This window comes from Mobula hypostoma, chromosome 2 (genome assembly GCF_963921235.1).
Source record: "Mobula hypostoma chromosome 2, sMobHyp1.1, whole genome shotgun sequence".
NCBI lineage: Eukaryota > Metazoa > Chordata > Chondrichthyes > Myliobatiformes > Myliobatidae > Mobula > Mobula hypostoma.
In genome coordinates this window covers 124,820,302-124,964,480 of record NC_086098.1, presented here as the reverse complement: position 1 = coordinate 124,964,480, position 144,179 = coordinate 124,820,302, and the positions used below count along the sequence as shown (strand labels likewise).

Below are 144,179 nucleotides of genomic sequence, written 5' to 3'. Positions count from 1 at the left end.
GATGTGACCTTGAGGCTTTATAAGGCATTGGTCAAGCCACACCTGGAGCATTGTAAGCAGTTAGCTTAGCTAAGAAAATATCTGCTGGCATTGGAGAGGGTCCAGAGGAGGTTTGCGAGAATGATTCCAGGAATGAAAGCTTTAACATATAAGGAGTGTTTGATGGCTCTGGGCCTGTACTCACTGGAGTTTAGCAGAATGAAGGGGGAATCACATTGAACCCTATCAAAAAGTTAAAGGTCTAGGTAGCGTGGACGTGGAGAGGCTGTTTTACATAGTGGGTGAGTCAAGGACCAGAGAGTAGGGGGATGTCCATTGGAACACAGCTAAGGAGGAATTTCTTTAGTGAGAAGCTGGTGAATCTCTGGAGGCCAAGTCATTGAGTACATTTAAGGTGGAGGCTGGTAGGTTGCTGATGAGTCAGGAATGGGGCTGAGAAGGACAATGAATTCAGTATGATGGAATGGAGGAGCAGTTTCAATGAGCTGAATGGCCTAATTCTGCTCCTCTGTCTTATGGTCTTAAGGATTTACTTTTTGGTTCCATTTCCCTGGGAGAAAGACTGCGTGCATTGATCCCAATCTAGGCTTCTCGTGATGTTATGTTTTTCTCTCTCTAAGGTTACTCCTGAGTCTCCTGCACTCCAAGGAATAAAGATCTAGCTTGCCCAACCTCTCCTTATAACTCAGCCCCATGCATCTCGGCAACCTTCTCTTAAATCTTTTTTCCACACTCTTCAGCTTAGTGACGTCTTTCCCGTAGGAGGTAACCAAACTGCACACAGTGCTCCAGGTAGAGCCTCACCAATGTCTTGCACAGCTGACTGATGAAGGCCAGTGTGCCCAGTGCCTTCTTCACTGCCTGTCTACCTGTGACTTCACTTTCAGAGGACCACGTCAGAACAGTGTAATTCAAAACTATGTTGGTCCTAAACGAAGCTTGGAACATCCAAATGTGATAAAGAAGCTGCATGACACACACAATGATTTCCACCAAAGAATGAGGTAACTTTTCTAAAATTCTCCAATGTCACTCCATATTTCCTTTCTACCAGGAAGGGTGTCTGAGTCAGCTTTGAACCTGTTAGGCAGCTGCCCATTGGTCCCCTAAACCACATCCCTCCATTTACTGGAAGCTCTAGATGATAGATCCCAGTCAAACATTAACCCTTTTCTCCCTTTACCATATGCTAAGATATTTTTAACGGTACAGTACTGTGCAAAAGTCTTAGGCGCACATATATAGCTAGGGCACTTCATACTTTTTGCACTTCACTGTATTTGTCAATGTGGAGCAGAGTGAGTTTCTAAATCTAGTGGGAGCAAAAGATGTTGGGAATGGCAATGGTGGGGCGCCAGCGGAGTGGTGTGGGACAGGTGGCAGAGAAGGAATACCAGGGGCACGGGGTGGTGGGGGCATTCGTACACCCAGTCCTGAGACACCAGGCAAGGTCATTTCATTCCAAACAATTAGTTTAGGATCATTATAGAATGTTTCCCTGCCCCCTTCCCACTCTCAGTCCACAATACAGACCCATATCAGAATCAGGATAATCATCACTCACATATGTCATAAAATTTGTTTTTTTGTGTGGCAGCAGGACAGTGCAGTACCTAAAATTACCTCAGTACTGTGCAAAAGTGTTAGGCAGCTAGCTATATACGTATATGTGCCTAAGACCTTTACACAGTACAGTATGGTTCAATAGTCTCAGTTTACCATGTTAAACCATCGATAAACTAAGTATGTGCGTTTATATGGGGCCCTACCTCATTCGAAAAACTTGGAATTATTCTGCCAAAGACCGAAATAGACACTGAAAATACCAGAAGTGCTCAGTAGGTCAGGCAGCATCTGTGGTGTGGGGGGTGGACAGAATTTACATTTCAGGCTGATAATCTTTTCTTGCTATGATGCTGGGATTGTTAACCTGCACTTTGTGTTCATATTTCAGGAATGCAGATGATGCCCACAATCCACTTTAGGCTGCTCACAACCATCAAGTTCAAGTCCAAGTGTATTGTCATGGCTATACAGACCTGGGCTATAAATGCCAAGAAAATTAGCTTTATGCAGCAGCAGCACAGAACATTAGAACAAACATAATTTAACATGAACTTAAATTAATATAAATTATACATAACTCACACGACAAAATAAACGTAACAGCACTAGTGCTAATTGTGGTGGAGGAAAGGAAATATAATCCGAGCTAGTGTTGGGTCTGTTTGATGTCTACAGTAACACTATATTCTCCCCCTCTGAGGGCAGTTGAAGCCCAGGATTCAGTACAGCAAGGCTAATCCACTGACGGTAGGAAGGACAGGATAGAGGCCTGAAATGCTGACTGTTTCGCCCTCTACAGATGTTGCTCAGCTTATGGGGTATTTCCAGCAGGGTCTGATTCTCTGTCAGGTTTCCAGCTTCTGTGTCAGAAAGCCTGAGAGACGTACATCCAGCCTGAAGTGCAGTTTCTACCCCACTGTTGTAGGACTATTGAACAGTCCTTAGTAAGATAAGATGGACTCTCAACCTTATAATCTACCTCATCATGGCCTAGCACCTCATGTCTCTCTGCACTGCACTTTCTCTGTGACAGTACCATGATATTCTGCATTCTATTCTTGCTTTTCCCTTGTACCACCTCGATGCACTGACTTGGATCACATACCAAACTCTACCTCGGTGTATGTGATAATAATAAAACAATTTAATAATTTTAGTCTCTTGAAAGTGGTTTAAACATCTACATGATCCTAGGCTTTATGTTAAGAATACAAGAGCAATAATCATCTTCAACAAAACACGGACACAGTTGTTGTGTAGTTTGGAGATGGCCACACACTTGAGGAAAAATGTGAAGAAAAGTGGCTAAAGTATCACTAGTTCAGGGCATCATGACCAGTGTTTCTCAGGTTGACTCAAACCAAACGCTCCTCAATCTTCTTGTTCCTAGCCAGGCTGATCCCTCACCCCACTCTCACTTTTCTCTCCCTGTCCATGGTCTCATGCCCACTACAACAACACTCAGTACAGGCCTGAGGGACAACAGCTCATCATCTATCAGGACAGGCAGCCATGGCAGTATAGCAGTTAGCATAATACTCCACAGTTTCGACGATCAGGGTTCAATTCCCGCCACTGCCCGAAAGGAATTTGTATGTTCTCCGTGTGACCCTATGGTGTGCTTCGGTTTCCTCGCACATTCCAAAAATATATGGGTTAAGGTTAGTAAGTTGTGGACGGACTATGCTGGCTCTTGTGGGCTGTTCTAGTGAATCCTTGGGTTGCGTTGGTCATTGAGCAAATTTCACTGTACAGTCTAACGTTTCAGCCTACATGTGACAAATAAAGCTAAGCTTTAAAAAAAAAACTCATCTTTCCAAGTCATAGTATCAACTCTCCTGCTTTAGGGATCTTGCGTTCTCTCTCTGTACCGGAAAAGTCATTGCTGAAGTAAGGCATCCACCTGTGATAGATGGCTCAGGTCCTCTCCCTGACCTCGTGGGCACATCCTACAGCCCTGTGATTAGCAACACTTCGATCATCCTCAAACTGCCCTCGCCCTCAATCTGTTTGAGCTGGGGACATGAGAGGCCGCAGGTGTAGGAATCCAGAAGGAAAAAAACACAAAATGCAGCAGGAACTTAGTAGTTCAGGCAGCATCAGTGGAGGGGAATGGACAGTTGATATTTTGGATCAAGACTCTGCATCTAGAGAGGAAGACAGTATAAAGAGGTGAGGGGTAGAGGCAGAGAAAAATCTGGCAGGTGATAGCTGGATCCTGGTGAGGAGGGCCGATGGGAAAAAGGGTGAGGAAAGTGACAGAGGCTGTGAGGCGAAAGGAGGAGATGAGAAAGGCTGAAGATAATGGAATCTGGTAAGAGAGGAAGGTGAGACAAGTGCCAAATAAGGGAGGTGGTGAGGAACAGTAAACAGTAAGGAGAGGGTATCCTGTGGGAGGAGAAGGCCATGATGGATGGAGACACATATTATTCTGCAGATGTCTGAAATCTTGAGCAACACACACAAGAGGCAGAAAGAAATGTGCAGGTCAGGCTGCATTTATGAATAGCAGTAAACACTTCACTCTGGTGAAGCCCTGATGTCTGATGAAAGGTTTTGGCCGGAATATTGACTGTTCATTTCCCTCCATAGATGCTGCCTGACCTGCTGAGTTTCTCCAGGTGGATGGAGCAAAGCAAGTTGGGCATTTCATCTCTACAACTTATACCCACAGCAGCCCTGGTCTCACTCTCTCATAGACAGTAATCTTGTTCTATTCATCCTTTCCTACCTTCTCTGTAACTTAATATTACCTTGTGTTCTCTCTTTTCAAGTTCTGATGAAGGACTTTGCCCCAATCCTAGGGATAAGAGGAGCTTAAGGTCCTCCTGTTTCTGCCACAGGCCCTCCAGAAACAAAATAACATTCACTCAGCCCACACAGGACTCGGCTAAAGCAATGGCATTATATGGAGTACCTTATCCAGAGATTTTATCACAGAATTTAAAATTAGTTAATAAATTAAATCTGCAATAGGTTTGAATTCCATGTGAGTAAGTTCAAATTCCACATGGCAACTGGGGAATTTAAATTCCAGTAATTACACAAATAGGGGATCTTAAAATGGCCAGACTCAGAAACAACAGCTATGAAATTATCAGATTGTCATTAAAACCCATGTGGTTCAGTACTGTCCTTCAGGGAAGGAAGGAAACCCTTCCTGACCTAGTCCACAAAATATATGACTCCACGCCTGCCAATATGGTTGACTTTTTCCTGCTCCCTTAACCAGTTCGGGGACATTTATGGGTGAGAAATGTTGCCTACAACTTGTGAATCAGTTAGGAAGATATGGCAGGGTATTCTCAAGAACACAAGAGAGTAGGAGCGGCCCTTCAAACCTGCCTTGCCAGTCAATATGACAGTGGCTGATCTGCCTGAGATATTTTTTCTGTGCCAGTTCCTCACTTCTCCTCAATTCCCTATTCTTTCAAGATTATCTACCTATACTTTTTTAATACCCTCTATAATCCAGCCTCCACAACTCTCCAGAGATTCTCATCGCTATGTGAGAAGAAAGTCCTACATACCTCATCTTTAAATGACCTGTCCTTAATCCAGGAACTTCTCAAAGAGAAGGCACGGCCATACTGTCATTGCGCCCTGGTCAAGTGGCACAGCTGCATCCGCAACGAGACAACGGAAGATACGGAGCACAAGGGAACCACTGTTAGTTCTCAGCTGGTCCACCAGCATTGGATTGGTGCTGCAGTCAGAGGCTGGACACTCATCTGGGTGGTTACTATAGCAACAACACTCAGCAAGCTTTTCATGAATGTTTTCTTTCAAGATCGTGTCAGTATCTATTGTCAGATTTCTTATTTTTATTTCATAAACTACAGGAGTAAAATTAGACCATCCGGTCCACTGAGTCAGCTACACCATTCCATCATGGCGTTTTTTTAAAATCTTAACCCCATTTTCCTGTCTTCTCCCCGTTGCTAGGGAGTATTCTGGAGTTATATGCCCATTTGTCATGATGAATAAAGGTTTCTCTGTCACCAGTTCCAGTGTCTCTCTGGTGACTGATCACAGTCACAACACATGATGCTACGTGCCTGAGATGCTGCAGCAAGTGCGTTTTTCATTGTACCTGTGCGTACACGTACTTCTGCAACTGACAATAAAGGCCACTTTGAACTTGAACCTCAATCCCTTTACCAGTCAAGAGCCTATCAAGCTCTGCCTTAAATACACCCAAATGACTTGGCCTCCATAGCCCACTGTAACAATGAATTCAATAGATTCACCACCTCTTGACTGAAGAAATTCTTCCTCATCTCAGTTCTGAAACAACATCAGACCCTAGACTCTCCTACTAATGGAAACATGCTCTCCATGTCCACTCTATCCAGGACTTTCAGTGTCAGAAGAGTTTCAATGAGATCCCCCTTATCCTGAATTCCAACAAGTACATGCCCAGAGCCATCAAATGCTCCACATGCAAAAAAAATCTTTCCTTCCTGGAACACACATCAAAGTTGCTGGTGAACACAGCAGGCCAGGCAGCATCTCTAGGAAAAGGTACAGTCGACGTTTCAGGCCGAGACCCTTTGTCAGGACTAACTGAAGGAAAAGTTAGTAAGAGATTTTGGAAAAGCAATAAAGAGATCCAGTGCAGGCAGAAGACCTTTCCTTCCTGGAATCATTCTCGTGAATCTCCTCTGGACCCAGTCCTGAGCCGGCACATCCTTCCTCAGATAATGGACCCAAAATTGCTCACAATATTCCAACTGTGGTCTGGCCAATGTCTTATACAGCTAAGCAGTACAACTTTAATATATCTAGTCCTCTTGCATTTGCCTTCTTTACTAACGACTCATACTGTGAGTTAATCATAAGGGAATCCAGACCAAGAACATCCAAGTCCCAATTAAACTACTGATACTCCAGCCAGTCTGAATAAGTGGGGCTTGAGCAGGGGCGGTGCTAAGGTGGTGCTAGCTGGTGCTATAGCCCCAGCAGAAATTACAATAGCACCATAGCGCTACCAAGAAATTAACTGAAACTTCACACACAAATTGCAGCTGCTTTGCTTTCTCTGTATAGTTTTGAATACAGCTTGTTTCTCCGGTTGATCTAGTGAAACAGTGCCCCCAATTACCATAGCACACACGCAGCAATAAAGTTATAAACTCTGTCAGATCCACTCTACACTTCAGCTTATTCGTTCGTTATCAGTGTCTTGCCGTGGCTGTCCTCAGATCAGTTAAGCTGATCTAAGATCATTTAAGGTGGTGATGTCACTTACACGAGGGATTGATAGTATACATCCAGCCACAGATCCATGGTCTCGCGAGACTAACAGATGCCACACACACACACACACACACACACATCATGCTTTTACAAGCTAGCGTGGGCCTGGCACGTGCATTATTTTGGCTGGCATGAAAAATGGATCAATTTTTAGTGAGAAAATGACCTCATCCAGAGGAATCAGTGGTGTCTCAGCCTGAGCCTGTCTTAATTGAAAGTCACATGCAGAAAGAAGTAAGTGGTGATGAGGACGACAGCAGTTCATCGAAGGAGTGTGAGAACGAAGTAGAGCTTAAAAACTAATCTGTCAACATGCCCTGCTACTTTCACAGGTTTATGGATTAGACAAACCTGGGTCCCTCTTCTCCTGCACAGATGTAGAAATGTGTTATTTAGTCTGTAGAATCACTCATTCCTGAGCTAAAATGTACCTCTTCACAGTTCCCTACAGTAAAACCCATGATTCTGGGAGAACAGGGTGTCTGGGATGGCATGTATATGCTTGCTAGTCAGTGATCAACCTTCCTGATAAAATAAACAGATGCAATCAAAAAAATCCCTGGCAAATGCCTTTAAAGAAATGCCAGAGTAAGCATTTGCCTTCCCCAATCTATCAAACAAACAATTCAGATGCTGGGAATCCGTTTCAGAAAATGCTGGAAATGCAATTTTTTTTTCGAAATTCATTTGATGCAAATAAGGCAGGCATTGATTACCCATCCACAGACAGCGGCCAAGGTCAAGATCAAACCTGACCTACTGCAGCTGGGAGGCAGCATCACTACCACTCTGCCACATTCTGGGCTTTACTCTCCTCATGTTACATTCAGTCCTGGTCCATAACACTTGAATAATCCACCTACAGAAGGCACAAAGGCTGCCATTGCTTTTAGCCTTTCACTTTTAAATATTTTCCATCCTTATTAAAGTCTGTTAATCATCTCTTTGTAATTCAGTGGTAGTGGTGAATCACAGCAGTCCTTCTGGTGAAGATGGTTCCACGGTGCTGTTGGGGAAGGGGTTCCAGAATTTGGTCCCAATAATGATGAGGGAATGGCAATGAATTCCCACGTCAAGATAGTGTGGGACTTGGAGGGGAACCTGCGGGTGCTGGTGTTACCTTGCCTCTAATTCCTTATCCTACCTGAGAGGGAATGCAGGCTTGGGAGGTGCTAGTATAGCCTGGATGAGTAATTGTAGATCATCATGCAGATGGATCAGACTGCACACACTGTGCACCAGATGTATGGGAATGAATGGTTAGGGAGGTGACCCTCTCTGGTACTATCAAAATTGGTCTTTCTCCAATTTAGAATCTCAAACCAGGGTCCAGACCTATCCTTTTCCATAACTGACTTCAAACTAATGGCATTATGATAATCAGATCCAAAGTGTTTTCTTACAGAAACTTTTGTCACCTGCCCTGTCTCATTCTCTAATATGAGATCCAGTATCACGTCTCTGTGTTTGACCCATTCCCTGTGGACCTTTCCTATCCATGTAGCTGTCCTCAGCAGAGAACCGTCACAATTCTTCTCTTCCAGTGTGAAGCATTTAGTGGTTCAGCCTACTAACTGGTAATCTATTTTCTGCCACAAACAATTTGTATTGGTAGTATGTATGAATGAGTGATATGATTAAGCACAATACAAATCCAGAACTGTTAACCTCTTCACCTGGACACGACTGTCATGCAAGACACCAAGCTGTTATTCGGTAAGTTGATTTACCGATTTGTCTTGCTTGCTCTCCACTCAGACCCTTTCATTACAACAGTTCATTGAGGTTATACAAGGGAAACTATAACACGGCGTCACAGTGGCGTAGTGGTTTGCACAACACTATTACAGCTCAGGGGCGTTGGATTTCAGAATTCAATTTCGGCATCATCTGTAAAGAGCCTCAGTACTTCTTTCCCATGGAATGTGTGGGATTTCCCAGGGTGCTTCAGTTTCCTGCCGCAATTCAAAGACACGTCAGCTAGGTAAATTTGTCATTAACATTGTCCCATGATTAGGTCAGGGTGAAACCAGATTGTCAGGGGTTTGCTGGAGCAGTGCAGTTCGAAGGCCAGGAGGGCCTATTCTGCACTGTATAAATCCCTAAAATAAAATTAATGATAGAATGCAGTATTATTACAGTCTTACAGTTGCAGAGACAGTGCAGTGCAGGCAGACACTAAGGCGAAAGGCCATAGCAAGGTAGATTGGGAGGTCAGGAGTCCATCTTATCGTACTAGAGGTTAAATGACATTTGGTGCACATAAAGTGACACTTGCTTTGTTTGCACAGATACCACAATACTTTGAGAAAGCATAGGTAGATGAATAAACTCTTCTCTAGCTTCCAGTCGGGGTACAGGTTTCGACTATAACCAACGTTTCAATTACAAACTCTGCCATCTTCTTCAGGGATGATGCCTGGGTATGTCTAGTCCAACTTAGAATCTCAACCCACCAAACTAGACATGTCCAGGCATCATCCCTGAAGAAGGTGGCAGAGTTTGTCATCAAAACATCGGTTATAATCGATACCTGCACCTGGCTGGAAGCCCGAAAAGATTTTATTCATCATGTGCACTGGGAAAGTACCAGATCCTTTTTCAGCATGCGTAGATGTTAAAAAGATATACACTCTCTAGTCTTTATTAACCTTCTATTGCCACTTTGTTTCCAATTTTACCTTGTCCCACGTCTCTATCTCTACCTGCATTTTCTTGGTTCTTCTCCATTCAAACACAGTAATGAGTGCAATTTCCTCTCCTCTGTTGCCTTTCTCATGCAACAATATGAGTAAACGTTTGATTTGGAAGAAGGCAATATAGTGTTACAAGCACTCTGAGCAAAATGAACATTTACCATACAATTATGGGAACTTGCTTACACTAGTTTTGATGAGTCACTTCTTCAATATTAGCTTTCTTCAAAACACTTTTCATCCTTTTCTAAAAATACCAATGCAAAACAATTTTTCAATTTGTTTACCATTTCCTTTTTTTGCACTTACTGTATCACCGTTCACGATTTTTAAGGAATCTGTTTACATCTTATCTGATTGTAAATACTTTTGCATTGATTGCGCTATCCCTTTCCACTGTTCATTTCATCAACTTTCATATCTGCTGCCTGTGTCAGGATTTATTCCAGTTACTACATTTTTGTTTAGCTATTTTAGGTGCTTTTATCAACCCCTTTTTGTTGGCAAGTTCATGCTTCCTACATGTATAAACTGGTTTGCATTGCAATTTTGTAAATACTTGCATTGATCTTCCATTGCTTCATCTATTACTGGAGAGAGTGCAGGGAAGTTTGATCACGACGTTACCTGGGTTCAAGTGTTCTGAGTTCAAAGTACATTTATTATCAAGGTATGTATATATTATATAACCTTGCGATTTGTCTCCTCACAGACTGCCACAAAACAAAGAACCCCAAAAGAACTCATTAGAAAAAGACCATCAAACAACCAATCTGCAAAGACAGAAAAAACCACAGATTGCACAAATAAAAGCAAGCAAATAGAGGTCAGAACTGAAGTCCATGAAAGAAATTCTGTCCACAGACCCTCAGTTCAGCACAGAGCTGAGTAAATGTCACAGAGCAGCAAGCTGAACCAGCCCATCCCTCGACTCAGGCCCTAACACCCTGACCTTTGCAATCTGGCCCAGGGCTTAAATCGTCATCCAAACATTGGTTTCTGTTGCTTCAATATGCTCTGGGGCCTGGACCCCACTACCTCGATTCAGCCTATATCCGGCCTTTCCAATTTATCCCAGTGCTTAAGTTATCATCCAAACATTGAATTCAGTCGCTCTAGTACACTCTGGGGCCTGGACCCCACTACCTCGATTCGGCCTGTACTCAACCTTTCCAGTTCAGCTCAGCACTATTGTCGCCCAAACAATGGGTTCTGTCGCTTCAGCATGCTCTGGGACCTGGACCCTGACGCCTCGAGTCAACCTGTACCTGACCTTTCCAATTTGGTCCAGTGCCTAAGCTGTCATCCAAACAACAGGTTCAGTTGCTTCAGTATGCTCCGGGGCCTGGACCCCACTGCCTTGAATTGGTCTGTACCCGATCTTTCCAACTTGGGCCGGTGCTTAAATCGATCAAATCTCAGGTCTTTCCCGCTGCCTCGCCTCACCTCGGTTCTGCTGCATTGAATCGCCTCCAAGTCCAAAAGGAAGTTACAGGCTATTGTTCATGGTGATCGTTTACCAGAAAAGGGAAAAGCAAATAACAGAATGCAGAATATGGTGTTCTGATGATAGAGAAGGTGCAGTGTTGATCGACAAATAAGGTGCAGGGGCATAGATAGGATATATAGTGGAAAACTTTTCCTATTGACAAAGTTGTCTAAAACTATAGGGTATAACTTTACTGTGGGAGGTACGAGATCCAGAGAGAATTCAAAGGATTTTTTTACACTCAAATGGTAGTTGTAATCTAAAAGACATTACTTGATTGGGTGGTGGAGGTACAGCTTGGAGTATTGTCTGCAGTTCTGGTTGCTGTGCTCTAGAAAGGACATGATAAAGCTGGAAGAGGTGCAAAAAGGATGATGTTGCCAGGACTGGAGGTTTTGAGTAATGAGGAGAGGCTGGATATGTTGAGACTGTTTTTCCCTGCAATGAAGGAGGATGAGAGGTGACCTCAGAAGTTTATAAAATCATAAGGCACATAAATAAGTTGAATGGTCATAGTCTTATTCAGGGCAGAGGAGATTAAAGCTCGAGGGCATTGGTTTAAATTGAGAGGGAAAAGATTTAAATGAGAACTGAAGGGCAGGTTTTTCACACAGAGGCTGCCATATGCAATACACTGCCAGAGAAAGCTGGAGAGGCAAGCACGATTACAACGTTTAAATAACATTCAGAAGGATACATGGGTAGAAAAGGTTCAGAGTGATATCAGCCAAAGTTGGTAAATGGGATTATCTTGGTCGGCATGGACAAGTGGAGACAATGAGCCTGCTTTCAAATTATAAAACTCTATGTATAAATCAATTAAAAACATTTAAGGAGTATCTGGACAAACATTTAAATCACAAAGGCATGAAAGGCTGCGGACCGGTGAAATTGGGAGTAAAAGTATACTTGATGATCAGCATGGACATAAAGGGCCAAATGGCCAGTTTCTGTCCTGATTGGCTCTGGTATCACAAGCCTGCTTATGCGACCACTGAGGCCAGGCAGGCAACCTCTGAAGAGTATTGATAATGGCTGGGGTTGTCCATCTTGTAAGGACACTGTCCCAGAAGAAGGCGATGGCAAACCACTTCTGTAGAAACATTTGCCACACACAATCACGGCAAATGGAAAACCATGTCCATCCACGTCAATACAGCATGGTGCTTGATGATGACGATTAATTGGTAATAGATTTATTATTGTGATATGTACAGAGGTGCAGAGAAAAACTTTGTCTTACATGATATTTTTATAGGCATCCGTTAGTCTCATGAGACCATGGATTTGCGCCTTGGAAGGTTTCCAGGGCGCAGGCCTGGGCAAGGTTGTATGGAAGACCAGCAGTTGCCCATGCTGCAAGTCTCCCCTCTCCACGCCACCGATGTTGTCCAAGAGAAGGGAATTAGGACCCTACAGCTTACGTGCATGTGGTAGCGTTAAAGGAAAATCAAATAACAGAATGCAGAATATGGTGTTATGGTTACAGAGAGAGTGCAGTGCAGGTAGACAAATCAGCTGCAAGGAGGTAGATCGAAAGATCAAGAGCTCACCTTTATCATACAAGAAGTCCATTCAAAAGTCATATACAGTCGATAGAAGCTTTCCTTGAGCCTGGTGGAGTGTCTTTTCAGGCCTCTGTACTTCCTGCCTGATGGTTGGGTCAGGCAGCATCTGTGGAGAGAAAGAGTTAGCGTTGCAGATTGAATTGAGTTAGCGTTGCAGATTGAATTGAGTTAGCGTTGCGGATTGAATTGAGTTAGCGTTGCAGATTGAATTGAATTAGCGTTGCAGATTGAATTGAGTTAGCGTTGCAGATTGAATTGAATTAGCGTTGCAGATTGAATTGAGTTACGTTGCAGATTGAATTGAGTTACGTTGCAGATTGAATTGCTTTCTTTGTACTTGGTGATCTGCCATCACAAGTTTTAAGTTCCAACGCTGGAGCTGGAGAATTTAAATTCAATCCTTCCTTTCAAACTTTCTTTTTTCTCAGGAGATGCATGTTGTTCACGTTTATTATCCCTCCATAAGGATTTATAAAAGGTCTCAGACCCTGTTTCTCTTTCTTGCTGCTTTGATTTACTTCTAACTTCATCTACAAGTCTGCAGATGAGGCCACTGTAATGTTATAAATCTCAAATAATGATGAGTCAGAGTACAAGAAGGAGGAAGAAAGCCTAGTGCCACGGGTGATGACAACAACCTTTTCCTCAAAGTCAGCAAAACAAAAGGGCTGGTATTGACTTCTGAAAGGTGGGGGCAGGTGTTACACATGCTCCTGCTTACATCAACAGTGCTCAGGTTCAGATGGCTGAGAGCTTCACATTACTGGTAGTGAACACCACCAACAGCCCATCCTAGTCCAGTCACATAGACGCCATGGCCAACAAATTGCAATAGTGCCTCTACTTCCTTAGGAGACTAAGGAAGTTTGGCCTGTCTCCATCGACCTTCACCAATTCATAGAGATACACCATAGAAAACAGCCTATCCGATGCATTACGGCTTGGTATGACAACTGTTCGACCTAGACTGCAAGAAATGGACACAGCACAGCACATCACAAAAACCAACCTCCCCTCCATGGACTCTGTCTACACTTCTCACCACCTCAGTAAAGCAGCTAAGACAATCAAGAAGCCCACCCTGCCCTGGAGATTCTCTCTTCTTCCTCCCTCCCCCCCCCCCCACCCCATTGGGGAAGAAGATACAAAAGCCTGAAAGCACATAGCATCAAGCTTCTATCTAATTATTGAAAATAAGGTGGATTTGACATCACAATCTACCTCGATATGGTCTTGCACCTAATTGTCTCTCTGCACAGCACTTTCTTTGTAACTGCAATACTTTATTATACATTCTGTACTACTTTCCCTTGTAGTACTTTGAGGTACTGATGTGATGAAATGACATGCAAAACAAAGTTTCTCACTGAACCTCGGCACATTTGACAATAGTAAACCAATTACCAATTTGTTGACTTCACTATTATGCTAGACCTAACTGAGAAGAGGAAATAAATTTTTAGCTGTCTATCTCTTGATGCCAAAATGTCTGGGTCTCTTTCATTAGCCACCAAGATATGGCTGCATGGCTGGCGATAACAAGAAAATCCCCACAGGATATGAGGCAAGAGCAGATTCCAGACAAAGAGTCCAATTTTGGCACGTAGCAAGCCATTTACTAAAAGAAAAGCTTACAGGAGCTTACAGGAGCCACAGCTTCAAATATTGATTGAGCATTGGAAAAAATACCCTTAGCAGATTCCCAAAAGTGAGTGTCAGAGCTAGGTGCCAGGTCTTTCTAAGTCGTGATTTCCCTGATTTTGCAACACCTTTTAGAATTTCCTGAGCATTTTAAGCAAGGTCAGTCATTGGAGCCAAGTTTTATTGAGCAAAATACCATGCCCCTTCAAGGATGGAAAACTGCCAGAACTCATTATACAGCCTGTTATATGAAATACAGTCGCTTATGAAGCAGGTACCAATCCCCTTAAAGTTGCATGAAAAACTCTGATAATCCACTATCTGCTGTCTGCTACTCAGTAATTCTGAAGTTCTGATGGCTCTGACAGAGTTGACAGAGATGCAGAGGTAGTAGTAGGCTAACATTCTGATTGTTAATGAATTAGCATCTGAATTATTCCCCACCATGGGGACGAGAGAATTTAAATGTGGGCCTTTTTGACTATCTCTTACCTCGTACGCGGTTCCCCACTACATCAGAGAGGCATGGAGGGGAATCGTCCACTAACTGGAGAAACTCATGATGTGACGTACCTTTCCTATTCTTTCATTGGACGTGTGTGTTGCAAGCATTGTCTATCCCAGTTGCTCTTGAATGGTCATAAGTGATCACATCCTCGGAGAACTGTGGTCCTTCTGGTAAAGGTGCTCTCTTGGTGATGTTGGGGAGGGAGTTCCAGCATTTGGACCCAGTGATGGTGAAAGAATTGTGATAGCTTTCAAAAATAAGATGGTGTGCAATTTGGAGGGAAATCTGCAGGTGGTGGTGTTCCCCTGCACTTTTCCTTGGGGGTAGAGGTGGTGGATTTGGGAGGTGCTGTTAGAGTGTAGGTTGTAGGTGGTGCACACTGTGGGTTGGTGAGATGGTGGTGGAATGAGTGACTGTTAGGGTGGTGTGCGGTGAATACATTGTACAACACCCTGTACAAATGAAATAAAGTTTCTCTATTTACAAACTCCCAAAACCAAAGTCAAAGCTGTGTTCACTATCACATGTCAGCACAGACACAATGAAAAACATACCTGCAGCAGCACCACAGACCCATATAAGCAGCATTCACAAGGAAACATAAATTAATTTTCACAGGAAAGAACACAATTAGAAAAAATTCCATTTTAATGCAAAGTGATCATAGTGTTGCTGAACTCTAATGATTGGAGTTGTGCCAGTTGGTTCAAGGACCTTCTTGCATTCAAGGCCAATAAGATACTTATTTTCTTAATTAGTTACTCACCTATATGCTAATGATTTGTAACTCACCGCTTCTTAAACTGTGCATCTAAAATGCAGAATGGGTATTCCAGCTAGATTAAATCAGCAATCAAAGTGAAGCCCACTTGAGTGATCATACCAGACAGAGAGCAAGAACGTCCTTTTGATCAATAAAATCACATTGGATGTCCTCAGCTTTGGCCAGGCGGAGAGGCAGACTTCATGTCAGAGGTGAGTGTTGCTGAAGGCTGCGCAGATGATGGAAATGTGTGTGTGTGGGGGGGGGGGCAGGTTCCTGGAACCATTGACAAAAGAATAATCAATTCACAATTGTACCACCAGCCCATTTGATCTCAGTCTACCTCAGAAATTCCCATCCACCCATTTGATCTAAGTCTATCTCAGAAATTCCCATCCACCCATTTGATCTTACTTCACCTTTAACCTTTCAATCCTTCTCACCATCTTCTCTACAACCTAATATTACAATGTACTTCCATGTCATGAAGAGGCTGCATTCCTAGAAAACCGTACCTATCACAATTTTTCCACACTGCAAACCTTTATTCCATTTAATCTCATGTTCTACATAGAGACACATTCCTACGGGAATTTTTTTCTTTCAACAGAATTGCCCCCATGGATGCGTGATTGATAAGCAAGGACATTCTGATCAAACTGTGGGAAAACTGGTTTAATTAACTAGATGATTGATAAACTAACCTTGTACAAGTATCAATCAAAGTGATGGCTTTGTTTCTTCCCAAAGCAAATCCTTTAAGTGGCACACTGTGAACTGGCAGCCTGCGATCATTGTGCCTGACAAACTAGTTCAGTTCCCATACATCTTGTGTTTGTTTTCAAAAACAGCAATTTTTTGTTCTGTACCTCAAACATTTTGGAAGTGATTTGTGCATTCAAGAGTGAATTTCTGAGACCCAAGTGGCCATAACATTATACGTTTTAAACCTCTTTTTCCCAGTTCTGATGAAGGGTCTCTGAGCTAAAACATGAACTATATTTCTCTCTTTAGATGCTGCCTGCCCTGCAGAGTTTCTAGCACAAAGAAAAATAGCGCCAGAGTGCAGTTCCTAACATAAGAACATAAGAAATAGGATCAGGAGTCGGCCATCTGGCCTGTCAAACCTGTTCCACCATTTAATAAGATCATGGCTGACCTGGCCATGGACTCATCTCCACCTACCTGCCTTTTCCCTATAATCCTTAATTCCCCTACTATGCAAGTCTACCCAACCTTGTCTTAAATATACTTACTGAGGTAGCCTCCACTGCTTTATTGGGCAGAGAATTCCACAGATTCACCACTCTCTGGGAAAAGCAATTCCTCCTCATCTCCATCCTAAATCTACTCCCCGGAATCTTGAGGCAATGTCCACTAGTTCTACTCTCACCTACCAGTGGAAACAACTTTCCTGCCTCTATCTTAACTATCCCTTCCATAATTTTATATGTTTCTATATGATCTCCTCTCATTCTTCCGATTTCCAGCGAGTTCAGTCCCAGGTGTCTCCACCTCGCCTCATTGTCTAACCCCCTCATCTCTGGAATTAACCTGGTGAATCTCCTCTGCACCGCCTCCAAAGCCAGTATATCCTTCCTCAAGTAAGGAGACCAGAACTGCACGCAGTACTCCAGGTGTGTCCTCACCAGTACCCTATACAGTCGCAGCATAACCTCCCTGCTCCTAAATTCAATCACTCTAGCAATGAAGGCCAACATTCCATTTGCCATCCCACAGGAATCAATCATCAAATATTCCCATTCAGGATTATTGTAGCTGAAATCTGCAGTCACAGATATTGAAGTAATAACATTGTTTCAAGTTATTTAAAGAAACTACAATTTTATAAAGTCAGCACCCTTGGGACTACAGACCAGCCAAGGAGTGAGACAGCCATTGAAGGCTCAGGGAAGCCTTCATTGTCCCAGGAAAGGTGGCTGCCAGGCTGTAGATAAAATTGAAACACAGGGGCCTCCCTGCCATCTTCCTGGCCAAAGTACAGTTCAGGAAATTAAAACTGAAGACCGCAGAGCAAGTAGCAGAGGGATATATGCTGTGTACTTCACTTCATAGGTTGGTAGCTCACCCCCAGCACCTAGACACAGCATACTAGTTCAACACTTGGATCAAACAGCAGTGTCAGGTAAAGGTAGAGATAGTAGTGCTTGCTTCATGATTAACTCACTGTGGTGTTTCTGTCTCAGTCTTGCTCCCCTGACTTGAAACATCAGGCAGTCAAGTGTTATTATTCTCTCGGTTGAGGGAGTTCTCATTCCGCCATCTTCCCGGTGCAGTGACCATTCCACCCCTAGCCAAGATCACTGGAGGAGCTGAGCATCATGATTAGCAGTCACAGGACAGCACATGCTGATCCTTCGCGATCATTCCAGAGCAGCTTGAAGAAGTCTCCAACATGTCACCTGTGTACAAAAAGATCACTGTTGCACCACAAAGAAGAATGCTTACCATGGCATCCCATGTCACGCTTTGGCAAGTCCAACCATCCAGCACTGAGGCAGAAATTGTGGACCGCAGCACCAGTGGTATGGTCAAGAGAGGCAGAGAGGTGCTTACAGGATTGCTTTGAATCAGTGGATTGAACCACATTCATCTTCAGACCTCAGCGGACATGCCATATTCATCACCAGCTTCATCAAGACCTGTGTGGAATAGTGTGTGCCTTCAAGAACATACCAGACTAACAAACTAAACCAAAATCTGGGCATGAAGCGGAGATTCACAGTCTGCTAAGGGCTAGATCGGTGGTGTTCGAGACTGGCAACCCAGAATCATACAAAAAGTCCAGTTATGACCCATGGAAGTCCATCTTAAGAGATAAAAAGCAATTCTGTGTAAAATTAGGAATAAAATTGGATGCACAACAACTGCGACAGTTTACATGCCATTACTTCCTATAAGGCGAAACCTAACAGCATAAGCGGTTGTGATGCTTCACTCCTGTCCTGTGGGGGGGAGCAGGGGGCAAGTCTTATTCTGGTTGTCAAAAGTCATTTTGTCATGGTTGGTTAGTTTAGAAACTGCAGCTGCTTTTCACATTGGTTAGCTGCCTGATGTCCAGTTTTGAATATCCTGGGTATATAGAGAGCATGTGTGTTAGATTCTCTCTCTCTCTCTCTTTCTTCCTTTGTTTAAGGCAAGCAGTGCACATGACCATTGGGAAGGTATGCTCTGTGTTCGCTTTTGGCTAAGTATGTTTGTTGAATATTCAGCTTTGTAATTCTGTAACCTGGGAGACGTGAAAGTTTGGTTGAATTTTTACTGTTTGTAAATAAATGATTAATATACTTATTTGTAGTCAGTGTTTTCTGTCTCACTTGCCAGGCCTGCAAATCTCATTAAACATTACATTTTGGCACAGCGAGTGAGCAGGGTCTGGCTTTTTGAGCAGAGATGCATATCTTCAAAAGTTTATTTTAAAGAATGGACCCTCTGTTTGAGGGATGCAGAGTCCCAGGGTGGACAGGTAATAGTGCAGGCTTTAGAAGTCTCACTAGCCTACTGATGGATCATTGAATTCTGGTAAATTGGTCAGACCAGTTAGATTTTCCCGGGGTTGAAATGGGACGCAGCATTGTTTCCATACTGACATCGTTGGGTTTTCCCAGGAGAAAGGATCGACGGCTGGATGCTTTCTGGCTATTTGTGGCAATTGTAATACATCAGTATAAAACTATAGCCAGTCTGAAGAATCAATTGGACGTTCTCAGTCAGCGCTGTATTGTTCTGAGAGAATCACTGTTGATGGCTCAGGGTAGGGCTCAAAGTTGGAGGATAAGAATATAGCTAATGAAGCCACAGCACTTAGACGCTGCACGCCTAGGTGATTGGCAGCCCGACCCTGTTGTTCGACCCATGAAGCAGCAGGGCAATGATCCTACTGCGAGGCCAGGGGATGAAAATGTGGGAGAGAGGTTAGCGTGGTTTATCCCTCGAAATGATCGCACTCTCCCTTCTGTACCCAAAACAGTATGGGCCAGGCCAGCAATCACGCATTCCCACAACTGCCATGGAGGACCTCAGACTGTGGCTTCTTCCTGTCGGTGGGGGGGGAGGGATCAGGAATGTGTGGAGGATAGTACAATGGGCACCTTCAAAACAACAGAGATCAAAGAATTCTAGACACTAGACACTAGAATACTACAGCACAGTACAGGACCTTTGGCCCTCGATGTTTTGCCGACCCATATATTCCTAAAAAAAAGTACTAAACCCACACTACCCCGTTACCCTCTATTTTTCTTTCATCCACGTGCCTGTCCAAGAGGCTCTTAAATACCCCTAATGTTTTAGCCTCCACCACCATCCCTGGCAAGTCATTCCAGGCACCCACAACCCTCTGTGTAAAAAACTTAGCCCTGATGTCTCCCCTAAACTTCCCTCCCTTAACTTTGTACATATGCCCTCTGGTGTTTGCTATTCGTGCCCTGGGAAACAGGTACTGGCTATCCACCCTATCTATCCCTCTCATAATCTTGTAGACCTCTATCAAGTCCCCTCTCATCCTTCTATGCTCTAAAGAGAAAAGTCCCAGCTCTGCTAACCTTGGCTCATAAGACTTGTTTTCCAATCCAGGCAACATCCTGGTAAATCTCCTCTGCACCCTCTCCATAGCTTCCACATCCTTCCTATAATGAGGTGACCTGAACTGAACAGAATACTCTAAGTGCGGTCTCACCAGAGATTTGTAGAGTTGCAACATGACCTCTCTACCCTTGAACTCAATACCCCTATTAATGAAGCCTAGCATCCCACAGGCCTGCTTAACTATCCTATCAACCTGTGTAGCCACCTTGAGGGATGTATGGATTTGAACCCCAAGCACCCTCTGTTCATCCACACTCTTAAGTAACTGACCATTAACCCTGTACTCAGCCTTCTGGTTTGTCCTTCCAAAATGCATCACCTCACACTTATCTGGATTGAACTCCATCTGCCACTTTTCTGCCCAACTCTGTATCCTGTCTATATCCTCTTGTAACCTTTAACAACCTACAGCTTCATTCACAATTCCTCCAATCTTCGTGTCATCTGCAAACTTACTCACCCATGCTTCCGCCTCTTCATCCAGGTCACTTATAAAAATCACAAAGACCAGGGGTCCCAGGACAGATCCTTGCGGCACTCCACTAGTCACCAATCTCCAGGCAGAATACTTGTCTTCCACTACTACCCTCTGCTTTTTTCCTGTAAGCCAGTTTTTATCCAAACACCCAAGGTTCCACTGATCCCATGCCTCATGACTTTCTGGATGAGTCTCTAGTGGGGGACCTTGTTAAATGCTGTGCTAAAATCCATGTAGACCACATCTACCACCCTACCCTCATCAATTTCTTTTGTTACCTCTTCAAAAAACTCAATTAGGCTCGTGAGGCATGACCTTCCCTTCACAAAGCCTTGTTGACTATCCTTGAGTAGACTGTACTTCTCTAAATGCTCGTAGATCCTATCCTTAAGAATCCTTTCCAAGTTTGCAAGTTTGCAGACCACCGACGTAAGACTCACCGGTCTATAGTTCCCAGGATTCTCCCTATTACCTTTTTTAAACAAGGGAACTACATTTGCCATTCTCCAATCCTCCGGCACCTCCCCTGCAGCCAAAGCGGATTCAAAGGATTCTCTGCTAAGGAATTAGCGAGATTAGGGGATAGGTACAGACAGAAGTCTGAGGACTCTTTGGCTGCATGGTTATTGAGGATATGGGATGAGGTGGGTACTGGAGTGAGCCTATCTAATAGAGAGGTGGGTGCCTTAGGGAGCCTATCGTCCCAGCACACAATCAATAATGCCTTGAGAATACTGTTTGCTCTCTCTGAGCAGACTGCATCACTGTGGGTTCAAGCAATGGTTCTTAGGTATCCCACTCCTACTGAATGGAATTTAACCCAAATGCAATGGAGACGGTAGAGGAGGGTACCAAAGTTCTATACCAGTGGGCTCTTATCACAGAATTATATCGCAATAGTGGTAGCCCACCAGAGGATACTGAATTAATTCCTGGAATGATAGGACACATGGTTATGGAAACAGTTTTTCCAATAGAAGAGGTAGTGCTGTCTTTAATCTCACCAGCTGCTGGTCATCCTATAAGTACAGTGATTCAATTATTACAAGGTTTAGAGTATGTAGAAGAGGGTGCACCCAGCCAGGTATGGAAGTTGTATAAGCAGATGGGGAGTGGGGGACCCACATTTCCCGTAAAGAAATGTTTTTAACATTGCTTAAAACTGGGCTCCCAGAGGAGCAGGTAAAGGGGTTCCCACCCATCACCTTCTACGCAACGTGGAGGAAGTACTGCCAGGAGAAGCAAGAGAGGGAGCCTGCTGGGGTTCAGCTCATTAGCTAATACACTCCGGGGTGGGGCTGGTGGCCTTTTGGGGCACAGAGAGGCTGATGGACGACTGTAGTACAATGGGAGGAGACTACCGGGTATTGTTCTCTTGTGCTTTATATGTAACGTAGGGAGTTTGTAAGAGTCATACTAGTCTGAGGATTGGATCATCACGTTTGCAAATTTCGAGGCATGGTGTGTCCTGTGGGGGGCATGGCTTATTCTGAATATTGGAAGTAATTTTGTCATGATTGATTAGTTTAGAAACTACAGTTGCTTTTCCCATTGGTTATCTGCCTGGTGTCCAGTTTCAAATATCCTGGGTATACAGGTGTCCCCCACTTTTCAAACGTTCGCTTTACGAAACCTCGCTGTTACGAAAGACCTACATTAGTTATCTGTTTTCGCTAACAGAAGGTGTTTTCACTGTTACGAAAAAAGGCAGCGTGCGCCCCGAGCAGCCAAGTTCCTCCCACAGAACTGCCTTCTAGCCAGCATTGCTTAAACACGTGCCTATGAGCAGCCGTTAGCAAGATGAGTTCTAAGGTATCGGAAAAGCCTGAAAGAGCTCGTGAGGGTGTTACACTTAGCATAAAACTAGATAAAATTAAGCGTTTCGATCATGGTGAATGAAGTAAGGAAAAAGTGAGTTTGGCTTGTGGAAGATGACGAAGATGATTTTGAAGAGGTTTTGGCATCCCATGACCAAGAACTGATAGATGAAGAGCTGATGCAATTGGAAGAGGAAAGGATAACAATCAAAACCGAATGCAGTAGCGAACGGACCGAAAGTGGAGTCGTCCAGGAACTGAACGTGTAGCAACTGCATGAGATTTTCGCTGCAATGATTGCAGAAAAGTACGACTTTAATTTTGAAAGGGTACATAGGTTTAGTGCATATTTGCAAAATGGTTTGAGTGCTTACTAAGAACTGTATAATAGAAAAATGCGCAAGGCTAAGCAGTCAAGCATACTGTCATTTTTCAAGCCTTCCACCTCAGCCACAGCAGACGACGAACCTCAACCTTCGACATTGAGGCAGGCAGACATAGAAGAAGATGACCTGCCTGCCCTGATGGAAACAGATGACGATGAGATGATACCCCAGTGTCCCACCACCCCAACCCCCGGGCTGCGGATCAATACATTGCCGTGGAGAATGCAGTGGTAGCCAGGACGCACCCAGCACATCTTTAAGAAAAAAAGCTGAAATAAACAAGCTAATTTATTAGGTGCCGCCCGGCACGTAAATGTCAGCCCAGATCAGAGGCAATTGCCGATTGCGTCGCCTCTGATCTGGGCTGACATTTATGTGCCGGGCGGCACCTAATCAATTCGCTTGTTTATTTCGGCTTTTTTCTTAAAGATGTGCTGGGTGCGTCCCGGCCACCGCTATACCCCTAAATGCTTCGCAGATCGGTATCAGTTGACGGCCTGGAGGTTGAACTCCACTGCACCACCTCAGCCTGCGACGACTCAGCCTAACACACCATCGTCAGTGTGCTCGGTGCTGTCTTCCCAATTCCGGTAAGTGATACTACACCATACATACATTATTCTACTTTATATAGGCTATGTATTTTTATGCGTTATTTGGTATGATTTGGCAGCTTCATAGCTTAAAGTTACCGGAGAGAGTGTTTTTGCCGAGAGCACTTGTGTCGCGTTTCTGCCGAGAGTGCTTGCGTGAGGTTTTCGCTACGGAGAACAGAGCAGCAATGATTGTAGAAAAGTATTTCTACTTTATATAGGCTGTGTATTTATCATATCATTCCTGCTTTTACTATATGTCACTGTTATTTCAGGTTTTATGTGTTATTTGGCATGATTTGGTAGGTTATTTTTTGGGTCTGCGAACACTCACAAATTTTTCCCATATAAATAAATGGTAATTGCTTCTTCACTTTATGACATTTCGGCTTACGAACCGTTTCATAGGAACGCTCTACCTTCAGATGGCGGAGGAAACTTGTACTGAGTGCACATGTGGGAGGTTCTCTCTCTCTCTTCCTTTGTTAAGGCAAGAGGTGCACATGACCGTTGGGAAGGTATGCTCTGTGCATGCTTTTAGCTAAGTGTGTTTAACATAGAAATATAGAAAAACTACAGCACAATACAGGCCTTGCATTAGAAGGACATGTAACATGTCCTTACATTAGAAATTACCTAGGGTTACCCATAGCCATCTATTTTTCTGAGCTCCATGTACCTGTCCAGGAGTCTCTTAAAAGACCCTATCGTATCCACCTCCACCACCGTCACCAGCAGCCATTCCACACACTCAGCACTCTGCGTAAAAAAAACTTACCCCTGACATCTACTCTGTACCTATGTCCCAGCACCTTAAAACTGTGCCCTCTCATGCTAACCATTTCAGCCCTGGGAAAAAGCTTTTGACTATCCACACGATCAATATCTCTCCTCATCTTATACACCTCCATCAGGTCACCTCTCATGTGTTTGTTGAATGAATGTTTGTTGAATATTCAGCTTTGTAGTTTCTGCAATTTGGGGAACATGGATGTTTGGTCAAATTTTTACTGTGTGTAAATAAATGATTAATATACTTATTCAGAGTCAGTGTTTTCTGTCTCACTTGCAGGACCCGCGAACCTTATGCCTGAATGACTATCGACCTGTGGCTCTGACATTAATTGCTATGAAGTGCTTCGAGAGACTGATTATGGCACACATCAACCACAGCCTACCGGTCAACCTCGACGCTTTGCAATTCGCCTACCGGAGCAACAGGCCAAAGGCAGATGCCATCTCTCTGGCCCTACATTCCTCCTTAGAACACATGGAGAATAAAGACGCATATGTAAGGCTCCTTTTCATTGACTACAGCTCTGCCTTTAATACCATCATTCCAAATAAACTGATTCCTAAGCTCCAGAATCTGGGCCTTAGCACTCAGATCTTCAACTTCCTCACAGACAGGACCCAGGCTGTAAAAATAGGGGACAAGCTCTCCTCTACAATCACTCTGAGCACCAGTACCCCACAAGGCTGTGTACTCAGCCCCCTGCTGTACTCACTGTACACCCATGATTGTGTAGCCAAGTTTCCATCGAACTCAATATATAAGTTTGCTGATGACACAATTGTAGACCGTATCTCGGGTAATGATGAGTTTGAGTACAGAGAGGAAATTAAGAACCAGGTGGCATGGTGCGAAGACAATAACTTATCCCTCAACGTCAGCAAGACGAAGGAATTGGTTGTTGACTTCAGAAGGAGTAGCGGACCGCATGACCCAATTTACATCGGTGGTGCGCAAGTGGAACAGGTCAAAAGCTTTAAGTTCCTCGGGGTCAATATCACAAATGACCTGCCTTGGTCCAACCAAGCAGAGTCCACTACCAAGAAGACCCACCAGCGCCTTTACTTCCTGAGAAAACTAAAGAAATTTGGCCTGTCCCCTAACACCCTCACTAATTTTTATAGATGCACCGTAGAAAGCATTCTTCTAGGGTGCATCACAACCTGGTATGGAAGTTGTCCCGTCCAAGACCGAAAGAAGCTGCCGAAGATCGTGAACACAGCGCAGCACATCACACAAACCAATCTTCAGTCCGTGGACTCACTTTACACCGCACACTGTCAGAGCAGTGCTGCCTGGATAATCAAGGACAAGACCCACCCAGCCAACACACTTTTCATTCCTCTTCCCTCCGGGAGAAGGCTCAGGAGCTTGAAGACTTGTACGGCCAGATTTGGGAACAGCTTCTTTCCAACTGTGATAAGACTGCTGAACAGATCCCGACTCGGATCTGGGCTGTACCCTCCAAATATCCGGACCTGCCTCTCGGTTTTTTTGCACTACCTTACTTTCCATTTTTCTATTTTCTATTTATGACTTATAATTTAAATTTTTAGTATTTACTCATTTTTACTATTCTTAATATTTTTAATGTTTAATATTTGTAATCCAGGGAGTGGGAAGCGCAGAATCAAATATCGCTGTGATGATTGTATGTTCTAGTACCAATTGTTTGGCGACAATAAAGTATAAAGTATTCAACATTACAACTCCACAATGGTCTCAATACTTCTTATGAAGTAAAAAGCGACAAAACGGACCTTTTAACATCGTAAAATGTTGTTATGTCTCCCGCTCGCTGTGAAGGTGGGGGATGCCTCCCTCTCCCTTATTAGGGGGAGAGAACTTGTGGGTTGCCGAATGCCAGATGAATTGCGATGGTCTTTGGGGTAACTGCAAGGTCGGTGTCTTTGCTATCGCTTGTGCTTGGTAGCGGGTGCGTTTTTTGTTTTGCTGGTGGCAGGGTTGCTCGCCGCTGCTTACATGCAGGAGGGGGGAGCTTTGGGGTTCTCACATTTAACTGTTTTTCATTCTTTGGGGCACTTCTCTGTTTTCGTGGATGTTTGCGAAGAAAAAGCATTTCGGGACGAATATTGTATACAGTTCTCTGACATTAAATTGAACATTTGAACCTTTGAATACACAGCATCTAGTGACCCTACTATCTTTGTCTTGGGTGCCACTGTCAGAACATCCTTCATCCTTCAGGAGGGTGAACTTCAAAAGGGTCCCTATGGTGTGCCTGGTAGGGTATTGAAGACCTGTGCTGACCAATTGTTTGGAGTGTTTAAACGCATCTTCTACCTCTCACTGCTGCAGTCACCTGCTTCAAAAAGGTATCAATCATACCAGTGACCAAGAAGAGCAGGGTGAGCTGCCTGCTGGGCTATTGCCCAGTATCACTCATATCTACTGTGATGAAGTGCTTAGAGCGTTGGTCATGGCTAGAATTAACTCCTGCCTAGGAAAGGACCTGGACCATTGGTAATTTTCCTACTGCCACTGCAGGTCTACAGAGGATGCAATATCACTGGCTCTCCACTTAGCTTTTGGAGCACCTGGACAACAGCAATACACATGTCAGGCTGCTGCTTGTTGAATAGAGCTTGACATTTATTACCATCAACCACTCAGTACTAAACAACAAACTTCAAAACCTGGCCATCTGTACCTTCCTCTGCAACTGGATCCTGACTTCCTCATTCGGAGACCACAGCCAGTGTGGATCGGAAATGATATCTCCTCCTCGCTGACAATCAACGCTGGCACTCATCAAGGAATTGTGCTTAGCTCACTGCTCTAATCTTTCCACGCTCATGACTGTGTGGCAAAGTACAGCTCAAACCCCATTCATAAATTCGCTGATTGCACCAGTGCTGTTCGCAGAATCAGCAAGACCAAGGAACTGGTTGTGAAGGAGAGGTCAGCAGAAAACACACCGGTCCTCGTCGGAGGATCAGCAGTGGAAAGGGTGAGCAGCTTCAAACTGCTGGGCAACAACAGCTCAGAGGATCTATCCTGGGCCCAGTATGTTGATGCTGGCATGCCAGCAGCTATACTTCATTAGGAGTTTGAGGAGACTTGGTATGTCATCGTAGATGCCAGCAAATTTCTACAAATGTATGGTGGAGAGCGTTCAGACTGGTTGCATCACTGTCTGGTTTAGAGGCTTCAATGCACAGGATGGAAAGAGGCTCAGGTTGTAGACTCAGCCAGCTCAATCATGGGCACAAGCCTCCCCAGCATCGAGGACACCTAATGGTGGTGGTCAAAGGGGCTGCATCCATTACTAAGGAACCTCACCGCCAAGGAAATGCCCTCTTCTTACTCAGATCAGCGACGAGGTACAGGAGCCTGAAGACCCACACTTAACATTTTAGGAACAACTTCTTTCCCTCTGCCATCAGATTTCTGAATGGTCCACAGACTCATGAAAACATCACTATTTCGCTCTTTTTGCATTATTTACTTATTTTTATATGTTTTATTGTAATTTATAATAACTTTTTATGTATTGCATTGTACTCCTGCCACAAAACTACAAATTTCACAATACATGTCAGTGATAATAAACCTGATTCTGATTCTGTTTCTGTTTCTGTTAGTCTGCTTTTCTCTCAGCTTTCCAGTATTTTCAGCTTCTTCTGCCCACCCTTTGGAGAAGGACTGATGTCCTTTTGAGGGTAAAGGTATTTGTTGAGGAAAATGTAATCTACATTTGGAGAAGAATGGAAGAATCCACTCTCTGACTTGGTACTGATCCAACAGAAACATCAGGAAACACCTGGTTTCTTTTCCTTTAATTTCTCATAACTTTTATTGTTAGATTTCCCATCATGTTACAAATGTCTCTTGTGGTATTGGTCCAGTAAAAGTAACGAACTGTGGTCAGGTCAGGGCTTCCTAATTTACAATCATAGTAGCAAGTTCCAGAAACTAGTCTCCTGCTTCTTGAATTCTTCCACAGACTAAGGTACAATGGGATTTTGAAAATAGAAGTTAAAAAGGAAGACTTTGGAAATCTGAAATTAAAGCAGTAAATTCTGAGAAAAAAATCTGAAATGGAGAGTTAACGTTCCAGGTCAAGACCTTTCATCTGGACTGAAAGAATGGGGCATAAAGGGATACGGGAAGAAGCCAGGAGACTGGGACTGAGAGGAAAAATGGATCAGCCATGATGAAATGGCAGTGCAGGCAGAATGCAATCTACAAATGAATTACACATAAATAAACAAAGTGCATAAATTAAACCTTGTAAAGTACTAACTGTTGACACTTTGAAAGCAATGCGACAGGGAGTTCAGAAGCCTAACAGCCTGAGGAAAGAAGCTGCTTCTGATCCTGACCGTTCTTGTCTTTGAGCATCGGAGTCTCCTGCCTGATGGTAGGAAGTCAAAGAGGATGCTGGAGGGATGGGTGGGATCCTTGATAATACCAAGAGCCCTGTTCCTGGTAAATGTCAACGATGGATAGTAGGGAGACCCCGATGATCTTCTTGGCCATTCCCACAGGGACTTCCAGTCAGAGGCTCTGCTGCTCCCATACCAGATGGAAATACAACTTGTCAGTATGCTCTCAATGGTGCCCCTGTAAAACACAATTAAGATGGGGTGAGGGAGGGGAGGAGAACCTTGCTTGCCTCAATCTCCTTAGGAAATGGAAGCGTTGCCGTGCCTTCTTGTTCAGGGAGGTGATATTGCAGGACCAGGTGAGGTCATCTGTGATGTGAACTCCCAGGAACTTGGTGCACTTAACTCTCTCTATGGAGGAGCCATGTATGGACAGAGTGTGCATATCTCTCTCATTGGAACCAGATGGTTTGTGTAAATATACTGATTTTATTAGCAATTTTGACAACACACTTTTCAGAATCACAAACAGCATCAAACATGTCAAGTTCCGTTTGCCTGACATAATTTTGTTACGGAAATGCAAATGTTCAAACCGAATCATCAATGAGCAATCTTTTAGTGAGTGTAACAGCACCTCTGACACTTTTATGAGTAAGGTTTGGTCACACTGAACTCAGTCTTGTTATTCAACTTCTTTTAATGGAGTCTGGCTAGAATGTTTGCCGGCTGGTGGCGTAGTGGCATCAGCGCCAGACTTCGGAGCGAAGGCTCCCGAGTTTGAATCCAGCCGGCTCCCTTGCACACTTTCCATCCATGTTGGGTTGAGCGTCGAGCTAGCAACTTGGCCTTGTAAAAATAAGAAAGCCTGATAAAAAAAAACGCCTTCATGACGGCATCCCGATGACTCCACTCGGAGTTAAGGGCTTTCTTCTTCTTCTTCTGGCTAGAATGTACCTTATGTTGTTAAATGCAACAAGACTATTCCAACATACTGTAAGATTGCCACATAATCTTTCCTGGAGACAATTGAAAAAGCCAACAGTATTTCATTCTCTCAATTTTTGATTGATTGTTCAGCTGCTCCACTGAACTTTGGATGATAAAAGTTGACATGAAGTTACACAGACATGAATATTGGTATTGATCAACAACTGGAAGTTCTATTAACCACCCGTTTCATTAGGTACAGAATGTATGTCAGCATTGGATTAGGAACTGACTCTTGCTGTTGTTCGGACTAAACGAATTGTATAAATGAAGAGCTAAGCACACTATTTACAATAATACATTCCATTGAATTGGTAAGGGTAGGTAGTTAGACTCATCCTCATTGGGAATGGTCACTGCATGGTACTTCTATGGCACAAAGCAAATGTCACTTTATGTCTATGCCTGAATGTTGTCTAGTTACTGTATAATATGTAGGGATAGACTACTTCATTTGTTGAGGAAGTGCAAATAGAATTGTATTATGGAATCAAATTTGGATGCACTATAGAAAACGCCATGTCCAGGTGCATCATGGGCAACCGCTCTGCCCAAGACTGTAAGAAACCTCGGAGAGTTGTGGACACAGCTCCACACATTACAGAGAGACCTTGGGGGTCTAAGTCCATAGTTCCTTGCAAACTGAAAAAGCATAGCATTCTTGCTTTCATAGGTCAGCACATGGAATATAAGATCTGGGATGCTCTGTTATAACTTTTCTAACCATTTGCCGCTTGTATGTAGTTCTGATCACCTCACTGGAGGAAGGATGTCTGCACTGGAGATAGTGCAGACCAGGGTGTTGATGGGATTTGAGGCTTTTAGTTATGGGGAGAGATTGTATAGGCTAGACTTGTTTGGAGGCTGAAGAGGAATACAAAATTATAGGAACTATAGATACTTATGATTTTTTTCCCACTGTAGAGGTGTCAATAACAAGAGGACATAGGTAAAAGGTGCTGGAAGGAGTTTCAAAAGGGACTTGAGGGGAAAGCTTTTTACCCTGAGAGCGGTTAATATCTGGAATTCATTGCCAGAGATGGCGGTGGAATCAGCCATCATTACTATGCTGAACAGATATTTAGACAGGCAATTCAATAGGGAGGGCACGGACAGATGTGGTCCTAATGCAGGCAAATGGGATTAGTGTAAATGGGCATAAAGGTCTACTTTATCTATGCTTCCTATACAATCTCTCCCCATAACTAAAAGCCTCTAATCCGATCAACACCCTGGTCTGTACTATCTCCAGCACAGACAGTGAGGTGATCAGAACCACATACAAGCACCAAGCAGTTAGAAAAGTTATAACAGAGCATCCCAGAACTTATCTTCCGGGTGCTGACACGGACATGGCAGGTTGAAGGTACAGTTACATGTACGACACACACATCTGTGCATGTACACACACACTTATGCATGTGCTCACACACATACATTCAGAGGTACACACATACACATGCTTACTACTACACACGTGAAAACATATTGGCACAAACACATACATGCATATGAACAATATCACACACAAACACAGATACACGCACACATATTCACATGCACTTACATGGATGCAGTCACATAGACATATATTGATACACGCACACTGACAATAAAGGCACATTCATGCAAATACATTCACACATAATTCACACACAGATATGGACATGCAGGCATGCCTGACATCACTTCCCAATCCTCTCCACTAGAATGGGAGCACCAGCCTAATTGCTACTGCCAAGCTGAGTGTGTAGACAGTAAACTGTCCCACACTCACGCTTGCTCATGGTCATTCAGGCCAGTTCTCGCTGTGCTCACTAAAGGCTGATTTATACTTGTGTGTCAAATGTACGCCGTAGGTACCGCGTACCCTACGCCATAGGGTGGCGTGCACCTCCCCAAAAATATAACTCACACGTCACGGCGACGCAGACTGCAACAACTGTGATTGGTCCGCTTGGTAGCAACGCATTTCCAGTTGCTTTTCTCCGCCACGTCTGTACACTGATGTGAAATAAATGGTTGGAGATGATGAACCAAACCGTCAAATCTACCTGTCGACATCCGAAAATATTTGAAATGCATTTCCTTGTCCATGTATCTCACGAAGAAACTCAACACAGTGGCATAGAAACCCCACCGCCAACTAGTATTTCGGCAGTAAATTGCAGAGCAACACAGACACAACTACGCATGCTCGCTATGGCGTAGGGCTACGCAAAAGTATAAATCAGGCCTACGGCGTAGGCTACAACGTAGCCCATACGCACAAGTATAAATCAGCCTTAACTCTTCCTGTTTCCTCCTGCCGTTGGTATCTTGATGTCAGTGGCTTACATACTGGGGCTGGCAGGCCTTGAACTCCAAACCTCAGAAACAGTGCCAGTCTTTCTCAAGGCCGAGTCAGGTATGTGTTTGTCCTTGAGGTGAAAACTCTCATACTTACAATCTCTGTACTAATTTGTCTGAACAAGTACACTAGGACTCAATAATAAATTGGCAATTGGCTTATTTTTGCTACATATACAGAGAAGTTCAGCACTTGAGAGATTGGGTTACTGGGGAATGTGACGAGAATACACATAAATTAAGATGTTTGCTGGCCTGGGCTAGCACCAGTGACATCAGCAGTTGGTCTGCCACCTGTCCTCAGGGGAGGGAGAGATAAGGAACAATGACGCAGCATTTGGAGATGTTAATGAAGGAGCCATCAGTCTGGGTATTGTCAAGATCGGCTCCCCCTTTGAACCCTGAACTGTTTGAAGTGATGGCCAGGCGATACCCCAGCAGGGGGATAAAAAGGGACAGGTTCGCTAAGGCAAGACACACACGACACTCGAGGTAACGAGACCCTGGAAGCGGTGCGCCTCTCACGAGTCGGTGGGAAGTATCGGGCCACAAACGCACAGGGTGGAAAGGTACGATCAGCGGGAACCCGGTGTGTGTCCACCCTTGCTTGGGTGCCGGGTTCACTGCAGAGGATCGACCGCATCTGGAGGAGGGGTCACAGTTGGTGACCCCAGGTGACATCACAAAGGACTCGCCCGAAAGCTGCTTGTGAGCAATTATCGCCGGTCTGTGAGGGGAAGCCATTCTGAATGATCAGTCGTTCTCGTTCTCTCTCTCCCTCCCCCCACGTTGTCCATCGCCATGGCAATGATTACTGCGAACTGAACTAAATTGAACTGGACTTTGTGTCACTTTGAAATTGGTCATTTACCCCTAGACAACGATAGAGCTTGATTGATCCTGTTATCTTAATTCTGTGCACGTGTGTTTATCATTGCTGAACTGTTGCATTTATTATCCTTTCGATTACTGTGTTGCTTGTTTCTTTAATAAAACTTTCTTAGTTCTAGTAATCCAGACTGCAACTGAGTGATCCATTTCTGCTGGTTTGGCAACCCAGTTACGGGGTACGTAACAGGAACTTTACAGGAGAATGAGGGCTTTACCTTACAGAGGTGTATAAATTCAGGATGGGCATAGATAGAGTGAATAAACACAGTCTTTTCCCCAGGGTTTGGAAATCAGGAACTAGAGACCATAGGTTTAAAGTGAGATTTAACAGTATTTTGAAGGGAAACGTTTTGCCCAGAGGGTGATTCATAAATGGAACGAGCTGCCAGAGGAAATGGCACAGTAACTCTGTTTAAAAGGTAGTTGGATGGGTACATTAATAGGAGTAGTTTAGAAGGATCTGGGGCAATTGCCAGCAAATGAGACTAGCTTAGATGGGAACTTTGTTAGGCATGGACTATATGAGATAAAGGGCCTGTTTCTGTGCTCTATGACTCTGTGCAATAAAATACAGTGAAAAGCAGTGAATAAATATTGGCAAAGCAGTTTACTTTCATTTCCTGGAGATGCTGACTATGTACATCCAGTTATGGCGTAGGTTATCCAATCAAACACAGTCCGTGCACATATGGACATTTTTCAGCCATTTATTGGCTAGGAACTGTTGCTAACATCTGTTGTCCATCACTCATTTCATAATTGAAGGTCAGTTTCACAGATGGGATGGGAGTCAACTGGGGACCACACTGGGAATGAGGACAGTGAGGATCTCCTTTCCTCCTTCTTAGTGAGACAGTTGGGATTTTACATGGCATCAGAGCAGTTCTAGCTTGTTTAATCCAGATAAGTGCAACGAATTGCAGGAAGTCCAACCAGGACAGGACTTGCACTGTGAATGGCAGGGCCCTGAGCAGTGCTGTAGAACAGAGGGACCTTGGAATACAAGTACATGTTTTCCTGAAAGTGGCATCACAGGTAGTCCGGATGGTGAAGGAATTTGGGTCAGTATCTTTCATCAGTCAGGGCACCGAGTATAGGAGTTGGGAAGTTTTGTTAGAATTGTATAAGACACTGATGAGGCTACACCTGGAATACTGAGTACAGTTTTGGACAACTTGTTATAAGGAAGATATCATTAAACTGGAAAGAGCGCAAGGATTTTCCTGAATTTTGCTAGGACTTGAGGGCCTCACTTATCTAAGGAAGGGTCGAGCAGGCTAAGTTTTACTCCTTGGAGTGTAAGAGACTGAAGGGGTGACATTATATAAAATCATGAGAGCATAGACAGAGTGAATTCACACAATCTTCTACCCAGGGGAAGGAAATCATTCAATATACTACAGAGCATTTGTCTAAGGTGAGAGGGGTAAAATTGAAAAATAACCTGAGGGGCAATGTCTTCACCCAGAGGGTGGGGCATATACGAAGCAGGCTACCAGAGGAAATAGTTGAGGCAGGTAAAATAAACAATAACATTTTAAAAAAAACATGGATAGGTGCATGGGAATGGATGAAACACAGGAAAATGAAACCAGCTTAGACAGGCATGCTTGTGAGCATGGACCAGTTGATACAAAGGGCCTGCTTTCTGTTTTGTTTGACAACAGTTCTGCCCCTCTAAGTTATATTAGAGAGCTGAAGCCCATTCAGTCCACCGCTATTCATCCTATCCTCTATCCCTTCCTCATTAACCTACAAGATTTTCTAAGTAGAAGCAAGATTCTTCGTTAAAGAGTCAGCCTTGACTCTTAGCAACATAATGATTGTCAGTGTTTGCAAAGCACAAATATAAATAACAAACACTTAAACACAAGTTTAATTATTGCAGTAACCTTGTCCAATCTTCCTCATCTGGAAATTTATATATGGTTGTAAAACATCATCTATTTCTTGGAATATATCACTGTTCAAAGCCAGTACTAGTTTAAATGGGTTTATAGTTCGTCTCATTCTCAGTCTCAAAGGATAGAAATGGAGACGGAAGGGTAACGAGGGGGCGAATGATGGAAATTACCCAACAAGAGGAAAGGCATTCACGAGTATTGCAGTATTGTGTACAGCTCTGGTTGCCTCATTGCAGGAAAGATGTGAAGGCTTTGGAGAGGGTGCAGAACAGGTTCTCCAGGATGTTGCCTGGATTAGAATGCATGTGATGTAAGGAGATGCGACAAACTTGCACTGTTTTCTCTAGGGCAATGCAGTGTGAGGGAAGAGCTGGTAGAAGTTTATAAAATAATAAAAGGCACAGATAGAGAGAATTGTCAGAATCAGAAGCAGATGGGCAGATACAGACTATCATCCAAGCACTCCTCCCACTGGGATCCTCCACTATTGTTCCCATCTGCCCACCACACCTCCCTTACTTGATTCCACGATCCACTTTCCTCTCCTATCAGATTCCATCATCTTCAGCCCTTCGTCACCTCCACCCGTCACCTCCCAGCTTCTGTCACTATTTCCGCCCTTCCCTCCTCCATCACCTCTTATGACAAAAGACCTAGCAAGGATGGTTAGGACCCAGGTGCTGGAGTATCTGAGACTGGAATTGAGACACAATACGAGACTGAAACAAGGACAGGGTTCTAAACTAGACACCAGATGAGAATCCAAAGTAGAACTGACGACTGAGCGGTGAACCTCAATTCAGGTGTTCTTTAAATACCAAGATCCTGGCGCCAAAACATGCCCGCTTATTAGCGGGCAGGCCCAAGTCTTTAAAGGGGCATGCCAGCTATCCACATTCTGAAGAGTCAGAGTGTCTAAACGCCAGAAGCTGGCACGGTCAGGTGCATATTGTAACAGGACCCCCTCCCCTATCACCGACTCCTGACGGCCCTGGAAAGACAATAGTGGTAGTAGTCTTAGATGAGAGCAGATCCAAGGTGTCCGTTTCAGAAATCCAGCATCATTCATCGGGTCCAAATCCATCCCAGTCCACAAGGAAATGCTGAACACCCCGAACGGTTTGTGAATCCAGAATTCTTTTTATGGTGGACACCTGCTCCCCACTGACAAACCCGGGCGACAGTGGGGATAAAGGACTGGTTCTTTCAGGTTTCAATTTGGAAATGTGGAAAGTGGGATTGATCTTGAGGGTCTTGGGGAGCTGCAAGGTGTAAGCCACCAGGTTTACTTCTCTGAGAATTTTTAAGCGTCCAATGAACTTGGGCACCAATTTCCTAGACTCCACCTGGAGAGGCAAATCCTGAGTAGACAGCCAGACCTGTTGCCCTGGCTGAAAGTCTGGTCTCTGTCTTGTGGTTGGCCTTCATTTCAGCCTTCTGGGTAGAGGCCAACAAAATCTCCCTCACCCTAGTCCATTTTCCTTGCAGCTTCAAATAAGATCTTCAGCTGCAGGAACTACAGGGAAGATTTGGCCAGATTTGGGAGCAGCTTCTTTCCAACTGTGATAAGACTGATGAACGGATCCTGACACGGACCTGGGCTGTACCCTCCAAATATCTGGACCTGCCTCTCAGTTTTTTTGCACTTCCTTACTTCCCATTTTTCTATTTTCTATTTATGATTTATAATTTAAATTTTTAATATTTACTATTGATTTGTAATCCAGGGAGCGGGAAGCGCAGAATCAAATATTGCTGTGATGACTGTACGTTCTAGTACCAATTGTTTGGCGACAATAAAGTATAAAGTATAAGAGCGGTGGAGAATACCCAAACTGGCATTGGAGCAGAGACATCCTGGGCGCAGAATGCTGTAAAATGTTGTGGGTGACCTCTGCCCACGTCAAATGGTGGCACCTCTCATCTGTTTTTACTGAGGCCAGGCATATCAGAGTTCGTTCCATACCCTCACTCACTCCATCTGGCCATTGGACTATGGGTGAAACCCAGAGGAAAGGCTCGCTGTAATCCCTACCAGTGTAGAAAAGTCCTCCAAAAATGTGACACGAATTGTGGACGCTGGTCCGACACAATGTCCACCGGAAATCCGTGGATGCTGAAGATTTAATACAGGTCAATCTCAGCCGCCTCCGCCGCTGATGGCACTTTGTCCAATGCAGTGAACTTGCAGGGTTTTGAAAAACGATCTACAATTACCATGATGACAGACTTCCCCTTAGAAGGTGGACAACCCACAATGAAGTCCATGGAGATGTGCTCCCATGGTGTGTCTGGAACAGGCAGAGGGTGAAGGAGATTTTGGTGTGAGGTTCCTTGTTCTGGACAATACTTTGTATGCCTGCACTTATTGTCGGACCTCTTTAGCCATTCCAGGCCACCAGTAACTTTTCTTAATGACTCGATGGTTCCAGCAACCCCTGGGTGAACCGTCATTCTAGATGTGTGTCCCCCCTCATTGAAGTACCTTAGACCTGACAGAACTTGGGATGAACAGTTGACCCGGAGCACCATTCTTGGGAACCCCCTCTTGCATCTGGGCCTTGCGAACAAGTGTGTCAATTCCCCAGTGATTGGGCACTATCACCTTAGCCTGGGGCAAAATGGTGGAAGGCTGCTCCTCTCTTGTGTTCATCAAACTGAAGAGAGAAGCCATCTGGCTTTTGATTCTTTGACCCAGTTGATAGGTCAGAACAAAATTGAACCAGTTAAAGAAGAGACCACCTGGCTTGCCTGGAATTCAGACTTTTGGTCTCCTGAATATAAGCAAAGTTTTTTGTGGTCTGTTCATACAATAAAAGGGTTCTTGGCCCTCTCAGGCCAGTGACATCATTCCTCCACTGCCAACTTGACCACGAACAGCTCTCTATTTCCGATATCATAGTTCACCTCTGCTGGGGATAGCCACATGGAGAAGAATGCACATGACTGCATTTATTGTCCAAAGGTGCCCATTGAGACAACATTCCACCCACTCCGATGTCCGAGCGTCCACCTCCATGATGAAGGGAAGGTCCAGGTTTAGTGAAACCAAAATGGGAACTGTCGTAAACTATTGTTTGAGCTCTGCCAAAACAGCCTCACTTCAATGGTCCAAGCAAAAGGACACATGGATTTCTCAGCTAGTGCTGTCAGCAGAGCCACCACTGAGCTAAAGTTCCTAATAAACTTTCTGAAAAAGTTGTTATATCCCAGGAATCATTGGATTTGTTTCACATTGGATGGTTGTGGACAATCTCTGACTGCCTGTGTCTTAGTAGGGTCCATCTTGAGAATATCATTAGAGATGATAAAACCCCAAAATGAAACGATAGTTAAATGAAATTTGGATTTCTCTAGCTTGACATAAAGCCCATGATCTAGAAGCCTCTTCAAGATATCCCTGAAGTGAGCAACGTGCTTCTCCATAGACTTCAAAAAAATCGCAATGTCATCTAAGTAGAAGAAGGTGTACTTATGGAGAGCATCCTGGACCACATCATTTGTAAAGGCCTGGAAAACTGCTGGTACATTAGCCAGGCCAAAGGGCATGACCAGATACTCATAGCCACTCGTTGGTCTGTTGAAAGCAGTATTCAACTCGTCACTCTCCTTTACGTGGTCCAGATTATACACACTCTGCAAGTCTAGCTTCAAGAGTACTCTTGTCCTTGGAGAATCCTAAAGGCAGTGTTCACGGGTGGAAGGGGTTAATGATTCTTGGCTCTCTATAATCAATATATGGCCACAGGCTCCCATCCTTTTCCTATACAAAGAAGAAGACTGCATCAGCTGATGAGGTGGAGGACAAAATGAATCCTGTGGAAGAGCCTCCTTTATGTACTCATCCATATTGCCTCTCTCCGGGCCTGAGAGTGCATATAATCAGCCTCATGGTGGACAAGTACCAGGCAGCAGATCCGCTGCACAGTCATAGGTTGGTGTGGTGGAAGAGTCAAGGCCTTTCCCCTGCTGAAGACCTCTTTCAAATCTTTGTGGACAATAGGGATTTTGACTGGTTGCATGTTGCAACTACCCCAAAACATCCCTCCAAGGACAATCCTGAGGCTCCTTTGGTGGTGGGGGTGATTCTGCAAACCTCAGAGTTTCTTCCATAGGCTCATGAGAGTCTTTTGTTGAAACAGAGTCCAAGTCCCCGTTTGTACCCTCAGACATTGGCGATGAGATGCTACAAATAGCCTTTGTCCTCCTGGGACTAGGTTCCAAGGGTCTACGTTTTGGAACCTTTCCCTTAGTTGGGTGCTGGCAATTGGTTCCCTTAGGCCTGGCTGCTAGGGCTCCAGACTCCTTGGGCTGCTTAGCTTACTCCTGAACTAGAGACCCTCTCTCTCCAGTTCCAGCACACGCCCCCCCCACCCCCAACCAACTAGTCAAGACTCACACTGACTGCAGCTGGCTTATCTGCCCTTGGACGCAGCTCAGGATCGCCCAAAGGCTCCAGGTTTACCCCAGGCAAGTCATCAGCCGCTGGTCTTGGGAGAGTCTGAGGGTCAGAACATCAAATTGAAAACATTCCTTCCTGCAAAGACTTGTCCATGCACTGATTCTCCCTTCCTCCCAGTTCACGAAAGGGTTATGCTTGGACAGCAGAAAGTGCCCGAGGATCAGGGGTATGCGAGGCGAATTGGTGATACGGAAACAAATGTCCTGCACATGTTCTCCTATCCTCATTCACAAACCGATGTCTGCTGCAAGATCTGCCTGGACCCAATAGGACGACCATCCAGGACAGTCGCAGGCATGGGCTGGCTCAAATCCTGGGACGGACACTGAGTGAGGGAGCCACGACAAGAACCCAGTCACCTCCGAATCTCTCAGGGGTCGGAAGGTGGACTGACGCCACAGAGTGACCGACAGCTTCAACCAAGTGATTCTGGCTTCCTCCCAATGACGGTTGGTGCATGGCGACCTGGAGGTTGTGTATCTCCCGGCTCTGACTTGAAATTTTCTCAGTGTGGCTGCCCACAGCTGACGGGAGGCTCCAATACCCTGCTGGGTCCACGTTAGGCTAACTGTACCGTGACAAGACAGCAAGGCGAGAATGGTTAGGACCCAAATGCTGCAGTATCCGAGACTGGAATCGAGACGCGATACAAGACTGGAATGAGGACAGGGTTGTAAACCAGATGCTAGACGGGAATCCAAAGTAGAGCTGATGATTGAGCAGCGAACTTCAGTTCAGGTGCTCTTTAAATATTTAAATTCTGGTGGCCACAGTTTGCGGGGCAGGCCCGAGTTTTTAATGGAGCTGTGACAGTTATCCATATTCCAGATGAATATTCTTAACCGAAAACGTTGAATGTCCAGTTCCATCCACAGATGCTGCCTGAGCTGCTGAGTTCCTCCAGCACTTTGTTTTTCACTCCAGGTCACAGCATCTACAGTTTCTTGTCCTTCAACGCTGGGGAGAAATCAGTGGATTTGGAGGATTTTATGGGAAGAGCATTGGTAGTATCTTTCCAGTACATGGAGATGCCTCCCAGTACTTCTGGTCTCATAGAAAACAGGCCCTTCAGCCCAAATGATCCATACTGACTGTGTTGCTCAGTAAGCTAGACCCATCTGCCCACATCTCTATTAACCTCTCTTATCCATGTACTTACCTAGATGTTGCTCATGTGCCAACCTCAATCAATATTCCTGGAAGCTCATTCCCAATATACACCCCTCTTTCTGTGAAGAAGCTGCCCATGATATCCCTTTTAAATCTCTTGTCTTTGATCTTAAATCTATTTCCTTTTGTTTTTTACAGTTTCATCCCAGGAAAAAGACTGTGTCCTTTCACCCTGTCTATGCCTTTCATGATCGTATATACCTCTATCAGGACCCTTCTCAATCTCCTACATTGCAGCAAATAAAGTCCCAGTCTATGCAACATCTCCTTGTAACTCAGGTCCCCAAGTCCAGGCGACATCATGTAAAACTTCTCGTAGTACGTTCTAATAACATCTTTCCTATAACACCATAACCAAAACTGTGCACAACATTCTGTGCAGCTGCAACATACTTTCCCAACTCTTATGCTCAGTGCCAGTGTGTCAAATCCCTTCCTCACCACTCTATCTACTTGTGAAATCATTTTCAGTCATTTGCTTTCCTTGGTCTCTCCATTCCATAACACTCACAGGACCTTACCATCCACTGTCTCAAAAGGTTATAGCAAGACAGAATTTTGTGCCAAGTCTGAGGCATTCACCTTCAAATGCCCTTTCGCACATTGACCTTGGACCTGTCAGCATCTAATTTCTGACCTTTAATGCGCATTGTTTGCCAAACACTGGCACTATTAAGGAAGAGGAAATCGTAAACCAGGATTTGAAAAATTCATCACAATAAATAAATGAACTTGTTACTCTAAACAAAGAATATTTCACAGAGTAAGGATGAAATTCCAGACACTTGTCACATGCCTGTTAAGTTTTAACATGACCTGCTCATTCATGAAGAGACTGCCTTGCTTCTTAAAAGGGCCACACTTAATAAATCTCTAGAGGTGGTGTCATCTCATACAGCTGAGAGAGATCCATCATGGCCAGACCTTATCTCTCCCTCCCTCTCCCCTTCACTAACCTTCCAAAACCAGAAGTTCTGCAGGTGTGAGAAACCCGAAAACTGATCAGCTGGTCGAGCAGCATCTTCAGAGAGAGAATGTTAAAACCACATATCATAAATCACCTCCCTTCCTCTGTTTTGCAACTCCCCTTCTTCCCTCCCCACCCCACTCCCGACATTTTCTCTACAGCTAGTTCCCTCTCTCACCTTTCCCTAAAAGGGCACCAACCTGGAACCTGGCACCAAGCCAACCTCTCTTAGATGGTAGTCATGAAGGCACATTATTTTGGGTAGCAGGGTGATAGTGGTCTAAAGTAGGTTGCAACCACAGCCTGAAGCTGAGGTTAAAAATGCCTGCAAGTACCCCTGCCAGCTGATCTACACAGGACCTGAGGACATGACCAAGGACACAACCTGGGTCTGGTGCTTTCCACAGTTTCACCCTCCAGAAGACTGATCTTACATTGACTATAGATTCAAGTGCACTGGAGACTGTCGGGGCAACTGGCGATATGCCCGTTCTTTTCTGTTCAAAATACGAATGTGCTCAGTAATCAGAAAGGGACTGAGCCCATTCCCTTGCATCAACTACCTCACCAATCACGAATCTCCACAACTCTGTGAGGCAGCTCCACAAATGTGGCAATTCCACAGACAGCCTCCGTAAGAAGAAACTTCCTCTCACCTCATTTCGAAAGAAACATCCCTTTATACCCACCCCGTCATAGGAACAGACATGGTGATTTTGGATTGGTGCAGAAGAGGTTTACCAGGATGCTGCCTAGATAAGGAGGCACATTCCAGGAAGTGGGGCTGGACAGATTTAGGTTGTTTTCTCTGAAGTGGCGGGAGCTGACGGGAGACCTGATAGAAACTTCAACGATTATAAGGGGCATAGGTATCTTTTCCCCAGGGTCAAATTGCTTAAAACTAGAAGGCACGCATTTAAGATGAGATGGGGAAGTTCAAAGGAGATGTATGGAATGTGCTGCTAGGGGTGAAGGTGGAGGCAAATATGATAGAAGATATTTAGAGGCTCTTAGACTCATGAATATGCAGAGAATGGAGGGATTGGACATTGTGTAAGTGGGAGGAACTAGTTTAGACAGCTTTTAATTAATAGTATGATTGGTTTTGCACAACATAATGGACCAAAGGACCTGATCCTCAGCTGTTCTCTTCTATATTCTATTCTGTGGCTCTCAGATCTGAGACTCTTCTGCTAACGAAAACACCATCTACACATCTACTCTATTCAGAACCTACTTAACTGGGCTGGTGGCAGTTTGAGTGGTGGAGGGTGGGAAAGGGAGAAAGGTGAAGGAACTCAGGCACCCTGGGACAGAGTGAGAAGTGTGACTCACATCCATATTGTCTTCAGGTGAATTACATAGTGCCTGAGTACAAGGTAGTACAAGATACAGCTGTGTGGGATAAGTGGCTAAATGGGTCACGCACAGCTCTTTGTGTGCTAGGACTGTCTGATGCAATACCACAGTAGTATTAGCTGGCCGAGCTCTGTAGCTCCTAACATGTGATACATCTACAGCAAATCCTTCAATCAAGTGCCCTTCCCTTCAATATGACAGGAAGGTGTTAGATTCCACTCTATTCATCAATGACAACACTATTACCAATAGTAATTACACACCACCCTACCTCCCAGCACCATCTGACCTTCCCGCCAACTATTCTGAATGAAGTTCTGAACCTCCCATTTCCCACTTCAAAGAGTTGGAAGAATGAGGGACAACCTCACAGAGACACAGTCATAGAGCAATAGAGCACAGCGATAGGGCCTTCGGCCCAACTTATCCATTCCAACATAGGTACCCACCTTAGCATCGAGATTCACAGTTGTTTTCCCAGAATCAAGGACTGGGGAAAGGTTTAGGGTGAGAGCAGAGAGATTTAATAGGTAACTGAAGGTCAACTTTTTTGAGAGGGCAGTCAGTATATGGGATGAGTTGTCAAAGGAAGTGGTTGGGGCAGGTATATTAACATCATTTTAAACATGGACAATTAAATGGAAAGGTTTAGAGGTCAATGGGAATCTTGGCTGACATGGAACAAATGGGCTGGAGAACCTGTTTCCATGCTGTCAGGTTCTAGGACTCCAGCTAAAGAGTCCAATGATTCTTTTTTCAATGGCTGATTTGCTCTTTTTTAATATATGTTGGGGGTTTGATGTTTTTCTTTGAAAAGGTACCATGGTTTTCTTTGTTATGTGGCTGTTTGTAAGAACACGAATCTCAGATTTGTATGATGCACCACATACTTTCATGATAAATGTACTTTGAATGTCTGAATCTTTGAACCTTAGTAACAACAAAATTCCAGGCTCTGCTCCCTTCTCCAGGGTCACTTGACAAATGGAGTGCAGGTAGCTCCGACAGTCATCACCGGTTCATCTACATCCAAACCATCCTCACCTATACCAATCCCCACCCACCTATCCACACCAATTACCATCCATTGATCCACACCAATCCAACCTACTGATCCACACTAATCCCCACCCACCTACCCACAGCAATCCCCACACCCCCACCCAAACCAATCCCCAGACACTGATTCACACCTGTACCCACAGACCTATCCACACCAATCCCCACACACTCATCCACACCAATCCCCACCAATCTCCACACACCCATCCAAACCAATCCCCACACACTCATCCACACCAATCCCCATACACTCATCCACACCAATCCCCACACACTCATCCACACCAATTCCCACACACTCATCCACACCAATCCCCACACACCCATCCACACCAATCCCCACACACTCATCCACACCAATCCCCATACACCCATCCACACCAATCCCCACACACCCATCCACACCAATCCCCACACACCCACCCACACCAATCCCCACACCCACCCACACCAATCCCCACACACTCATCCACACCAATCCCCATCCATTCATCTGCACCAACGCCCACACACCCACCTACACCAATCCCCACACACTCATCCACACCAAACCCCACACACCCACCCACACCAACCCCACACACTTATCCACACCAATCCCCAAACACCCATCCACACCAATCCCCACACACCTATCCACACCAATCCCCCACCCATCCACACTAATCCACACCCATCCACACCAATCCCCACACACCCATTCACCATTACCCTCTGAGCTTCATTCTCCTGCCTTCTCCCCGTAACCTTTCACTCCCTAGAATCTATCATCCTTCACCTTAAATACACACAATTACTTGGCCTCCACAGCTGCCTCTGGTAATGAATGCCACTGATTCACCACTCTCTGACTGAAGAAATTCCTCCTCATCGCTGTTCTAAATGAACATTCTTCTATTCTGAGGCTGTTCCTGCTGATCCTAGACTCCCCCACCATAGAAAACATCCTCTGTATCCATTCTATCTAGGCCATTCAACATTCAATGTTTCAATGAGATCCTCCTTCATTCTTCTAAGTACCAGCGAATACAAGCCCAGAGCCATCAAATGATCCTCATATGATAACCCTTTCATTTCCAGAAAAAATTCTATGAAACTCCTCTTGAATGCCAGCACAGCCTTCCTTAGATAATGGGCCCAAAACTGCTCACAATACTCCAACTGAGGCCTCACCAGTGCCTTATAAAGCCTCAGCATTACATTCTTGATTTTGTATTCTAGTCCTCTCTAAACAAATATATTTACCATCCTCACCACCAACTCAACCTGCAAATTAACATTTAGGGAATCCTGCACGAGGACTCCCAATTCCCTTTGAACTACGGATTTATGAATTTTCTCCTTGCTTTTATTCCTTCTACCAAAGTGCATGACCATACACTTCCCGACACTGTACTCCATCTGCTACTTCTTTGCCCATTCTTATAATCTATCTAAGTCTTTTTGCAGCCTTCCTACTTCCTCAACAATACCTGTCCCTCCACCTATCTTTGTATGGTCTGCAAAACCATCAAGTTCATCATCTAAATCATTGACATATAATGTAAAAAGATGTGATCACAACATCAACCCCTCCGGAGCACCACTAGTCACAAGCAGCCAATCAGAAAAGGTTCCCTTTATTCCCATTCTTTGTCTCTTGCTAACTAGCCAGTACTCTTTCCATGCCAGCATCTTTCCTGTAATACCAAGGGCTCTTAACTTGTTAAGCAGCCTCCAGTGTGGCACCTTATCAAATGCCTTCTGAAAATCCAGGTACACAACATCCACTAATTCTCTTTTGTCTATCCTGCTTATTATTTCTTCAAGGAATTCCAACAGATTTGTCAGGGAAGATTTTCCATGCTGACTATGGCCTATTTTATCATGTCCCTCCAAATATCCTGAAAGCACATCCTTAACAACCGACTCTATCATCTTCCCAACCACTGAGGTCAGGCTAACTGGCCTATAATTTCATTTCTTCTGCCTCTCTCCCTTCTTGAAGCATGGAGTGACATTTGCAATTTTCCAGTCCTCCAGAACCATGCCAGAATCTACTGATTATTGAAAGATCATTACTCATGCCTCCACAATCTCTTCAGCTACCAATTTCAGAGCCCTGGGGTGTGGTCCATCTGCTTCAAGTGAAATATCTGCCTTCAGACCTTTCAGTTTCCTAAGCTCCTTCTCCCTAGTAATCGTAGCTGCATTCACTTCTGCCCCCTGACACTCTCAAACTTCTGGCTACTGCTGGTGTCTTCCACAGTGAAGATTGATGCAAAATACTTATTCAGTTCGTCCACCATTTCCTTGTCCCTTTACTACCTCTCCAGTGTCATTTTCCAGTCTGATATCTACTCTCACCTCTCTTTTACTCTTTGTATGTATGAAGAAACTTTTGGTACCCTCTTTGATACTATTAGCTAGCTTACCTTGACATTTCATCTTTTGTTAGTTGCCCTCTATTGGTTTTTAAAAGCTTTACGATCCATGAACTTCCCACTAATTTTTGCTGTCATATATGTCCTCTCTTTTCCTATTATGTTGGTCTTGACTTCTCGTCAGCCACAGATGTGTCATTCTGCCCTAAGAATACTTAAGGAGGTTCTGCTATTCAGTTTTCTAGCAAACTTCCGACATTCTCTCTTCAGGACCTCAACCCTTTTCCTACATATAATCTCTGTCTCCTCACATCTTTGACATCTGTTACTCCAAACATCACTCCTTTCCAGCGTTCCCTGCATCACTGCAGAGAGCCAGATCAATCCTGACCACGGATGCTGTCTCCCTGGAGTTTGCGTGTTCTCCTTCTGCCTGCATCGGTTTTTCTCAGCTGACCTGGCTTCCTCTCATTTACCAAAGACAGGCAGGTCGACCGGTTAACTGGCCGTTGTAAACTGCCACTAGTGTCTATGTGATAGGAGAGGTATTGAAAGGAAGGGAGACCATTGTAGGACTAGTGAAAGTGTGTGCTTGATTGTAAAGACTCAGTTTGTCAAAGGATTTGTTCCCATGCTCTATCATTCTGTGATCTCCTCACCATTAGAACCACCTTGGTTTTTACAACAGCAATTTTTGTGACTAACATTGTCAAGATTTGTTTCTCTGTTAAATTTCAGGTTTAAATAATTACTTGAAAGGTGAACCTCTGAACCAGCAAGTTAACCACTGCCGTGTTTTTGCATCCAGTTGCCATTCCCTTCTAGATGGCTGTGAGGTACATTAAAACACATTGCTTGGTGTAAGCAAAGATCCTTCCAGCTTTCCTTACCCAGGCATCTACAGACAGTATTTTTAGCCCCACCGCCGTGTGACTTTCAGTCAGGACAGAAGAATGATATAACACTAATGTAGCTTTTGTGCACCCACCCCTCCAATACTGACACTAGATCCCTCAACACTGAGCAATTCAAACCCAGTCAGCCCTGAATATAGCTGCAGCTCCTGCACTTACATTAGTTCTCTCAGGATCAGCGTGGCAATTTTCATTGATCAACGAAATACTGTTGAGAAGTTTTGTTTTACAACTTCCTCAACTGTTTTAGGCATCTACTCCACTGCTGCCGGAGAAACTTTATGAATTAGGCGACAGCTGTGGAGGGAAATGGACATTAGAGGTTTCAAGACAGGACCCTTCATCACCCTTCAAACAACAGAGGTGCAGAGGGACTTGGGAGCCCTCATGCAAGACTTCCTGAAGGTTAATTTATAGGTTGAGTCTGTGGTAAAGAAGGCAAATGCAATGTTGGCATTTATTTCAAGGGGAATAGAAAATAAAAGCAAGGAGACAATGCTGAGGTTTTTAAAGACACTAGTCAGGCCGCACTTGGAGTATTATCAGCAGTTTTCGGCCCATTATCTCAGAAAGGATGTGTTGTCATTGGGGAGAGTCCAGAGGAGGTTCATGAGGATATTTCCAGGAATGAAGGGGTTAATGTGAGCATTTGGCCACTTTGGGCCTGTACTCACTGGAATTTAGAAGACTGTGAGGAGATCTCATTGAAACCTACCAAATGTTGAAAGGACTAGATAGGGTGGATGTGGAGAGGATGTTTCCTATGGTGGGGATATCCAAAACTAGTGGGCACAGCCTCAAAATTTAGGGGTGGCCTTTTAGGACAGAGGTGAGGAACTTTTCTAGCCAGAGAATAGAGAATCTGTGGAATGCTCTGCCACAGACTGTGGTGGAGGACAAGTCCATGGGTATATTTAAAGCAGAAGTTGATCGTTCCCTGATTGGTCAGGGCATCAAAGGATATGGCGAGAAGGCGGGTGTATGAGGTTGAGTGGGATCAGGGATCAGCCATGATGAAATGGTGGAGCAGACACGATGGCCTGAACAGCCTAATTCTGCTCCTATGTCGTGGTCCACGGTCTGGACTGGAAGAGTAGAGGGGAGCTAGCCAGTATTAAGGGGTGGAGCAAGAGCTGGCAGGCGATAGGTGGATCCAGGTGAGGAATGGTGATGGGCAGACAGAGATGGGAGGGATGAGTAGAATGGAAAAGGGTGAAAGGTGTGGGTGGAGGTAACAAAGGATTGCAGATGATGGTAGGTGAGGAAGGGTAAGCATGGGAATGGTAGGGGAGGAGACTCGGTGGGATGTGTGTAAATGGAGTGTGTGGAGGAAGGAAAAGAAATGGTGATGGGATGTGTGGGCTGCTGGGTGTAGGAGCAAGTAGTTAGAATACAGGGAGAGTGCGGGCTTCAGCTGGTGAGAGTAGCTGTCCTTGAGCCTGGTGGTGTGGATTCTCAAGTTTTTGTATCTTCTGACTGAGAGGAGAGGGGCAGGAGACAGAATGACTGAGGTGGGAGGGGCCTTCGATTATACTGGCTACTTTCCCAAGACAATGTGAAGTGTAGACAGATTCCACGGAGTGGAGACTAGTGTGAATGTGAGGTATCTGATTAGTGGTGCGATCATGTTGGAGCTGGTGGAAATGGTGTGAGTCAGTGGGGTGAAAGATGAGGACCAAGGAAATGCTCTACATGTTCTGCCAGGTATCCTTCCGAACCTCTCAGAGTATCCATGAATCCTGGGGAATACTGAGGTGCCAAAACAGGAGCAGAACAGAGCAGATCAGAGATCTTGGAACTGTAGCCTGGAAATGATCATTGCATGAGTTTACTTACCAGTTATTCATAGTGCTCCAAAGCTGGTCATCACTTCCCATGCTGTGCCATGACAGCTTTGCTAACAGTTGATTATGCTCACGGGGACAGCGTTTATATTTACTGTGGGTCACTGGGAGAGTGTCAACATTTACAGTGCGGTCACGGAGTTAGCTGTCTTTTCATAGTTTTATACATTTATATCAGATCTCCCTTTGACCTCCAACTTTCCTGAGAAAACAACCCATGTTTGTCCAAGGAACCTCTTCCACACCTGAACTGAACACAAAACTCCAAATTTGACTTAACCAAAGTTTCATATGATGCCATTCCTCTGTTAATTTTCCCTGTAATCTATTCTCCACATATTCTCATCAATTCCCACCCAGATTCTGCCACTCACCTTGACACAGTTGTTAATTAAACTACCGGCGAAAACCCACAAGATCACAGGAAGTAAGATAAACAGACAACACCAGAGGTTAGATGAAAACCAAATCACTTGAGATATGTGGCAGCTTCTTTACCAACTGTACCATTACGTTGCTTCAAAAATTTAATTGCTTGAGTTTAAATTTAACAGCTACCCTGGTGGGATTTGAAACCATGACAATGCTGGCTAGCGACAGTAATTTAACAACATCCACTCAGCAGCCACTTTATTAGGTACACCTGTACACCTGCTCATTAATGCCAATATATAATCAGCCAGTCATGGGCCGGCAACTCAATGCAGAGTCAAGAGATTCAGTTGTTGGTCAGAACAAGCATCAGAAACTGAAAGAAATGTGATCTAAGTGACTTTGGCCATGGAATGATTGTTGGTGCCAAGCATGGTGCTTTGAGTATCTCAGAATCTTTCACACACAACAATATTTAGAGTTTACAGAGAATGGTGCAATAAACAAGAACATCCTGTGAGCAGCAGTTCTGTGGATGAAAATGCCTTGTTAACGAGAGAGGTCAGAGGAGAAAGGCCAGATTGGTTCAATCTGTCAGGAAGGTGATAGTAACTCAAATAACCATGTGTAACAACAGTGGTGTGCAGAAGAACATCTCTGAATGCACAACACACTGAAACTTGAAGTGGAAGGGCTACAGCAGAAGACCATGAACATACACTGAGTGGCTACTTTATTAGGACCTAATAAAGTGGCCACTGCGAGTATGGAGTACACTTAGACGCTTGGTGTGTTGTACCTAGTTCCGATCACCCAGCTATAGGAAGGATGTCATTAAGTTGGAGAGGGTGCAGAAAGGATATTTATGGGACTGGAGCTGAGAAAAGACTTTAGCTGAGAGGTTTATAAAATCATGTAGACCATAGATGGCCATAGTCTTTTCCCAGGGAAGGAGAATCTAAAACTAGAAGGCACCAATTTAAGGTGAGGGGGGTTAAAATTAAAGGAGACCTGAGGTTAAAGGTGTCACACAGGAGATTAGTGTGCAAACTTAAAGCACACGGTATTGGGGGTATGATATTGATGTGGATAGAGAATTCATTGGCAGACAGGAAGCAAAGAGTGGGAATAAACGGGACCTTTTCAGAATGGCAGGCAGTGACTAGTGGGGTACTGCAAGGCTCAGTGCTGGGACCCCAGTTGTTTACAATATATATTAATGACTTAGACGAGGGAATTAAATGCAGCATCTCCAAGTCTGCAGATGACACGAAGCTGGGCGGCAGTGTTAGCTGTGAGGAGGATGCTAAGAAGATGCAGGGTGACTTGGATAGGTTGGGTGAGTGGGCAAATTCATGGCAGATGCAATTTAATGCGGATAAATGTGAGGTTATCCACTTTGGTGGCAAAAATAGGAAAACAGATTATTATCTGAATGGTGGCCGATTTGGAAAAGGGGAGGTGCAACGAGACATGGGTGTCATTGTACACCAGTCATTGAAAGTGGGCATGCAGGTACAGCAGGCGGTGAAAAAGGCAAATGGTATGCTGGCATTCATAGCAAGAGGATTCGAGTACAGGAGCAGGGAGGTACTACTCAGTTGTACAAGGCCTTGGTGAGACCACACCTGGAGAATTGTGTGCAGTTTTGGTCCCCTAATCTGAGGAAAGACATTCTTGCCATAGAGGGGGTACAAAGAAGGTTCACCAGATTGATTCCTGGGATGGCAGGACTTTCATATGATGAGAGACTGGATCGACTAGGCTTATACTCTCTGGAATTTAGAAGATTGAGGGGGGATCTGATTGAAATCTATAAAATTCTAAAGGGATTGGACAGGCTAGATGCAGGAAGATTGTTCCCGATGTTGGGGAAATCCAGAACGAGGGGTCACAGTTTGAGGATAAAGGGGAAGCCTTTTAGGACCGAGATGAGGAAAAACTTCTTCACACAGAGGGTGGTGAATCTGTGGAATTCTCTGCCACAGGAAACAGTTGAGGCCAGTTCATTGGCTATATTTAAGAGGGAGTTAGATATGGCCCTTGTGGCTAAAGGGATCAGGGGGTATGGAGAGAAGGCAGGTATAGGGTTCTGAGTTGGATGATCAGCCATGATCGTACTGAATGGCGGTGCAGGCTCGAAGAGCCAAATGGCCTACTCCTGCACCTATTTTCAATGTTTCTATGTTTCTATGTTAACATTTTCACCAAGAGTGTGGTCCATATATGGAAAATAAAACTGTCAGACAAAGTGGTAGAGACAGGTAACATTACAAGGTTTAAAAGACATTTGCTCATGTATATGAATAAGAAAAGTTAATGAGGGAGTTGGAAGCTTAAATGGTTTGACATAGACTTGACGGGTGAAATGCCTGTTCTTTATGTCGTACTTTCCTGTGAATCTATATGGACGAAGTCAGGCAAATGGGCCAGCTCAGTAGGCATCCTGGTCAGCATGGACGAGTTAGGCAAAGAGCCCATTTCCATGCTGGATAACTCTATGACTCTATATCCTGATTTTCTACATCTCTTCTGATGATCTTTAGAGCCTACCCCTTTGACTAATCTTCAAGTTTCTATAAGTGAACAGTACCTACAGCCTGTCTTGGTCCAGACATGTAGATGCCATGGCCAAGAAAGCAGAGTGGCACATCCCCTTTGTCCCTCACCAAACTTTATGGGCGCATCAATAGAAGACATCCTATCCAGATATATGACATCTTGGTATGACAACTGCTCTGGCTGAGACTGCAAGAAGCTGCGGAGAGTTATGGACACAGCACCCCCTCTACATAGTCTGTCTACACTTCTCATTGTCTAAGTAAGTTAACCAACATAGTCAAAGACCTCACCCACCCTAAACATTCTCTCTTCTCCCCCTCTCTCAGAAGATACATGAGTGTGTAGGATGGTGGATTGGTTGCACATCAAGTGATTGCTTTGTCTTGAATGGCGTTGAGTTCTTCAGAGCCTTTGAGCTGCCATCATCCACATGCCCATCACATTTCTGACCTGGGCCTTGTGCTAAGGTCCTGAATGTCTGTAGATGAACGAATCACCACAGGATACCCAGCTCCCACTCTTGTAGCTTCCAGTCACGCATGGTAGGAACAGGTGAAAATGTAGATGAATATCATGCGTAGATTGAAGTTAGATAATATGCATCACTTCCATGCCAGGAATATTACTCATCATGTGTCAGGCCAAGTCTTGCTCCACTTTTTGAGGCCATGATTGAGTTGGATCTTATTTGAAATGAATGAATCACAAAGTTTTGAATGTAGGTGGGGCGGAACTTAGAGAAACAGAAATTGGCCTCAGGAGATGGAGATAAATAAATATAACCACGGGTGAGCAGTAAAAAGAAATTAAAAGAAAGATTCCCACATTCTTAACAGACAAGACCTGAAGATGGCGAGAGTGAGATAGTAAGTAATCCCAAGAATTTCACAAAAGAGGCCAGATGCTCAGAAGAGACTTAAAGAAGGTGGGAAGAAGATCAAAAAAAAGAGGAGCTTCTTTAATTAACTCCTTAATGACTCATACATGACTCCTTAATGTTGAGCATTTATTTTTCATTTAAATACATCTTTGCTGAGAAATGCCCTTGTGCCTGCCACTCTGATTTACCAGATTATCTGTAATCTGTATTTTCCAGTTTATTGTAACTGCATTTATTTAAATTACACCTACCAGTGAATTTTAAAGTGGACAGTGAAGGAAGTTTTATCAAAGTTTACAATGGGATCAGGATCAATTGCTCCAGTGGGCTGAAGAATAGACAGTGAAGGAAGTTTTATCAAAGTTTACAATGGGATCAGGATCAATTACTCCAGTGGGCTGAAGGAAGTTATCCAAGATGAGAACTGGATGCTGATTAACTGTGCCAGAAGGAACTTAACTGGGATAAATGTTTAGAGGTGCTTGCTCTAATTCCCAATTCTTGTGGCATGTCCCTAATTATCCATTTTCTGTGAATATCTCCTATTTAGCTACGTACTGGGACATTATTTACTGAGATACTCCAGTAATTCATAAACACAGGAGATTCTGCAGGTGCTGGAAATTTTGAGCAATGTACACAAAATCAGGAAACGTTCAGCAATTTCAGGCAGCATCTGTAGAAGGGAATAAACAGTCAACATCGTGGGCTGAGACCAAGCGGGAGGAAAGGTGGCTGGGTGAGGGGGTGAAGGAAGAAGCTAAGAGGTGATAGGTGGAAGAGGTAAAGGGTTGAAGAAGGAATCTAGTAGGGGAGGACAGTGGACCATGGAAGAAAGGGAAGGAAGAGGGGACTCAGAGGGAGGTGATGGGCAGGTGAGGGGAAGAGAAGGGGTGACAGGGTAACCAGATTGAGAAATGCTAAAAGAGCCGGGGGTGGGGGAGAAATTACTGGACATTAGAGAAATCGATGTTCATGCTGTCAGGTTGGAGGAATACGGGGTGTTGCACCTCCATCCTGAGTATGGCCTCATCATGTCATTATCTTGGAGGACCAAAGGAGCTCAGTTTAACATCATTATCAAGGCAGCCCACCTGATGTGTGTTACCACTCACTATTGATGCAATGAGTTACTCTAGATGTGTCCTGAAACAGTGACCCTCTCTCTCATGGGCAGCATGAGCCACACTGTGCCACTGCCTCGGTGTTAACTTCTGCTATCGTCAATGCAGACATCTTTTGGTCTCCCTGTAACTGACACAAGGTGACACAAAGATTGGCGGCATTGTGGATAATGCAGAAAGTTGCCATGGGATACAACAGGATATCGGTCATTTGCAAAATGTCAAATGGAGTTTAATCCAGACAGTGAGCGGCAACACTTAACAGTACAGGCAACCCAGGTTCAATTGTCACTGCTGCTGTAAGGTGTGTGTATGTTCTCCCCGTGACTTCGTTGGTTTCCTCCCACACGCCAAAGACGTACTGGTTGGCAGGTTAATTGGTCATTGTAAATTGTCCAGTCATTAGGCTAGGATTAAACCGGGGGATTTCTGGGCAGCGTGGCTCGAAGGGCCAGAAGGCCTACTCTGCACTGTATCTCATTAAGTAAATATCTAAATATGAAACCTAACATGATTGAATGTTCAGGGACAGTACACAGTTAATGGCAGTACCCTTAACAGAGCTGATGTACAGAGGAATCTTCGGTTCCGAGTATATAATTCCCAAAAAGTGGCTGCACTGGTTATTGGAGTGGTAAAGAAAGCTACCTTTATTAGTTGAGCATGGAGCTCAAGAGGCAAGAAATTATGTTTTGACTTTTATAAAACTGGTTAGCCCATGCTTGGAGTATTACATTTCAATCCTGGCTGCCCCATTATAAGAAGGATGTGGAGGGTGTGGAGAGGATGCAGGTGAGGTTCACCAGCCTGTGTTGCTTGCATTAGAGGGCTTGTGCTATAATGTGGAGTTGGACAAAATTGTACTGTTTACTCTGGAGCACTGGAGACTGAGGGAGACCAGACAAACATTTTTTAAAATATGGGAGGCAATGATAAAGCAGACAGCTGGTATCGTTTTCCCAGGGTCAAAACATCTAATAATAGAGGTCATGCATTTAAGATGAGAGGGGTAAGTTGAAAAGAGCTGTGCAAGTGAGTTTTTTTACACAGAGTGGTGGGTGCCTGGAAAGCCCTGCCGGGGTGGTGGTGGAGGCAAATAAGATATAAACATTTAATAGGCTCTTTTATTAAATGGTGAATGGTGGGATGTGGACTTTTGAAAGCAGAAGGGATTTACTTAATTAGATTAATTAGCTTAGCACTACATCATGGGCTGTATCATTCCATGGTAAGTGTTTGGGTTGCCCCAACATTCATCTTAGGCAATGTTAGTTTGCCACCATTAATTGCCTCCAGAGTACATGGGGTGTAAAAGAATCAATAGAAGTGCATGTTGCAGGAATAAAGGAAAATAAATCGAATGGCACTGAGTCCTCTGTTGAGAGCTGGCATGAATTCAAAGGACCAAATAATGTTCAATGGATGAGGGGCAATCCTGGTGATCAGGAGGGGAGGATGAACAGACCATGACCTAATACTCCCCAGTCCTCCTCACTGATCTCTCATTTCTGAATGGAAGAAGACCATCCCAACTGAGTTTCTCCTGAGCTTCTCTCTTCCCTGAAATTACCTTGGGATGGGAGTTCCATGTAGACCTGAGTCCGTGGACCCATTTGATCTTCCATTCCTTCACGTTGTCTGAGGGGGACTTTGACACATGATAGGGCTATAAAAATAGCCCATGTAGCTGGTAATGCATGCGAGCCCCTTCTCAGTCACGTTAGGTTGAGAGAAAGTGGGGCAGAGATTTGGGGATGGAGGGTACTGAAGAGCTGTGTGGACTGAGGGGGATTGAAGGAATTCTAGTTCAATACATTCTGAACCTCAGTTACTCATCACCATATTTGGTGTAGCTTCTCCAAGATTCTCAAAGGCAGCCATGTCACCCACACCCTTGCCCACCTATCCCTGCCAGCAAGACTGGGGTGAGCTGACACAGAGGTAGAGGTGGAGGAAATCTAAACTCTGAACAAGTGCCAGAGATGACAATGAATGGGCAGTGTTGAGGACAACTCAATTGGAATCCTCACCTTTTATCCATAACCACATGTACAAGCCACATTGGGAACACCTGAGTAAGTCCTACCAGATATCACCCAGAGAAGAGTGTGGTGGTACAATGAAATGTACAGAGATTCCATAATTAAAAATAACCTGTTGACACACAACACCGTCCTTTAGAGTAATACAGCATGGAAACAGCCCTTCGACCCAACTTCTCCATGCTAACCATTTGATTGATTGATATTTTCTTAGTTTGGCCCAAATCCCATCCGGACTTACTTATCCAAATATCAGCTCAATGTTGTTATTACAAATAACTTAGATAAGTCTCTTTTCGATATTGTGCAAGGTTTCCAGAGAACTACTCAACACTTGTCACACCTTTGTCTCTCTCTGAGCCCTGGGGGTGTTTATGGAAGAAGGAACAAAATGGCAGAGCAAAGAAACAATGTATATTTATTAAAAGCAAAGGTGAGGACTGCTTTAGCTGAACGGGCAGATGATGTTCATGTTTCAACACTGTGTGCTGAGGAGGTTCAGGCAGCAGCTTGCCGGATTTCCCATGCTCTCTCTTTCACAGCCTTGCAGTTTACTAAATTTAGGGGTGACATAGTATCTGAGCGGTACCCCTGCATGTACGACACACTGAGGTAGCTTCAGCGCTAACGCACCATCATTAGCTCTTGATTTATGTGCAATGCAGCTCTAAAGTAAAATCTGGTCTTGTCGGCAGCCTGATTCAATCTCGCTCTCTCTCTGTCTCTTTGACCACCACAGTTGCACCTCTCAACTCTCAGTCTGCTTAGGGACTCCACTTCAGATCCTCCCCTACCCCACCCCTCGGACACACACACATCCACACACTCTCTCTCTCTCTCTCTCGCTCTCTCACTCACACGCACACATCACGCAGACACCAACAGAATCAACAAACTCATTCGTAAGGCCAGTGATGTTGTGGGATGGAACTGGACTCTCTGACGGTGGTATCTGGAAAGAGGATGCTGTCCAAGTTGCGTGCCATCTTGGTCACTGTCTCCCATCCGCTACATAATGTACTGGTTCGGCACAGGAGTACATTCAGCCAGAGACTCATTCCACCGAGATGCAACACAGAGCGTCATAGGAAGTCATTCCTGCCTGTGGCCATCAAACTTTACAACTCCTCCCTTGGAGGGCCAGACAATCTGAGCCAATAGGCTGGTCCTGGACTTACTTCATAATTTACTGGCATTATTTACATATTACTATTTAACTATTTATGGTTCTATTACTATTTATTATTTATGGTGTAACTGTAACGAAAACCAATTTCCCCCGGGATCAATAAAGTATGACTATGACTATGACATGCTCCCTCTGTCCTTTTTAGCTCTGTGCCGAGTGAAGGAGAAGCAACTTTTTGGAAATTACCAGAGGCATTTATTTCAAAGGTGAAAATTGATTTATGTATCTATTGAGATACTGATGTGGAGTAGGCTCTTCCAGCCCTTCCAGCCGTACCACCCAGCAATCCCCCAATTTAACCCCAGCCCAATCACGGAACAATTTACAATGACCAATTAACCTACCAACCTTTGGACTGTGGGAGGAAACTGTGGAACCCGGACAAAACCTACGCAGTCACAGGGAGAACATAACCTCCTTACAAGCAGCGGCAAGAATTGAACCCGGTTTATAGGACTGTAAAGCGTTGTGCTAACCACTACGCTCCCGTGCCACCCCAAAAAGCGCAGGCCTGCACTCACAATTTGTGCTGAAGTTAGGACTAGGCTTGGGCTTGGGTTAAGGCTTAGGTCTGGGGTTTAGATTAAACATGGGGTGAGGGCTAGAACTGAATCAGAATCAGAATCAGTTTTATCATCACTGACTTATATGATGTGAACTTTGTTGTTTTGTAGCAGAGTAAAGACATAAAATTACTATAAATTACAAAAATAAATAAATAGTGTAAAACAGAAGGAATAACAGGATAGTGTTCACAGATTTATGAGCCATTCAGGAATCTGATGGCAGAGGGGAAGAAGCTGTTGATGGATCGTTGAATAGGTGTCTTCAGGTTCCTATCCTCCTCCTCAGTGGTAGTAAAGACAAGTGGGCATGTCCCGCATGGTGAAGGTCTTTAGTGATGAATGCTACCTTCTCAGGCACTGCCTCTTGAACATGGCCTCAGTGTTGGGGAGGAAATGCCCAAGATGGAGCCAGTTGTGTCCACCACCCTCAGCAGCCCTCTTTAATCCTGTGCATTGGAACCACCACACTGGGCTGTGATGCAACTAGTCAGAATGCTGGTTGCATCACAGCCTGGTATGGAGACGGGATGCTATGTTGAAGTTGCATGAGACTTTGGTGGAGCCTAATGTGGAGTATTGAGTGCAGTTTTGGTCAGCTACCCACAGGAAATAAGTAAATAAGGTTGAAAGAGTACAGAGAACATTCACAAGGATGTTGCCAGGTCTGGAGGACCTAAGTTATAAGGAAAGATTGAACCGGTTAGGATTTTATTCCTTGGAACATACAAGATTGAGAGATTTGATGAGGGGTATAGATAGGGTAAATGCAAGCAGGCTTTTCCCAGTGGGATTGGGCCGGGCTATAACTAGAGGTCATGGGTTAAAGATGGAAGGTGAAAAGTTTAAGGTGAACATGAGGGGAGACATCTTCACTCAGAGGGTCATTAGTGTGTGAAACAAGCTGCCAGCATAAGTGGTGTATGCGTGCTTAATTTCAACATTTAAAAGAAGTTTGAATAGGCACGTGGATGGTAGGGCTATAGAAGACAATAGTCCTGGTGCAGGTCAATGGGAGTAGGCAGTTTAAATGGTTTGGCATGGACTAGATGGGCTGAGGGGCCTGTTTCTGAGCTGTACTTTTCTATGACTCTATGACTCCACACTATACATCTATAGAAATATATTAGGATTAGGTCTCAAAGTCCAACCAAATCAAAATAAATTAATTATCAAAATACATCTAAGTAATCGTACACAACTTTGAGACTCACTTTCTTGCAGGTATTTATATAGAAACATAGAAACATAGAAAATAGGTGCAGGAGTAGGCCATTCGGCCCTTTGAGCCTGCACCGCCATTTATTATGATCATGGCTGATCATCCAACTCAGAACCCCACCCCAGCCTTCCCTCCATACCCCCTGATCCCCGTAGCCACAAGGGCCATATCTAACTCCCTCTTAAATATAGCCAATGAACTGGCCTCAACTGTTTCCTGTGGCAGAGAATTCCACAGATTCACCACCCTCTGTGTGAAGAAGTTTTTCCTAATCTCAGTCCTAAATAGCTTCCCCTTTATCCTCAAACTGTGACCCCTCGTTCTGGACTTCCCCAACATCGGGAACAATCTTCCTGCATCTAGCCTGTCCAATCCCTTTAGGATTTTATACGTTTCAATCAGATCCCCCCTCAATCTTCTAAATTCCAACGAGTACAAGCCCAGTTCATCCAGTCTTTCTTCATATGAAAGTCCTGCCATCCCAGGAATCAATCTGGTGAACCTTCTTTGTACTCCCTCTATGGCAAGGATGTCTTTCCTCAGATTAGGGGACCAAAACTGCACACAATACTCCAGGTGTGGTCTCACCAAGGCCTTGTACATCTGCAGTAGTACCTCCCTGCTCCTGTACTCGAATCCTCTCGCTATGAATGCCAGCATACCATTCGCCTTTTTCACCGCCTGCTGTACCTGCATGCCCACTTTCAATGACTGGTGTATAATGACACCCAGGTCTCGTTGCACCTCCCCTTTTCCTAATCGGCCACCATTCAGATAATAATCTGTTTTCCTATTTTTGCCACCAAAGTGGATAACCTCACATTTATCCACATTAAATTGCATCTGCCATGAATTTGCCCACTCACCCAACCTATCCAAGTCACCCTGCATCCTCTTAGCATCTTCCTCACAGCTAACACTGCCACCCAGCTTCGTGTCATCCGCAAACTTGGAGATGCTGCATTTAATTCCCTCATCCAAGTCATTAATATATATTGTAAACAACTGGGGTCCCAGCACTGAGCCTTGCGGTACCCCCCTAGCCACTGCCTGCCATTCTGAAAAGGTCCCGTTTATTCCCACTCTTTGCTTCCTGCTTGCTAACCAATTCTCTATCCACATCAATACCTTACCCCCAATACCGTGTGCTTTAAGTTTGCACACTAATCTCCTGTGTGGGACCTTGTCAAAAGCCTTTTGAAAATCCAAATATACCACATCCACTGGTTCTCCCCATCCACTCTACTAGTTACATCCTCAAAAAATTCTATGAGATTCGTCAGACATGATTTTCCTTTCACAAATCCATGCTGACTTTGTCCGATGATTTCACCGCTTTCCAAATGTGCTGTTATCACATCTTTGATAACTGACTCCAGCAGTTTCCCCACCACCGACGTTAGGCTAACCGGTCTATAATTCCCCAGTTTCTCTCTCCCTCCTTTTTTAAAAAGTGGGGTTACATTAGCCACCCTCCAATCCTCAGGAACTAGTCCAGAATCTAACGAGTTTTGAAAAATTATCACTAATGCATCCACTATTTCTTGGGATACTTCCTTAAGCACTCTGGGATGCAGACCATCTGGCCCTGGGGATTTATCTGCCTTTAATCCCTTCAATTTACCTAACACCACTTCCCTACTAACATGTATTTCGCTCAGTTCCTCCATCTCACTGGACCTTCTGTCCCCTACTATTTCTGGAAGATTATTTATGTCCTCCTTAGTGAAGACAGAACCAAAGTAATTATTCAATTGGTCTGCCATGTCCTTGCTCCCCATAATCAATTCACCAGTTTCTGTCTGTAGGGGACCTACATTTGTCTTTACCAGTCTTTTCCTTTTTACTTATCTATAAAAGCTTTTACAGTCAGTTTTTATGTTCCCTACCAGTTTTCTCTCATAATCATTTTTCCCTTTCCTAATTAAGCCCTTTGTCCTCCTCTGCTGAACTCTGAATTTCTCCCAGTCCTCAGGTGAGCCACTTTTTCTGGCTAATTTGTATGCTTCTTCTTTGGAATTGATACTATCCCTAATTTCTCTTGTCAGCCACGGGTGCACTACCTTCCTTGATTTATTCTTTTGCCAAACTGGGATGAACAATTGTTGTAGTTCATCCATGCAATCTTTAAATGCTTGCCATTGCATATCCACCGTCAATCCTTTAAGTGTCATTTGCCAATCTATCTTAGCTAATTCACGACTCATACCTTCAAAGTTACCCCTCTTTAAGTTCAGAACCTTTGTTTCTGAATTAACTATGTCACTCTCCATCTTAATGAAGAATTCCACCATATTATGGTCACTCTTTACGGAAAATAAAGAAAAGCAATAGAATTTATGAAAACCTAAACATAAACAAAGGCTGACAAGCAACTGACATGCAAAGGAAGACAAACTATGCAAATAAAATAAACAATAAATAATACTGAGAACATGAATAGTAGAATCCTTAAAAGCAGGTCTACAGGTTGTGGAATCCAGTTTATGTTGAGGTGAGAGAAGTTATCCAAGCTGGTTTAGGAGCCTGATGGTTGAAGGGTAATAATTGTCCTTGAACCTGGTGGTGTAGCACCCAAGGCTCTTGTACCTTCTGCCTGGTGGTAGTGAGAAGAGAGCATAGCCTGGATGGGAGTCTTTGATGATGGATGTCACTTTCTTGCGGCAGCGCTCTTTGTTAATTTGTTCAGTGATGGGGAGCGCTTTGCTGTGGCCTGTATCCACCACTTTCTGCAGACTTTTCTGTTCCTGGTCTTTGGTGTTTCCATACCAGACAATAATGCACCCAGACAGGACACACTCCGCTGTGCACCTACAGTACAGAAAATAGCAAATTTCTAAGAACGTAGAGGTGTTGTTGTGCCTCCTTTGTGATGCCACTTTCATGCTGGTCCCAGCACAGATCCTCTGTTATGATAATGCCAAGTCGTTCAAAGTTACTGACCATCTCTACCTCCAATCCCCTCATGAAGACTGACTAATAGATGTTCAGCTTCTTCCTCCTGTACTCATTAATCAGCTCTTTAGTTTTGCTGATGTTGAGTGAGAGGTTGTTGTTGTGGCACCATTCAACCATATATCCAGTCTCCCTCCTAAATGGTGATTCATCACCACCTTTGATTTTTCCAGTAACTGTGGTGTTGCCAGCAAATGTAAATACAGTCCCAGAGCTGTACTTAGCCACATAATCACGGGTATAAATCGAGTAAAGTCAAGAAAAATCTGTACAAAATATGTAGAAAAGCCTACAAAAGGAGAGGCTGTACTTGATCTGGTATTGGGAAATGAACCTCGTCCGGTGTCAGGTCTCTCAGTGGGAGAGCATTTTGGAGATAGTGATCACAATTCTATCTCTTTCACCATAGCATTGGAGAGGGATAGGAACAGACAAGTCAAGAAACATTTAATTGGAGTAAGGGGAAATATGAAGCTATCAGGCAGGAACTTGGAAGCATAAATTGGGAGCAGATGTTCTCAGGGAAATGTACGACAGAAATGTGGCAAATGTTCAGGGGATATTTGGGTGGCATTCTGCATAGGTACGTTCCAATGAGACAGGTAGGGTACAGGAACCATGGTGCACAAAGGCTATAGAAAATCTAGTCAAGAAGAAAAGAAAAGCTTACAAAAAGTTCAAAAAACCAGGTAATAATAGAGATCAAGAAAATTGTAAGGCTAGCAGGAAGGAGCTTAAGAATGAAATTAGGAAAGCCAGAAGGAGCCATGAGAAGGCCTTGGCGAGCAGGATTAAGGAAAACCCCAAGGCATTATACAAGTATGTAAAGAGTAAGAGGATAAGACATGAAAGAAGTAGGACCAATCAAGTGTGACAGTGGAAAAGTGTGTATGGAACTGGAGGAGGTAGCAGAATTACTTAATGAATACTTTGCTTCAGTATTCACTACAAAAAAGGATCTTGGCGATTGTAGGGATGACTTATAGCAGACTGAAAAGCTTGAGCATATAGACATTAAGAAAGAGGATGTGCTGGAGTTTTGGGAAAGCATCAAGTTGGATAAGTCACTGGGACCAGATGAGATATACCCCCGGCTACTGTGGGAGGCGAGGGAGGAGATTGCTGAGCCTCTGGAAATGATCTTTGCAACATCAACAGGGATAGGAAAGGTTCCAGAGGAATGGAAATTGCAGATGTTGTTCCCTTATTCAAGAAAGGGAGCAGAGATAGCTCAGGAAATTATAAGACCAGTGAGCCTTACTTCAGTGGTTAGTAAGTTGATGGAGAAGATCCTAAGAGGCAGGATTTATGAACATTTGGAGAGGCTTAATGTGATTAGGAATAGTCAGCATGGCTTTGCCAAAGGAAGGTCGTGCCTGGCGAGCCTGATTGAATTTTTTGAGGATGTGACTAAACACGTTGATGAAGGTAGAGCAGTAGATGTGGTGTATATAGATTTCAACAAGGCATTTGATAAGGTACTGCATGCAAGGCTTATTGAGAAAGTAAGGAGGCATGGGATCCAAGGAAACATGGCTTTGTGGATCCAGAATTGGCTTGCCCACAGAAGACAAACAGTGGTTGTAGTCAGATTATATTCTGCAGGGTGGTCGAAGATCAGTGGTGTGCCTCAGGGATCTGTTCTAGTACCCTTCTCTTCGTGATTTTTATAAATAACCTGGATGAAGAAGTGGAGGAATGGGTTAGTAAATTTGCTGTTGACACAAAGGTTGGGGGTGTTGTGGATAGTATGGAGGGCTGTCAGAGGTTACAGCAGGACATCGATAGGATGCAAAACTGGGTTAAGAAGTGGCAGATGGAGTTCAACACAGATACGTGTGTGGTGGTTCATTTTGGTAGGTCAAATATGATGGCAGAATATAGTATTAATAGTAAGACTCTTGGCAGTGTGGAGGATCAGAGGAGTCTTGGGGTCCGAGTCTATAGTACACTCAAAGCTACTGAGAAGGTTGATTGTGTGGTTAAGAAGGCGTACAGTGCATTGGCCTTCATCAACTGTGGGATTGAGTTCAAGAGCCAAGAGGTAATGTTGCAGCTATATAGGACTGAAGGACCTTGAGAGGGCTAACCTTTCGTAAGCACTTCACCTCTGTGGATGTAAGTGCTACTAGATGAAAGTTATTGCGGTGGATTACCACGTTGTTCTTGGGCACAGGCGTGATTGAAGCCTGCTTGAAGCAGGTGGGTACCTCAGAAGTGAGAGATTGAAGGTATCTGTAAATGCTCCAGCCAGTGGATTAGCACAGATCTTCAGTACTCAACCAGGTGCACAGTCTGGGCCAGATACTTTCCATGGATTCGTGGAAATGGTAGGTCTGGTGCTAGGATTAAGCTATCTGTTAGGATTATGGCTTAGGTTAGGTTTAGAGTCAAGCATAAAGTTTGGACTAGGCTAGTTAAGCATAAAGTTTGGGTTAGGTCTAGGCTTAGGGTTAGGCCCAGGGCTTAGAATTTGGCCTGAAGTTGGGTTTAGGCTTGAGGTCGGGGGCGTCAAGTAGGGGGTTACTAACAATTATGGTACATGCTAGTTTTGAGGTCTACTTTATCATAAATTTCAGATTAGGTAACTGGTTCAGTTGAGGATATGGTTACCATTAGATTTAGTGTTCAGACCTGATCAATGGCTATAGTTCAGGTTAGAGTTAATGTTACCATCAGTGTTAAGGTTTAGGTTTAGTCAGTGGATTAGATTGGAGTTGGTTCATGATCTTCTCCTGGTTGTCTTTGTGTTCTAGCTACTATATTTTAAATATTAACATACAAATATATAGACAAACATATGAATTAGGGGCAGGGCGAAGCCACATGGACACTCAAGCCTGTGCTACCACTTAGTAAGTTCTCATATTATCTGCTTGTAGCTTCACAAAACAAGTTAGCCCTGGTAACCTTTCATCTCTGTTTGTCACAGATCTAACTCTGTCTTAAACATTTTCGCTGCTTATGAGTAGAAAGGGTCATTGTCTCATGACCCAAGGAAAGAAAACAAAATGTAGCCCTCTCCTTGACTAAAATGGGTGACCATTGGCACCTAATTTTAAAATGTCCAAGAAGGAACATCCTTTCCACATCCACCCTCTCAAGATCCTACAGTTTTCGAAAATCATAGAAGCCAAGGCTGTCCAACCTTTCCTCGTAAGTAAACCTGCCCCTTTTGTCTCATAAATCTTCTCTGAACTACTTCAAATAAATGTACCTCCTTTATTCAATAAGAAGATTAATACTGCACACAGTTCTCTAGTTGTTGTCACACCAATGTCCGCATAATTGAAGCATAATGTTCTTAATACTAATTGTTCAGGCTAATTGTTAAGATTGTAAAAGGTAATTAGCTTGAGGGTCATAATAATGAAACTAAATGTACTTTGGGAGCAGGTGATGGATCAGATTTGTGGGCTGTTTAGGAGTTACAGGTGAGTTATGGTTAACGTTAGGGTTGTAATATCCCCACACATGGTTAATACAGGCAGTCCCCCAGTTACACAAGGTTTCAGTTACTGACAATTGTCCCTCCTTCCTCAGGAGGCTAAAACAAATGTAGCATGTCCCCATTGACCCTCACCAATTGTTATAAATGCAGCATCTCAAAGCATCCTATCTTGATACTTCACAGTTTCACTGTGACTGTAACACTCTATTCTGCATTCTGTAATTGTTTTCCCTTGTACCACCTCAATGTGCCGATATAATGAGATGATCTGTATGGGTGGCATGCAAAACAAAGTTTTTCACTGTCCCTCAGTACATACGACAACAATAAACCAATCACTAAATAAACAGATTTTTCTGTAAAGTCAGAAACTGCAACTACACAGATTGGACCACTCTACATACAGTCATTTCTTGGGATAATCATTCCAACACTACCCATAATTAAACTAATGGAATATGCAGTGTATATAGTCATTAACAAATACAACAACACATTTCATTGTTATTATTATGAACCTGAAACATACTTTATAAATGTACGGGAGAATTTCAGATGATCTGAAATCTAGGGGGCCCCTGTATAAGAACACCAGACCCAATAACCAGTTTTAAAGTAGAGCATGAATAGCCCTTTCAACTATTCAAAAACCTTAAAGGTGAAGTAAATACAGCATTTGCTATGGAAAGACATCACAAAGCATAACAATATTATTTCACATGTTAATGAAAAGAAACATTCCAAACTTCGTCATCCTCACGCAGTTTAGTAGAAGGTATTTCAGGCATGAGGGCAGGTTCTGCTCATGTGATGGGTTACTTCCCAGTGAGGGAGCTGTGGTTGTTGCATCAGCCGGGATTGCTTCATTCTCCGTGCTGCTTCGGACTCACCAGTGACTTCATCAGTGCTTTGTGCACTTTGAAGAATGATACACGCCATATGAAGTTCACTAATTACCTGTCTGGTGAACGTACTTCACGAGTGCTCTAGCTGCAGGCTGGAATGGTGTGATAAATCTGTGAGTCCTGCTATAACCGTCATGCTTTCCATAAATCATTATGTATAGAGAGGAAAACATTTAGCTCACTGTGTCTATGCCAGATTGCGGAATCATCCCATTCTCCACTGATTTTCCCTGTTACCAATTCTCCCAGGTTGTACAGCTCACCTGCACACTCCACTCAGTTTACAGCAGCCATTTTAATTTAAACTAGCACTCTGCATGTTCCTTTGAGAAGCAGGTGGAAAGCAGAGCCTTCAGAGCAAGCTGATGCAGTCACAGGGAGAACAAGCAAACTCTGCACACAAACAGCACCCGAGGTCGGGATTGAACCTGGATCTCGGGCAGGGCAAGGCAGCGGCTCTACTAGTTGTGTCACTGTGCCAACCAAGTCCCAGATGGAAAAAGAGGTATTGCCCTCTCAAGCTTGTGTCGAGACATGTTGTAATAGTGTAGAAGGCCATAGACAAATGGGTTGGAGTGAAAATGGATGGAGAATTAGGGAAGCAAGGACCAGGAAGCTCAAAGATTCAAACAAGTTATTATCAAATTATGTAGGCAGGATATAATCCTAAGATTCATCCTCCCCACAGACAGCCACGAAACAAAGAAAACCATGGAACCCGTTCAAAGAAAAACATCAAACCTTCCCCCCCACCCACGAGCAAAAAGAAAACAAATCGGCTAAGGGCAACAAAAAAAAAGCGCAAAGCACAGAATATATAACACAAAATCAAAGGAGTCCAGGCATATTCTTCCATACCCTCTGTCCTTTTAAACCCTCCCATCACCTAGTCTGCACTCCACATCTTAACATCCCATTTTTTAAATCGTTCTTTGCCAGTTCTAATGAAGCATCTTCATACTGAACTCTTAACTCTCTTTCTCTTTCTCCACACGTACTGCCCGACCTGCTGAGGGTCACAGTGAGAACACGTAAACACCATGCAGACTGCCCTGGATATCAGGGTCGAACCCAGATCACTGGAGTTGTGAAATAATGGCACGACCCACCATGCTTCCCCCCCACCATTCGTGTCATTGTCACAATATATTGATCCTTCATTTTACTGGGTACCTCTAACAGAGTGTACACAGAAGGCATGCTTAAACAAGTCTAACTGGTAGTGTTCCTGTTGTTCCTGCCCCTTTGGATAACTCTAACACAGGCGACTAGGAAGGCAATGGCATGTTGGGTTTAGTTGCAAGCAGATTTGGGTTCGAAAGCACAATCAGTAGAGCCACAGTCTCACAGCTCCAGCAACCTGAGTTCAATCCTGGCTTCAGGTACTGTGTGGAATGTAGAACAGTACAGGACAGCACAGGCCCATGATGTTGTGCCAAAGGAACGAAACCAATGGCTCCTAGTTAATCTAATTCTTCTTCCACACAAATGACCATTACTTTATCTCAGAGTCTCTTAACTTGTTGTTTTGTGGTAGTGTGCAGTACAAAATATAAATGGTAGTGTAGTGGTTAGTGCAACGCTTTACTGCACAGGCAAACCAGGTTCAATTCCCGAAGGAGTTTGTACGTTCTTCCCCTGACTGTGTGGCCTTCCTCTGGGTGCTCCGCTTTCCTCCCACAGTCCAAAGACGTACCGATTGGTAGGCTAATTGGTCATTATAAAATTGGCTAAATTGGAGGGTTGCTAAGGGCCAGAAAGGCCTACCCAATGTTGTATCTCAATAAATAAATAAAAATGCTATTAATTACAAGAAAGAAGATAACTAGTACAAAAGAGGAATAGTGAGGTAGTGCTCATGGGTTCATGGGTTATTCAGAAATCCGGCGGAGTCTACGACCGTTGGTGGTCTCATATGATCCTATACATTGGAGCCTCCATACCAGATAGTGATGCAACCAGCCAGGATGCTCCCGGCACACGAGGACCCTCCCAAAGTGCTCCACTTGGCTTGCCCCAGCATTCCAGGAACTGAGGAGAGGCTGGATGGGCTGTGATTATTTTCCTTGGAGCAAAGAAAGTCCAAGGGAGAACGGCCTGAGAAGGAGGCACAAAATTATGAGTGCTCTAGACAGGATAGACAATACAAACTATTTCCTATAGTGAGCTGTCCAGAACCAGAGGGCTTAGGTTCAAGATAGGTTTAGAGTGCATATAAGGCAGTGCCTTTTACTCTTTCAGTCACACTGATTGAGGAGCTGGTGAAGGCTTTAACTCTCACAATACTTAGATCATATAGCATGGAAACAGGTCGTGTGACAAATTTGTCCACTAAGCTAGTCCTATTTGTTAGTATTTGGCCCAAATTCATCTAGGCCTTTCCAATCAATGTAATTATCCAAATGTGCATTAAATGTTATCATTGCACCTGCCTCAACTACTCTCTCTGGCAACTTGTCCCAATAAGCCCACCATCCTCTGTGTGACGAAGTTTCCCTTGAAAACCCTTTTAAATCTCCGTCCTCCCACTTTAAACCTCTTCCCCTTGGTTTTTGGTTTCCTATCTCTGGGAAAAAGAGAGGATATTCACCCTAATGTATGCACCTCATGAATTTGCAGACTTCTATCAGATCATATCTCACTCTCCTACAGTCTAAGGAAATAAAGGCCTACTGTAGCTTGGCCTACCTCTTCCTGTATCTCAGGCCCTCAAGTCCTTCCTGCCAACCTTCTCATGAACCTCCTCTGCATTCCTTGCAGCTTAATGACATCTTTCCTATATAGGGGTGATCAAAACTCCGACACCAAAGGCGTCTGGATGAACATTTCAATCGCCAAGATATAGAAGGTTACAGACCAAATCTTGGTGGCTGGGATGAGTGCAGATCCTGTCTCTGCGACATCTACTTGTACTGCTCTATAGCTCCTTCTCCTCACCTCTTCGACACTCAGCAAAAAGCACCTCCTCTGAGTTCACCTTGTTTTCAGTGCAAATCCTTGCAGCCTTTTACTGCGCAAAGCTGAAAGAGCAATGCAAGTTTTTGTTGTTGTAGTAATATTTTAATATCACTCGCTTTTTCTGTATGATATAGGGCCCACTAAGCGGAGTACTGAGTTCAATTCTCTCTCACGTTCTGCTCAACTCACCCCAAATTCTACCACTCACCTGCACATGAGGGACACTACAGCAGCCAATTAACCTACCAATCCACATCTATTGGGATGGTGGGAGGAGATATGAGCACTCAGTTTTGCTGATGACACTAAAACAGCGGACAGTGAAGAAGGCTATCAAAAATTATAAGAGGATCTTGATCTGTTGGGTACATAGGCTAAGAGGTCCTGGACAAGAGTCTTAGCCTGAAACGTCAACTATCTCTTCATTTTCGTGGATGCTGCCTGATCTGCTGAGTTTCTGCAGCATTTTGTGTGTGCTGCTTTGGATTTCCAGCATCTGCAGACTTTCTCATGTTTCTGAATAGCAAATAGAGCTAAATGCAAGGTTTTGCATTTTGGAAAGTCAAATCAAGATAAGACTGTCACAGTGAACAATAGAGTGTGGAAAAATAAAGGGACGTTAAAGTTCAAGTTTAATTATCATTCAACCATACATAAATACCCATGAATACAGCCAAATGAAACAGTGTTACTCCAGGGCCAAGACACAAAACACAATACCAACAGTCACACACAGCACAAGGCACATATAGTAACACATATAAGATATCAGTAAAATACAGTTACACACAAAAAATATAGTCCAAGACCCCGAGTCCCTGAACGTTGCAGGAGTCTGTAGTCGAACACAATACAACTTGTCAAGTACGCGATTCCCTGGAAGTGGAGTCATAGATAAACAGGGTAGTGAAAAAGGTTTTTGATGCACTGGCCTTCATCAGTCAGGGCACTGAGTATAGAAGTTGAAAAGTCACCTGGCTATAGGAAAAGTACCATTAAATTAGGAAGAGTACAGTGGCTGAATTATAGGGGGAGGTTAGGCAAGCTAAGACTTTAATTCTCTTGGAGTGTAACAGACCAAAGCAGTGACTTAATAGAGGTGTATAAAATCACTAGTCACATACACTGGGTGACTGTAAACAGTCTTTATCTTTCCCAGGAAAAGGAAATCTAAAACCAGTGAGCAAAGGCTTCAGGTGAGAGGGAAAAGATTTTAAAAGGATTTTCTTCACATGAAGGGTGGAATGTATATGAAACAAAGGAAGTAGTTGAGGCAGGTACAATAACAACATTTAAAAAGCCACTTGGAAAATACATGGAAAGGAAAAGTTTAGAGGAATATGGATAAATTAGACTAGCTTAGATCTTGGCTAGCATGGAGGAGATGGGCTGAAGGGCCCTTTTCTGTGCTGTATGAATCTATGAAACCCACACAATCTCAGAGAGACCATTTAAACCCTGTACAGACAGTGTCCAGGGTCAGGAATAAACCTGGGTCACTGGTGCCATGATGCAGCAACTAAAGTCACAGCCTGTCAACTTAAAAATTGTTGGGAGGAGGGAAACACATTAGGACAGGATTGGAGGCAGCCCTCAACATTATCCCTCACCTAATGTTTCAATGATGAATTGTGCCATTACTAGTTAATGCAACCTTAGAGCAGAAATGCAAATTCTATCCTTACCTCGTTTTGAAAGATTGGACAGGAACCAGCCCTTTTGACAACAAACAATGACAATGGGAAGGGAAAGTTTGTAGCACCGATAAAACCAAGACAGCCAATCATTTGCCAGAATGATTAAGGGAAAATGTAATAGTTTAGGGAAGTGTATTTAAGTTTTCTTGGACAGGGGCCAGCGGTTTATAAATTTCGAGGAAGTCAAAGCTCAAATGGAGCAACCTGAGAGAGGCGATTTTTAAACATGTCAGGGCACAGTCTAAATCAGCTTGGGAGGAACCTGTAATCACCTTTATTCCAACATTCCCTCTAAGTTCTTTTACAACCCTGCAGACTAAACTTCCTCTGAGCAGGAAATCTTTACACAGCCTGAAAACTGCATGGCCTTTTAAATATTAACATTATATAAAAGAAAATTCCAGCTGCGAGGCAAAAAAGGCTATGTGAGTGAGACCATTTCATCCACCGCACGGCCACGCACTGACACAATTTAGAGGGAACAGTGATCCTGGCAATTGGAGCTAGACTCTTCTACCAGATGCACAGTTCCTCTTTGCACTTCAAATAGGTGCAGTGAAAAGTGTGTCAGGGTTGGTGGGGAGTGGGGGGAGGAGAAAGAGAGACAGAGAGAGGAAGGGAGAGAGAGAGAGGAAGAGAGAGAAAGTAAAAGAGAGAGAGAAAGCGGAAGAAAGAGATAAAGAGAGACAGAGAGAGTGAGAGAGAAAGAAAGACAGAGAGAGAGAGAGAGAGAGGGAGAGAGAAGAGAAAGAGAGAATTATCTCCTCATCCAGCCACCAGCTTTAAGTTCCTCGGGGTCAATATCACAAGTGATCTGACTTGGTCCAACCAAGCAGAGTTCACTGTCAAGAAGGCCCACCAGCGCCTTTACTTCCTGAGAAAACTAAAGAAATTTGGCCTGTCCCCTAACACCCTCACTAATTTTTATAGATGCGCTGTAGAAAGCATTCTTCTAGGGAGCATCACAACCTGGTATGGAAGTTGTGCTGTCCAAGACCGAAAGAAGCTGCAGAAGATCGTGAACACGGCGCAGCACATCACACAAACCAATCTTCCGTCCTTGGACTCACTTTACACCGCACGCTGTCGGAGCAGTGCTGCCAGGATAATCAAGGACACGACCCACCCACCCAACACACTTTTCGTCCCTCTTCCCTCCCGGAGAAGGCTCAGGAGCTTGAAGATTCGTACGGCCAGATTTGGGAACAGCTTCTTTCCAACTGTGATAAGACTGCTGAACGGATCCTGACACGGATCTGGGCTGTACCCTCCAAATATCCGAACCTGCCTCTCAGTTTTTTTGCACTACCTTACTTTCCATTTTTTTATTTATGATTTATAATTTAAATTTTTAATATTTACTATCAATTTGTGATCCAGGGAGTGGGAAGTGCAGAAATCAAATATCTCTGTGATGATTGTACATTCTTTGTATCAATTGTTTGGCGACAATAAAGTATAAAATATCAGATGAAACATAAATCTGGTGGCCTGGCAGACTACTTTCTTGGCTGCTGGTTAGGTCTTGTTGTGCAGAAAGAAGTCAATGTGCTTACCTCTGGACCCATTTCCAAACACCTTCATTGGGTATGAGGTAATCTGAAACATTCTAACGGCCTTTTTCTACTTGAAATCCTCACTATCCAGACTAGATAGGGTGAATTTATTTTCCCTGCTGAAGGGGGACATGATGGAGGTAGATAGAAGTAGATGGAAGCTACAGAAGCCATAGAAAGAGTGGATAGTATAACACTTTTCCATATAACCGATGTGCTCCCTTATGCCGAAACATTGACATACAGTTTCTGCCTCCACAGATGCTATATGACCTACTGAGTTCTTCCAGCATTCAGCATTTTCCTTTTGACATGACATTTTCAGTTGTGGGAGAGAACGGAACCAGGAACCATAAACATAAGGGAGTCAACAATGGATCCATGAGTAATTCCTAAGAGTCATTATGTAGAGAGTGGTGTGAGTGTGGTGTTATCCACACAGGGAGGGGCTAAGGTGAAGAACGTAGATGCTGCCAGATTAGCACAGGAGGAATAGGATGTGATGAACCCTGCTGCCTTGAGCACACACTCATCCCACTCTGCTCCACTTTCTCTAGAAATACTGTGTACACTTGGCCACATTATAATTTATTTTCATTTTTGCCAAAGGTGCAAACCATGAGACAGCTATGTTATCAGGGAGCACTGTGTGAAAGTTCTGTTCTGCAATGTGAATGGGTGTTCGGCTGATGAAAGGACTCTGTACACAGTTCAGGTATCAGGTTTGTACTTTGAGAGGCAGAGACAGATTAGTTAAAAAATTCCCTCCCCCCTCCCCTCGCCTTCCATCCCTCATTCATGCCTTCTACCTCTTCTCACCTGCCTATCACGTCTCCCTGGGTCCCCTCCTCCTTCCCTTTCTCCTATGGTCCACTCTCCTGTCCTATCAGATTCCTTCCTCTCCGGTCCTTTATCTTTCTCACCCTCCTGGCTTCACCTATCACCCTCTAGCTATCCTCCTTCCCCTCCTCCCACCTTTTTATTCAGGCATCTTCTCTCTTCCTTTGCAGTCCTGAAGAAGGGTCTCAGCCTGAAAAGTCAGCTATTTTTTCCTCTACATAGATGCTGCCTGACTTGCTGAGTTCTTCCAGCATTGAGTGAGTGTTGCTTTTGATTTCCGGCATTTGCAGACCTCCTTGTGTTTATAGATAGACAGTCATTATCTCCTTCACAGGGTTGAAATGTCTAATACTAGAATGCATGCATTTTAGTTGAGAGGGAATAAGTTCAAAGGAGTTGTGAGGGGCAAGTTTTTTTTTACAGAAAGTTGAGGGTGCCTGGAATGTGCTGCCAGGAATATTGGAGGCAAATATGATAAAAGCTCTTAAACAGGCACATGAATGTGCAAAGAATGGAGAGATACGGACCTTGTGTAATCAGAAGGAATTAGTTCAGTTTGGAGCTTAATTACTAATTTAATTAGCTTGACACAGCATTGCTGATTGAAGGGACTGATCCAGTGCTAAAGATTGTTCTATGTTCTATGGTCTATGCTGTATGTTCCATGTTGTATGTCCCATGTTCTATATCGGCTGAAGCTCGGTTTAAGTGAAAAAGTCCCATCAGGAATCCCAGCATGAATGAGGTCTAGCATTAGTCTCTCTCTATTAGACCTAATGGGGTTAAGTAGTGCAGACCAGAGAGATAGCCTTCCATTCACTACTACAATTGGTGATCTGCCTGCGACATATTTCCTCACAATGTTGAAAAAGGGCATCGTGGCCCACCAAGTCAATGCTGGCTCAGAGAGTATTCACATTCCCCCAGTATTGGTCCCCAAAACCTACTTCCCACCAACACTGCAGAGGGTGCAGAGGAGATCCCCCAGGATACTGCCTTGATTGGCAAATTTCAATTATAATAAGAAACTGGAGTCCTGGAGTGGAGAAAGACAAGGAGGGAGGGGACCTGATAGAGGCATATAGATGGGATAGACAATAAAAAAATTGCCATGGTGACTATGTGTAACAGAGCATAGGTTTAAGGTAAGAGTTAGGGGTTGTAGAGGACATCTGAGGGGTGATTTTTTTTCATCAAGACAATGCTACCTGAGGAGTGGTGGAGGCAAAACCTCATGGTCACAAGGAGAGCGTGCAAACTCCACAATGACAGCAACAATGGTCAGGATTAAACCCAGTTCACTGAAGCTGCGCCAGCATCCCTATCAACTATGGCCTGTGTTACCAAATACAGGCCAGAAATCCAACCCTCAGGCAGCACGTTCTAGATTCCAATCAACCTATGGGTGAAAGTATTTCCTCTCAGACTACACCCTCCCCCCACCGCTCCTAACTTTCACCTTAAACACCTTCACCACAGAAAAAAAATGTTCTTACTGTCGAAGATATCTGTGTCCTTCATAATTTTATACGCCTCTATAAGGTCTCCTCTTAATCTCCTTCAAGAATCAATTTGCTTTATACAATAATCTCACAAGCTTGATGCTCACTTTCATTTGAATTAAACCTCACACCGTCCAAACGTGAACTTAAATCCTCTGAATCACTGGCTCATGAATATACTCACCACACCACCCTCATTTCTGGTTGAGCAAAATGCCAAGCACTTCATCTTACCACACTGGGAGTACACTTCAAAACAAGGTGATCATTGGCCATGAATTATATAAGGAAGTCTGTCCTTGGGGAAAGTAATGTGATCGTCTTTCCCTCAATCGTGCTGATTTCTGATGGCAATCAGCTCATTGTCCCAAACCCAAGTACTTGCCAGTATTACAACACTGCTGAACAGATGTGACCATTCAACCTGGCATCTGCCTCTTGACATCACATCCTCATTTTCACAACACAAGGGGCATTACTTATTGCAACATGAGACCACTGTTGACTCAGTAATTTCTGTATATTGCTCATTTTCTTACTTACAGTAGATATCATCTAACTCACTGCCCTGCCTTCTAATAAAGGACTAATACTTCTTCAAGGGGATCAAATGGTTTGTATATGAAACACAAGAAATAGGGGCCATTCGATCCCTCTGGAACAGGGGTTCTCAACCTTTGCTATGACATAGAGCCTTACCATTAACTGAGGGGTCCATGGACACCAGGTTGGGAACCTCTGTTCTAGAACATAGAACAGTACAGAACCAGGACAGGCTCTTCTGCCCATTATGGCTGGACCAACCATGTTGCCAATCTAAAATAATCCCATGAAGACGTAAGAGACTGCAGATGCTAGAATATGGAGCAACAGCTAATCCGTTGGAGGAACTCAGTAGGATGATCAGCCTCTGTGGGAGGAAAGGGATTAGGCAACACCCTGCATCAGTCTTCTATCGGATTGCTTGCTACTAAACTAATCCCATCTGCCTACACAAGGCCTATATTTTTGCTCCTGCCTGTCCATGTGTCTATTTAAATGCCTTTAAATCATACACCACTTTCATTTCACCGCTCCCCCCGGCAGCATATTCCGTGTAAGAAACTGCCCCTCACATCATTAAACTTACCCCCTCACCTTAAAGCCATGCCCTTGAGTATTTGACATTCCCACCCTGACAAGCTACCCAAATGGGGAGAGGCTGAAGATGAGAGGCCGCCAGGTGTTCTTGTGCACAAACCAAAACAGTCAGAAAGCAGACACAGCAAGTAGGCAGGGAGGCAATGTTGTTGCAAGAGGGTTCGAACTTTAAAATAGGGAAGTATTCTTCAGGGTATTGTATACTGTTTTGAAATAGGACAGTACAATGCAGGAACAGACCCTTCGGTGCGCCATGTTGTGCCAAACTAATTAAACTAATGATGTCTAATTAAGCTAACCTTTGTGCCTGCACGCAGTCCCGGCCCCTCTGTTCCATGCACAGTACTGTCCCCAAGAACCTCTTAAACATCTTTATTGTACCTACCAACCCCACCACCCTAGGCAGCATATTCCATGTACCCACCATTCTCTGTGTGAAAAAACTGCCCCAGATATCTCCTTTCAACCTTCTCTCTCTCACCTTAAACTCAGTGTGGGACACATTTTGGTCTCCTTATATAAGAGAAGATATTCTGACGCCAGAGGCATCCAAAAGAGACTCACTACGCTAATTCCTGGGGTCAGAGAATTGTCCTATTACTGTAGTTAACGTTGGAAATAGAATATCACCGCATAGAATCAGGCCCTTCGGCCCATTATCTCTGTGCTAATCATAATGCAATTGGTACTCGATGGAGCTTAGAAGAATGAAGGGTGATCTTTTTAAAACAAGTTCCTGAGGAGGTCACAGAGACTGCATACAGTGGAATCTAGACCAACAATCTACCAGAAAAAGCTGAGCAGCATCTGTGGGGGAAAGAATTTCGAAAGCTTCAGGCTGAAATTCTGCGTCAGGATCCTAAGGGAGCGGGGCAGGATAGCTATCACACACACACACACACACACTCACTCCCACTCACAGAGCTGTAGGAACATGTGATTCCGGGCGTGTACAATTACATGTGTGATGAAGGACTGTATGCAGGTGTGTGACTGTGTATGAGTGTGTGTAAATTGGTGCATGCGCACTTCTGGTATGTGTATCAGTGTGTGCATATGTGTGTGTGTGTGTGTGAGCATGTGTGAATGTATCTATGTATTTGAGGGTATGAGGTGTGTACAAGTGTCTATGTGTGTGAATGTAGGGCTGTGTGTGAAGGTTATCTGTATGAGTTTCAGTGTTAACAACAGGAATTCTGCAGATGCTGGAAATTCAAGCAACACACATCAAAGTTGCTGTTGAACGCAGCAGGCCAGGCAGCATCTCTAGGAAGAGGTACAGTCGATGTTTCAGGCCAAGACCCTTCATCAGGACCCTGTAACGCCGACTGTACCTCTTCCTAGAGATGCTGCCTGGCCTGCTGCGTTCACCAGCAACTTTGATGTGTGGAGTTTGAGTGTTGTGTGTGTATGTGTGAGAGAGAGAGAGAGAGTGTTTGTGTGTGAGAGAGAGAGTGTGTGTGTGTGTGCGTAGGGGTTTTTGTAAGTCTGTGTGTGTGTGTATGGAGGTGGGGGTACTGGTGCTGGCCTCAGTGACTGATGTAATCACTCGGGGTGATTTCAGCACCATGCTGCTTGGCCGGGTTCCAGGGGTGGGTGTGTGTGTGTGTGTGTGTGTGTGTGTGTGTGTGTGTGTGTGCGCGCGCGTAGGGGTGTCTGTAAGTGTCTGTGTGTGTATGTATGGGGGTGGGGGTACTGGTGCTGGCCTCAGTAACTGATGTAATCACTCGGGGTGATTTCAGTACCATGCTGCTTGGCCGGGTTCCAGGGGGTGTGTGCTTGCTGCAAACGTGATTGGCCAAAGGCAAAGCAGCAAAGTCATTACTGCTGAGAAAGAACTCATGTTCCCTCGTGAGGCTCCTTGCAGAAAGACAGGGAGCTTGCAACCTTGCGGCCTGTGCTGCCACCTGCTGGACGGAGGGACCAACAAGAGGGGTCCTGCCCGCTATCAGTCCTGGCACAAGAGAAAGCAATGACTGGCCTGAATTTTGACCTGACAACACTGTTCTCTACTAATCTGACAAAAGGCAGCTTTTGGCAGTAATAACCATCTGAGGATCTAACAGGCAGCACAGAAGTTCAGCAGGTAGTGATGCTCCATCACAGCTCCCGAGCTGCTGGTTCGATCCTGACCTTCCGTATGAATAAAGCACAACAAGGGTCAGAAGAATGCACCTTAAAGACCATTGAAAGGGTTTCACTGCAGAGTGGACATCAGATGGAGCCGCTGCTTCACACACTGCGGACCCAGGTTCAGTCCTGATTTTAACACTGTTGGTGTGGAGTTTCACACTCTCCTTGTTATTGCGCAGATTTTCTCTGGGTGCTCTGGTTTCTTCTCACATCCAAAAGAGCTGTGGGTTGATAGTTTAATGGTTCACTGTAAATTGGCCCGAGGATGTAGGTGAATGAGAGTGGTGAGGGGGATGGTGGCGGTTAATAGGAATGAGATTAGTGTAAACGGCTGTTTCGTGTAGAATCTGTGGAAACAAACCAAATGAGATTATTTGTAAACATTTCCCCATTATAGACATGTTGAACAGATTCAAGGTGAGGGGATCTGAGAAGGATTTTTATCTCCCAGAGCATGGTTGGAATCTGTAACTCACTGCTTGAAGGGGCAATGGAGGCAGAGACTCCCACAATATTTAAGAATTATCAGGGCAAGCACTTGGAACACCAAGGTACAGGTGACTATGGGCCAAGTGCTGATAAAGAGAAGTATAGATTGTTACTTGGTGGTTGGCATGGATGTGGCGGGCTGAAGGTCCTGTCTCTATGCTGTAAAATTCTATGAGTCCATAACATTTTATTCACAGGTTATAAACTGAAAAATCATCAATAAACATTTTTCAATGGCTTGTTAATTACTTGCAAATCCATGTTTCCCTCTTCCATCTGCCTAATGGGGTGGCATGTAGTGTAGTGGTTAGCACAACGCTTTACAGTACCGGCAACCCAGGGTCAGCATGGTCAGGAAGTTATGTGTTATGTGTACTGGACTAGTGACTTTGGTGAGGATGCACTTGGAATATTCTTTTCAGCTTTGGGCACTGTCTATAGAAAAGAGTCCAGTGGAGATTTACAAAGACGTTGCTCAGACGCGAGGGATTGACCGGCCTCACTGGCGACAGCAGTAGTACAGTACCGGAAGACTGAATGTTGTTCTTTCGTTCAAGAAAGGTAATAGGGATAAACTTGGGTATTATAGACTAATGAGTCATTATAGGAAAGTTGTGAAAGCGTTAGAGACAGTGCAGAGATTTACCAGAGAGTATGTTTTATGAGGAAAGGTTGAGCGAGCTAGGACTTCTCTCTTTGGAGTGAAGGATATGAGAGCTACTTGATCGATGATAAGAGGCATTAATAGAGTGGACAGCCAGCAACTTTTCGCAGGGCTGAAATGGTGAATACAAGAGGGCATAATTTTAAAGTGTTTGGAGGGAAGTATTAAGGGGTGAGAGAGGTAGATTTTTTACACAGAGTGTGGTGGGTGTGTGAAACATGCTGCAGGGATGGTGGAAGAGGCAGATAATTTAGGGACGTTTAAGAGACTCAGGCTCGTGGATGAAAGATTGTTCGGAGTAGATTAAAATGCTGTCACAAACATATTGTGTTGTGTTGTTCCATGTTCTATGAGTTATGTAGAGAGATGGAGCAGGTTGGGACTTTTCCAACTAGAGCATAGTAGAATGAGGGATGTTGCCTTATACTCTCCGTATAAAATTAGGAGGCATAGATAGGTCTTTTTCTACAGGTTGGGGAATCAAGAACTAGAGGGCATAGGTTGAAGTTGAGAGTAGAACAATTTAATAGGAATCTGAGGGGAAACTTTTTCACCCAGAGTGCGGTTAGTGAATGGAATAAGCTGTCAGAGAAAGTGTTTGAGGCAGGTACTTGTACAGTATCAACACTTACAGGTACTTAGATGGATAGGAAAGGTTTAGAGGGTCATGGACAAATAGGATGAGCTCAGATGGGAATCTTGGTTGGCATGCACCATTTGGAGTGAAGGGCCTGTTTCTTTGCTATATGAATCTACAACTCAATAACTTGTGAATGGTGGAAGGTAGGAGTCAATAGCAGCAGCACCAGGAGATCACTGTTAAACTACTACAGACAGAGACCATGAAGTTGCTGTCAGATCCAATGTGTCACATAAGGGAACAATGACAGCTTTAGTATCGCCTCAGCCATGGTTAGCACACCCTCAGCTGCTGCAGGGAATGAGAAGCTGCCAACCCGCTATAGGGGACACGTCAATTCGATTATCAGATACAGGGGCTATGTCAATGTGATTACCAGATACAGGGGGAAGTGGCAACACAGTATGAGTTTTAAACAACAAACGTGGCCTGTCGGGACTTGTCTGCTGAGCGGGAGATTGATTGGGTTATTAGCAATTTAGCAAGGGCCGACAACAAGTAGCGAGGTGTACGTGGAGTGGCCATTGTGAAGCAGTCAGTGTTGGAGTGGGCCAGAGGTTATAGCGGGAGGTTGGCTGAACAGGCTTCGGAAGGAACAGGTGGAGGCTCTAAGTAAGTTGCTTGCAAGTCTGGTGGCGTAGTGGCATCAGTGCCGGACTTCGGGATGAAAGGTCCCGAGTTCGAATCCAGCCAGCTCCCCTACATGCTTTCCATCCATGCTGGGTTACGAGCTGGTGATCTCTTTGGAAACTCACCTAGCAGAAGGCAATGGAAAACCACTGCTGTAACTTGCCTCATACGCGGTTTCCCACTACATCAGAGAGGCATGGAGGGAAATTATTCGTCAACCGGAGAAACTCCGGATGCGACGTATTTTTCCTTCCTATTAGTACATAGCAAGTGCACTGAGGAAGGATCCAGGGTTTGTGGTGTCTTCTTTATGTGAGAAGTGTGAACTCAGGGAGACTACCAGTCTCCCTGATAACCGCATCTGCACAAGGTGCATCCAGCTGCAACACTTTAGAGACAGTGTTAAGGAACGGAAGCTGCAGCCCAATGACCTTTGACCCATACGGGAGAATGAGGAGGTGATCGATAGGAGCTACAGGGAAGTAGTCTCCCCTAAGTTGCAGGAAGCAGGTAGCTGGGTGACTGTCAGGAGAGGGAAATAGTATAGGCAGGCAGTGTAGAGTTCCCGTGTGGCCGTCCTGCTCAATAATAAGTATACTGCTTTGGATACTGTTGGAGGAACAACTTTACCAGGTGGAAACCACAGCGACCAATGAGCCAGTCTGTGACTCAGAGTGAAAGTGGGGGGAAGGAGTGCAGTAGTGATAGGGGATTCCTTAGTTAGAAGAGCAGAAGGGAGATTCTGTGGATATGAAAGAGACACACGATGGTATGGTGCTAGGGTCAGAGATCAGGTCCACAGCACTCTGAAGGGAGGGGAGTGAGCAGCCGGAGTCATGGTATAGGAAAAGTGATGGAGTACTGAAGAGAGGATATAGGGAGTTAGGCAGAAAGCGGAAAAGCAGGACCTAAAGGGTACTAATCTCTGGATCGTTGCCTATGCCAGGTACTAGTGAGGGTAAGAATAGGATGATTTGGCAGATGGACATGTGGCTAAGGAATTGGTGCGGGGGAAGGGTTTCAGATTTCTGGATCATTGGAATCTCTCCTGGGGAAGGTATGACCCGCATAAAAAGGGATGGCTTACACCTGAACCCAAGTGGGACCAATATCCTTGTGGGCAGTTTGTTAGAGCTGTTGAGGAGGGTTTAAACTAATTGGACAGAGGGATGGGAACCAGAGTGATAGGTTTGAGGATCGGCAGTTGGTATACAACTAGATGCAGTGTGTAGTGAGACTGTGAGGAAGGACAGGCAGATGACAAGGCAAAATTGCAGTCAGTTAAAGTGTCACATGGGAGCAAAATTAAAAAGGGTGATGAATACAAAACTGAAGGTGTTATATTTGAATGCACATAGAATTCAGAATAAGGTAGATGATTTTCCAGTGCAGAGACTGCCAGGTATGACGTGAGCATCAGTGAGTCGTGGCTGAAAGAAGATCATAGGTGGGAGCTTAGGCCAGGGAGGTAGGCAGGAAGTGGGGTGAGGTGGCCCTATTGGTAAAAAAAATGAAATCAAATCCTTAGGAAGAGGTATATGTAGGATATATAGGATAACATGGGATTGGAAGACGTAGAATCCTGTGGGTAGAGTTAAGAAATTGCAAGGGTTAAAAGACCCTGATGGGAGTTATATACAGGCTTCCAAACAGTAGCCAGGATGTGGGCTACAAATTACAATGGGAGATAGAAAAGGCATGCAAAAAAGGCAATGGTCATGGGGGAATTCAATCAGGGGATTTCAATATTCAAATAGATTGGGAAAATCAGGCTGGAACTGAAACCCAAGGAAGAGAATTTGTAGAATGCCTATGCTGGCTTTATAGAGCAGCTTGTGATTGAGCCCACTAGGGGAAAGGCTATTCTGGATTAAGTGTTGGGTAATGAACCAGATTTGATGAGGGACCTTAGGTAAAGGAATCCTTAGCAAACAGTGATCGTATTATGATAGAGTTTACCCTGCAGTTTGAGAGGGAGAAGATAGAGTCAGATGTATCAGTATTACAGTGGAGTAAAGGAAATTACAGAGGCATGAGAGAGGAGCTGGCCAAAATTAACTGGGAAAGGACACTGTCAGGGATGAAGGCAGAACAGCAATGGCTGGAGTTCCTGCAGGCACAGGATAGATACATCCCAAAGGTGAAGAAGTATTCTAAAGGGAGGCTGACAGAACTGTGGCTGACAAGAGAATTCAAAGACAACATAAAAGCAAAAGGAGAGGGCATATATTATGGGAAGTCAGCAGATTGGGAAGTTTTTAAAAAACAACAAAAGGTAACTAAAAAGCCCATAAAGAAGAAAAGATGAAATATGAAGCTCAGTTAGCCAATAATATAAAAGAGGATACCAGAATTTGTTTATACAAAGAGTAAAAGAGAGGAGAGAGTGGATATGGGATCACCTGGGAAGTGACATGGGAGAGGTGACAGTGGAGGGAAGAAAAAAATGGCAGACAAACTTAGTATGCATCTTGTGTCAGTCTTCACTGTGAAACACATTAGCGTTTGCCAGAACTTCGAGGAGCAGAAGTGAGTGTAGTTGCTATTACAAAGGAGATGATGCTTGGGAAGCTGAAAGGTCTGAAGGTAGGTAAATTAAGTCACCTGGACCTGATAGGCTATATCCTAGGGTTCTGAAAGAGGTAGCTGAAGAGATTGTGGAGGTATTCATAATGATCTTTCAAGAATCACTGGATTCTGGGTGGTTCTGGAGGACTGGAAATTGCAAATGTCAGTCCACTCTTTAAGAAGAGAGGGAGGCAAAATAAAGGAAATTATAGGCCAGTTAGCCTGACCTCAGTGGATGGGAACAGCTTGAAGTCCATTATTGAGGAAGAGATTTCAGGATACTTGGAGGCACATGATAAAATAGGTCAAAATCCGTATGGTTTCCTTAAGGGGAAATTTTGCTGACAAATCTATTTTAATTCTTTGAGGAAATAATACAGAGACAGACAAAGGAGAGTCAGTGGATGTTGTGCACTTGAATTTTCAGAAGGCCTTTGACAAGGTGCCACACATGAGGCTGCTTGGTAAGGTAAGAGCCCATGGTATTACCGGAAAGGTACTAGCATGGATAGAAGAACGACTGACCAGCAGGAGGCAAAGAATTAGTATAAAGGGGGCCCTTTCTGATTGACTGCAGGTGAGTAATAGTATTTGCAGGGGTTGGTACTAGGACCACTTCCTTTCATGTTATATGTCAATGATTTGGATGATAGAATTGATGGCTTTTTGGTCACATTTGCAGATGATACAAAGACAGGTGGAGGAGCAGGTAGTGTTAAGGAAGAAAAGGAGTCTCCAGAAGGACTTAGACAGATTGGGAGAATGGGCAAAGAAGTGGCAGATGGAATGTAGTGTAGGGGAGAGTAAAAGGATTAAGGACGTAGACCATTTTCTAAACAAGGAGAAAATTCAAAAATCAGGGTGCAAAGGGACTTCAGAGTCCTTGTGCAGGATTCCTTACAGATTAACTTGCAGGATGCGTTGGCCTATTCTTTGCCTATTCTCCTAATCTGTCTTAAATCCTTCTGTAGCCTCCCTGCTTCCTCAACACAACCCTCCCCCCACCTACCTTTGTATCATCCACAAACATGGCCACCAAGTCATCAATTCCATCATCCAGATCATTGGCATATAATGTAAAAAGAATCGGTCCCAACACAGACCCCTGTGGAACACCACTGGTCACCGGCAACCAGCCAGAAAAGGATCCCTTTCGTACCACTCTTTGCCTCTTGCCAATCAGTCAATGCTCTATGCATGCTAGAATCTTTCCTATAATGCCATGGGCTCGTAAGTTGCTAAGCAGCGTGTATGTGGCACCTTGACAAAGGACTTCTGAAAATCCAAGTGCACAACATCCACCAATGCTCCTTTGTCTATCCTGCTTGTTATTTCTTCAAAGGATTCCAACGTCAAGCAATATTTTCCCTTAAGGAAACCATGCTGACTGTGACCTCCAAGTACCCCAAAACCACATCCTTAACAATCCAACATCTTCTCAACAACTGACGTCAGACTAACAGATCTATAATTTCTGTTCTCTGGCCTCTCTCCCTTTTTGAAGAGTGAAGTGGCATTTGTAATTTTCCAGTCCTCCAAAACCATGCCAGAATCTAATAATAACCGATGCCTCCACAGTCTCTTCAACCACTGCTTTCAGAACCCTGGAGTGGACACCATCTGGTCCAGGTGACTTATCTACCTTCAGATCTTTCAGTTTCCCAAACACCTTCCCTCTAGTAATGGCAACTTGACTCACTTCTGCCCCGTCACTCTTGAACTTCCAGCATACTGCTAGTGTCTTCCAAGTCAAGTCACCTTATGTTGTCATTTCAACCATAACTGCTAGTACAGAACATAGTAAAAATGAGACAATGTTTTCCAGGACCATGGTGTTACATGAAACAATACAAAACTACACTGAACTACGTAAGACAAAACACAAAAACTACACTAGACTACAGACCTATCCAGGACTGCATAAAGTGCACAAAACAGTGCAGGCACTACAATAAATAATAACAAGACAGTAGGCACAGTAGAGGGTATAGTAGGTTGGTGTCAGTCCAGGCTCTGGGTATTGAGGAGTCTGATGGCTTGGGGGAAGAAACTGTTACATAGTCTGGTCGTGAGAGCCCAAATGCTTCAGTGCCTTTTTCCAGATGGCAGGAGGGAGAAGAGTTTGTATGAGGGGTGCATGGGGTCCTTCATAATGCTGTTTGCTTTGTGGATGCAGCGTGTGGTGTAAATATCTGTGATTGCGGGAAGAGAGACCCCGATGATCTTCTCAGCTGACCTCACTCTCCGTTGCAGGGTCTGTGATCCGAGATGGTACAATTTCCAAACCAGGCAGTGATGCAGCTGCTCAAATGCTCTCAATACAATCTCTGTAGAATGTGGTGAGGATGGGGGATGGGAGATGGACTTTTCTCAGCCCTCGCAGAAAGTGGAGATGCTGCTGGGCTTTCTTTGCTATGGAGCTGGTGTTGAGGGACCAGGTGAGACTCTCCGCCAGGTGAACACCAAGAAATTTGGTGCTCTTAATGATCTCTACAGAGAAGTTGTGGATGTTCAGTGAAGAGTGGTTGCTCCGTGTCCTCCTGAAGTCAACAATCATCTCTTTTGTTTCGTTCACATTCAGAGACAGGTTGTTGGCTCTGCACCAGTCCGTTAGCCGCTGCACTTGCTCTCTGTATGCTGACTCATCATTCTTGCTGATGAGGCCCACCACAGTCATGTGATCGGTGAACTTGATGATGTGGTTCAAGCTGTGTGTTGCAGCACAGTCGTGGGTCAGCAGAGTGAACAGCAGTGGACTGAGCACACAGCTCAGTGTGATGGTGCTGGAGATGCTGCTACCAATTCGGACTGACTGAGATCTCCCAGTCAGGAAGTCTCGGATCCAGTTGCAGAGGGAGGTGTTCAGGCCCAGTAGGCTCAGCTTTCCAGTCAGTTTCTGAGGAATGATTGTGTTGAATGCTGAAATGAAGTCTGTGAACAGCATTTGAACATACATGTCTTTTTCGTCCAGGTGGGTTAAGGCCAGGTGGAGGGTGATGGCAATGGCATCATCTGTTGAACGGTTGGGACAGTTCAACGGCACAGTTGAACTGATGCAAAATACTTATTCTGTTTGTCTGCCATTTCCTTGTCCCCCATTACTACCTCTCCAGCACCATTTTCCAGTGGTCCAATATCTACTCTCACTTCTCTTTTACACTTTACTTATCTGAAAAATCTTTTGGTATCCTCTTTAATATTATTAGATATCTTACTTTTGAATTCCATCTTTTCCTTCTTAATGACTTTTGCCTTATTTTGGTTTTTTAAAGCTTCCCAGTCCTCTAATTCCCCACTTATATTCATTCTATTATATGCCCTCTATGGCTTTTATGTTAGCTTTGACTTTACTTGTCAGCCACGATTGCATCATCCTACCTTTAGAATACTGCTTCTTCTTTGGGATGCATCTATCCTAAGCATTCTGAATTGCTTCCAGAAACTTCAGCCATTGCTACCCTGCCGTAATCCCTGCTAGTGTTCTCTTCCAATCAATTTTGGCCAGCCCCTCTCATATGCCTCTGTAATTCCCTTTATTCCACTGTAATAATGATACATCTGACTTTAGCTTCTCCTTCTCAAATTGCCGGGTGAATTTGATCATATTATGGTCACTTGTCTCTAAGGGTTCCTTTACTTTAAGGTCTCTAATCAATTCCTGTTCATTGCACAACACCAATCCAGAATATCTGATCCTCTAATGGGCTCACCCAGGAGGTGCCCTGAAGAGCCATCTCATAGGCATTCTACAAATTCCCCTCTTGGGATCCAACACCAACCTGATTTTCCCAATCTACTTGCATACTGAAATTCTCCATGACCGTCATAACATTGTCTTTTGATATGCATTTTCTACCTCCCATTGTAATTTGTAGCCCACATCTTTGCCACTGTTCGGAGGTCTGAATGTAACTCCCATCAGGGTCTTTTTACCCTTTCATTTTCTCAGCTCTACCCACAAGGATTATACATCTTCTGATCCTATGTCACCTCTTTCTGATGATTTGATTTAATTTTTTATCAATAGATCCACCCCACCCCTGTGCCTACCTGCCTATCCTTTTGATACAATGTGTATCCTTGGACGTTAATCTCCCAGCTATAATCTTCTTTCAGCCACAATTCAGTGATGCCCACAACGTCATATATGCCAATGTATAACTGTGCTACAAGTTCATCTACCTTATTCCGTATATTGTGTGCATTCAGATATAACACCTTCAGTCCTGTATTCATCACCTTTTTTGATTGTGTCCCCCTTTTACATTGCAACTCATCTCGTTGACTGTAATTTTGCCCCATCATCAGCTTGTCCTTTCTAACAGTCTCACTACACACTGCCTCTGTTTGTAAACCAACTGCCCATCCTCAGCCCCATCACTCCGGTTCCCATCCCCCTGCCAGATTAGTTTAAACCCTACCAAACAGCTCTAGCCAACCTCCCCACAAGGACGTTATACTCCATTGGGTTCAGGGGTAGCTCATCCCTTTTGCCTTCCCTAGAGGAGATCCCAATGATCCATAAATCCAAACCCCTGCCCCCTGCACCAGTTCCTCAGCCACACATTCAGCTGCCAAATCATCCTATCCTTACCTTCGCTGGCATGTGGCACAGGCAGCAACCCAAAGATTAATACCCTACTTCTCAGCTTTCTAAAATCTCTCCTCAGGACCTCCTCACCTTTCCTCCCTCTGTCACTGGTGCCAATATGTACCAAAACCTCTGGCTGCTCACCTTCCCCCGCTTTAGAATCCCATGGGCCCAATCTGAAACACGCCTGACCCTGGCACCTGGGCAACATACTGTGGCACCCTGGGTCGACAGCTCGCCTCGGCATTCCTAGTGGCCAGCACTACTTATTGACTTTGTTTTAAAATGTGTTCGTGGTGAACAGTCCATCTTATCATACTTGGGGATGGTTCAATAGTTTTAGAAAGGCAGGATAGAAGCTCTCCTTGAGCTTGAGCTTGGTGGTACATACTCTCCGTCTTTGGATCCTCTGCCTGATGGGAGGGGGTGAAGAGAGAGTGTCCGGTATGGGTGGGATCCTTGATTATACTGACTGCTTTACTGAGACAGTGAGAAGTGTAGATGGAGTCCATGGAGGAGAAGCTGGTTTCCACAAATGTGTTTAGTTGTGCTGCAACTCTCTGCAATTTCTTGTGGTCACGGGCAGAGCAGTTTTCATACCAAACTGCGATGAATCTGGATACAATGTGTTCTCTGGTGCATCAATAGAATGCGTGAGAGTCAAAGGGAACATGCCAACTTTCTTAACTTCTTTAGGTTCATGAGGAAGTAAAGACCCTGGTGAGCTTTCATAGCCATGGAGACTATATGATTGGACTGGGACAGGCTATCGGTGATGTTCACTCCGAGGAACGTGAAGCTCTCAACCTGAGCGCTGTTATGTAGACAGGTATGCACTGCCCCTTCCCCTTCCTGTAGTTATTGACCTGTTCTTTTGCTTTGCTGACATTGAGGGAAGGGTTGTTGTCAGGACACCATGCAGGAATTAGGTTGGTAGGGTGGGGCGTGCTGAACACAAGGCAGAGGCTGGGACCTCTGACATCTGAAGCAACACACCCAAAATGCTGGAGGAACTCAGCAGGTTAGGCAGCATCCATGGAAATGAACCAACAGTCAACGTTTTGGGCCAAAACCCTTCCTCAAGACTGCCCACTTCCATGGTGCTGCCGGACCTCCAGCATCTTCTGTGTGTTGCTTTGGATTTCCAGCATCTGCAGATTTTCTTGTGTTTATCTCTGAGATCTGGCCTCTTGATATCAATGGTGTGATCACTGGTTAGTGCATCACTGGACAATGCAGCCACTGGGGTTCCCAACCTCTATTGAGACTTACCATTAACCGAGGGGTCGTGAACCCCAGGCTGGGAGCCCCTGGGTTAGCGGCATCACTGGTCAGTGTGGACACTGGTTAGTGACATCACTAGTCAGTGCAGTCACTGGTTAGTGAATCATTGATCAGTGCAGTCACTGGTTAGTGAATTACTGGGTAGTGTCATCGCTGGTCAGTGCAGTCACTGGTTAGTGGAATAAGTGTATTCATCACTTGAAGAGATTCGTGAAGCAGATTTAATTTTGAACAATGAGGGAGGGGGAGAAAGAAAAAGCAAACAAGAGGGAACAAGTGTGAGACAGCAAAAGGGAGGAAGGGAGAGTGTGAGGCCAAAAGAATGAAAGAGGAAAATAGAGCAAGAAAATGAGAGAAAGTGAGAACATTGAGAGTGCCAGAGAGAGAGAGAGAAAGAGACAGTGCTAGAGAGAGAAAGCAAGCAAAAGATAGCGAGAGAGAGAATTGCAAGAGAATGAGAGAGCGAGAGTGAGGGGGAAAGTGATAAATATGAGAGCAAGAGAAACGTGAGGAAGATGTGAGACTACTAAATGAGAGCTCAAGGAGAAAAGAGAGACAGGAAGGTGTTGAAAGAAAGAGTGCAGTGGAGAACAGATGTGTAAAAATGAGGGAAAGAGAGGGAGAGAGAAATAGAGAGCAGAGGTAAATGCAGAAAGGAGAGAGGGTGATAACCAGACCAGGAGGGAAATAGCAAGAGAGTGAGAGAGAGATAGAGAGAGAGAGAGAGAGAGAGAGAGAACGAACGAGGGAAGGAATATGAGAGAAGAGAAAACAAGAGCAAGAGGAAGAGCAAGAATGAGGGAGAATGAGAGAAAGAGAGGGAGATGTCAGCACTGAAAGAGCAAGAGTAAATGAGAATAAGAGAAGGAGAAGTGAAAGAGCAGGAGAACAATAGAGAGACAAAGTGAGAATGAGAGATGAGAAACAAGACAAAGTAAATGAGAGAGTGAGAGAGAAAATATCTGAGAGAATGAAAGAGAGAGCAGAGAGAAAGAGATGAAGAATGAGGGAAAGCAAAATCGAGAGAGAATGAGGGGTAAATGGAAGGATTCATGGGAGAGCAAGAGTTTTCTAATGAATAATGTATTTCTGCCAATACTTTGGAGTCAAGATTAGATCACCCAGCATCAGGTCATCCGCCGCAGCAACCCTCTCAGCTTGGACATCGGGAGGGGCAGGAGCAAGCCTTAATTGAAATGCCCCATGCTGTCCAATGCCCTGGTGCCATTCACTGCTCACACTCCATCTGCATAGAAGTCCCATTGCAACTCAGAAACTACAGGGAGCAGGGGAAAGGTGATGGGGTGGAGTGGAGGGGATGAATATTTGGAGCAGTGGATGGGGTGGGTGGGAGAAGGGGAAGATCTTAGTGTAGTGAGTGCCTTGTGATTATAGGGATTACCGCCAGATACATACTGTCACAAGCAAACTGAACTTATCAAGGATACTGACTGGTGTATAGGCACGTACTGTGGCTATTGGCACTCTACACAGACACACACTCACAGCGACTCTTGCATACGTGCATGCACACACACACACACACACACACACACATACACCACACACAGAGTAGTCAGACTGACATTGCCATTGACATAAACTCTCACTCAAACACCTACTGCCCAGTATATCACACAATACAAGAGGCAATTAGAGATCATCATGGCACAAGAGCAAATATCTTGGATAAGTTGAAGCCCAGGAAATAATTAAAATATCAGGCACCAGTCTGGGACAGGTTCAGATGTTCTCTGCTCCTACAGGTAACGGCAGGTAGAACTGCTGCCTCACAGTTCCAGAGAGCCCAATTCAATCCTCATCTCCAGTGCTGTCTGTGTGAAGATTGCACATTTTCCCCGGGACTACAATGGTGTCCCCAAATTGTTCCGGTTTCCTCCCAAAGACACACAGGTCAATGGAATAATTGCCCCTCGTGTGCGAGTGAGGGGTAAATCTGTGAAGTACTGAAGGTACATGGAAAGAATAGAAATAGCTGGATTCATGTAGGAATGGTCTAGTCATACCAGAGTGTGTGCATTTCCTCCCTTGTGTGAGTACCAACACCCTTAGCTGGTGCTATGGTCTCTTGTAGTTGTGACCACATGCCTCTGAGTGGCTGTCCTGCTTCAATGTGGGATTCTGCAATGTGGAGTAGGACAGGCAAAGATCCCAGAGATGCCAGTTCTCATTGGTGGATCAGAGGTGGAGTGGTAAGCAGCTTCAGATTCCTGGCTGTTGAGATCTTTGATGACCTTTCTTGGGCACAGAGCATTGATGTTATCATGAAGCCCTCTACCCTCTTAGGAGATCTGGCATGTCACCAAATCCTTTAACAAACTTCTACAGATGCACCGGTTGGAAGTATCCTGACTGGTTGCATCATGGTCTGGCATGGCAAGTGGAATTCACAGGAACCAGATAGGCAGCTGTGAGTGGCAGGCCATCCCAGGCACAGCCTTCCCCACCACTGACAGCACCTTCAGGAGGCACTGCCTCAAGGAGTCAACAGCTATCGTCAACGATTTCTACTGTTCAGGTTATGGCCTCTTCTCACTGCTGCCATCAAGCAGGAGGTACAAAAGCCTGAGCTCCCACACCACCAGCTTCACAAACAGCCACTTTCTTACAACCATCAAGTTTCTGAACCAACCTGCACAACCCTGATTCTATTTCAGCAATGGGACACTATGGACCACCTCTTGTACCACCATAGACTTGTCTCTGATTGTGCCTTTATTTTTTGTTGCACTACGGCAGGGGTAGGCAGCCTACAGCCTGCGGTCCAGATCCGGCCCGCGAAGGTATTTTGACTGGCCCGTGAGCAAATATTGGGATACTATGCTTATCTGGCCTGCGAGCGATTTTTCTTTATTCTGAGTGTTTCACGCGACCACACTGATGGACATGCATGGCGTCTTGTTACACTGGCCCCAGGTTCCGTTTTGTTCCAAACCAAACACTGGTATATACGAATGACGGGAAGGCAGACTACTTTATTAATATGCATCAGATACTCTCCGTGCACGTGTAGGTTTTCAGATGGGATTGTTCAAATTTGTAAACAGAAACAGCGTCACTGTGTTTTAACAAGAAATCACGCTAAATATCAGATATTTACATGTGATCGCATCATTGTTTGGCAGCACTTATCTGTGTGAGCAATTATTTTCAAAAATGAAGTACACCAAGAACCATTTGAGAACAAGATTGACTGATGCCCATCTGGATAATGTCTTGCTCTTGGCATCAACAAGTCTGACACCCAGTATTGAGAAGCTTTCAAGCAACAAACAGCATCAGATTTTACATTGATTTATTGACTGTTTGCATTAAAATCTTCTTTTTTATTGCACTTAATTTACCACCATTCAATGCATCATGTTCATACATTTTATGTTTAAAGATTCTTTGTGTCCTTTTAATAGATTCAAAAGATGCCTTGATTGAAATAAATTGCAACTAAACAGTTCTTTGATTACTAATTGGCATCCTTGGTTAAGCACAAATGATTTTCTAGCATGTGTTATTCATTAATTTGAGGCAAAACATAACTAGATGTATTTAAATGGATAATTCCCATATTTCAAGTTTTTTATGGCATTTATCTGGCCCACCATCCGCTCATTAATACGCGATCCAGCCCACAGAGGCAAAAAGGTTGCCGGCCTCTGCACTAAGGTATTGCTTCTTTACAATATGGTATAATATTGTGCATAATTTATATCCTGTGTGTTATGTGCCCTATAATGCTGCTGCAACTCTACTGCACCTCACCGTACACGTGCAGTTTGGCAGTTTGGATGCACAGGAAGGTAAGAAGCTGCAGAGTCTAATGGACTCTGTCCAGTTCTTCAGGGGCACATCCCTACCATCATCACCACCACCACCAGAAGCATCTACAGAGGAGCACAGCCTCAAGAAGGCAACACCTATTATCAACGATCCCCACCATTTGAACCATGCCATATTATTGTAGCTAACATTTGGCAGGAGATAGAAAACTCTGAAGTCCCACACTACCAGGTTCAAAAACAGTTAATTCCCTCCAACCATTCAGTTCTTGAACCAACCAGCAAAACTCTAATCTCTACGCATTTTGCAACACTGTGACCACTTCAGTCACTTTGCACTAAAATGAACATTGGTTTCTTTTTGTTCTAATTATGTTCATTTTTGTAAAACTTGTGCTTAATTTATGTTTCCTGTGAATGCTGTTTATATCATGCTATACGTCGGTGATGCTGCAGCAAGTTAAGTCTTCCACTGCACCTGTGTATACATGTATTATACCTGTGCATCTGCCAATAAACACAACTTTGACCTTGACAATAAATTAAACTACTCTGTCTTTCTGCTGCTCAATCCTGAGCGTCATCCATTTCCTCCCTTTGGTCCCCAGGTCCCAGATTCCTATATATTCCTTGACGGGGCCTCAATTAAGGAGGTTTCTCCTTATCTCAGTCCTAAAAAGCCAGCCCTTTCCATTGAGTTGCCCCACTTCCTCCTCCACCATGGTTCTCAAACTCTGGCTCCGGTGACTACCTTGGAAGATAATGACTAAGGACAGCACTGCCCTCAAGGCTTTATCTCCAATCACAACCTCCTTCACTCACTTGGTCCTTAATCTGCATATTGCTGGCCATGTTGTCTATGGAACAAAGCATCTTGTTCCAAACATTTCAGGGCACAAACATCTGAAGGTCTGCTTTTTCCCGTGACTCAAACTCAGCCAAGAACTAACTTTTAGTTAGTTTGTTGTGGTTCTGGCCTGAAATGGTCTATAGGGAGGGGAGGAGTTACTTTCAGCTACAGCCGGAAGAAAAAAACATGCCTTAGAAGTCAGTGAAGGAATGGACAGGGAGTTAATGCTTATACATTCTTTCTCCTTCCTAGTTTTATTTGTTTTGTACTCTTGTCTCCTCCCTCCTGTGATGGTTCCTCAAAATTCCTCAACCAGACTGCAGGAAACATTCCAGGAGGTGCATTGTGTCTAAATCTATGAGGTGGGATGTTGCAACACTTCTAACTCTAACACAGTTATCCCACCTGGACCTGTCCCACATGGATGCCAAACATACTCTCTAGCATAAAGAACTATAACCCCAAAGCATTTTGTGTTTAAGAGAAGCTTGCATTATTATGCTGACTGCAACAGCCCTGCGCAGGCCAATTTCATTTCCAAGCCATTGTCAAAAAAAAAACGGCAGCCAATCTCTGTAGAGCAAAATCCCACAGGAACAAGGTAGTGAAACACCTCCCAGGTCACCACCCACTGCATTCCAGCAAGCAGCTTCTGCCTCACCCCGGCAGTGGGTTTAACAGATACCACGTGTCCCACAGAACTGGAGTGAGAGTGAATTGTCACTGTGACTGGTCACTCTGTCCAGACTTGCAAGAACTGTGGGGGATTGTGAACATGGTTCAGCACATCACAGAAACCAGCCTTTCTTCATCAACTCTGTCTATAACTCTCACTGCCTCAGTAAAGCATCCAACGTAATCAAAGTCCCCACCCACCCCAAATGTCAAAATCAGGACCAAAATCAAATGTATTATCAGTAACTTAGGCAACATAAAATTCAGCAAACTTCACGTCATCTGTGGTTTTAATAAACCTGATTCTTGTAACACTATTCTGCATGTTGTTATTGTCGTTGTATCAAGGTACTGATGTGATGCAATGATCAAAAATGAACAACATTTTTCACTGTACCTTGGCACTCATGACAATAATAAACCACTTTACCAATACTTGGCTAGGAGCTCATTTGAGGAAGGCAGATACAGGTGGCTGGCTGGCTGAGGAAAGAAGCAGCTGCTGAAATTCACTAACGATCTCGATCACATTCTCCCCTTCTTGTGAGGGTAGACTGAAGCGAAGGAAGCTGAGGGGAGACCTGGTTGAGGTGTATATAATCACCAGAGGAGTAGATAATGTAGACGGTAGTAATTTTATTTTGTGTGTCCGTAAGCAGAGAGCTCAGGTTTAATAAGATATGAATATTTTTTTTTCATCCAGAGTGCTGTTGGACCCTGGAACACACTTCCGGAGATGCGACAAACAATGTGCTGGAAAAGAAAGGGTTGTGCAGCATCTATGGGAGAAAAGAAATTGATGATGTTTCAGGCAGAAACCTGCATCAGGACTGAGAGTGGTGAGCCAAGATGGCCAGTTTAAACAGGAGAAGGGGAGTGTGAGATAGGAGCTCAAGATGACTGGTGGACTGAGGCAGGGTGTAAGTTGGCAGACAGATGTGCCAGGTGGGGGAAGAGAAGCTGGGAGACATTGGTAGGTGAAGAAGAGCTGGAAGCAGAAAGGAAAAAGGAGGGGTAAAAACAAATGGAGCAAGATTGGGAGAGGAGTTTGAAGTCCAGAGTCAACTGCCTGAGAATTTGGGAAAGACGCAAACTCTCGCAACATTTATAAAGTACTGAAACCCTAGAAGAAGTGCTGGTAGATGGGTGTTTGATAGACAGAATAGACATAGTGGACCAAAAGGCTCATTATTACACTCGATCTTCTAATGGAAACACATCATGATGGAGAGAGGGTACTTCTTTGCTCTCCTTTGCATTCAGTTTATGGTTGCCCATTATAGGAAAGACATGGAGACTTTGGAGAGTGCGCAAAAAAAGGTACATCAGGAAACTGCCGAGATTAAAGGGCACATGCTATGAGGAGAGGGTGGACAAACTTGGCTTGTTTTCTCTGGAGCAGTGAAGGCTGAGGGGAGACCTGAGGCATATATAAGGTAGACAGCCAATATCTTTTTCCCAATGTTGAAATGTTTAATACATTTAAGATGAAAGCAGGAAAAGGTCAAAGGAAATGTGTGCAACAAATTTTTTTTAAACAAAGAATGGTGGGTGCATGGAATATGTTGTCAGGAGTTATGATGGAAGCAGATATGATAGAGGCATTTAAGAGGCTGTTAGACAGACACATGACTGTGCAGAGAGTGGAGGGATATGGACATAATATGGAGTTTTAGACATTACTAACCTGGAAAAAGTTACTAGGCCTCTATTCTCTTGTGCTCATAACCTTCTTTTCTCATAGCACACATACTCTAATCCAGGCAGCAACCTAGTAAGCCTCTTCAAAGACATAATTTAGTAAGTTATTACTTTATTATTGCCACAGGTACAGAGAGATGGTGAAAAACTTACAGCCATACAGATCAATTCAGTACAACAGTGCATTGACATAGTACAAGATAATGCAGGCAGATAATTAGCTGCAAGGCCATAGCGAGATAGACTCTGGGGTCAAGAGTCCCTGACCATTCAATAGTTTTATAAAAGTGGCATATAAACTGCCCTGGATCCTGGTAGTACATGCTTTCAGGCTTTTGTATCTCCTGCCTGATGGGAGGGGGAGGAAGAGAGAATGTCCGGGGTGGGTGGGGTCTTTGATTATGGTGGCAGCTTTACCGAGGCGGCAAGAAGTGTATGCAAAGACCATGGAGGGGAGGCTGGTTTCTGTGTCCACAACGATCTACAGTTTGTTATGATCTTGGGCAGAGCAATTGCCATAGAAAGTCATGATGTATCCAGATCGGATGCTTTCTTTGCTGCATAGATAAAAATAGGTGGGGGTCAAAGGAGAAGTGCCAAATTTCTTTAGCCTCCAGAGGAAGTAGAGGTGTTGATGTATTTTCTTGACAGTAGTGTCTATCTGATTGGACCAGGACAGGCTATTGATGATTATTCCAAGAACTTGAAGGTTTCAACCCTCTTAAACTCAGCACCATTGATGTGAACAGGAATATATGCACCACCCACCACTTTGAAGTCAACGAGAAGCTCTTTTCTTTTTCAGATATTGAGGCCATGTTTGTTGTCAGGATACCATGTTACTAAGCTCTCTGTCCTGTGCTCTGACTCAGCATCATTTGGGATGTAGACCTCAGTGGTGATGTCATCTGCAAACTAGTAGATAAAGTTCGAGCAATTTCTGCCTACACAGTTGTGAGGATAATGTGTATTGAGTAAGGCACTGAGGGCACAGCCTTATGGAGCATCAGTGCTGAGGATAATTGTGGTGGAGGTGTTGCTGCCTATTCTTACTGATTGTGGTCTGTTGGTCAGAAAGAGAGGTGTTGAGTCCTAGGTCAAGGAATTTGGAGATGAGTTTGCTTGGTATCATAGTACTGAAGACGGAACTATATTCAATAAACAATCGTTGGACATAAGACCATAAGACATAGGAGCAGAATTAGGCCATTCAGCCCAACTAGTCTGCTCCACCATTCCAGCATGGTGATCCCGGATCCCACTCAACCCCATACATCCGCCTTCTCACTATATCCTTTGATGCCCTGACCAATCAAGAAGCTATCAACTTCCGCCTTAAATATACCCATGGACTTGGCCTCCACCACAGTCTGTGGCAAAGCATTCCACAGGTTCAGTACTCTCTGGCTAAGAAATTCCTCCTTACCTCTGTTCTAAAAGGTCCCTCCTCAATTTTGAGGCTGTGCCCTCTAGTTCTGGACACCCCCACCATGAGAAACATCCTCTCCACATCCACCCTATCTGGTCCTTTCAACATTCAGTAGTTTCACTGCGATCCACCCCGCACCCCACCCCCCCCCCGCATTCTTCTCAATTCCAGTGAGTACAGGCCCAAAGCTGCCAAACGCTCCTCATTTGTTAACCCCTTCATTCCCAGAATCATCCTCCTGAACCTCCTCTGGACTCTCTCCAATGACAACACATCCTTTCTGAGATATTTGGCCCAAAACTGTTGATAATACTCTAAGCGCGGCCTGACTAGTGTCTTATACAATCTCAGCATTATCTCTTTGTTTTTATATCCTATTACCCTTGAAATAAATGCCAACATTGCATTTGCCTTCTTTACCACAGACTCAACCTGTAAATTAACCTTCCGGGAGTCTTGCACAAAGACTCCTAAGCCCCTCTACACCTCTGATGTTTGAACCCTCTCCCCATTTAGATAATAGTCCGCACTATTGTTCCTTTTACCAAAATGCATTATCTTACATTTCCCAACACTGCATTCTACCTGCCACTTTTTTGCCCATTCTTCCAATTTGTCTAAGTCCTGCTTTAATTACATTGCTTCCTAAACACTACCTACCCTTCCACCTATCTTTGTATCATCCGCAAACTTTGCCACAAAGCCATGAATTCCATTATCCAAATCATTGACAAACAATGTGAAAAGTAGTGGTCCCAATACTGACACCCATGGAACACTGTTAGTCACTGGCAGCCAACCAATAATGACCTCTTTTATTCCCACTCACTGCCTCCTGCCTGTCAGCCATTCCTCTATCCAAGCCAGTATCTTTCCTGTAACGCCATAGGATTTTATCCTGTTAAGCAGCTTCATGTGAGGCACCTTATCAAATGCCTTTGAAAATCCAAGTAAATGACATCCACTGCATCTCCTTTGTCCACCCCGCCTGTTACTTCCTCGAAGAACTCCAACAGAGTTGTCAGGCAAGACCTCACTTTACAGAAACCATGCTGACTTTGACTTATTTTATCATTAGTCTCCAAGTACCCCAAAACCTCATCCTTAATAATAGATTCCAACACTTTCCCAGCCTCCGAGTTTAGGCCAACTGGTCGATAATTTCCTTTCTTTTGCCTTCCTCCCTTCTTAAAGGGTGGAGTGATACTTGCACATGGGTGCCTTTACTGTCCAGGTGCTGAGGAGATAACGGTAGAGCCAGGGAGATAATAGACAACAGGTGCAGGAGTAGGTCATTCAGCCCTTCGAGCCAGTACCACCATTCACTGTGATCATGGCTGATCATCCACAATCAGTATCCAGTTCCTGCCTTATCCCCATAACCTTTGATTCCGTTATCTCTAAGAGCTCTATCCATCTCTTTCTTGAAAGCATCCAGAGACTTGGCCTCCACAGCCTTCTGGGGCAGAGCATTCCATATATCCACCACTCTCTGGGTAAAAAAAGTTTTTCCTCAACTCCGTTATAAATGGCCTACCCCTTATTCTTAAACTGTGGCCTCTGGTTCTGGACTCACCCATCAGCGGGAACATGGTTCCTGCCTCCAGCGTGTCCAATCCCTTAATAATCTTATATGTTTCAATAAGATCCCCCCTCAGCCTTCTAAATTCCAGAGTGTACAAGCCCAGTCGCTCCAATCTTTCGACATATGAGAGTCCCACCATCCTGGGAATTAACCTTGTGAACCTACGCTGCACTCCCTCAATAGCAAGAATGTCCTTCCTCAAATTTGGAGACCAAAACTGCACACAGTACTCCAGGTGTGGTCTCACCAGGGCCCTGTACAGCTGCAGAAGGACCTCTTTGCTCTTATACTCAATTCCCCTTGTTATGAAGGCCAGCATGCCATTAGCTTTCTTCACTGCCTGCTGTACTTGCATGCTTGCTTTCAGTGACTGATGTACAAGAACACCTAGATCTCGTTGTACTTCCCCTTTTCCTAACTTGACTCCATTTAGATAATAATCTGCCTTCCCGTTCTTACCACCAAAGTGGATAACCTCACATTTATCCACATTAAACTGCATCTGCCATGCATCTGCCCACTCACTCATCCTGTCCAAGTCACCCTGCATTCTCATAACATCCTCCTCACATTTCACACTGCCACCCAGCTTTTCGTCATTGGCAAATTTGCTAATGTTACTTTTAATTCCCTCATCTAAATCATTAATATATATTGTAAACAGCTGCGGTTCCAGCACTGAACCCTGCTGTACCCCACTGGTCACCGCCTGCCATTCCGAAAGGGACCCATTAATCGCTACTCTTTGTTTTCTGTCAGCCAGCCAATTTTCAATCCATGTCAGTACTCTGCCCCCAATACCATGTGCCCTAATTTTTTCCACTAATCTCCTATGTGGGACTTTACCAAAGGCTTTCTGAAAGTCCAGGTACACTACATTCCACTGGCTCTCCCTTGTCCATTTTCATGGTTACATCCTCAAAAAATTCCAGAAGATTAGTTAAGCACGATTTCCCCTTCGTAAATCCATGCTGATTCAGACCAATCCTGTTACTGCTATCCAGATGTGTCGTAATTTTATCCTTTATAATTGACTCCAGCATCTTTCCCACCACCGACATCAGGCTAACCGGTCTATAATTCCTTGTTTTCTCTCTTCCTCCCTTCTTGAAGAGAGGGATAACATTAGCCACCCTCCAATCCACAGGAACTGATCCTGAATCTATAGAACATTGGAAAATGATTACCAATGTATCTACGATTTCTAAAGCCACCTCCTTAAGTACCCTGGGATGCAGACCATCAAGTCCTGGAGACTTATCAGCCTTCAGACCCAACAGCCTATCCAACACCATTTCCTGCCTAATATAAGTTTCCTTCAATTCATTCATTACCCTAGGTCCTTTGGCCACTATTACATCTGGGAGATTGTTTGTGTCTTCCCTAGTGAAGACAGATCCAAAGTACCTGTTCAACTCATCTGCCATTTCCTTGTTCTCCATAATAAATTCACCCGCTTCTGTCTTCAAGGGCCCAATTTTGGTCTTAACTACTTTTTTTCTTTTTCACATACTTAAAGAAGCTTTTACTATCCTCCTTCATATTCTTGGCTAGTTTACCTTCGTACCTCATTTTTTCTCTGCGTATTGATTTTTTAGTTACCTTCTGTTGCTCTTTAAAAGTTTCCCACTCCTCCGACTTCCCACTCATCTTTGCTATGTTATACTTCTTCTCTTTTATTTTTATACTGTCCATTACTTCCCTTGTCAGCCATGGGCTCCCCTTACTCCCCTTAGGATCTTTCTTCCTCTTTGGAACAAACTGATCCTGCACCTTCCACATTATTCCCAGAAACACTTGCCATTGCTGTTCCACTGTCATCCCTGCTAGGTAATTGTTCCATTGAACTTTGGCCAGCTCCTCCCTCATAGCACTGTAGTTCCCTTTGTTCAACTGTAATACTGACACTTCCGAGTTTCCCTTCTCCCTCTCAAATTGTAGATTAAAACTTACCATATTATGGTCACCACCTCCTAATGGCTCCTTTACCTCAAGGTCCCTGATCAAATCCGGTTCATTGCACAACACTAAATCTAGAATTGCGTTCTCTCTGGTAGGCTCCAGTACAAGCTGTTCTAAGAATCCATCTCGGAGGGACTCCACAAACCCCTTTTCTTGGGGTCCAGTACCAACCTGATTCCTCCAGTCTACCAGCATGTTGAGGTCCCCCATTACAACTGTAGCGTTACCTTTACGACATGTGCCATAGACCTGTTTCGGTACTAGGCAAATTGCAGTGGATTGAGTTTGACTGGAAATATTAGGAAACTTAAAATGTCCCACAAATACTACGTTATTATTCTTACAACTATATATAATCTTTCTATATATCTGCTGTTCTAATTTTTGTATTCTACTGGGGAGCCAGGAATAACGTACTGTCAAAATGACCATCCCCTTCTTGGTTTTAAGTTCTAATCATCTGGCCTCAGTAGTCGATCGTCAAAGCTTAGAAGATTATGGACCAAATACTGGCAAGGACTTTCTGCTTTGATTTTTTATATTATGTGCGTTTTTCACTCATTTTTTTGCCATTTGCACGATTTGTCCTCTTTTTGTGCATTGGGTGTTTGATGTTTTTCTTTAAACGGGTTCTAATGTGTTTCCCTGTTTCGTGGCTGTCTGCGGGAAAGAAAACTCTCAGCGCTGTATACTACATACATAATTAGATAGTAAATGAACTTTGAACTAAAAATAGGTTCCTGATGGTCACTATGGACACATTGGGCCAAAGGACTTGTTTCTATGCTGGATGATTCCATGGAAACAGACACCTTGAAAATGAGGTGAGGTGATTAGTTTACAGTTCCCCAGCTAGTAGAACTGCACAGCTCCAGTACACTGAGTTCAATGCTGAGCTCAGGTGCTGTCTGTATGGGGTTTGCATGTTCTCCCTGTGACCACCTGTGTTTTCTTGGGGTTTCCGCCCACGTGCCAATGGCATGCGTGTTGATGGGTTAATTGGCCATTATAAATTGCCCCTCGTATGTGGGTAAGTGGAAGAATTTTGGGGGAAGTCGATGAGAATGTGGGGAGAATAAAATGGGTTTAGTGTGGGCACAGACTCAGTGAGCTGAAGGGCCTGCTTCTATGCTGCATCTCTGTAAGTATTAACCAGGAGCTGGAATCTGGGAAAACAATCCGCTGAAGTAACTCAAATGGGTCGAGCAGCATTTGAGAAAGAAAATGCTAGCCATCTCCTCTCTCTACTCTCAGTCTTGGCCTGAAACCTTCATAATTCCTTTCCTCTCACTGATGTAGTATGACCCATTGAGTTCCCCCAGCAGGTTGTTGGTGACAATCAATTAGTTAGATGGCTAATCAATTGGAGTTGATCAAAAACATGGTGTCTGTACACGGTTCATTTCTTCAGTAATAGTCAAAGTTTGCAGCTTTCTTGAAGACTGTTTGAGTGGTGTTCCCATTGATTTATTGTCTCAAACATCTGTGGCCCATAAATCATCAGGAACCTTTAATGGGAAGGGATTAAACTGTATTGTCCTAGCCTCTAGCCGTGGTTCACTCTGAGTCATCTGAGCCAAGAACTGTAGACTGGGATGGTCCACACTGTCAGGCTGGTGACTGAACCAATCCAAGTGGACAACAGCTTCCCCACTCCCCCGAGTTCCAGCACACAGCTGTGGACCAGATCTAACAGCACACAATAGGTCTTCCTGCAGGTGTCTGGGTCTGAGGGTGGGGCAGTGTTCACAGTTGCCCGGAAGCTTACAGCTTGGACAACCATTTCCTTCTGCTTTGGGGAATTCCCTCTCCATGGACCTCTTCGCAGCTGTTAAGTCGTCAGTCTTCTCACCCATTGACCTGGTAAATATTGTTTAAACACACTTGCTGCTTTCTTCCAACCTTTTTTTCTCCCTTTCTCCACAAAACAGTTCTTGTTTGGCTGGGGCCTGTCATGTGATGGATATCAGTGGTTTCTAAGATCAGAGACTGAGAAAGAGTCACTCTCAAAGCTTAGACAGATAAACAAATCCCAAGGGAGACCCTCGGTGGAAGTGAACACAGCTTAACTGGATAATGGGGTGGTAAATTGGATTAGTAAGTATGCAGATGATACTAAGATAGGTGGAGTTGTGGATAATGAAGTAGGTTTTCAAAGCTTGCAGAGATATTTAGACCACTTAGAAGAGTGGGCTAAAAGATGGCAGATGGAGTTTAATGCTGATAAATGTGAGGTGCTATATTTTGGTAGGACTAATCAAAATAGGACATACATGGTAAATGGTAGGGCATCGAAGAATGCAGTAGAACAGAGGGATCTAGGAATAATTGTGCATAGTTCCCTGAAGGTGGAATCTCATGTGGATAGGGTGGTGAAGAAAGCTTTTGGTATGCTGGACTTCATAAATCAGAGCATTGAGTTTAGGAGTTGGGATGTAATGTTGAAATTGAATAAGGCGTTGGTAAGGCCAAATATGGAGTATTGTGTGCAGATCTGGTCACTGAATTATAGGAAAGATGTCAATAAAATTGAGAGAGTAAGAGGAGATTTACTGGAATGTTACCTGGGTTTAATCTCCTAAGTTACAGAGAAAGGTTAAACAAGTTGGGTCTTTATTCTTTGGAGCATAGAAGGTTGAGGGGGGACTTGATAGAGGTATTTTAAATTATGAGGGGGATAGATAGAGTTGACGTGGATAGGCTTTTTCCATTGAGAGTGGGGGAGATTCAAACAAGAGGACATGAGTTGAGAGTTAGAGGGCAAAAGTTTAGGGGTAGCATGAGGGGGAAGTAGCTGTGTGGAATGAGCTTCCAGCAGAAGTGGTTGAGGCAGGTTCGATGTTGTCATTTAAATTTAAATTGGATGGATATATGGATTGGAAAGGAATGGAGGGTTATGGGCTGAGTGCAGGTCGGTGGGACTAGGTGAGAGTAAGAGTTCAGCACGGACTAGAAGGGCTGAGATGGCCTGTTTCTGTGCTGTAATTGTTATATGGTTATATGGTTAACTATGCAAATCATTGGTGAGGAGATTACACCTGCAGAACTAGGTGTGCATGAACTTTGATGTCATCAAACCTAGAACAGTCCAGCACTACAATAAGCCCTTTGGTCCATGATGCAAATTAAACTAAATCTCTTCTGTCTGCACATATTCAATATTCCTCCACTCCCTGTATAGTCATATATCTATCTAACAGCCTCTTAAAAACAACTACTGTATTGGCTTCCACCGCTACACCTGGTAGACCGTTCCAGACATCCAGCACTCTACATAAAACTTTGCCCCACGCATCTCTCTTTAAACTTTCTTCCTCACACCTTAAATATCTGTCCTCTAGTATTTGACATTTCTACCCTGGGGAAAAAAGATTCTGATGCTGAGGTACATTGTAGGATGCACTGGGACACATCATCAATGATGTAACCTGGGGTCATCGGGTGTTTCGAGTCTTTTGACATTACACTCTTGCCCAGCCAACACAGCAGGTTTGATCCAGCCCTGGCCTGTGTCCCAGCAGCGCTGGTTCATGGGTCACACCTCTTGGTCCATAGACATCTGGAGACTCTCAGCAGCCTCTGTGACAGTCCTGATGGCTCTTTTCTTTGCAGTCCCTGTAATGCCCAGGTTCTACACAGTGAGCAGCTAGCAAAACCTCTACACCCCATCTCTATAGGTTCACACTTGCCCTCCACCCCTGTCCCTGGCATTGCTCTATCAGCTCCTGGTATTTGGCTTTCTCACACTCGAACGCCTCCTCAATCCGGCCTTCCCAAGGAATTGTCAATTCTGACCATTTACCTTTGTACGCCTCTCTTTAGAAACTTCCATCAAGAATCATGTCTTGGTGAGAAAAGGAAAGACTGGAAGGAATGATTAAGAGTCAATAACCATATATATTATGATCTGAGTTACAGAGCTATACAGCACAGAAACATGCCCTTTGACCCAACTCATCACAGCTGATTCATTTGTTGGAAGATATTGAAGTCGATTATTAAGGATGAGGTCTCATGATAAAACAGGTTGTAGTCAGCATGGTTTCCTCAAGGAAAAATCTTGCCTGACAAACCTGTTGGAATTCTCTGAAAAAAATAACAAGCAGGGCAGACAAAGGAGAATGTTGTGTATTTGATGTTGTGTACTTGGATTTTCAGAAGGCCTTTGATCAAGTGCCACATGTGATACTGCTTAACAAGCTATGAGCCCATGGTATTACAGGAAAGATTCTAGCATGGATAAAACAGTGGCTGATCAGTAGGAGGCAAAGAGTGTGAATAAAGGGAGTCTCTGATTGGCTGCTGGTGACTATCAGTGTTCCATAGGGGTCTGTGTTCGGACCATTTCTTTTTACATTATATGTCGATGATGGAATTGATGGCTTTGCTGCAAAGCTTGCAGACAATATGAAGGTAGGTGGAGCGGCAGGTAGTTTTGAGGAAGTAGAGAGGCTACAGAAGGACATAGATAGGAGAATCGGCAAAAAAATAGCAGACGGAATACAGCGTCGGGAAGTGTATGGTTATGCACTTTGGTAGAAGAAATGAAAGGGTTTATTTACTAAAAGGAGAGAAAATACAAAAAAACTGAAGCGCAGAAGGACTTGGGAGTCCTTGTGCAGGATTCTCTAAAGGTTAATTTGCAAGTTGAGTTGGTGGTGAGGAAGGCAAACTTGATGTTAACATTCATTTCAACAGGACTAGAATATAAAAGCAAGGATGTAACGTTGAGGCTTTATAAGGCAACATTGAGGCTTCATAAAGCACCGATGAGACCTCACTTAGAGTATTGTGAGTAGTTATCACCAACATATCACTTGTGGAATCAGAGAAGCCAACACACTGGACCACTGTCCTACTACCATAAAGAGCACTTACTGTGCCATCCCACTCCCACACTTTGGGAAGTCTGGTCACCTGGCTGCACTTCGATTCACTAGTACTGCCCACCAATAGTGAGGACTGAGTGGGTATGGACAAGGAAGATGGAGCAGCATTTACAGGACTGCTTTGAGTCAGTGGATTGGACAGTATTCATGGAATCATCAAGTCTGAATGAATACACCACAGCTGACATTGACTTCATTAAACCCTGTGTGGATGAGTGTGTGCTTACAACAACATACCATTCATAACCGAACCAAAGCCGTGGATGAACCAGGAGATTCATAGTCTGCTGAGGGCTAGACCTGTGGCATTCAAGTCTGGTGATCCAGGACTATTCAAGAAGTCCAGGTATGACTTATGGAATGCTATTCCAAGAGCAAAAGAACAATTCTGATTGAGATTAGAGATGGAATCAGATGCATGTCTGCTCTGGCAGGGTTTGCCGGCTACAAAGCAAAACCTATCATCATGAATGGCTGTGATGCTCCACTCCTGATGAGCTCAATGCCTTTTCTTCTCACTTTGAAAGGGAGAATAAAACTACAACCATGAGGATCCCTGCAGCACCCGGTAACCCTGTGATCTCTGTCTCGGCAGCCGACATCAAAACGTCTTTCAAGAGGAGCCAGAACCCTCGCTAGGCAATAGGCCCCAATGGTGTACCTGGTAGTCCTCTGAAAACCTTTGCCAGCCATCTGGTGGGGCTTTCAAAGATATTTTAAATCTCTCAATGCTACAGTCAGAAGTTCCCACCTGCTTCAAAAGGGCAACGATCATACCAGTGCCTGAGAAGAGCAGGGTGAGCTGCCTTAACGACTATTAAATGCAGCATCTCCAAGTTTGCAGATGATACGAAGCTGGGCGGCAGTGTTAGCTGTGAGGAGGATGCTAAGAGGACACAGGGTGACTTGGATAGGTTAGGTGAGTGGGCAAATTCATGGCAGATGCAATTTAATGTGGATAAATGTGAGGTTATCCACTTTGGTGGCAAGAACAGGAAAACAGATTATTATCTGAATGGTGGCCGATTAGGAATAGGGGAGCTGCAGCGAGACCTGGGTATCATTGTACACCAGTCATTGAAAGTGGGCATGCAGGTACAGCAGGCGGTGAAAAAGACGAATGGTATGCTGGCATTCATAGCAAGAGGATTCGAGTACAGGAGCAGAGAGGTACTACTGCAGTTGTACAAAGCCTTGGTGAGACCTAGAGTATTGTGTGCAGTTTTGGTCCCCTAATCTGAGGAAAGACATTCTTGCCATAGAAGGAGTACAAAGAAGGTTCACCAGATTGATTCCTGGGATGGCAGGACTTTCATATGATGAAAGACTGGATCGGCTAGGCTTATACTCTCTGGAATTTAGAAGATTGAGGGGGGATCTTATTAAAACGTATAAAATTCTAAAGGGATTGGACAGGCTAGATATAGGAAGATTGTTCCCGATGTTGGGGAAGTCCAGAACAAGGGGGTCACAGTTTGAGGATAAAGGGGAAGCCTTTTAGGACCCAGATTAGGAAAAACTTCTTCACACAGAGAGTGATGAATCTGTGGAATTCTCTGCCACAGGAAACAGTTGAGGCCAGTTCATTGGCTATATTTAAGAGGGAGTTAGATAAGGCCCTTGTGGCTAAAGGAATCAGCGGGTATGGAGAGAAGGCAGGTACAGGGTTCTGGAGTTGAATGATCAGCCATGATCGTACTGAATGGCGATGCAGGCGTGAAAGGCCGAATGGCCTACTCCTGCACCTATTTTCTATGTTTCTATCATCCAGTAGCGCTCACATCTATGGTGATGAAATGCTTTGAGAGGTTGATCATAGCCAGAATCAATTCCTGTCTCAGCAAGGGCCTGGACCCACTGCCAATTTGCCTATCGCCACAATAGCCTAGTGCAGAAGCAATCTCATTAACTCTTCATGTGGCCTTAGATCACCCGGTCAATACTAATACTTATGTCAGGCTGCTGTTTATTGACTACAGCTCAGCGTTTAATACAATCATTCCTACAGTTCTGATTAAAAAGCTCCAAAACCTGGGCCTCTGTAACTCCCTCTGCAACTGGAAGAGCACAGTCTGTGTGGATTGGAAATAACATCTCCACTCACTGATAATCGACACTGACACACATCAAGTACATGTGCTTAGCCCACAGCACTACTCTCTCTACATCCCTGACTGTGTGACTAGGCACAGCGTAATTGCCATCTATAAATTTGCTGATGACACAACTGTTGTTTGCAGAATTCCCAGATGGTGATGAGAAGACATACAGGAGCGAGGTAGGTCTGCTGGTGGAGTGGTGTCGCAGCAACAACCTGGCACTCAGTGTCAGTAAGACCAAGGAATTGATTGTGGACTTCAGAAAGGGTAAAATGAGGGCACACACATCAGCCGTCATCGAGGGATCAGGAGTGGAAAGGCTGAGCAATTTCAAGCTCCTGGGCGTCAACATCCCTGAGAATCTATCCTAGGCCCAACATATCGATGAAGTAATAATGAAGGCACAACAGCAGCTATTTTTCATCAGGAGTTTGAGGAGATTTGGTATGTCACCTGTCATGTACCCCGTGATGGGTTTAAAGAACCAGCAGAAATGGAAAACACTTTGGAGTCCAGTATTGCTATTAACTAATGGTATTTATTAGTAACTATGCAATACAGTAATATAAATGCAGATAAATCAAACAGGTTAGCAATGATTATATATAAGTAAGTGTGGAAATATATGAAAACCAAGCTTCTTCAAGTCTAGGGGTAAATAGATAGTCTTACGATGATGAGTAAAGTTCAATTCAGTCTGTGGTATTGAGTTGAGTAGTGATGGAGAGAGAGAGAGGGAGAGATTTGAGTCTTCAGGTGAGCTGACGCTGTCGATCTTCCCGTTGTCCTCCGAAATCCTTGAGAAGTCACCAACTGTGACCACAACAAAGGGGACCATTCTTCTGTGGTGGAATTATCAACCCAGGCGGGGATTGGACACACAAATAACTCCCCACCAGTCACACCCTTTTCACACTGTAAGAGCCACTGATCGATCCGCCTGATCAATCCTCCAATACCCACTTTTCCTGTGGGCTCAACAAAGATCATTCAGTGTCCAAAACCATGTGCCTCCAGGTCTATCATCTGCCCTTCTATTTATCTCCCCATGCTGAATACCAGCTGTCTCTCAAACAGCTCCTCCCTTCCCTCTCTGTAAGAATTTCCAAGCAGGCAGCGTCCTTGTGGAAAGCATAAACATGCTGTGAGCAGTCTTCGCCTCTCTCTCTCTTTTTAATAAGGTGTTTGTGTTGGGCACCTCTCCCTCTCTCTTTTCAAAAGCACAGTTCATAGAGGTAATTCAGGACCCCATCACACACCAAAGACACTCGCAAATTTCTATGGATGTGCTATGGAGAGCATTCTAACCAGCTGCATCACCATCTGGTTTTGGGGGGGGGGGGCACAGCGCAGGATTGAAATAAACTGCAGAAAGCTAAAAACTCAGCCAGCTCCATCATGGGCACTAGCCTCCCCGGCATCCAAGATATCTTCAATAAGCAATGTCTCAAAAAGGCAACACCCATCATTAAGGACCCTGCACCACCCAGAACATGCCCTCTTCGCATTGCTACCATTAGGAAGGAGGGGCAGGAGCTTGAAGACTTAATGATTCAGGAACAGCTTCTTCCCTACTGCCACCTGATATCTGAGAGGACATTGAACACGTGAACTATTTTTTCCCTTTTTGTTACTACTTATTTAATTGAACTTTTTAAATATATATACTTCTTACTCTAAATTACAGTATTATTATGCATGGCAAAGTACTGCTGCCGCATAACAACAAATTTCATAACATATGCCAGTGATATTAAACCTGATTCTGATTCTGTAAACCTCCTCTGGATCCTCTCCACAGCCTAGATAGGCGCCCACAATTATTCACAATATTTGAAATGTGGTCTGACCAATGTCTTCTAAAGCTCTATAGCACATCCATGCATTTAAGTTCGAGTCCTCTCAGAATGCTAACACTGAATTTGAAAATAGCCTACACTTTTATTCTTCCTACCGAAGTGCAGAACCCCACACGTCCCCACACTGTATTCCACCTGCCACTTCTTTGCCCAGTGTCCCAACCCGTCCAGACCCTCTGCCTCTGCAACACAACCTGTCCCTTCATAATGATATACAATCATCCTTGCACACAAGTCACTGAAAGCAAAGAGGCGAACAATCAGAAAGGCAAAGTGTTTCCATTAATCTTTATTCTTTGAATGCAGAAAGATAGAAAATCAACTGGGAAAATGGGCCAAGGAATGCAGCTGGAATTTAAGTTGGACAAGCGCAAACAAGTGATCCATTTTGTCAAGCTAAACAGATCAGGACATATACATTGAAAGGCAAAGTCATAGGCAGTGTTGTAGAACAGAGAGTGCTGGGGGTACAAGTACATAGTTCCATGAAAACGGCAACACAGGTGGTGGAGAAGGTGTATGACATGTTTGCCTTCATCCAGGAGGACAAGGAGAATTAATTTATTGGATTATTATTGTCACAGGTACAATGAAAAACTTCGTTTTGCATACAGATCATTTCATTACCTCAGTACAAGATAGTGAAAGGGAAAACAATAACTAAATACAGAATAAAGTGTAACAGTTACAGAGAAAGTGCAGTACAGGCAGACAAGATGCAAGGCCATAACCAGATAAACTGTGAGGTTGTCCACCTTATCATACTAGGAATATTTCAATATTCATGTAATTGTGAGATAGAAGCTGTCCTCAAGCCTGGTAGTCTATGCATTCAGGCTTTTGTAGCTTCTCTCCATTGGGAGGGGAGTGAAGAGACAATGTTCAAGATGGAAGGGGTCTTAAATTATGTTGAATGGTTTACTGAGGCAGCAAGAAGTATAGACACAGTCCATCGAGAGGAAGCTGGTTTCCCCAGTGTCCTGAGCTGTATCCATAACTCTCTGCTGTCACGTGACTGGACCAAAGCTGGGGTGCATCAGTATTGGCTGCTTTCTATGATGGAAAGGACATCACATTGGAGCTGCACGGAACCTTGGTGAGAACACACCTGCAATATTGTGCCCATTTCTAGTCACCATACTATAGGAAGAATATGATGAGGAAAGAGATGGTGCAGGAAGGATTTACAAAGATGTTATCGGGAACATAGAACCTTAAGACCACAAGATATAGGAGCAGAATTAGGCCATTCAGCCCATTGAGTCTGCTCCACCATTTCATCATGGCTGATCCCGGATCCCACTCAATCCCATACACCTGCCTTTTCATCATATCCCTTGATATCCCAACCAATCAGGAATCGATCAACTTCCGCTTTAAATATACCCATGGACTTGGCCTCCACCACAGTCTGTGGCAGAGCATTCCACAAGTTCACCATTCTCAGGTGAAAAAGTTTCGCCTTACTTCTGTTCTAAAAGGTTGCCCCTCAATTTTGTGGCTGCGCCCTCTAGTTATGGATACCCCCACCAAAGGAAACATCCTTTCCACATCCCCCCATTTGGTCCTTTCAACACTCAATGGGCTTCAATGAAATTCCCCCCGCATTCTTCTAAATTCTAGTGAGTATAAGCCCAAAGCTGTCAAATGCTCCTCATCTGTTGACCCCTTCATTCCCAGAATCATTCTCATGCACCTCCCCGGACTCGCTCCAATTTTTGAGACAAGGGACCCAAAACTGTTGAAAGTACTCCAAGTGCAGCCTGACTAGTGTCTTATAAAACTTCCACATTATCTCCTAGTTTTTCTTGTCTATTCCTCTTGAAATGAATGCCAACATTGCACTTGCCTTCTTTACCACAGACTCAACCTGTAAATTAACCTTCTGGGAGTCTTGCACGAGGATTCCCACATCCCTTTTGCACTTCTGATGTTTGAATTCTCTCTCCATTTAAGTAATAAGGTGGATAGTCACCATCTTTTTCTAAAGGGTAGGGAAGTCTAAAACTAGAGGGCATAAGTTTAAGGTGAGAGGGGAAGAATTAAAGAGGATCTGAGTGGCAAGTTGTTCACTCAATCGGTGGTCAGTACATGGAAGGTGCTGCCAGGGGGAGTGGTTGAAATAGTCATGCATCCTAGACCTCGGTGCTGAATGGCCCGGCTCTCATTTTTAAGCCAGCCCAATTCATCTCCTTAGCAAAGCATGGTTAAGTCAGAGAAGGCAGACACGGGAATCTAGAGCAGCATGCAAACCACTGAAGGAACTCAGCAGGATGAGCAGCATCTGTGGAGGCAGAGGAATGTTTGACGCTTCAGGACACCCTCAGTCTCTGACGCAATGGATAGTTGCCTGGTGTCCAGCCAAAGACTTGGACCATTGATCTGAAGCCATAAACTGAAATAGCACCAAAGTGGGAAATAAACATCAAATAACTAACTAAGCCTTTAACTACTGCAGCTATACTCAGCAAATGGTAACCACAAAATGACCAGGTATTCGTAAAAAACTAATCTGGTTCACTCATTCACTACTTTTTGGGGAAGAAAACTAGCCGGCCTTAGTGGGATTTCAAACCTACCAGTCGGAGTGACTCTTCACCCACTCCCACATCCCTGCAGAGTAACAATTTCCTCAAGATTAATTGGCAATGGCAATGAATAAAGGTCTTGCTAGTAAAAGCAAAGAGTTGAAGGTACCCAGTGGGTCAGGCAGCAGCTGTGGAGGCACTGGGATGGTCAACACTTCAGGTCAGGACTTGCTTTAGAACTTGAAGCTCAGCATGGAGATGGCCAGTATAAAGAGGTGAGAGGAATGGTTGAGGCAGGAGCGGGCGGAGATGAGGAGGTGACTAATGAGCAGGTGGGAGAAAGCAAGGGGTCTTGCCAGGAATGTTTCTGAATTGCCAATGAGCCCAAGACTCCCCTACAGTGTGTTTACACTCTATCAGTTCCCATTGCATCTATGTTGAAAACTAACCTTGAAGAGCAGGTGTTCGAGTCTGAGGCAATCAAAAGTCAATGTCATCTCCATAACCCGTTTCAAGGCACAAGGGGTGAGAGGCATGCATTAAGAAAGAGAAAGAGAGAAAGAAAGAGAGAGAGAGTGAGATAGAGAGGGAAGAGGAGGAAAGAGATAGTAAGAGAGAGTGAGAGAGAATCACAAGCAATGGAGAGACAGATAGACAGAGGGTATGGGTATGGGAGAGAAGAAATAGGAAAAATGTACAGAGAGAGAGTGAGACACTGAGGAAAGAACAGAGGGCAGAGGGATGGGGAGAGAGAGAGACTGAGGAAAGAACAGAGGGACAGAAAAGGGGAAGGGGAGAGAGGGACTGAGGAAAGGACAAAGGGAGAGAGAGAGAGAGAGAGAGAGGGAGAGAGAGAGGAGGGCAGGGGGGACAGGAAAGGACAGAGGAACAGAAAAAGGGAGGAGAGAGAGAGTCTGAGGAAAGGACAGACAGAAAAGGGAGAGAGAGATGGGGAGAGAGAGAGAGGGAGGGGGACAGGAAAGGACAGAGGGATGGAAAAAGGGAGGGGAGAGAGAGACTGAGGAAAGGACAAAGGGTCAGAAAAGGGGAGAGGGAGAGAGAGACTGAGGAAAGGACAGAGTCAGAAAAGGGGAGAGGGAGAGAGAGACTGAGGAAAGGACAGAGGGACAGAAAAAGAGAGGGGGGAGAGAGAGAAAGAAGGGGAGAGAGAAAGAAAGGAAGAGAGTGCATGGAGACAGTCTGAAAGAGAGAAAGATAGGGGAAAGAGAGAGAGAAAAGAAGTTATCAGCAACTACACAGTGTCCTCTGAAAAAAAATTGCTGTGGTAAACTGTTCCAGGAGAATGAAACTAAAACTGTTACATGAGCAAGATACTTACAGCTTGTGTTTTGTTTTAATGAATCTTAATCTTTAGGTTCCAAAGTTGTTGAGGCTGCAGATGAGGTGAGTACGTGCAGTTCTGAGCGTGTCTGCTGAAAGCCGTCTTGTAAGCCAGATCATTGTGCAGACTCTGAAGTCGTTACACATCCGTCTCTCTGGCTGCTTTGTTTGTGTGAGTATGTGTGTGGGCACAGTGTGAAATACCATCCAGATCCTTAAGCCAGGAGCACTTAAGCCCAGTGATAGTGGCAGTGTAGGGAGGGGAACGGATCTATTGGAATGCTTGACAGGGGTCAGTCCCACCTCCCTACTCATCCTGATCAAAGTGCCCCTCTCCTCCCACATACTCCAACCAATCGCTCACCCAGCACATCTCTACACCCGACCCACACAGACTGTGAAGTTTGCGATATGGATTTTCACATATTTCCACCATTTGACTCTCAGTAAGAACCATCTGAAGAGAGGGCTTACCAGCTAAATCCATGCAACACCACTGGTTGGCCCATGGCTCACTGGAGCAGGACAACCTTGGTTATCATTTTATTACTGGCGTGCTGAGATTTATTGAGAGACAGTGCAGAACAGGCCCTTCCAGCTCTTTGAGCTGAGCCACCCAGTAACCCCTGATTTAACTTTAGCCTAATCACAGGACAATTTACAATGACAAATCAACCACCAACAGTATGTCTTTGGACTGTGGGAGGAAACCCATGCGGACAGAGGGGAGACATACAAACTCCTCATAGACAGCAGCAGGGATTGAACCCGGGTCGCTGGTAAGCACTGTGCCACCTGCTGCCTCAGACCTTTTGTTTTGTGTGCCTTCCAGGCAGGTCATTCCATAATTCAAGGTAGCAAGAAGAAAACAGAATGCAGAACATAACATTACAGTTACACAGAAGGTGCAGAGAAATAAAATGCAAGGGCCACAACTGAGTAGATTGAGAGATCAAGAGTTTACCTTTCAACATATGAGAGATCCTTCCAAGAGTCCTGTAACAGCAGGATTGAAACTGTCCTCAAGTCCAGTGGCACATGCTCGCACACTTTTGTATCTTCTGTCGGATGGGAGAGGGGAGAAGAGAGCATAATCAGAATGGGAGAGGGGTGAAGAGAGAAAGATCAGGATGGGAGAGGACCTAGATTATGTTGGCTGCTTTCCTCAGGCTGCGAGAAGTGTAGACAGAGTCAATTGAGAGGAAGTTGGACTGGACTATGTTCACAGCTCTCTGCAGTTCCTTGCAGTCTTGAACAGAGCAATTGTCTGACCAAGCTGTGAAGCAGCTGGATAGGATGTTTTCTATGCTGTATCTGTAAAAATTGGTGAAGGCCATCAGGGATGTGCCAAATTTTCTCAACCTTTCAAAGAAGTAGAGGCATTGGTGTGCTAGAGTGGAAGCTTTGAACATTACTGCACTGGAAATATAAGAAAGCCACCCACATCCCAAAGCCTCTTTCCTTGCCTCTCGTTTAGAGTTTGCATCAGGACAGGCAATTTAGAGTAACGTGTTGCCTGTCCTGCTGCAGAACATTCCTGTACACAGTGTACTGTGAGCTGAGCAAGAGGTTCACCCAGGAAGACAGCAATTCTTGGCTCCAGATCCCCCTCCACATCTCCAACTCACAGGACTGCAGCGTAACCACAAATTATTAACATCTTTATTACATGAGACAATTCTGCACAATCAAAGCTGACTGCCAGTTTTGATTAAATTATGTACAGTAGTTCAGATTCAGTGAAGATTAGGTCACTTGGATTTTGCAGTGCATTGGTGAGTGATGCAGATTTTGAGATTCACGTTAACGCATTTCAAAAGGATTATACTGTCTGAGTATGAATTATGTCTAGTTAGAGGTAATGGCATAGATTTTAACTGCATAGATTCAATGGGTTTAAGTTTGGGGGAGAGCTGACTCACTATTGATGCATTTTACACCAGACCATTGAATAAAAATTAACCCAGCAGTGCTCATTAAGTGTCCCACCTCTGTGAATGGTGACCCAATTGCCATCCACTGGTATCGAGGTATAAAGGTAACATTAACTGCCAAGAATTTCTTAAAGTTAGCCGGCATTGCCTCTCCAACTGATCAATGAAAGATATAGAGTCACAGAGTCACCAGCCATGGCAACACACCCTTTGGCGCAATTCATCCATGCCAACCAGGTTGCCAATCTAAGCTACAGCTAGTACCAGGTAAATTGGAGTTCACCTGGATTGAATAAGCTTCAATAGACAGAAATAAGACCTTCAACATATCTTCACATAAAAATGGAACTGCAGGGTTGTTGCAAAAGACTCTCCTTCAAAGAAAGGAAGTTGCCATCCTTACCCAGTCTGGTCTACATGTGACTCCAAGCTGTGGCCCTTTGCATTGTGCAGTATATGATCACTTTTTCCAGTGATGTTCACACCCTGTCAATGAATAAATAGCAGAACATAAGAAATAGGAGAAGAAGTAAGCCATTTGGTCCATTGAGCCTGCTCCACCATTCATCAAAATCATGGGGAACATCAATTTCCTGCCTATTTCCACATCTTTTGATTCCCCTTATATTCTGAAATCTATCCACTTTTGCTTTGAATGAACTCAGTGACTGTGCCTCCACAGATTTCTGAAATAAAGAATTCTCTATATCCTTTGTGGCCTGGGACTGAGAGTCCTGGTTCTCGACGCCAGCTACGGAAAATGCTCTCTCTTCATCCAGTCATAGAATCGTACAGTCATACAGCATGGTAGTAGGCCCTTCAGCCGAACTGACCCAAGCCGATCAAAATTCCCATTTAAGCTAGACCTGTAGACAGATTGTGAGGACTGGTGAGTGAATCAATGGGGTCTCTCACCTACCCATCCAGGATGTATAGCAGAAGTGCTGTGTTCACAGAGGCCCTGGCATTATCAAAGGCCCCACCCAACTGTCCTTCTTTGACCTTGTACCATCAGGCAGATGTTAGGCTGGGCAACAGCTTCTTCCCCAGAGCCATGAGACATCCTGCTACCACCCAGTACATTCTATTAATACTGCACCAGTATCATTATACATGTTTTATATCTAACTATATGTCGTACAAGTACTTTATGTCAACTTATATACTTACCAAATACTTTTAAAATTTTATGTTAATATTATTTAAGGTGCTGTATGTGAAATATGTACTGAGTCTACACCTTGGTCCCAGAAGAACGTTGTTTTGTTTAGTTGTATACATGTGTACAGTTAAATTACAATAAACTTGAATGTGAAATTGAATTTGATTTGCCTGGATTTGGTCTTTCTCCCTCTAAACCTTTCCCTTCCATGACCTTGCCTAAGTATCTTCTAAATGTCGTCAATGTACCTGCCTCAATGACTTCTGGCGGCTAATTCCAAATACTCACCACACTCTGGGTGAAAAAGTTGCCCCTCAGGTTCTTATTAAATCTTTATCCTCTCACATTAAATCTATGACCTCTAGTTCTTGATTCCTCGACTCTGGGAAAAAGACTGTGCACATTCACTCAATCTATGCCCTCATGATTTAACACACTTATATAAGTTCACCCCCCATTCGCCTGCGCTCCAAGAAAAAAATGAGCCAAGCTGCTCAATGTCTCTCCATAGTTCAGTCGCTTGAGTCCAAGCACCATCTTCATAAATCTCCATTTCATTCTTTACAGCTTAATGACATCACTGCTATAGCAGGGTGACCAGAACTGAACATAGTGGTCCAACTTCTCACCAACTTCTTGTACAACTGCATCATTGCAACTTCTATAGTCAATGCCCTGGTCGATAAGGTCTGACAAGTCTCAAGCATTTCCATATTTTATAAGTTTCAATCAGATCTCATTTCATTTCTGATAAGGACCTACACAGTCCAATCAATCTCTCAATTTCTCCTTCCGGTAAAAAAATTCACTCCCCCCTCACCTCTTCTTCTATTCCCCACTTTGGCCCCTTACCTCTTCTCACCTGCTTATCACATCCCCCTGGGTTCCCTCCTCCTTCCCTTTCTCCTATGGTCTACTCTCCTCTCTTATTAGATTCCTTTCTGTTCAGCCCTTTACCTTTCCAACCTACCTGGCTTCACCTATCACCTTCTGGCTATCCTCCTTCCCCTCCCACCAACTTTTTATTCTGTCGTTTTCCCCCTTCCTTTCCAGTCCTGATGAAGCGCCTTGGCCCATTTCCATAGATGCTGCCTGACTTGTTGAGTTCCTCCAGCATTTTGCATGTGTTGTTTTGAACAGGGTGGAACTGGTTTCCTTGGAGTACAAGAGGCTAAGAAGTGGCTTTATAAAGGTTTTACAAATCATATGATCATAAGGGTCATTGATAAGGTCACTATCTTCCTCTGTAGGGGAAAATAAAACGAGAGGGCATAGGTTTAAGGTGAGAGAGGAAAGATGTAACGGGAACCTGAGAAGCAATTTCTTCACATAGAGAGAGGTGCGTATATGGAACAAGTGGTAAAGGTGGGAACAATTACATTCAAAAAAGACTTGTACAGGTACATGGATAGGAAATGTTTACAGGGATATGGGCCAAATGCAGGCAAATGGGACCAGCTCTGATAAACACACACAAAATGCTAGAGGAACTCAGCAGGCCAGGCAGCATCCGTGGAAAAGAGTGCAGTCCACGTTTCAGGCCGAGACCTTCTGCCTGGCCTGCTGAGTTCCTCCAGCATTTTGTGTGTGTTGCTTGGATTTCCAGCATCTGCAGAATCTCTCGTGTTTGTGATTGGATTACTAGCTCTGACAGACAATTTGGTCAGCGTGGATGACTTTTCATGCTGTGTAACTGTAACATACCATCTGTCTTCTTAATTACCTGCTGGGCCTGCAAGTTAGCTTGCAGTAATTTATGTACAGGGATACATTTCCCAGTCTTTCCTAATTTAACAAATTACCATTTCTGTTAAAGCTACCTAAAAGGGGATAATCTCACACTGTGCCCCTTTCACTACTCAGTTAACTTTCCCTCAGCATTTTTCTCATGTTCCTTGCAGGGACGTGATCTTCCAGGCTGAACCAGCAGTAGTTACCCGTCACTAGTTGCCTTCCTGAACCACTGCCGTTCTTTAGGAAAGCAAACGCCCATCCTATTGTTCCCCATAGCTACAGTCCTCCAGTTCAGGCAACACAGAAACACAGGAGAGAGCAAATGCAAGAATCTGGAGTTACACAAGAAGTGCTGGAGGAACTCAGCAGGTTGAGCAGCATCTATGGGGGGGAAGTGGGTAATCAACATTTCAGGCTAAGACATTAAATCTTGACTAAATCATGGAGGAAAGCATTAGAGCAGGGGTTCCCAACCTGGAGTCCATGGACTCTTTGGTTAATGGTAGGGGTCTATGGCATTAAAAAGGTTGGGAGCCCCTGCATTAGAGGGATACACAAGTGTAAAGGTGCAAGAACAAGGGGTGGGCAAGAACTACCAAGCAATAAATGGATCCTTGTGAGGAGGAGGCATTGCCAGATGGGGGAGATGATGGTGGTGGCAGCAAAGGATTGCAGGTGATGGAATTTGATAGAAAATAAAGGTGGAGCCTGGATGAAAATAAAGGAGATGAGATGGGCAGATGGGACCATTGGGGGGAGGGGACGCAACTATAAGGAGTGTGTGGGTGATGGGGCAGATGGAGGAGGTGGTGAGGGGAAAGAAGCTGGGTGATGGGGATTGGAGGGTAGGGTATTGGAGGAACTGGATAGATCAGGAAGAGAGGGAAAAGGGACAGGAGGGAACAGTTTACATGAAATTGGAGAATTCAATGTTCATGCTCTCAAGATACTGTTGACCTAGGCAACATCCTGGTGAATCTCCTCTGCTGTGATATCCTTCCTACAATAAGGTGACCAGAACTACACACAATGGTCCATATGTGTAAAGCTGAAATGTATCTCAGGGTAGTAATATGGTGACATCTACTGCACACACTTTGATAATGAATTTACTTTGAACATTGAATATTCAGCCTCTTTTGTGAAATTGCAATGTAATTCCTCAGAAACAGATTGCCCGATTTCTAAAGACAAGCGTGCCATGTGGGCGCCACTGTAGCACTGGGGTTAGCACGACTCTAATACAGCCTGGGGAGTTCCAGGGTTCAGAGTTCAATTGTGGCACCATCTGTAAGGAGTTTCTATGTTCTCCCCGTGACCTCATGAGTTTCCTCGGGGTGCTGCGGTGTCCTCTCACAGTCCAAAGATTGTACATTATCCTAAGATTAAGCTAGGGTTAAATAGGTGGATTGCTGGGTGGTGTGACCCTTAGGGCTGGAAGGACCTGTTCTGCACTGTCTCTCAATAAGTAAAATAAACATTAAGCTTTCGTCACCACCCTGTTTTTCTGTGTTTCTCCTTTCAGGGAACAATAGATTTGGAAACCTCGGTCTATCCATTCATCAACATTCTGTACTTCCTTTATATTTATTGTACAACTCCTACCCCTGTTTGACTTCCCAAAATCATAGAATCCAATATTCTCCCAACTATGTTTGCAGGCTAACATCTCGATAATCCATATTGCCTCTCTCGCTCCTTGGGGGCCCTGTCTTTCTGTTAACATTCTTCCTGCTTATACAGGACCTCAATGATGACCATCTCTTTCCAACCCATCACTACTTGTTACCATGTTACATGTTACAATCTCAAGTTCTTTGACAGTTCTGTCACAGGTTGTGATCTCAGGTCACAGTCATGATCGTATTGAAACACAGAGCAGCCTTGAGGGGTCGAGTGGACTCCCCTTGCTCTTTCTTTCTTGGACACTCGGACAGGTATATGGATTTATTTAGTTTATTTATTGAGGTACAGCACAGAATAAGATGTTCTGGCCCCTCGAGCCAGGCCGCCCAGCAAACCCCAGGTTAACCGGAGCCTAATCACAGGATAATTTACAATGACCAATTAACCTACTAACTATAGGTCTTTGGACTGTGGGACAAAACTGAGGGAAATCAGTGCAGTCACGGAGAGAACATACAAACTCCTTCCAAACTCCATCAGTGGGAACTGAACCTGAGTCGCTGGGCTGGCACTGTAAAGCATTGTGCTACCCACTGCACTACCGTGATGCCCCTAATTCTTATTAGGAAGTTATTATTGTATTAGCATTTAGTGGGGTACATTCTTGTTGCATACCATTCCCTTGCTGCTGGTTTACTGGATAGATTAGATGTGTTGGCGACAGGTACTTAGCAAACTGAGTTAATTCACAGCTTACACATTTCCAATTTATACATTATATTTCCGAAGTGGGAATTTTTTTCTCAGTTAATTCAAACACACAGCAATGCAAGGGGAGCCAAGAAAATGCGTAAGGTTCTCCAAAGAGTAACCATGGGTTCGGTGGGTCAAATTACAAGCCCACTGCCAGGAAAAGTATTACTAGACATTTATCCATGTGGGATCCCTTCCAGGAAAGCAGAATCTATCCCAGACCACATGGCCCTGGCACACATCACATCATTGACTGCAATGTCAAAGGAATTTCTATCAAGAGAAAGTAAAACTAGTCAGAAGGAGAAAGTAAATCGATAATACTTTTGGTTTAAGTAGATTTATTCAGTAATAAAGAAAGTAAAACAAGACATATGGAAGTGATTAGTGAAGGGAATCAGGTGGTTCATATATGGAATAGCAGGAGTCAATACAGAACAAGAACAGATCAAGGGGTTAGTGTAATGTATGGATCTATTTCTTTTAAAGCAATGACCCCCCCCCCCCCATGCCATGTTAGCACTACATATTGATCTGTGGTCTGTGCATGTGCTATTGTCTACACCATGCACATTGCTCTCTCTCTCTCACTGCGATGTGAATTCATCAGTTAAAGCCATCACCTACGTGCATGCTTTTATTTAATTGCTATGTAGTTGTGCACAGACACAACAAACTGGTGACGAGTACGAACCTGAACGTCAGAGAATATCACCGACAGTTACGGGACAAAACAGTGAGAGTTAAACAGCACGAGAAGGCCGTCACAGACGCTAACAAATGCATGAGTACAGTGCCTATTAACAGTGAAAGAAACACTGAATTTAAAGTGAAAATAACATGGCAATGGTTTCAGTCAGGAAAGATGATGAATCTGATAGCACTAATGAACACTGTGAGTTGTATATCAAGAGGGTTGAGCTGTATTGTAATGCGAACAACACGGAGAAGCAAAAGAAAGCCCCTACACTTCTTAGCTTATTGGATGCAAGGTCTCTTACACAACCTAGTAATCCCTGAAAAGCCAGCAAGCAATATGTTCGACAAAATTGTTACAATTTTACAAAATCACTTGAGCCCTAAACCACTGGTTATAGCTGAGAGATTTAAATTTTATAAAAGGAACCAGTCAAAAGATGAAAGAATTTCTGAATACATTGCAGAACTATGCACTTTACCAGTACTGTGATTATAAGAGATGGACTTTCTGATCCAGTAAGAGACAGGCTTGTATGTGGCATGCATAGTCAAAGCACTCAAATGAGGCTACTATCTGAAAGAGACCTAACCTTAGAACGGGCATTGACCATTGCAATATCATTAGAGATTGCAGCAGGACTACAGAAAAGGAGGTTAGAATGTGAAATGCATAAACTGTCCCTGAATGGTGCAAAAAGCCAAAGATGTTATCGATGTGGCAGATCTTCCCATGATGCAAATAACTGTTGGTTCAATGAAAAAGTCTGCAGAAAGTGTCACAGAGACAGAATGTGCAAGGCAGACAAAAAGCACAACCAAGTGAAGAGTCTCAAACACAAAATTAAGTAAGTGCATAAAGTTACCAAATGTAAAACAGAATCAGACAACATAGAGTCTGACAAAGGTAAACTGCCACGCCAAGAACTGCTTAGTATAGCTGAAGCAGATCACAAAATCATCTGGATCACAATAGATGTGTCTGGTGTAAAATTGAAAATGGAGCTGGATACAGTGTCAGCTTTGTCCATAATTCCAGAGGCTGACTACAACAGGCTGTTTTCTAAGATACCAATAGAGAAGACCACAGTGATGCTGCAGACTCACACAAGCAAAAAAATGTCTCCCAAAGGCAAACTGAAAGTAAATGTGACGTATGGAGGCCAAACACAACAGTTAGAGCTTTATGTACTGAAAGAGTGGAGGGCCAGAACTTTTCAAATGTGGATGGTTGAGAAAAATCCAATAGACTGGCACTCAATCTAAGCTCTCAGTGTGACATCAATAGGCAATGCAGCCCAGATGGTAGCACGAACCAGAGACTGGCACAGCTGCTTAATGCTAATGAGAGAGTGTTTGAGAAGGGGATTGGTAAACTCAAAGGCATGAAGGCCAGAATTGAACTGGATGAAACAGCAACACCAAACTTCTATTAAGCGCGTCCAGTGCCTTACGCACTATGTCCTAAAGTGGATGCTGACTGCAGAGCTTGGAGCAATCTGGAATTCTGTCCGTGGTTGAGTGGAGTGACTGGAACACGCCCATTGTCCAGATGAACAAGAAAGCAAAGGCCAGAGCCGTTCATATATGTGGTGATTTCACGGTGAGCATCAACCCGGTGTTGCGTACTGTGCAGTATCCCCTGCCACAAACAGAAGACATTTCCCATCTTTGGCAGGTGGGGAGTGATTTTCAAAGATTTACTTGTCACAAGCATATTTGCAAATGGAGACTGAGGATTCAAGCAGGAGGTTCCTCACAATCAACACTCACAAGGGACTGCTCTAGGATAATCGTCTTGTTTTTGCAATTGCATCGGCTCCAGCAATTTGGAAAACAGCAATGGACCGGGTGCTCCAACATGGCAGTGCTGGCTCGAAGGGCCAAATGGCTTACTCCTGCACCTATTGTCTATTGTCTATAACCCAGGAACACAATGTTACCTTGATGACGTCATCGTGACTGGCAAAAATGATGAAGAGCACCTCCAGAACCTTGGTAAAGTGCTTACTAGACTGAGTGAGCATAGTCCGTGTGCAAAGAGAGAGAAGTGTGAATTTTTCAAGAATGAAATCTTATATTGTGGGCATGTCATTGACAGGCATAGCTTACATAAGTCGCAAGAGAAGACTGAAGCAGTGCTACAGGCACCCAAACTGGAAAATGTGTCACAACTCAGGTCATACGTGGGTCTTGTAAACTACTATCACTGGTTTCTCCCAAACATTGCTACAGTGCTGCACCCCTTGAACACACTGTTACAGATGGGAACAAAGTAGGAGTGGTCAGAAGGATGCGAAAAAGCATTCAAGGAAACAAAGAGACTAATAACATCTGATGAACTGCTCACCCATTATGACCCATTCCTGCCCATCAGACTAGCATGCCATACTTCCCCTTGTGGCATTTTGTCACACATTATGAAAGATGGATCTTAATGCCCAATCGTGTTTGGTTCAAGATCACTAACAAGTGCAGAACACAACAACGCACAGATCGACCGAGAGGCCCTTAGTCTAGTATGGGGAATAAAGAAGTTCCACCAGTATCTCTATGACACTAGTGACAGATCACCAGGTCCTCGTGTCCATTTTCAATCCCAGGAAGGGAATCCCAGTGATGACTGCTACCCGGTTACAATGTTGGGCACTATTCCTAGGAGCCCACTTTTATGACATAGAGTTCAAGGGTACCAAACATCACAGCAACGTGGACAGCTTGTCACATCTTCCACTATTGGCATCTGAAGATGAAAAGCCTTCATACCATGACCCAGCAGAAGTATTCTACACCACACTGGTGGACAGTTGCCGGTAACAAATTCCAAAATACAAAGGGTGGTAAGGGATGACCCAACATTGTCAAAAGTCTGAAATCATGATGTAAGGATGGCCAGCTCATGGTAACCCTACATTTCCAGAGTTCTCAGTGAGATGAGACCAACTGTCAGTATGTCAAAGAACCCTGATGTGTGGATCTTGTGTTGTGGTTCCCTCTAAACTGCACACCAGAGTGTTAGAGGATCTGCATGAAGGTCACCTGGGTACATTAAAGATGAAGAGTCCCGCCCAGAGCTACATGTGGTGACCAGGAATAGATAAACAGATTGAAGACTTGGCCAAAAGCTGTTCAGGATGCCAAAAAGTTCAAAATGCACCCCAAAGGCACCATTACAACCAGGGGAGTTGCCATCATCAAGTGCATATTGACTTTGCTGGACCACTCACGGACTCCATGTTTCTGATTGCTGTGGATGCTCATTGAAGTGGCCAAAGGTTATACCAATGAAGTCAACCACCTCAGCAAAGACTGCCTCCACTCTGAGGATTATCTTCACCAACAACAGCTTACCAGAACAAATTGTGTGTGACACCAGACCACAAAACATGCCAGAAGAATTCTGATAGTTCATGAAAAATGGCATCAGACATTTCAAGTCAGCTCATCACCACCCAGTAATGAATGAGTTTGCTGAAAGGTTTATCCAAACCCTCAAGAAGTCCGTTAAAGCCATGGACAAGGAGGACATTTCTCTACAGCACGAAGTGAACAACTTCCTTTTTGTGTATTGGACCTCTGATGACAAATCAAGCACTTGCAATGCTGTTCATGAGCAGGAATCTGAGATCTCGCATAGACTTCCTGAAAGCAGACCTACAGAGGGAAATGCAGAATAAATAGTTAATCCAGTGTCAAGCAAAGCAGCAAAGAGATTCGAGATTGGACAGGAAGTCCTAGCTTGTGATTACCAAGAAGACAAGTGGATACCGATAGGATAGCTGCAAGAACTGGACCACTGATATACACAGTAGATGTTGGAGATCAGACATGGAGACGTCGTGTGGACCAGATACTCAACCAAAGAACGCACCTGAGTTGATTGCATCCAACAAGACAGACACATAAGTCACCGGATTTGCGTCACTGACAGCAACATGACACCAGAAACTGAAAACGTTGTCTTAGACAAGACACCTACCAAGACTGATGCCACTCCACAGGTCCAGAGGCATGACGAGAACACTATCGTTGACAAGACACCTGCCAAACCTGGTGCCACTCCATGGGATTAGAGGTACCAACCTGAAAGAAACAGAGCATCACCCAAAAGACTGAATCTTTAGAACTGTGAAGTTAGTTATAGAGTGTTATTGTGAAAGCATGTTTATTTGGAATGTGCATTATGAAGGGGAAATTGAAATGTTTATACATGTACATTTTGATGCTACATTAATTTAAAGGGAGAGGAAGTGTAATGTATGTATCTATTTCTTTTAGAGCATTGACCCTCCCCCCCCACAAAGTCCTATGTATTGATCTGTTGTGTGCACATGTGCTGTTGTCTACACATGCACATTATTCTCATTCATATTCTCTCTCTCTCTCTCTCTCTCTCTCTCTCTCTCTCTCATATGAATACACCAGTTAAAGCCATCTCCCACATGCATGCTTTTATTTAATTGATCTGTAGTTCTACACAGACACAACAGTTAGGGAGCTTATTCCTAGAATAGTGGATACCTGGGAGTGATTGATTACAGATCAGAATTTAATCTGGTTGACCCATTATAGCAAGGATGTGGAGGCTATGCAGAGGGAGCAGAAGAGGTTTACCAGGTTGCTAACTAGACTAGAGGGTGTGTGCTATAAGGAGTCATTGGACAAACTTGTTTTCTCTGGAACAACAGAGCTCAGGCGAGACCTGATAGTAGTTCATAAAATTATAAGAGACACAGACAGAGTACTCAGCCAGTATACTTTTCCCAGGATCAAAATGTCTCATACGAGAGGGCTTGCATTAAAGGTGAGAGGGAGAAAGTTCAAAGAGATGTGTGAGGCAAGTGAGGGGCAGGTGCCAGGGATGGTGTTGGAGTCAGCCATGACAGAGGAGTCTAAGAGACTTTGATAGGCATATTAATATGCAGAGAATGGTGGGATATGGACCATGTGTAGGCAGAAGGGATTAGGTGTCATTAGTTCAGCATAACACAGCGTACCAAGGGGCCTGTTCCTGTGCTTTACTGTTCTATGTTCTTGAGGGACTCTGCAAATTTAAATATGGAATAATGGATGCACAAATGATTACAGACTGAAATCTAACGGAGGGTGATCGAAAGCAGACCAAGTGAAGCTGAATGATACAAGTGATGCTGGCTGAGTGAGGATGTTTAATTACTGCTGAATTGTCTGATGTAAGTGAACATAAGGGCGATGAATGAGAGAGTAGAAATAGTGGGCACAGACACAGCATGTGTTGAAATAAAAGGAAATACCCAGCTTGCCTCACGGTATCTGTGGAAGGAGAGTAACTGAGAAAACTTTACAAGTTGATTGAAACTTGCCTGTTCTAACACAAACTGGAAAGACTTTTTATCTGAAATAGTGTTTCCTAATTAGTAGAAATCAGTGGTGGTTCCAAGGTGCTATAACACACCAAGATGGAAGATAGGATCCTGCCCCAGGTTGAAAACCTGCACTGGGGCTGGTTTTGACATGAAATATCATAGAACATGGAACAGTATAGCACAGGAACAGACCCTTCAGCCCTCTTGACTGCACTGATCATGACACCAGCTTAATCTAATCTCTTCTGCTTGCACATGACCTATATCCCTCCATTTGCTGCACATTCATGTGCCTGTCTAAAAGCCCCTTAAATACCACTATCATATCTGCCTCCACCACTACCCTTAGCATCCCATTCCAGGCACCTACCACTCTCTGCGTAAATAAAAACTTGCTCCAACATTACTTCTTTAAACCTTAAACACAAGCCCTCTAGCCTTTGACATTTATATCCTGGGGAAAACTCCTCTGACTATCTACGTCTCTCATATTTTATCCACTTCTATCAGCTCACCCATAGCCTCCAACGTTCCAGAGAAAACAATGCAAATTTGTCCAAACTGTCCTTATAGATAATGTTCTCCAATTCAAGCAACACCCTGGAGACCCACTTCTGCACTCTTTCCAAACTCTCCACATCTTCCTATAATGTGGCTACCAGAACTTCACACAATCCTCTAAATGCAGCCTAACCTAGCTTCTATCCAGCCACATCATGGTTTCCCCATTTTTATACCCAATACCCCAAATGATGAAAGCAAACATATAGATCAACAATCTTCTGAGGAATCAGCGGACCGAGCAATATCTGTGGGAGGAAAGGAATTGTCGCCCATCTGGTTAAAACTCTACAAAGATACCATAGGGCTTCTTTACCAACCTCTCGACTTGTGTTGCCACTTTCAGGGAGCCATGGGCTTGCATCTCAAGATCCCTCTGTACATCAATGCTCCGAAGTGTCCTGCCATTTACATTGTACTTTCCTCATACCAATTCCCAAGTGCAACACCTCACACTTGTCCAGTTTAAATTCCACTTGTTGTTTGTCCACCATATTTGAAACATATCTCTAACCTACTTTATTTTTGATAACCTTCTTCACTATTCAGAAATCCACCATTTTTTTTTGTTATCTACAAACTTACCAATCAACTCACCTACACTTTCATCTGTCTTCTATGGCCAAACAATTTTGAATTCAATCTAGCAAATCTCCATGGATCCCATGTGCCTTACAGTTCTGGATCAATCAGTCATGTCAAAATCTTTACTAAAGTCCACGTAGACAATATCCACCGACCTACCCGTAGAAACCATCTTTGTCACTTCCTTTTAAACAGTTTGGTTACCATGGACAAATTAATGATATTACTCTCTGAATTCACGAGCTCCTTCAAAAACTCAAGCAAGTTATCAAGTTTGAAGACATGACCATCCCTGCACTAAGCCATACTGACTGTTCTTAATTAGTCCATGCTTTTTCCAGATGTGAGTATATCTAATTTCTAAAAACCTTCCGTGATAATTTCCTGTGATGGGATGTAAGAAGAGTTGTGGCCTGACGTCATCACAAATGGTGCACATAATGCAAAGCATGTAATGAAAAAACCATTCAATCTAGTGGGTCTATGCCAGATACTGACAGAGCAATCCAATTAGTTCTATTTCCCCATACCCTTAAAATACATCCTTTCTCTCACCCACATCGACAGCTCCCACTTAATTCTTTTGCAATTTACTTACACTGAAGGATAATTTACAACAGCTAATTCACTATGTATGTCTTTGGGATGTGGGAGTAAACCGGAGCATCTATAGTCACGGGGAGAACATGCAAACTCCACACAGACAGCACCTGAGAACAGAATCGAACCCGGATCTCTGGTGCAAAGAGGTAGCGGCTCTACTCACCGTGCCAGCATGCCATCCAGCCTCTAAGCTGCTGCTCCACGCCAAGACTCTCTGGGTGGCATTGGGAGCAGTGCCATTTATTATAATGATTCTTTGTCCTTCTGGGATACAGACTGTATGGGTGAGCTTCCCGCACCCTCAGGGAGGTAGACAGCCTTTACCCTCCTTCTGGGAACTTTTGATGGGCCACACAGGCGGCCTTTAGTGAGTTGGGTAAACACTGAAGGCAGTGGTAGAAACCCGCTCTGCCACCAGAACCCATAGACACACCACACAGAAAATGCATTCAAATCAGGGTGTGAATGACTTCGCCTGGTGGTTATGATGCTGGGCTAACAACTCAGAGAGCTGAAATCCCACATTGTGTAATTAAGCATAACATTAAATCTGGTCGGCTCTGGTTTGGCAAGAGTACCTTCGCCAAGAGTGAAAACTGGCAGCTTGTCAGGTTAGCATGGGAGAAGGCTGTTTGTCATTAACTCAAGAACAATCCAGTTAGCAGGATTCCCTGTAGCCATCTCTGCAATATATTCTCATTCCTATGTGAAGACTCCTGTTCAGTTAGCACCCATTCACCCTCCAGACGGTACGTACAGGCATACAGCATGGAATCAGCCCTTTGGCCCAACTGGTCCAAGCTATCCCATCTAGGCTAGTCCCTTTTGTCTGTGCTTGGTCCATATAACTCTGAACTTTCTGCTACCTATCCAAGTGCCTTTGAAATGTTGTTAATGCATCTGCCTCAACCAATTCCACCAGCAGCTCACTTCATATATTAACAACTGAGTTGACATTCAGATCCCTATTAAATCTTTCTCCTCTCACCTTAAACCTATGGTCTCTAGGTTTTTACTTCCTAACCCTGGGGAAAAGTCCCATATTCTGCTCCCTTTCTATGACCAGTTTGCCTTAAGGATGTTCCCTCTCCCTGCTGACTCAACAGTGAGGGTGGAGGTGGATGGTAACTTGGGGAGTTTAAGCTGGAGTTGCAAGGGAATGGAAACCAAAACACCAGAACTCATAATGGAGTGGAATTATGACACTGTAGCCATTCCTGAGAGTTGGTTGCAGAAGGGGCAGAACTGGCAGCTCAATATTCTGGGTTCTGCTGATTTAGACATCATAGAATGGGAGGGATTAAAGGAAGAGGAGTGGCTTTACTAGTCAGGGATAATGTCACAACAGTGCTCAGACAGAACAGACTGGAGAGCTTGCCCAGTGAAGCTTTATGGGTAAAACTGAAGAATAAGAAAGGCATGACCACATTAATGGGATTATCTTATAGACCATCCAACAGTCCATGGGATTTAGAAGAGCAAATTTGTAGAGAGATCGCAGACTGTTGCAAGGTTGTGATAGTAGGTGTTTTTAACTTTCCACATATTGACTGGGACTCCCATACTGTAAAAGGGTTGGATGGGATAGTTTGTTTATATATTTATTATTTATTGAAATACAGCGCAGAATAGGCTCTTCGAGCCACACCACACAGCAATCCACCTATTTAACCCTAGCCTAATCATGGGACAATTTACAATGACCAATTAACCCACTAACCGCTATGTCTTTGGACTGTGGGAGGAAACCAGAGCACCTGGAGGAAACCCATGTGCTCACAGGGAGAACTTACAAATTCCTTACAAGCAGCTGTGGGAATTGAACCCGGATTGCTGGTACTATAAAGCGTTGTGCTAACCACTATGCTACCATGCTGCCTCTGTATTCAGCAAGTTTCCTTAATCAGTACATGGAAGCCCCGGCTGGAGAGAGTGCGATATTAGATCTCATGAGTGTGGGCATGTGGCCAACTGGTTAAGGCATTCGTCTAGCGACCTGAAGGTTGTGAGTTCGAGCCCCAGCCGAGGTAGTGTGTTGTGTCCTTGAGCAAGGCACTTAACCACACATTGCTCTGCGGCCACATTGGTGCGAAGCTGTATCAGCCCTTGCCCTTCCCTTGGACAACATCGGTGTCATGGAGAGGGAGACTTGCAGCATGGGCAACTGCCGGTCTTCCATACAACCTTGCCCAGGCCTGTGCCCTGAAGAGTGAAGACTTTCCAGGCTCAGATCCATGGTCTCGCAAGACTAACGGATGCCTTACTCTATTAGAGTATGAGACAGGGCAAGTGACAGAAGTATGTCAAGGGGAATGCTTGGCATCTAGTGATCATAATGCCATTAGTTTCAAAGTAATTATGGAAAAGTAAATGTCTGGTCCTTGGGTTGAGATTCTAGGTTGGAGAAAGGCCAATTTTGATGTATCAGAAAGGATTTGCGAAGTGTGGATTGGGACAGATTGCTTACTGGCAAAAATGTTGGTGGTAAATGTAAGGCCTTCAAAAGTGAAATTTTGGAAGTACAGAGTTTGTATGTTCTGTCAGAATAAAAGGCAAGGATAACTGTCATGAGCCCTGGGGCCCATTGCACCTGTATTTGTTAATTGCTGTTTTTTTGTTTAATCGTGTCAAGTTTATTTTGACTGGCATGGGTTTTCCACATACTGTGTATACTTAAAGCAGACTCCCAATTAGTTCTTATTGTGAGGTCCTTGTGTTTTCAGAATGGCTCGTCTCACAGTGTTACTTGTTTGAGCCACCGACATTCTGTTGGAATTCCTACAAGTAAACTCTTGTTTCTGTCTCTACATGGGAGTCTGTCATTCCTCCACACCTAGGTTCAGTCATCTTTTAGCACACACCGTGACAATAGGACCCCAGCATAAATGGACCCAGTAGAGGTTCAAGCGAGTTGGATGTCAGTCAGCTGGAGACGAGGATGCCTTCCATTTTCAGTGCCTGTCCCGAGGCTACGCTTCAAGTTTCCTGAGGCTACCTTCTGAGTTTCTTGAGTCCACATTCCGAGCTTCTCTAGTTTATGTTCAAGGTTGTCAATGTTTCCTGGAACTCCCATGGCCCTCCAGGTTTCTGAGGGCTATTCCATGTTCCTGAGTTTGATTCTATGTTCCCGAGTTCTATGCAATGTTCCTGAGTTTACCAGTCTTGTCTTGAGAGCGTCAGATCTGTCTTGCATTTGCCAACCCAGTCTCGAGAGCGCTAGATCTGTCTCAAGTTTACCAGCCCTATCACAAGACCATCAGGTTTGTCTCGAGTGTACCAGCCTCATGTTCCCCAGGGCACCCTGGGGCATCAGTTGCTGGCCTTAGGGAGTGAGGTACTGTCATGAGCCCTGTGGGCCTGTGCACATATTTGTTATTTGTTGTCTTATCTGGAGTCATTAAGCCCTTGTGTTTTCGGTTTAATCTTGTCAAGTTTATCTTGTCTAGCATAGGTTTTCCATGTGATCATTTAATGTGGACTCCCAATTAGCGCTTATCGCAGGGTCCTTTCATTTCAAAAACGATTCATCTCACCTAGTGACAACAGTATGTGTGCACTGAATTAAGTGGAAGCAAACTTGAAGCTATTCTAAGGATAATAAACTACCCAGTCCAGTTTGTTGTTCATTGTTTAAAAGAAATAAAATAACTGTCAATAAGAACTTTCACCTCCTCCAGATTTGATCGTTTTCACTCTTGTTCATCTGCACTCTCATAAAACACACATAGCAGGTAATGAAGAATTTTCTCACTGGTGCTTTTGCACACTGTCCATATGTGACTTGCCTTAAAAAGTAAAGTTTCCAAATATCACTCCGCTTCTTCCCACTTGAAAATTCTCCAGTAACGTTTGCACAGCGGCAGTTCATGCAGTGAACACCAGTTTCTGTATTGTACATAAATACTTTTTGTAGCTGCACGTTCCTGACCTCATGAGCTTTCGGTGTAGCAGTTTCTGTTTCATTAAGGCTTTCTGCTTTAAATGAACGAGCAGTTCTTTTGCACTTCACGCCCTTTGCTTCTTTGGATTTCTACGTAGTGAAGCAATAAATGCTTCAATTAAACAAAAGTATAAATGAGCAATTTCTAAAATCTGCAGACAAATCATCACAAACTCCACGTTGTCAACACAGTCTGCATCAGAAACCAAGAAAGGAAATGTGGTTGTGTACGATGGTGAAATATATTTAACATGCCTATGAGGTAGAGGGTGACAACCTTTTGTGTGCAGTTTAAATTTCTTTGTGCACTAGAAGCAAGCCTATGCAAAGCCCAGTTTATTGTGTCCATGTTCCCATGAACCCTCTGCCGCTCACCTACACACCCAGAACAATTTACAGCAGTCAATGAACCCACAAATCTGCCACATTTTTGGGATGTGGGAGGAAAGCAGAGCACCTAGGGGACACCCACACCATCGCAGGGAGAATATGCCAACTCCACCTAGACAGCACTGGAGGTCAGGATCAAAGGGTCGCCAGAACTGTGAGGCAGTGGTTCTATTAGAAAAGTCTTGTAAGGCACTTCAAGACCTCCAGGGTGTTGTGGCTCATGAATCAGTCAGAATGGGTAAAGGTAGATTTCCTTCCAGTGAAACAGGTGGATTCATGCACACACCTACCAGTTCCTCCATGACCTTTCCAGCTTTATCTAGTAATTAGTACGGCCGGACATAAATAAAGATCTGGCACCATTGCGTTACTATGCCACCCTTAACCTTTCTCCACGGTCTGCTTTCCTCTCCTAACCTATCAGATTCCTTCTTCTTCAGCCCTGTATCTCTTCCACCTATCACCTCCCAGCTTCTCACTTCACCCCTCCCACCCCACTCACTCACCTTCCCATTCACCTGGTTTCACCTATCATCTTCTAGCGTGTGCTCCTTCCCTTACCCCACCTTCTTATTCTGGCTTCTTTCCTCTTCCATTCCAGTCCTGAGAAGGGTCTTGGCCCGAAATGTCATCTGTTTATCCCCTGCAATAGATGCTGTCTAATCTGTTGAGCTCCTTCTGCATTTTGTGTATCCTGATGTGGATTTCCAGCATCTGCAAAATCTTGTGTGTTCTTAATAATTTTTGGTTGTATTCTGCTAGATTTTAACAGCATTATCTATCGACATTCATATTCATAATATCCAGTAATTTCTAGAACTTGTCAGAATGTCAATATCAAGATCTGGTTGGTTGTGACGCACTGACAATTCAATGCTGCACTCCACATTGGAATACAATCACAACTCCAGTGCCACGTTTCACCTAACAGCTTTTACCTAATAGGATCGAAGAGCCTATTTGCTTTAAAATGGATCACTTAGCTGGGAATAAAGAGAGAACTGGGTGGGATGAATTAGTAATAGTAAAGGAAAGCTGGATAGGTGCTGGGAAGTCTGGGAATTAGGCGGGAAGGAAAGCTGAAAATGAAATAGGAATAAGTTAGAAATCAGGAAAGAGAGAGGAATTAAATGGGGATGGGAATAGGAAAGGAAAGGTACTTCTCTTCCAGAGTTTCTCTGGTTAGCGGACAATTTCCCTCCACGCTTCTCTGACGTAGTGGGGAACCACGTACGAGGCAAGTTACAGCAGTGGTTTGCCATTGCCTTCTGCTGAGTGAGTTTCCAAAGAGATCACTAGCTCATAACTCAGCACGGATAGAAAGCGTGCAGGGGAGCCGGCTGGATTCGAACACGGGACCTTGCGTACCTAAGTCCAGCACTGATGCCACTACACCACCAGCCGGGTCAAAGGAGATAAAAGGAATAAGGTGGAAAAATAAAGATAGAACAAAATGCAAAAACGAAAATGTCACGTTTTTACTGTTTGTGATAATTACGTTAACTACTTGATTTTTTAAACTATTTTTCTTTAATGTTGTTTACATTATCATTTTTATATTTTGGCAATGGTGTTCATCTGTGTGCAGAAATTTATACAGTTTTGACTGACGGCTAATTGAGGGTGGATCCTTCAAAGGTTTCAATAACACTGTTGTGGGTGGGCTTGCTCTGGCCACATCCCTACAGGGCACTAGCTCATGCAAGGCCTTGTGATCGAAGGAATGCACAGTCTCCAAGTTGATGGATGTGCACAAGGAAATCCCAGATCCCACCTAACAGGCCAGGCCCAGCCAGTGTGCACCCTGTACCAGGTTGGTGGAGCCATTTCAACAATCAAAGGTCAACTTGGTAAAGATTAGCAGGGCTACGAGGACTAGGGCATTGGAGATGGCTAACCCAACACTGCAGCAGCTGGTAGAACAATGGTCTCACAGCTCCACTGACCCAATTTGATTCAGACCTCTGGTGGTGCCGAAGTGGAGTTTGCACATTGGACTATTTTTGAAGCAGGGTCTCCAAATTCTAGCATCTGCAGTCTCTTGTGTGCCCCTATCACTTTATGTGTTTTCGCCAGATGGCATGTCCCAAAGATATGCTGGTTCGTAAGTTAACGGGCCACTGTAAATGACTCTTAATGTGTAGATGGGTACCAGGAAAATCAGAGGGAAGATGAGAGGGAGTTCTGAGTCTACACATCCACTGGGGGAGTGGAAATGCAATGTCTGCGAACCCATGGGTTCACTGGAGGCCGGAGACTGACTGTCCTGAGGTTGGAGGATTGTGGATGTGCGTGGGAGGAAGGAATGGGGAACGGGGCTTGTCTTGCTGTTGTTGTTTTGCTGCTTTTTGTATTCAGTTTTGTTGTGCTCGGTGTTGTGCTGCCAAGCATTGTGGGCAAGCTATTTTGGCATCAGAATGTGTGGCGACACTCATGAGATGCCCCCAGCATGCCCTTAGGTTGTGTTTGTTGTTAACACAGACAACACATTTCACTATGTTTCAATGTACACGTGTAAAATAAAATGAATCTGAAACTGAATAGGTTATAGAGAGCTGGAAATTGGTTTATTAGTGTCACATGTGAGAAAGGCTCAAAAAATAAACCAGGGAATTATAGGCCAGTGAGCCTGACATCAGTAGTGCGAAGTTATTGGAGGGTATTCTAAGGGACCAGATATATGAGTATTTGGATAGACATGGACTGATTAGGGATAGTCAGCATGGCTTTGCGTGTGGTAAGTTGTGTCTAATCAATCTTATAGAGTTTTTTGTGGATGTTGATGATGAAGGCAAGGCAGTGGATGTTGTCTACATGGACTTTAGCAAGGCATTTGAGAGGTTGATCAGGAAGGTTCGGTCGCTTGGCATTCAAGATGAGGTAGTAAATTGGGTTAGACATTGGCTTTGAGTGAGAAGTCAGAGAGTGGTAGTAGATAGTTTCCTCTCTGACAAGAGGCCTGTAACTAATGGTATGTCATTGGGACCTGTGCTGGGTGTGTTGTTGTTTGTCATCTATATCAACAATCTGGATGATAACATGGTTAACTGGATCAGCAAATTTGTGAACGACACCAAGATTGGGGCTGTAGTGGATAGCGAGGAAGAGTATCAGAGCTGGAAAAATGGACTGAAAAATGGCAAATGAAATATAATGCAGACAAGTGCACTTTGGTAGGACCAACCAAGGTAGATCTTACACAGCAAACGTTAGGACACTGAGGAGCATGGCAGAACAAACAGATCTGGGAATACAGGTCTATAATTCATTAAAAGTGGCGGCACAGGTAGATGGGGTTGTAAAGAAAGCTTTTGGCACATTGGATTCCTAAGTCAAAGTATTGAGCATAGGAGATGGGATGTTCCGTCGAAGTTGTATAAGGCATCAGTGAGGCCTAATTTAGAGTACTGTGTACAGTTTTGGTCACCTACTGGAGGAAAGATGTAAACAAAGTTGAAAGATTACAGAGAAAAGTTACAGGGACGTGGCCGGGTCTGGAGGGCCTGAATTATAAGGAAATAATGAATAAGTTAGGATTTTATTTTTTGGAATGTAGAAGATTGAGGGGAGATTTGATAGAGTTAGACAAAATTATGAGTATATATAGGGTAAATGCAAGCAGGCTTTTTCCACTGAGGTTAGGTGGGACTACAACTAGAGGCCATGGGTTAAGGGTAAAAGGTGAAATGAGTGGAAACTTCATTCAGAGGGTCATGAGAGTGTGCAACAAGTGGTGCATGCGATCTCGATTTCAATGTTTAAGAGCAGCTCGGACTGGCACATGGATAGTAGGGGTATGGAGGGTTATGTTTTCGATACAGGTCAATGGGAGTAGGCAGTTTAGATGGTTTGGCATAGGCTAGATGGGCCGAAGGTGCAGTGCTTTCCTATGACTCTATGTATGAGATACAGTGAAAATTCATCCAGACAGATCATTCCTAACACGAAGTAGTTCAAAAGGAAAGGCAGTACCAGAATGCAAAGTTACAGAGAAAGTGCAGTCCAAGTAAAACCAAAGGGCAAGGGTCACAATGAGGTAGATTGTGATATCAGGAGTTATCTTTATGATTCTAGGTGTCTGTTCAAGAATCTGACAACAGTGGAATAGAAGCTGTCCTTGAACTTGTTAAATTCGGAAACAGGATTGATGTGCCTCCTAATTATATTAGTATTGCAGAAGTTATTTTAATACCCATTCAGCATCCAACCTGTCAAGCCTTTTCTGAATCTTAAGTTCCATTTTACTTCACATTGCCGTGGCAACAAGGCCCCACATTTCACTTGCCAGCTTAATTATCTGCTGTGTTTTCATACGAACATTGCATGTTGCTTGTTCCAGCACACGAGGATTGGGAGGCATGTGCTGTGCGGAACGCTCAGACAAATTAAGATTGTTTTCTTTGGAGCAGTGGAGCCTGGGTGTTGGGGGAGATCTGATAGAAGTTTATAAGATAATAGATACGGTACACCGCTGATGTCTAATACCAGGGGGCTTGCATTAAAGATGAGAAGGTGTGGGTGCCTAGAATGTACTGCCGGGGTGATGGTAGAGGCAGATATAACAGAAGTGTTAATGAGGATGTCAGCTAGGCAGATGAAGAAGAGCATTTGATGTCTCTGGGCCTGTACTCAGGGGATCTCACCAAAACTTACCAAATACTAAAAGGCCTAAATAGAGTGGACATGGAGAGGATACCAGATACTCATAGGAAAATCTGGAATCTGACAGCACAGCCTCACAATAAAGGGGTGTCCCTTTAAAACTCAGATGATGAGGAATTTCTTCAACCTTTAGAATTTGTTATCACAACGGGCTGTGGAGGCCAAGTCATTGGGTGTACTTAAGGCAGAGACTGATGTTGGGGAGGGAGTAGTGGTTCAGTTATGCAGAGAAGACAGCAGAATGGGATTGAAAAAAACTCAGCTAGGATTGAATGGCAGAGCAGACTTCATGAGCCAAATGGCCTATGATCAGAGAGTGGAGGGGTAGGGACCACATGCATGTGGAAAGGATTAATTTAATTAGCAGGCTCAACATTGCGGGCCAAAGAGCATGTTCCTGTGCTGTACTCTTCTGTGGTCTATATTAATATTTCATAGTCTTGCACCATTCAAGTAACACATTTTTTCCTTATTTATCCACCAAGGCGAAACTCCTCTCATTTCTGTACATTGTACTCCAAGTCTCCACCAATTCAACCTTATTGACCCTTGCAGGCTCTCTGTATCCTCTTCACAACTTGCTACCCTGCCTTTCTTGGTATCATCAGCAAACTTGGCCCCATTTCACTTAGATCCTTCATCTGTCATTAATCTAAATTATAAATCACTGTGGATCCCAACCCATCCCAAGGCACTCCACTTAAAACTTGAAAATCCTAACTCATAAATGACCCATTTATTCCAGCTGTCTGCTAACCAATTTTCTAACTAATGTCATATGTAATTTCGCAATCCAATGAGCCCATAACTCCTACAGTAAAGTTTTAGCTGACATTTTACTCTTAGAAATACAAATATACTTAGTTCTCTCCTACTTACTGAGTTGGTTACATTCTCAAATAATTAATACCTTTGTTAACCTCTGCTTCCTTTCCATTAATCCATATTGACTCTGCCTAATCATGTTATACTTTTCAAAGAGTACTTTATTATCAGCTCCTTTATAATGAATCCTAACATTTCCCCAACTGGTGTTGAAAACTGGACCTGATGGCCAGTTAACCTCAGTTTTGGATAGCATTGTCACATGCTGTTTCCCCATCTAATCCTTGGAAGGATGTAATTACCTTCGAGAGAGAAGGGTATGGTGGTGCTGAATACAGTGCAGAGGAGATTCAGCAAAATTTTGCCTGTATTGGATGATCTTAACTTGGGGAAAAGATTGGATCAGTTGAGCTTATTTTCCCTGAAGTGAAGGAGGTTGAAGGATGACCTGATAGAAGGATTTAAAATTATGAGAGGCAGAGATAGAATAGTTAGTCAGAATCTTTCTGCCATGGTAAGATGCCAAAAACAAGTAGTTTGAGATGAGAGGGCAGAGGTTTAAATGGGATTTGGCTGTTAATTCTTTTTTACACAGAGTGGGCAATATCTGGAACATTCTGCCACAGGAGGGAGTGGAATTGGATACAATCACCATGCTTAAATGACACAGGAATAAGCAAGATGGGGAAGGACAGCACCCCAATGCAGGAAAATGGGACTGGTGCACATGAACGAAAGGGTCAGGATGGACATGATGGGCTGGAGGACCTGTTCCTGTACTGTGTCACTCTGATTCCATTACTTGCAGTCTGTCATACGCTGTGTATCAACTACCTGTGTAGTCATTTCATATCTTGTAACCACACAAAACAAGGTCATTTGGCCATTGTGTTTATGCTGTATCCCTCTCCTCCCTTGCTCCTCTCTCTCCACCCTACTTTCTTCCGCTTCCTCTCCCCATTCCCTCCTTTCCTTCTCCCTCCCATTCTGTCTATCTTTCCCAATTTGTTTCCTCTCCCATCCGTTCTCATTCTCTCTTCCACCTCCCCCCAACTCCACCTGTGAAATGTTGTTGTCCTATGAAATAGTGATCTGTATCACTGAAACAGCTTCATGCCAGCTCAGTGATGGACATTTAGGAGGCCTCCTTTCCAAAACAATTCATAAGGAGAGGGTAAGAAGTGTTAAATCATTTAGGTTCAATGTGCAAACGGTTCGGAATCCAGTTAAAATCCTCTTTGGATCCACCAACCCAAAGTTAGAACAATCCGGATTCCCTGATATCATGAAAATTGACAACGTAATTATTAACAATCGCCCCACATGGCCACATTGATGGTAGTGGGGGGGGGGGGAGGTAGAAGGTAGTGGTCCTCAATGTATGAGGAAAGACTGACCTTAAAGGGGATTACACACATATTCTATAGATATGCGAACTTGCCAGCAGTTGTATGTGAACCTTGACTTCTGTACCTTCTGTCCAGTAGAAACAGCAAGAAAAGGCATACACCTGGATGAAAAGGTCTGTTTCACTTTGTCCATACTTGGCGAAAAGAGTCATCTCTCATTGGCCAGACTGTTATAAAGGAAGCTGTCATTCATTGATCAGACTGGATAAAGAAGGAAGTCTCTCATTGGTCAGGCCAGGTAATTGGAGAAGCTTCCAAATGATCAAATCATCTCTCTTTAGAAAGCTTAGAATACTATAGAAAATATTGGGATGAAATTAGAAAGTAAACTCAGAAAGAAAGAAGTATTTACAAGTAAGAAATGATAGACGAAATCCAGAAAAAATGACATTGTAGTCTCCATGGGCCAAGTATATGAGATATTTGATGGGATAGCACTATAAAGGAACAGAATTGAAGGAGTTTAATCTTTTTTCAAAGTGATTCATTTGCTAGACTCAGATGCCATATATTCCTGGCTGTTAAAATAAGCAAAGGAGCAAAATGCAGACGCTGTGACATCAAATGTATTTCCCACTGTGTATAGTAGTCACAGATTAACAACCTAAGCTCATTCCTCAATCACACATTATCTACTTGTGCACAAGGGGAACAGCATGGCCCCTGTCACCAAACTATTCTGAAGCATGAATAAATAAATGCCTCTTGTTGCAGAAATCGACTAGCTGGATACAGGTATTGACCATTTAATAACCTTGTGGATGTTTAAATTCCTTATTTGCATAATCAATTGCCAATCACAATGATAATACAGGTATTAATAGCCAATAGAGCCAGTAATAATGCAGAGTTAGTAAAATAGCTGACCCTATAACTGCACACTATCCATTACCTAGCCTTGTCTGGATGTCATCTTAGCCTTTGCCACGCTGCACCTCCACAATATAAAAGGGGTGCCAGAGGATTGGAGCACTGTTCTATTTATAACTTTGCTTAAAAAGAAAGGAAGGAATAAACCAGATCAGTGCAGTCAAAGACAGACCATTACAACCAAAAGGAACAGTATAATCCTTCATTTGGAGACGGTCAGGTCTATCTGGGATAGTCAGCATCGACTAGAGGGTTTATGTCACCTACACAGCAATCTGGTCGAAATGGCAGTAGAAACCAATGGGATCCAAGGCAGAGTTGGAAAAGTTGATTCATGGCTGAAAATTGGTTTCATTGGTGCTCTTGTGAGCTGGTTGAATATATTAATGATATAGATCTGGATCATGTGTAGGTAGAAGAGATTTTGTCTAATTTGCCATGGTGTTGGGTACAGACATTGTGGGCCAAATGGCCTGTTTTTGTACTGTACTGTTCTAAGTTCTATGAAACTGGAACACCTGGAGCAAACCCACAAGGTCACAGGAAGCGAAGTGACTGCAGATGATGGAATGTACAGCTGAGAACAAACTACTTGGGAAACTCGATAAGTCAGGTGGCATTTGTCAACGTAGAGCGATGGTCAACATTTTGGACTGAGACACTGCATCGTGACTGGTTACAGGGAGAACATGCCAACTCCACCCAGACAACACTGGAGATCTGGATCAAATCCAGGGCTTTGGAGCTGTGAAGCAGCAACTCCACCTTCTGGGCCAGTGTTGGGTTGCCCATTTCCAGTGCCTGGATATGTAGTGATAGTGGGGAGGAAAATGGAAAATTGAGTTAATCCAGAGAAGTGCAAGTTGATGTACTGGGGAAATAAAACAAGGACAAGGGATATACAAGAAAAGGGAGCAAAGTGGAGCAACTGAGAACACAAATCCTCAAAAAAAAACAGGAGAACTACTGTATTTAAGGTAAAAGTAATTGGGATGTTTTCATTTATTACACAAGGCAGAGGATAAAAGAGAGGTTATTCTAGAGCTGTGTGCAACGTTAGTTAAGTGTATATTACAGCTAAAGTATTGTGCATAATGCTGGAACAAAATGATTACAGTGTACATTTACAAAAATAAAAATCCAAATCAGCTGCAGATGCTGAAAACATGAGATTAATGCAAAATACGCTGGAAACGTTTGATGGGTCAGAACTTGTTTCTCTTCCTTTCCCAGTTCTGATAAAGAGTCCTTGACTGGAAACACCAACTCTGTTTCTCTTTCCATAGACCTATCCAGCATATTCTGATTTATGAATAAGCTGCCAGTGTTGGAGCATTTTAGACATGAGGAAGATGGGAAAAGCTACTTCTTTCTTCTTTAAAACAGAGTGGTAATTTAGTTTATTACTGTCACGTGCACTGAGGTATACTGAAATACTTTGTTTTGCATGCAATCAATAAAGATCATTTCATCAATCAGTACATTGAGGTAGTACAAGGGAAAGGCAATAACAACATGCAGACAATAGTGTTGCAGTTACAGGAAAGTACAGTGCAGATTGACAATAAGGTACAAGGCCATGACAAGGTACATTGTGATCTTAAGGGTCTACCTTATTATACAAGGGTCTGTCAATAGTCTCGTAACAGTGGGATAGAATCTATCCTTGTCTGGTGGTGTGTGATTTCTAGTTTTTGCATCTTCTGCCCAATGGAAGGGAGGAGAAGAGAGCAAGACTGGGGAGTGGGTGGGGGGGTAATCTTTGATTAAGCTGGATTCTATACTGAAGAAGAGAGAAGTGTAGGCAGAGTCCATGGAGGGGAGGCTTGCTTTCCGTCATGTGCCAAGCTGTGTCCACAACTCTCTGCAGTTGCTTACAGTCTCCACCAGAGCAGTTGCCATGCCAAGCAATGATGCATGGAAGTGATAGTGGAGAATTTATTGAGGAATATAAAGTAACGAGGGCTCTAGATAAAATAAATAGGAAGGATTCTGCTTCCCTTAGCAGAGAGGACAACACACTTGCACATCGGCTTCAAATAATGGCAGTATTTGAGAAAATGGGAAAGTTACCAACAGTGAGTAGGTGAGATCTTGAACTCGCTGAAAGTCCAACAAAAGACACGTGGATGCTGAAAATATGAAAGAAAAATAGAAAATACTGTTGAAAATCAGCAGGTCAGGCTGCATCTGTGGAGACAATCTAAGATCTCTAAACCTTTACTAGAATTTTCAGCAGTTACCTCCCCTCTCCACAGATGCTGCTGTTTTCCCATTTTCTGTCCTCACGTGTCAAAGTTGCAGAAAGCCTGGCCGTTTTTAAAAGTAGCTGGATGCTGAATGACAGGCTCCATGCTGAAATGTGGATGAACTGAGGGTCCTTAACCAACACAGACAACATAATCAAAACTACCCCCAACCCAGACGTTCTCTCTTCTCCCCTCCCATCATCAGAAGGTACAAAAGATGAAAAACATATATCCCCAGGCTCAAGGGGAGTTTCTATCCCACTGTTATCAGATTGTTGAATTAATCCCTAATAGAATAAAGATGGATTCTTGATCGTCTATAGTGGCCCTTGTATTTCGTTTATCTGCCTGCACTGCCCTTTCCCTTTAACTGTAACTATTCAATGTTGTTTTTGTTCTTTTGTACTACATTGGGGCTTATGTATGAAGTGACCTATCTAGATGGCATGCAAACAAAGTTATTCACTGATGAAAGGTCTCGTACAGAAACGTTGACTGTGCACTCTTTTCCATAGATGCTGCCTGACCTGCTGAGTTCCTCCAGCAGTTTGTGCGTGCTGCCAAAGGTTTTCACTGCATCTTGCTACATTTAACAATATCAAACAAAATACCAATTACTAACTACATGATGGGCTGAACAATCTTCTATGCCACGTATTCTCAAAATAAAACATGCATCCTTTCCCAAAGGATATCAGTTACTCTTTGAACAACCATCTGACATCTCACATTGCACTTTCACCGAACCTGACTTTTAATCTTCACCTTTCTAAAACTCACAATGCTGAGCTCACCTTCTCTGCACAGCCAAGGATTTATCCTACCCGCCACTTCACTGAGCCAGCAATTCTTTGCAATATCCTTTACACCTCCACTCAGACTGTGAATATTGGCAGAGTTATTGCGGGTGAGGGGAGAGTGAAGAAGGTATTACATATTTTACCGAGACTACTCTTGGTTTGTAAACCAAGATATATTTGCTCGAGAAAAATGCTGAACAGAATTTTGGCGTCTACAAGTCCCACCAAAGATTAAACCATGGCTTTGATTAAATAGGAAACATTCCGATGTTGGACACATAGACTTGCTACCCAAGTCTCTTAAAGAGGAAATGCATTCTCACCACAACAGCCCCAAAAGGTATTGTTTCCATCTGATTCAACACACATTAAGCTTATTAACAAAACTAAATAAACCAGTTAGTGGCGACATTGATAGAAATAGGCTGAGAGTGGGAAGCCAGCACATGCTTATCAAAGGCTGCTTTTTGCGTACTGCCAGAACTTACAGGGAGGACTCTACCATTCTACATTGGAGTTGCGGAGGCCAGTTTTGAAACCTACAGATGAACATTGCAGATAATAGCCTTCTCTGAGG

General features: G+C 44.0%; 1 long non-coding RNA gene across 1 annotated transcript; it reads right to left on the bottom strand.

The window, feature by feature from the left end:
- Nucleotides 1-28,010: 28,010 nt before the first annotated feature.
- LOC134359398 (uncharacterized) lies at nt 28,011-125,445 on the bottom strand. Its single transcript, XR_010021101.1, has 4 exons — nt 125,343-125,445; nt 115,796-115,878; nt 114,423-114,519; nt 28,011-28,752 (listed from the first exon to the last, which is right to left on the bottom strand). It is a non-coding gene; the product is annotated as an uncharacterized LOC134359398 (long non-coding RNA).
- Between the last annotated feature and the right edge of the window lie 18,734 nt (nt 125,446-144,179).